Here is a 144,179-nt window from a genome sequence, read left to right on the forward strand (position 1 = left end):
CTACAGCAGATAACAAGTTGTCCTGAAAGAAGCTTGAAAGGCTGAAGAATAAATGAAAGGAAATCAGTTTCAAATTCAGTGTGGGTCATAACTGGATCAGACAGCGCTTATTAATTTTATGCAAGTGTATGTCACAATTTTATTTAGCGTAGCTTGATCCTCAGTGAAACATTATTATTCTGGACTGATATTCACCACCACCCAAAAATGAATGGTCTGACAACGAGTTCTTTAGCACCTATTGAAAAAACGCATTCAGACGCAAACTAAAACTTGACTACAGTGAGGCTGATTGTCATGTTTTTGAAATGCAGTTTAGCAAGAGTTCTATGTTGTCTGACAGGCTCTCTAATATTCATCATGCAAAATTGATAGCAATTTTTTTAAATGGCTCAGGTCTATTTAGGTGCTTACATTTAAGATAATACCAGTAAATGACAGTTCTCTTTGGAACTCTTAGATCCTAAATAATCTAAATAATTCAAGACCCAACATTTGAGATTTCTAAGAAATCTCATTACATTGTCTAATGCCTAAGTAAGACTTAAATTCTTTTGAAAATCTTGTTCCAGTCATATGTGCTTATTTTGAAAGTCTGTCTATATTCCAATGTGTTGGTCCTTCGAATGTGTTCTGGTCGCTTTTCTGTCTTCTAATCCATGGAAAAATGAGGTTATAGTTTGTTGTTACTCGTTCTCCTAATTCTTATTTTACATGAAGCTTGTGTTTTTCACAGAGGTCTTCTACTGATACGGGAGTTTGATGGCCTCGCCTTGACCAGGAGCTGAGTGCAATGCAAACTGTGATGAGTATAATAAGCCATGGACAAGAGGACAATGCAAACAGGATCTGACTATGAGTCATGGTTTGGGCCATGGACCAGCATGTCCCAGGAGAGCATTACCTGAAGTTCCTGGAAAGATGCACCAGGATGTCAACATGGGCGGTTCACACTGGTGTCCTGGGCTGGCACCTGTGAAGGCCTTCAGAGGCAGAGATTAGGGGAGTGTTGGTATGCAGCTTTCAGACCCCACATGGAAGCCAATGCCCAAGGTGACACCTCTACCTGTGGGAGCTGAACCATGACCTATGGGCTGACAGAGACTGGTCAGAGGAGAGTCACCTTCCTCTGGCTCAGCTATGCCATCTCACAGAATTGATAATGTCCTTGTCAGTGGTGTGTGTGTGTAAGCATGCAGGTGCAAGTGTCACACTCCCTTTGACACAGCCTATGCCATACTTTGTCTACTAATAAACTGAGCTTAGCAGTGCCACATTTTTGGTATTCCATTTCCTTCCGTAACATCTACCAAGGTAGAACTGAAAAAGCGTTTTGGCAATCCTTAGAGATTGTATACAGTTCTTTTTGTTGCTTTTAGACCATTTATTCACATTATGATTACTGGATGATAATGTGGTAGACATTAAACTATGCCCTGCTTGGAAGAAGTAGTTCCCCTCTCTTCTCTAAAGGAACAACTTTTTTGAGAGAACATTTTCCTCAAATACTCAGATTACTTGTTTCTCCCCTAAAAAGATTCTTTGTGTGTTTTTGGTGGATAAGGCTGCCTTTCAAGAGATTCTTTTCATAGTTCTTCTGCAGTGGTGGATGTGATTGTAGTATTGGTTCACTGGATATGTCATGAGTGCTGAATTCCATAAGCAAAGAGGTGTTTCTTCTTCCAAATCACTTTTTTGTAATGACTGTCACCCCTAGTGAATAGCTTCACACGAGTTGTCTTAGCAACATTTTAGAAATCTTTTCTGTGGATAATTTTAGTATATTTTTTACCTACTTTTTGAACAAGCTACTTTTTAAATTTAGTATATTTTCTCCTTACTCAAGTTGTAAAGTAAGTTCTAAACATAATTCTTGTCTTCCAGTCAGCTACCCAAACATTCCCACCTAATCCTTTTATAAACTTCTCTAACTTGTACCTTTGTATCTTCTTCAAAACTACCTGCATTTTTCTGCTTGGTAGACGAGCTAGCTTCCTTTTACCATTCAATTCTATTTGTAAGATAAGTTCTCCAGAGAGCATTGCGTTCTTTGTCTACTTAATGTTTAATCAAATTGCAGGTGTTTTGATCAAAGGTACTATTTTGGAGAACATAAATACACATACAGCCTTTTTCCCTCTCTTAGTCTAGTATTGACTTTGTAGCACAATCATTCATATTTTCCCAGCACTGGAGACTCATGTTCTTCAAGGCAGATGTCTTGGGTACTGAAATATGATAAAACAGCAGTGATTAAATCTTGTGAATATTTGGGTTTCACATAAGAGTTTCCATTGCTGAAATACTAAAGATTGATGTTGATAGCCCTAGTGAGAAGAGGTTACATGCTGCCAATTAGCAGTCTTTGGATCGGTTTCCTAACATGGTGATAAAAGGTAAAATGGTGAGCAAAATTCTGTCATTTCAGAGATTTGTTAGCAACATATAGGTGAAAAATCCCTATTAATTATTTTCCTAAGAGGTGAGGACATTTTTTGTAATCAATATAACACAAATTTTCATCTCTTTTCTGAATTTTTTCACTAGTGTTATGAGTGTGACGCTGGGTGAGCGATAAAAAGTCATTAGAAGAAGGAGCATGAATTCTGACACCTCAAGATAAAAATATAAAAGCCTTCATCCTTCCATGGCAAGGCACTTCCAAAAAATCAAAGTGTTTCAAAATCTTTAGGTTAAACAGAGAAAATAAACAGCAAGCCAGTAGAAATAATATTAAATATCAACCTAAATGATCAGTGGAAGCCATTCAAGGAAAGTGCTGAGAATTATGATGTAAGCATCAAACTTCTGAATATAAACATGAGCTGATGCAAACCAAGTCCTGTCTGTCCCCAGAGCTTTCAGCTTCGAAAGGTAAAGCCCTGTTTTCAGTGAGATGTGGAAATGAAGAGGCGTTACATTCCATTCTTTTGGGTTACAAATTATAATGACATAATTTCAGGAGTAATTGAGTTTTCCATCGCACTAATTAAAACCTGAAATATAGATTAAATGAAAGAAATCATATTCTTTAGGGACCTGCAAGTTTATTATGTGTAACATTTATAATCCAGTTCATATAAGTAGAGTCAATTAAAGTTTCTGAGCAATGTGTTATTGTTCTTGTGCCTTCTCTCTGCAGGACTTTATAAGTTGAGAAATATTGGCTCTGGCTCCAATTAAGACACATTTAGCCTTGGATTCTTTACAGTTTAGTCATTAATTTATTTGCTAATCCCACAATGTTTGGGGGGACCTTATTAATTGTGCCTTTGTAGAATAAATGCAAGTATATTTTAAAGCACAGTAATTCCTGAAGATGTGAAATAAAAGACAACTTTGTAAACTGAAACCTGATGTGGATGAATAGTTCACAGAGATTAATTAAATGAGCCTTCCATCCTAAATCTCCCTCTAGAGTTGGAAAGAGGAAGAGAGAGAGCCACTTTCCTAAACACAGTTAAAAGGGGTAAGTTCAGCTCCCTGTCTGAATCACCTTGGTGAAATCAGTCTCTCCCTGCAGCCAACAGAAGGATGCTATAGAGATTGGCATAACGAAGCTGAAGTTATTTGTCATTTTGAACAGTTACTTCTCCTAACTTCACTTATCATCCTTACTTATCATTCTTGGCCATTTTTAAATATTTGTATGATCGTGCTAGTAATTAAAAGAGAAATTTTAATGGCTCATACTGCTATAGTAACATATATACATATGTTATGTATGCTATAGTAACATATATAACATATATAAAAATGAGTGTGATAGAATGCTGAAAATATACATACATATTAAGGAAAGCAGTATTTGAGAATGAAGTTATATAAGAATATGTACAACATAAGAATCTATACAGCATAGCCAGCAGATATGTTTGCATACACATTGATTGTTTAAATATTTTCCTGTAATAATCCCAAAAAATATCTTAAATATGTATAAAATGCATAAAAGAATAAACCTATAATATAATACGAAATATTTCTATTTCATGCTCCACACATTTCTCCAATGCTTATGAAAATGATTTTCTGAACCATTTTGATTGTTATCCATGGATGCCTTCTGCAAAGAACTGATAAGTGACAGAGAACACCTAATAGTCTGTTAATGAGCTCTTTCCCCAGTGGAACTTTAAGTCTGATTCAGGAGGGTTACTGCCAGCCAAGTATTGAATTATTAAGTATGATGATTAATCCAGCCAAAGGCACCTATTTGTAAAATTTTGAACCTGGAGATTACCAGACAGACTTGAATAAATTCTACTTTGTGCCTAGTTTGCAGTGGAAGATTAACAAAATCAATTATTGTAGGGTAGTAAGATATTTAATTTAGACTATGATAAGTGAGTTGATATTTTGCTATTTTCACAAACTCCAAGAAACATTTCTATTTTTCACTTGTTAATCAAAGTAACAAAACAAGAGAATGTTGGATGTTTTTTTCAGTCTTTCCTATTTGTAAAGGGACTTTAGCAATAGATCCTAGACAGTTGTCATTACCTGAAAATGTTTAAACTGAAATTTAAAACGTGTAGGTATTTGTGTGTTTGTGTGTGCACATATTTTTCTTGTGTCTCATCGAAGAAGCAGTAATGATATGTTGGATGCTTAGTATCATTAGATTTTGGTCCACTTTGCAATTCCCCATGTGGCTAAAAGCAAGGTTTGAGTTTCTTCACCCCCTGCCATTGTTCTCCAGGATGTGTAAATCTTGTAAGACTAATGCAAGAATTGAGCAGCTGGGCTGTTAATTTTATAGAATTAAGGACATTTGGACATTTATTAATTTTTAATTTTGGAAGATGTACTTTCAGTCTAGGAAGAAGTTCTCGAGTCTACTGATGAAGGAAAATCCATACAGTTGCATTCTCTTTTTGTGAGCCCAATCTATTTGGTACACGTTCTAGCAATTAATTAATTAATTTGGACAATTTAATAATTTAAGAAATGCTAGAGGAAGAGCATTAGGGATTTTGAAGAACATACTTCATTAACTGTTGTATAGGCCATTAATTTCCTTGGGGGTGTTATGAAGATTAATTACTTAATGTGCTTTGAAGATCCAAAGTTGGCATTTAAATGCTGAGTTATAATTATTACTACTTTTCAAGTGTTACGGTTATATAAAACTTTATTGACAAATGTATGCTTTCACCTGTATTTTTTGTTTCACTCAATCTTCCAAGGACAGAAAAATAGAACACACAGACTGCATTTCAAATAATCATTCCTTTATATTGTAGATAAACAAAATAAAATTTAATTTAATAAATACCTCTAAAAATCTGTTGTAACTATCCGTTAACAAATACTGATGTAAGATCCCCCTGAGCCTTCTCTTCTCCAGCCTCAGCAGTCCCAGCTTTCTCAGCCTTTCCTCATAGGAGACATGCTCCGGTCCCTTCATCATCTTCATGGACCTTTGTTGGACTCTCTCCACTTTGTCCATCTCTCTCTTGTACTGGGGAGCCAAGAACTGGACACTGTACTCTAGCTGTGGCCTCAGCAGTGCTGAGTAGAGCAGAAGGGTCCCCTCCCTCAACCTTCTGAATCACAGAACCACAGAATCACTAAGGTTGGAAAAGACCTGTAAGATCATCAAGTCCAGCCATCAACCAACACCACCATGCCCATTAAACCATGTCCCACAATGCCTTGTCCACGCGTTCTTTGAACACCTCCAGTGAGGGTGACTCCACCACTTCCCTGGGCAACCTGTTCCAGTGTCTCACCAATCTCTCAGTAAAGACATTTTTCCTAATATCCAGCCTGAATCTCCCCTGGTGCAACTTGAGGCTATTTCCTCTTGTCCTGTCACTCGTCACTTGGGAGAAGAGACCAACACCCACCTCTCTGCAACCCCCTTTCAGGTAAATGTACAGAGTGATGCGGTCTCCCGTCAGCCTCCTCTTCTCCAGGCTGAACAACCCCAGCTCCCTCAGCCGCTCCTCACAAGACTTGTGCTCCAGACCCCTCACCAGCTTCATCGCCCTTCTCTGGACACGCTCCAGCACCTCAATGTCCTTCTTGTAGTGAGGGGCCCAAAACTGAACACAGCATTCGAGGGGCGGCCTCACCAGCGCCGAGTACAGGGACATGATCACTTCCCTGGTCCTGCTGGCCACACTATTTCTGATACAGGCCAGGATGCTGTTGGCCTTCTTGGCCACCTGGGCACACTGCTGGCTCATATTCAGCCGTCTGTCGACCAACACCCCCAGGTCCTTTTCTGCAGGGCAGTTTTCCAGCCACTCGTCCCCAAGCCTGTAGCGTTGCATGGGGTTGTTGTGACCCAAGTGCAGGACCCGGCACATGGCCTTGTTGAACCTCATCTAATTGGCCTGGGCCCATCGATCCAGCCTGTCCAGATCCCTCTGCAGAGCCTTCCGACCCTCAAGCAGATTAACGCTCCCACCCAACCTGGTGTCGTCTGCAAACTTGCTGAGGGTGCACTCAATCCCCTCATCCAGATCATCAATAAAGACATTAAACAAGACCGGTCCCAAAACTGAGCCCTGGGGGACTCCATTTGTGACCAGCCGCCAACTGGATTCCACTCCATTCACCACGACTCCCTGGGCTCAGCCATCCAGCCAGTTTTTCACCCAGTGAAGAGTGCACCTGTCTAAGCCACGAGTCGCCAGCTTCTCCAGGAGAATACTGTGGGGAACAGTGTCGAAGGCTTTGCTGAAGTCCAGGTAGACAACATCAACAGCCTTTCCCTCATCCACTAGGCGGGTCACCTGCTCATAGAAGGAGATCAGGTTGGTCAAGCAGGACCTGCCTTTCATGAACCCGTGCTGGCTGGGCCTGATCCCTCGGTTATCCTGCACGTGCCCTGTGAGCACCCTCAAGATGAGCCTCTCCATAGTCTTCCCCGGCACCGAGGTCAGGCTGACAGGCCTGTAGTTCCTGGATCCTCCTTCCGTCCCTTCTTGTGGATTGGAGTCACGTTGTCAACACTTCTTCTAATGCAGCCCAGAATACCATCAGCCTTCTTTGCTGCAAGCGCACATTGCTGGCTCACGGTCAACCTGGTGTCCATCAGGTTTGACGTCCTTTTCTCTCAAGCTGCTTTCCAGTTGACAGTGCCCCCCAATATGTCCTGGTATCTGGGGTTCCTCACCAGCTGCAGGGCTGTGGGCTTCCCCTTGTCGAACTTCGTGAGGTTTCTGTCAGCCCATTTCTCCATCCTGTTGAGGTCCCTCTGGATGGCAGAACAACCCTCTAGCATATCAGCCTCTCCTCTCACTCTACCCCATCATTCAGATCATTAGTGAAGGTGTTAAAAGAGACTGGACCCGGTATTGACCCCTGGGGTACACTGCTAGTTACTGGCCTACAACTAGACTTCATGCCACTAATCACCAGCTTGTGGGCTTAGGCATTCAAACAGTTTTCAATCCACCTCGTTGTCTGCTCATACAGCTCAACCTTCAACACCTTCTCTAGGAGGATCTTATGGGAGACAGTGTCAACAGCCCTGCTGAAGTCCAGGTGGACAGTGTCCACCGCTCTCCCCTCATCTACCAGGCCAGTCACTTCAACATAGAAGTTTATCACATTGATCAAGCATGACTTCCCCTTGGTGAATTCATGCTGACTAATCTGATGATTTTCTTGTCTTTCATGTGCCTGGAAATGGTTCCCAGGATTAGCTGCTCCATTGCCTTCCCAGGGACTGATGTGAGGTAGACGGGTCTGTAGTTGCCTGGATCCTCCTTCTTGCTCTTCTTGAAGATAGAAGTGACCTTTGTTTTCCTTCAGTCTTTGGGCACTTCTTCCAATCATCACGATTGATCAAAGATTATCTAGCGGCCTCACGATGACATCAGCCAGTTACCTCAGCACTTGTTGGTGCCTCTGATCAGACTGCATGGACTTTCTACATCCAGTTTGCTTAAGTATACCCTGACTGATCCCCTTCTACCAAGGGTACATCTTCCTTGCTCCAGACTTTCCCCTGGTCTCTGGGATTCCTGAAAACCAGTCTCACTATTAATGACTGAAGCAAAGAAGGTAATCAGTACCTCAGCCTTTTCCATGTGCTGTATAATCAGGTCTCCCGACTCATTCAGCAATGGGCTCACATTTTCCCTAGCCTTCCTTTTGTCACCTATGTACTTCGGGAAGCCCTTGTTGTCTGACATCCCTGACCCTATTCAACTCCATTTGGGCTTTGGCCTTCCTAACCTCATCCCTGCATGCTCAGACAATGTCTCTATATTTCTCCCAGGTTACCGTTTTTTGCTTCCACCCTCTGCATGCTTCATTTGTGTTTGAGTTTGGCCAGGAGCTCCTTGTTCATCCATACAGGTCCCCTGGCATTTTTGCCTGACTTCCTACTCGGAGGTATGGACTGGTCTTGAGTTTAGAGGAGGTGATCCTCAAATATCAACCAGCTTTCTTGTGCTCCTCTTCCTTCTAAAGCCTTATCACACAGGACTCTTCCAAACAGATCTCTGAGGAGGCCAAAGTCTGCTCTCCTGAAGTCCAGAGCTGTGACCGTTTCCTCAGGATCCTGAACTCCACCATCTTGTAGGGACTGCAGCCAAGGTTGACTTTGACCTTCACATCCCCAACAAGGCCCTTGTTGGTGAGTATGAGATCCCGCAGAGAGCACCTCTCCTCGTCAGCTCCTCTAACACTTGGAGGCAGAAGTTATGATCGATGCACTCCAGATGGTAGTGCAGTGTGCTACCATGATGGGTGCTTAAAATCAAAAAGGAAAATTCACACAATTCAGTCTTGACATGGATGTTTCTCTTCACATCGGCAGCGCTGAAAGACAAATGTTGTCCCAAGGCAAAGTCAGGGAGGCAGGAGATCTTGGACTGGAATGAATTCTAGGGAGCTCCCTATGCTAGAGAAGTATCAATTAATGATGATTTGGTCTAGTCTGGCTAATTAAGCATAATTAAGGGTGAGACTTTACTCCTTTTTTTTTTTTTAACTTCTTTCAGCAAAATTAAGAACTGGTAAAGTTACTTTAGAATTAACACAAACATCTTTTGGAAACAAAGGCACAGATTCAGAGTCTAAAAGTGATATCCTTTCCCGAGCCAGAGAAAAGAACAATACAGTAGATTAGAAATCTGGGGTTTGTCAGTTATGCAGGTTGCCTTTGTCAAAATCCTTGCTCTCAAATCAAACATAAAGTAGATTTCAGTTTCAACATTTGTCTTAGGAAAATGCCCTGGACTCTAAGAAGTGAGTTTATTTGTGTTGATACTGATTTATCCTCCTGACTTTCCCCTATTTTGTATTAAGTGCATCCCTTATTATGATAGACATCATTACCCAAGGTCTACATCTCTCAGAGGATCTGCCATGACTGTGAAGTTATAATGGGTTTGAGTCTTCTTGGGCAAAGGAGAGAAGTGAACTAGAATATCTCACATATTAGGTGAGTGCTTAGTGGTAAAATGAGGGACATTATCATTACCATTTTAAACCAAAAGGCAAAAATTACTGAGCAAAACTGACTCAAATTAATAAAATAGGGATGACCTTATTTTGAGAAAATTAAATGTTTCCTCCAAAACTGGTTTTGTCCAGTTTCACTAAAGATCAGGTTTTTTGCCTTGGATGGATCGCATGATGTCGTTAGATTTACACAGCATATTCCTGTGGCCAGTGTTCTGATCATCTTTCTGTATCAGAAATGAACTATAGGAAATATGAATAGCTTTCATCAAAATAACCAGATATAGGTTTGGGAGTGGTGCTGATTAAGCTATTTATGTAAAAATCCCACCACTGACAAAAATTATTAAATCACTGTAGGAACTGGATGCTGTGTTTTGCATAGAAAGCTGTAAAAGTGTATGAGGATTAGCATGAAAGGTAGATATAATGATATACCATTATATATTGTCCTCATAATATCAGAGCCATAGATACAACACAGCAGTTCAGCCAGCACACTATTATACAAGTGTTATATAAGTTCCTGCAATAGTCCTTAACTATACAGAGTTAGAAACCTTGTATGATATTAGCCTAACTCTAGTCCCACCAGTATTCCTTGTTTTGTGAGCAGTAATTTCAGTTTTAACAATTGTACTCTCCTTTACAGAAAGATTCATTGCTCTGCATAGAAACTAAAATTAATGTTGCATCTCAGAATACAGAGATGTAGACACAAACAGTAAACTGCCTTATCACGGAAAAAGCAAAAAAATATTCTATGGTAAATATTTTTTTAATTTATATTTAAAGAAATTATAGAGATAAAGGATATCCTAAGGATAGGTAACCTTACTTGTGTTAATTACAGGCATATGAATAAAAAAACTAGAAGGTTTTGTTTAATTTTAAAATATAGCAGCACATGCTCTGGCTATTATTGGCCCTTCATTTCCTTATTGGTGTGTTTATCTTTTTTATCACTCATAATGCTTTCCAGCAAAAACCGCAAAACCCCCAGAAAAACCAAGAAAACTCTCAAGAAAAAATTCCCAAAATTCCCTTGAAAAAAGGGCTACCATGTAATTCTAATGGTCTTTTCCTTTGTCTTAGTTTAGATACTTTTTTGCACTGGAAAACTTTCTGATGTGGGAGCTTTGTCCAGGAGCAGTGTTCTGTGCAAACAGATCCATGGCGAAAAGGACAATGTGCCCAGGAAGTGTCTGAGAGCCTTGTGATGGGCCAATGGACCAGCACCTGATGGGAGAGCAATACCTGAAACTGCTGGAAAGGTGTACCAGGATATCAAGTGGTCTGGTCACCCTGGTGGCCTAATAAACGGAATTTAGCAGTGTCACATTGTGTGTGTATATCACTTGCTTTTCCATTAAGAGAGTTCCTTTTAGGATAGTCATAGTTGCTTTGTCATATTTGCCTAATGAAACACTTGAAATATTTACTTTGGACTAGAGACCATGAAATACCTATACTTAGCGCTCAGAAATCAGACCTTTCCCGTTTGTGTCTTAACTAGGTCTTTGTTTATTTTACCACAGGGTTTTCTATGCCAGCTGCAAGCTTAAATTAACTAGGTCACAGTGAGTTAAGGAAACTTTAGAGATAGTACCGAGATACTAAAAAAATGATCTAAAATAGATCATCTAGAAATACAAATGGAGGACAGTGGAACGGCTCCCCGGGTCACCTCACAAACTGAGAGGGGTCACTGCCCAGGAGTATGGGACACGTTAGGAGAGCACAGAATCACAGAATCACTAAGGTTGGAAAAGACCTGTAAGATCATCAAGTCCAACCATCAACCAAAAAAACACCACCATGCCCATTAAACCATGTCCCACAGTGCCACGTCCACACATTCCTTGAACACCTCCAGTGATGGTGACTCCACCACTTCCCTGGGCAGCTTATTCCAGTGTCTCACCAATCTCTCAGTGAAGACATTTTTCCTAATATCCAGTCTAAACCACCCCTGGCGCAACTTGAGGCCGTTTCCTCTTGTCTTGTCGCTCGTCACTTGGGAGAAGAGACCAACACCCACCTCTCTGCAACCCCATTTCAGGTAATTGTAGAGAGCGATAAGGTCTCTCCCCTCAGCCTCCTCTTCTCCAGACTGAACAACCCCAGTTCCCTCAGCCGCTCCTCATCAGACTTGTGCTCCAGACCCCTCACCAGCTTCGTCGCCCTTCTCTGGACACGCTCCAGCACCTCAATGTCCTTCTTGTAGTGAGAGGCCCAAAACTGAACACAGCATTCGAGGGGCGGCCTCACCAGCGCCGAGTACAGGGGCACGATCACCTCCCTACTCCTGCTGGCCACACTGTTTCTGATACAGGCCAGGATGCTGTTGGCCTTCTTGGCCACCTGGGCACACTGCTGGCTCATCTTCAGCCGGCTGTCGACCAACACCCCCAGGTCCTTTTCTGCGGGGGAGCTTTCCAGCCACTCGTCCCTAGGCCTGTAGCGTTGCATGGGGGTTGTTGTGACCCAAGTGCAGGACCCGGCACATGGCCTTGTTGAACCTCATCCTATTGGCCTCGGCCCATCGATCCAGCCTGTCCAGATCCCTCTGCAGAGCCTTCCTACCCTCAACCACATCAACACTCCCACCCAACTTGGTGTCGTCTGCAGACTTGCTGAGGGAGCACTTGATCCTGTCATCCAGATCATCGATAAATATATTAAACAAGACCGGTCCCAAAACTGAGCCCTGGGGGACTCTGCTTGTGACCGGCCGCCAGCTGGATTTCACTCCATTCACCACGACTCTCTGGGCTTGGCCGTCCAACCAGATTTTACCCAGCAAAGAGTGCACCTGTCTGAGCCACGATTCGCCAGCTTCTCCAGGAGAATACTGTGAGATGCAGTGGAAGAGCATTTTGGGATGGTACAAGAAGTTTTTATGGGATATTCCGAGGAGGAGCCAAAGCTAGAGAAAGGGGGGGGTTAAGGTGGTTTGGGGAAGAACAAGCATGGAAAAACAGAGAAAAGAGGATAAGAGTGGTGGGTCTTTTGTGAGCACATGGCACATTGATACGGTTGCTTGGCCATGCCCTGCGCCTCACCAGCACTCTCTGTCCCATCTTCTTAAATTCCTCCCTGACTCTGTCCTGGGAGAAGGCTGCCTATGCAGTATGCACATGTGTGTTTTGGTGGGGAGGTTCAGTCCAGCAATTGCAGTGTGACCATGGTTCAAAGGGGACTGTGCATCTGTGGCAGCAATAACTGGAGAGACTATGGGTGTGTGAGTGACTGTGTGATCACTATCAAGCATCAAGCTAGACAAGCGACAAGTGGGTGAAGTGGCCTGGAGCCACACGTTTCTGTGAGTGTGAGGAACAGGAGGAACTGGCTATCAGAGGGATGATGGGATCCTGACCAGCTGCAGGACAGACTGTAGGGTCTGAGGGAATGTGTGTACCCCAGTTTGCATCCATTTGCACATGTGCTTCTGTGCAGGAAGTAAATGGGGAGAGCAAGAACCTAGGACAAGCAACTGGACAGAATGCATGTCTATGGCCAGCTACTGGAGGGATTCACAGTGTGTGTGTGTAAGGGGGCTCTGTACCAGCAGCTGCAGTAGGAATGTGGCCTCGGGGACTCTCATGTCCAGGGGCCAGCAACTGGGGACACTGTATTCCAAGGGCAGGTGAGTGTTTGAGCGCAATTGCTGGAGGCACTTGCCTTCTACATATGTATGTAAATACACTAGTGGACCTTTACCCAGCTCAGCCAAAGAGAAATGATGAGGCAGTTGCTGCTGTTTGTGTTTGAGTGAATGATGTGTTTTCTATCTGTGTTGCTCTGTGTTGTGGGCCATGTGTATATGTGTTGTACATATGTGTTACTGCATGTGCCTATTGGGAAGAAATGGAGCTGCAGTGGCCTCGCCCCCATTGACTTTCTGGATTCAGCAGCCTCTAAGAAAATAAATGAGAACTCAGTGGCATTTACTTCACTAAGGCCGTAAGACTGTCAACTGGTTCAAAGGTATGGTAACTTGGGCAACTTCAGCGCTAACGTTACTCTTGTTTACCTTTACCCAACCATTTCCTAGTCATTTCTTAATGACAAAACTTCACACTGGGACATGCAAAGTATGCTTCACATTTTATTTCTCTTTTCAGTGTTCTCTCTCTCAACATCTTTCAGAGCTGCAGTGTAAATACAGTTCATTTCTACAATTTACTGACGGGTCTGATCTTTTCTCATTAGCTGAGCAACAGAAGTGTTCCTGAACCAAACATTTTTCCTTTTCTTATTCCCAAGAAAAAGAGGAAGTCAGCACCCTTATCACATATAATCTTGAATTTCTACTAGATATTTTCAACTCTTAAATTTGTTTAACAGTAATGAAAAAGAGTGAAGCATTGTTTTGGAATGAAATTGCCAAGAAAGACTATATAAAATTCTAATTATTAATTTCTTCTTTCTTTCACTGCCATCCTCTGCCTTTTGCTAGAAATTCAGCATCTCACCTCTAATAATGAACAAGTTCCAACAAGCATGCTGAGAGAGACAGATTATTAATCTACCTAAGCATCAGGGCATAACTGCATGTAGTCCTACTTATATTTATTTGTGGAATACACTGATACAGTGAAATCCAAGTGTTCTTTCCAATTCCAAAGTACAATCATGAGAGATACTTTACAAAAAATATTAAAAATACAAATTATGAAATTAACAATTTATGAATAAAGGTCCTTTCAAGAGTTCAGGCAACATATGGCAGAGGTTTTGCTATATCCCTAACTGACTGCCTGTCCAGTAGCATTTGTAGGATCAGCATCTAAAAATAGTATTTTTACTATGGCATTTATGATTGCTTTTGATGCCACACTGACATTCAAGATGTATGGTCCTTCAAATATTTCAGCTGAAAAGTAAATCAGTACCTAAATAAATAAGTTCAAAACAGGGCTGAAGCATTATATATTTCTCACAGAAAAAAAAATTATAGAGCATCTAATTCTCCCCAAATAAACACAGAGTCATTTTCCACAGTCATTCTGTTGAACCAAAACTTTAAGATACACTAGAGACGTAAGATTTAGCTTGTACCTGTGGCTGTTTTAGTACTAATAGTATCTTTACTCTTAGTAGAAGTAGTAGTGGCATTTATTTGTATTATATTGAATGTGTCCCTATGGCTTGGCTTTACAACAAAATATACATTTTTCAAGTGTTATGGGAAAGTCTATATCAAGCAAGAAAATGACAGAAGCTGAGATGCTAGTTGTGATAAATATGCAGCTCCCAAAAATGCTACGAAAGTAATTGCCTGAGCTGCCACATCCTATTAGTATAACAATTTTCATATTTTTAAAGAGATAATTTTTAGTTAAGAATTGAATTTGACAGATCAAGTTGTTTTATGAATCCTTAAAATATATTTACTCATTTGATCGTTCATGGTGTGCAACCATTCACTCACAGCAGAAAATGCTTAGGTTAGTCTTCATTCTATTACCGTGACTGATTGTATTTCTCTAAGTCAGTTCTAATATCTAAGCCTTATATTATAGGTTAATGAGGTTTTAAAAAACATATATTGGCCTCTCAATAAAATAAAACCATTGCATCAGCATCCAGTTCCACAGCACAACAGAGAAATGTTGACTATGTTTGCATTTGAGGTGTTACCAGTCTGTTCATGAAAAAGAGAGGAACTTTCAATGGGCTTTCTCGCTTTTGAGTTTCTAATAGAAGCTACATTTCCATCTGTCACTTTTCAGAAAGCAGCACTCAAACTTTGCAGCAGAGTTTGACATCTGCTCACACTTATGCCCACTGCTCTGTTTGCAAAATGTTCAACATTTGTTTTCAGACAGAAAGACTCAAGGTCACTTAAAAATAAAAAGATAAATGAGTCAAACAGTACAGCAGAAAAGTAGCTAATTTATTCAAATAACCATTAATCACACCATGATACATGGATTCTACTGAACTATTAAGCATTTCCATGAAATGTCCTCATTTTTAAATAGAAATTCACTTTGGATCCTAGGCTGATCTTGCAAATATTTGTTGTTGTGCAGAATATTCATAAACAGGACAGAAACTGGCCTCTTTTCCTCCCCTTAGTTCATCAGTGGAAGTGTCTCATGGAGGTTTTTCTCCTCACCTCACCTCTCAGTGCATTCTGCAGCCTATCAGAGACTGTGAGACCTGTTGTTTGTATGTGTATTAGTAAGGTTATATTTAAAATTATTTTGCCTTAAACTCAAATATAAGCATATTAAAGCAGTGTAACCAGCAACAGTATAAGTATTTTGTAACTCTAACGACAGAGCCATATACATATTTCCCAGAATCACAGAATCACTAAGGTTGGAAAAGACCTGTAAGATCATCAAGTCCAACCATCATCCAAAAAACATCACCATGCCCATTAAACCATGTCCCACAATGCCTCGTCCTCATGTTCCTTGAACACCTAGTATGTGAGTAAGATGACCACCAAAGTTGCAAACTTAGATGGGTGTAGATGCACACAGAACTCATCCAAGTAACAACAGATTGCCAGGGAAAGGACAAATTAAGTATAAGAGACTGCAAAAAAGCAGGACATTATGCTGAATGTACAGGAGGGGTGACTGGCAAAAAACAAAACCAAGATAAATAGTGACAAAAGCAGAGGAGACCCCATTTTTGTGAGGGGTGCAATAGCATAAAGCCATCAGACATAAACAAGGAAAATGAGAAAAGTAAGAAGACAATCCTGCCTCAGTTCCTATTTCCCAAAAACAGGTTTGATTTTTTTTCAGTTTTTTTTCAGCATCCTCATAACAGTAATCTCTAATTCCTTAACTAGGAAGATTTCTCGGGGACTGGTAAATGTGGTTAGGAAACTCAAAGCCCATCTGGCGTTGAATCTGATGTGGGATGTGAAGGGCAACATGGCAACATGAAAGGGTTTTACATGTACATCAGCAGCAAATGGAAGGCCAGGGGAAATGTGCACCTACTGCTGAATGGGGCTGAGGCCCTGGTAACAAAAGACACAGGCAAGGCCAAGTTGCTCAATGTCTTCTTCTCCTCATTCCTCTGAAGGCAGGTAGCCTTCAGAAATCCAAGACCCCTGAGATCAGAGAGAGAGTCTGCAGCAAGAAACACTTACCCTAGCCAGAGAAGGATCAGGTCAGAGAACGCTTAAACTGAACATAAAAAATACCTGGGGCCTGATGGGATGCACCCACGCGTGCTGAGAGCTGCCTGATGTCATTGTGAGGCCACTCTCAATTATCTTTAAAGGCCAATGGTGATCAGGGGAGGAACCTGAGGACTGGAAGAAAGCAAATGTCACTACAATCTTCAAGAAGGGCAAGAAGGAGGTCTAGGGAACTGCAAGGCAGCCAGCCTTCTCCACGAGTGGCAAACTAAGTAAGGGAGCAACTGATCCTGAAAACCATTTTGAAACGGATAAGGGACAAGGTGTTGGGAGCAGTCAGCATGGATTTACAAAGGGGAAATTGTACTTGAGCAATCTGACAGACTTCTACCTTAAGATGACTGGCTTGGTGGGTAACAGGAGAGCAGTGAATATTGTTTCTCAACTTTGCCAATACTTTTGACATTGTCTCCCATGCCATTCTCATAGACAAGCTGATTAAGTACAGGTTAGATAAGAGTTAGATACTATGGTGAATTGAAAACTGAACTGCCAGGCTTTGTGATCAGCAGCACAAAGTCACTAGTGGTGTGCCTCAGGGGTCAATGCTGGATCACGCACTGTTTAACCTCTTCATTAACAATCTGGATGATGAGTGCACCCTCAACAGGTTTGCAGATGATACAAAACTGGGAGGAGTGGTAGATACACTGGGTGGGTGTGCTGCTATTCAGAGGCACCTCAACAGACTGGAGAAATGGGCACACAGGAACATCATGAAGCTTAATAAAGGGAAATGCAAAGTCCTGCCCCTGGGTAGGAATAACCTCATGCACCTCTTTCTATACCAGAATCCTTAATTATATTCTCAACATTTCTGTCTTCCACTAATATAATGCATTCCTCTTTATTGGGACAGTGTTTTCATCTGTTATTCTCATCTCAGCTGGATCAATGATCAGTTTATTTTTTGCCTTTAAAAATCTTCATTTATTCTCTAGTCTATCAAATCTTTAAGTCTTTAAAGCTATATGAAAATGTATTCAGTGCTACGTTTCAAGATGCGCAACCCTTATTTGTAATAAAGCAGGTTTAGCTTCCTTGTTTTTTGCAAAAAAATACAGTGGAAGAAAATGTTTGGCTGAGTATTTTTCCACCCTTTCTGCAGAGGTATAATGTTTCCAACTTCCACTGATTTAAGCTGTTGTACAGAAGACAGGTGCAGAGAAAGTGGAGAAAGATATGCAGTGGTTAAGTCAATAAGACTGAAGAAACAGTATGTTATTTCTGAAAAAAAAGGCATTGAATAAAGAATCTTTAGCATGTAAGAAATCCTCTAAAGTATTTCCAGAAAATATTAGCAATCATATGCAAGGCTAGTGAGAGCCATTCCTTTGTTATTTGACTAGGGAAAAGAAATAGAAAACTTCATTGAATATTCTTTCATGGTTTTCATTTCTTAATAAAATAATCTTTTCCAGATGCACATTTGATCACAATAATTATTCCCCCTCCATGCCCATCCAGATACTTCCTAAATCTTGCCAATTTTCTTTCTACAACACTTCAAAAGCTACCCTTCTGTTTTGAAAAGTACTTCTACATTTGTTGACAATAAAGTCTGATTATCTTCCCAATTCTTTTATTAGTATTTGTTTTTCTTTGACATTGTCACTCAAAGCCACTCAAAACTTAACTCTGAAAATGGTATTTTTGCTCAAATAATAATGGATAATTCTAAGTTCTTAAAAATGAACAGAGGACAACAAATTCTTTCTAGCTAACTACTAAAAATCAAGACATATTTGAATTATTCTCCAGCTCATGCATATGCAGGACAAACTTAGGATATAAAGGCTACTGGATATGAAACTCTGAAGAAATTAGACTGCAATGCAGCTGTTTCATAGCGGGACAAGAAGTATCATTTTAAGAAATGCTTATTTCCCATATTTCCAGTCTCATAGGATACATATAATACATACTGCAGTGCATCCTGCTTTAGATCTGTACAACAATAATAACAGCACAATATATAGTGAAACTATTGTGTCATCATGAAGTCTGTGAAAATACGTACATAACTAGCACAAAGAATATTTTTTCTCTTTTATAACATACATATATATACATATATATTAAGATTTGCAAGAATGTGAATTTCATATATTTACACTGGTTTTCAGTAGATGTGTGAAGATCCAAATGATCAGTGAAACTTAGGATGTTCCTGCCCATGTTCTTCCTTGTTCTACTTTCCTGCAATATGAATATTTGGTGAATACATGTTCATTTCTTGGTCGTTTTTTTAACTTTAGATGAGGTGGTCCCACTTATCAACCAGTTTAAAAAGTCTGAACCAACTTTATATGTAGCTACTAGAAATATAAATATGCTTTTGTGTGTCAAATACTGTGTAGACTTCTGCATGTGCTCTGTTGTTATTGGTCTTTCTTTGGTTTTTGCTTCCCACACAGTAAAGGAACATGGTTTGAACTCTAGGATCCACACAATTCCCGCATTCAACTCTGATGATGGGAGTTCTTTTTCCCCCATACCACCTATCAGATTTGTACAAAATAGTACCTTAATATCAATTTAGTTTTTGCTAATACAGAATAGTTCAAAGGCACAGACTCAACTGATTGTTTTTTAAAAACACATTTAGCTCAACCACAGCATTCTACATTGCATCTGCATTGAAAGACCATTAGCCCCATAGAGAAGACTGTATGTTATTTCACCATTTGGTTAAAATCAGTCAAACTATCATCTCCACTGAAAAATTAGTCAGAAGCAAAAGTGTTGACAGAGAAACTTCTACCACTACAATTTCCATATGTGCTTGGACCGAATGGCAGTAAAAATACTTTTTAATTACTTCGTTCGTGTAAGTAGATGGCAAACTTACAATTCTTGGCAAAAGTAGAATAGCCAAAGTTATGTAATGCAGACATGTAAAGTAAAACTTGTGAGTTCCTTTTACTTGCCATGGAATAGAAAAGATTTGTGCTGAAGTCAGTGAGAGTTGCTCACACCCTGACAGAAGAAAAAAGCTGAAGAATGGATTTTTTTAAACTATAAATTGCCAAGTGATTACATTTACAGGCCAAATGTATAGTTTTAAAACATCTATTAGAGAAAAAAAAAAAACCAAACCAACACGCAAACCAAAACCAAACCAAACCTGGAGACACTTGCTGGATTTAAAGCATACTGTTTAAAGTAACAGTAAACTTAGATGGCTTTCACTTGTAATCACCAAGAGCTATCTATAGCCCAGTCTAACGGGCAATAAAAGTATCCCCTTGAAAGCAAAAAGAGTATTGAACAACAAAGACATTTGGTATCTTTTCCTAATCTAAAAGTAAGAAAACAGGTTAATTTGAAGATACTTTATTGGAAACTCATGTAACAACTCAGAAGGACAAAAGCCTGAAAATTATGATGGCAACAAATTCTGGAAAATTTGATTTTTGCTAGCAATCCTTTCAATGCTCCTAAGAAACCTCAGAAAGTAATTTTCATTGAATGTTTACAGTTCAGGAGCACATGTATTAGGTAGCAATTTTTTGATCATTAAGAAAAGTATGGCTTTATACAATAGCAGATAATGGGCAAAATGACAAAATCCAAAGTTTAGCTTGTATTTGAAAAGAAGTAGCATCAATGGCCCTCTCCCACATATCAAAGACATATCAGGGACATAATAAGTCGTGTTACTATATGATGATTGGAAACTGTGGTCAAGTAATATTTTTACAGAGTAATAACTTCTTCAGTTGATGTTGCTCATGCTATCTGTTCACATAGAATAAACAGTTTCATTATCATTTCCATCTCTTTTTGCTGTTCCTAATAGTCCCACTGAGCACTAGTACTCAGTTAAACATTTATACTCATACTTAACAGTAAGACAGTACTGAAATTCCACTTTTTTCAATAAAAATTCAGAATTTCTATAAGTGTAGCATGTAACTGAAAGTCTGGTTGAGTAAGGGCAGATCTCATCTGCTTAATACTTTGGGGAACTAAAAATCCAACTCTTATTAAAAGAAAACAAATGAAAACACACATGCAAGGGATCAGTGCTATTTGCAAAATCAGTTCCAGAGTAAGTAGTTTTCCATCACCTTATGATCTTCCTTCAATGGCAACTCTATGTATAGTTGAGTCCTTCATATAAACTGAATATGTTATTTCATTGAACATTTCAACTCGCACCATCTACAAGTTTACTTAATAAAATTCCCCATTTAAGCATACAGCAGGCCTTTCATTTAAATGCATCCAATCTGGAGACTCTGAGAAAAAGTGAATGCACTTTCTGTAACGAGGAACGCATTAGACTGAAAACAGCACATAGCTGGCAACAGCCAAATCCTTGTGAAATTTCATTCAAAATCAGTTGTTCTTTGCAGACTGAGTCCAGCAGTACTGTAACGGAAGAGGAACAGGAAAGTCGTTGCTGGAGAGTCTTGAGGGCAGGCTGCTCCAGGTTGCAATGTTTGATAAACCATATAAAAAGCTAAATGATATCTCCCTATACTAGGTTCAGTCTTCCAAGGTGATACAATGAAAATCACTATCTAGATCTGTTATATTTCTAATTGGCATTTTGTTATATAAAGCAATAAACTCTGTCTCAAAACAGCTAGACCTATATGTACGTTTCATTTTCAGCCTGGTTAAATCATGTGAGGTGACAACATTGGCAGAAAGATATCACAAAATTGTCATCACAATATGCATTTGTTTAAAAAGTCCAGAAAGCACCCAGTTCTCAGTTGAAGGAAAAGCCAACACTTGCAAAACAAAAATGACTGCCTTTAGATTTTAATATACGTTAGCAAAAAGAAGAAAATGGAGGAAACCCATATAGAAGCCCAAATGCACGATAGCTTTGCTGAAAAACTAGTACATCAAAATACTGCAATAAATTCATGATAGTTTGAAATAGATTATATATTCAACAAACAGTGAAAAATAGTAACACAACAGTCAACCCACACAGGACTGTTGTATACAGTTTTTAATCTCAAAGTACAGTAATAACCAGCAGCAACTGGCATTTTTACACAAAAAACTCTACAAATTAAGTTGAGAATAAAGTAAAAATTTCAAGACTGGAAAAAAAAAAGGAAACACAACATTCTGTAATGATTAGGAAATAATCACGCAGATAATACAATAAAACAAAATACAAAACAGTGCATATAATCAGAAAGAAAAACTAAAAAGTTAAAGAATAGATCTGTCTCTTAGATTATTTTACCAGATCTTTCTGAGAGCATAGAAATTCTTGGAAAGAAATTCTCAGAAAAATTCTCATAAGCTCATTTTAAATCCTTAAGTACTCTAATGCAGTCTTTTAACGTTCAGACTGTCTTTGGTGTACTATTTCATGGTGATTCCGTTTAGTGGCATGTTGTATTCCCTAAACCTTTCCTGTTTCCCTCTCATTTTATAGCTTTCTAGGCCTCACCAAAAAAGTGCTTTGATATTAATATAATGTGGAGGAAGAAAGAAGCAGGAGTTTCTACAACACAAGTGAAATTGAGTATAATTGCCAATATCAGATAAAGATGAATATTCATGACAGCAAAAGGCAAGCAGCAGAGCAGAGCAAGAAAAACAAAGGAAAAGACTAAAGAAAGGGGAAATAGGTAACATAATTCATTTTACTGAGAGGGGACAATTTATTAGGTAATAAGGAAATTATTATATTAGCAAGGGATGGGGCTTCGACAGTTGGGGATTAGAACTACTGTGTGTGAAGAAAATTTGTGACTGACAGTAACAATGAGATGCTCCACAAGGAAAAGTGAGCTGGGTGACAGCAAGGCAGATGCGGATGCAGTGTCTTCATTGACAAGGGGTGCAGTCGCTGAACCTGAGTGAGAAAAGCAGAGCAGCTTTGGTGACAGTAATCACAGTCACCTGACAGCTTAGCAATCACCAGACAAGTCTGCACTGATCAAGAAGGGATAAGGTCAAGCCAGGAAATTAAACCAGGGTAAAAGTCAGGGAAGTAGAGGCAAGAACACTATAGTTCAGATGAAGTCCATGGGCAAAAGCCTGGGTTTAAATGCAGCTACAAAGAAAGTGGTAGCTTCAGCATCTCAGAGTTGGCCTTGATCACAGGCCCAAGAGAGGAGGTGGAGGCTGAAGAGCCTCTTGGTGAACCCAGGACTTCAGCTTTGCATTCTTTCCCTTTGCTACCCTAATGCCCTAATGAATGACTCAGGACTCCAAGGAGTCCTTTTTGCCCTTCTCCTCTCCCTTTTCCACTTTCTGTAGAAAACTACTCCACAATGGCCAAGGGTTGACACATGCCCTCCTGGTCACTATTTTAGCTTCTATTTAATGGACTTAATGTATTTGTCATTGTATTTATTTTCTCTTGTCACAAACTCTTGTTGAACTCCTGTTGCAAAGATTGTTCATTGACTAAAATCTTCATTGTGAAAGCTGTACAAATAGATGAATAGTTAATATCTAAAGTCTTAAATGATGTTCTCGTTTAACCCCAGTAGGCAGCTAAGCACCACACAGCCGCTCACTTACTCCCCCACAATGGGATGGGAGAGAGAATTGGAAGGGTTAAAGTGAGAAAACTTGTGGGTTGAGACAAAACCAGTTTAACAGGTAAAGCAAAAGCTGCACACACAAGCAAAGCAAAACAAGGAATTCACTATTTCCCATCAGCAGGCAGTTGTTCAACCATCTCCTGGAAAGCAGGGCTCCATCATGCTTAATGGTTACTTGGGAAGACAAACACCATAAGTCTGAATGTCCCCTCCTTCCTCCTTTTTCCCTTCCCTCTAGCAAATCAGCTACATCCCTCAGCTTGGTGTCATTTGGGTACCTTTGGGTACATATTCTTTAATCTTCCTTTTCTGACCAACGTACCTATTTTTCACATTCCTTGCCAAATTCAGCTCTAACCTCTCCTTTGCTTTCTTGATGCCATCCCTACACACCCAGGCAGCATCCCTATATTTCTCCCAGGATACATGTCCTTGCTTCCACTGCCTAAGCATTTTTGTTCTTATGTTTTAGTTTGACCAGGAGACATGCTGGTCTCCTGCCTTCCTCGCCTGATTTCTTACACATGAGAATCGAGAGCTCTTGTGCTCTAAGAAAAATGTTCTTAAAGAACTGACAGCTGCAGTTCTGCTCCTTTACCCCTAAGGGCATTTTCCCAGGAGGACCCATCTGCTAATTCCTCAAACAACTGAAAGTTCGCTCTCCTAAAATTCAGGGTCTTGATATAGCTCTTGATATAAGAGCTTGAAATAGCTCTCACTTTTGGATATACTACTGTAAAAAGGTGCAGTGGCCTTTCAGGGAAACAGTTGTATTTAAGCAGACCAAAATACCGGATGTCTATAAGGAACTTGTATCACATAATTCAGACATGAAATGCATATATAGTCTATTCCAGAAGTCAGAATGCCAAGATTTCAAAAAGAAAGAAAAAAAAGAAAGGTACTTCCATTATAATTGCTTTTTCTTTTGAAAAAAAATTCTTTGAATGTCTGAACAAAGAAAATTTGAGGACTTGTGAGCTCTAAAAAAGCTTGCTTTTTTTTTCCACTTAGTATGTCAGTTAATAATCACTCCCCACTTTGATTTTAAAAAGATGAGCTCAACTCTTCATTTTTGGTTGGTTTTGTTTGTTTTTTTAGGGTAGCCTGTTAAATATTAAGCTGTTAAATGTTAGTCTGAAGAGCAAGGAGAACTATTTGAAGAACTAAAACTGACAGAAAAACCCCATCTATATTCTAAAGTAAATAAATATAAAATATTTCAATAGTGGTACAAAAGTTAGGAATACTTAAGATATTCTAACTAGTTAAAAAACTGAAGATGAATAAAAGAATAGACAAGAAAAGGATTTTTTTAAACAATCTTTTGTATTCTACCTATTTCTGGCATTTTGTTTACAAGGACACAGAGTAAATACAGATATAATAAAAGGTTCTGCATGGCAATATATGTTCTTTTCTGACAAATATGTTGTTGCTGTGGTATGCAGTTCCCCCCCTCTTTTTTTTTTTTTTTTAAATTGTTTTTTAACTGGCTATAAGACACATCCTAACTAAAAAATAGGCTTAGTTATATGGATCTCACATTAAACAATCTTGTTCCTCAACCATAATAGCTATCAGACAAGTAAACTGATGGTCATAGTCAAATGAATTGTAACATTCATGCCTCACCTTGCACTTTCATTATACCGATATCATACTGTGTGTCAGCAGAAAATTCTAACAGGATCTTACTACTACATAGAAGAGTGGAGAAACTGCAGAGAGAAAAAGAAAAGATGGAGTGGGGGACTGAGGCTAGGCACTGAACTAGTTAGTGTAAGTCAATGACATACTGTTAACATCATGGAGATCTGCTGATATAGACAAGGAAATGGCCAAGGAAGTTGCTCAGGTAGCGTATATTCATACCAAGCTTATCCCTATTATTCAGAACTTTTGGGGTTAAAGTATACTCTAGAAACCAAAATGATCACCTCTGGTGATAGTGATTTCTTAATGTTTAATATTAAACTGCATAGGACAGCAAGAAGTAGAGTATGCTAAATTAATTCCCATCCATTTCTGTAATGAGAAAGAAATGGATGAAATCTGGGTGTCCTCTCATCTGATTAATATTTTTCCCGGAAAGAGGATGAGTGGTTTAACTGGATTTGATGATGCTTTGTAGCTGTGACTTCTTTGGCAGGATATGTAAGAAATGGTCCAGCATTAACCACTGGGCAAAATGATGAACAATTGTCTTCCCTAGTATCACTGATAATTCAAAAAGATGTATTCAATAACTGCTACTCTGATCAAGAATGCATTTAATCATGTAGTAAGTGACATACTTTCTGCTTTAATGAGGTGTATGGTATGCAGAGATACAAATTTGAGCTCATATCTTATAACTGAGCTAAACCTCACTATGGGAAAGTCGTTACACCTCCTGCAAATTTGGGGGAACCTCAGGGGGAAAAAAGCATATTTACTACTGCTTTTCCTATAACACAACATATATTATACACAGATCTGCATGATAATTAAACTTTTTCCTATCTCTCAGATCCTTCTGACTCAGTGCCTAGCCGTGTCGACATTTCCATTTTAGGATTATGTAAAATGTGAATATAACAATTTTGAGAAACTTATAGTTTTGATTCTAGTAGGAACTGATAAAGAACAGTCATGCCAATAACTCTAGGCAAGAGCCTCCGGGCCTGTTCTTGTTTAAACTTTTGTTGCTGTGGTTGACAGAAACTTTCCAAGTCTGATTTTCTCCCTGCTAGATGTTAGTAGCTTAGTTGGCAGCTTAGGAAATCAGAAGTCATTTTCCATAATCCACATTCATGTAAGTGCTCATAAGATATGCTGATGTGGAAGGAGCGAGGTTTTCTTTCTTCACACATATTGGTGTGAACTAACAGAAATTAATGTCAGCTTTTACAGCTGGTGTGAATCAGAGTTTAGAGAAAGCAATAATTCAGTCAGGAGTGTGAAGGCTGTGGAGTGTGCCATATGTAACCAACTATTATTTTTTTTGTGCTTTGCAGATTCAAAATGTGCTACAAATACCCTCATTCTTTTCCTGTGGGAAGCCTTTACTCTTTCCTCTCACCCCTCTTCTGCATTTTGTCTTTTCCCCTCTCCTGCATGGTTACGTAGAAACAAATCAGTATACTAGTTTCAAAAACAACAACAAGATCTCATTATCTATCAACCAAAAACAGAAGCTGCAGATCTGTGGAGAGTTTCTGGTAAGTTTTTTGAGTTCTGTTGTAACACATGAGAGATCTCCCCAGTCTGGACTTCAGTAACGTATGACCACTATTTATCCTTAGTAGCAAGTCTATTGTAGTATTAGTCTGAGGCCCTACAAGGTTAGGAAATCCTTTATAGTTTCTTCACTTTAAAATGAGGAAAAGAAAGTAAACATATCTTGTTTGGAAAAGAATATTTGTCATCTAAACCTGTCATCTTTAAAGCTAAATAGAGATTATTCTGTGATTTTTTAACATACCTGACATGAGTATTGTAGGAAAAAACCTTCCCCACTGAATTAACTAATGATCACGGTTATTTTTACACTTTTTCCAGAAAAAAGATCTTATTTAAAATACATCACCTGAAGATTTTGTATAACCTTCCTGATTTAGTATGTTAATTACATCTACAAACTTACTTATAACTTATTTTGCTGACATTCAATCAAGCTTTTAAAATATTATAACCGGTGAGACTGTAGCGTAGGCAAAAATACCTAGTTTCAGTTTTCCTGGAAACAACCACAAGTTACGTTTTTCAATTTCCTAATTTATTTTATAAAAGGTTCTTTTAAACAACAACAATAATAATAATTAAAAAACCTATGGGGGGAGGAAGGGACAAAGAAATAACATTTTGTAAAAGTACAGTATGCATAACTGAGATTCCTTCTCAGGGTTTACCATTCAGACTTCTGCTGTCATGCACTGTAGTTCCTTCTTTGCTTAAAACTAGTTCTATTAGCATTACTTTTTTACAATTGGAATGTAATTCACTGAGTGTATGCTATTTAAAAAACCTCTTATTTAATGATCAAGCAACTTGACTAAAACAAAAAAACCCAAAACCAACAACATTCCACAGATGATATAATGGAAGCAAGGAGATGGCAGTGGCAAAAAAATATGTGATTTTTGGTGTGCTTATCCCAGAATCAATGACAGACCTGCTTATGAAAAGATGACATCAAATTTTGATCTGAAAGATAACGTATCCCTTTCTACAATTTGCACTGCTCCACTGGAGGAGCTAAATATCCGTTTTACGTTATCTTTCTGTCCTCATATCCTTCAGAGCAAAGAGCTCTGAAGTTCTAGCTGGTGAGTAAGAGTTATTTTAAATATTTCTAACATTATTAATTCTATTATCAGGTTTTTACAGATACTAGCAGAATTTGAGACCTAAGGTGACTAAATACATTAGCAAGCAACAGTCCTTATTCAGAATAGCTTGCATGCTAGACAAAGCTCATAAAGGATGGAATAAAGGAAATCTTACTACCCTAATATGATTTACAATGAATAGAATATCAAAGGAATTACATGACTTGAGAAAGATCAAATAAAATGGCTGTTGCCAAATCACATAGATCTCCATTAAAACCCACTGGATCTCTTATTATATCACGACAACTTTAAGTTCTACATAAAAACATTACACACAATGTATAAGAATATAAACTTACAGCATCTTATAAAATGAAATTCTAATCCAGCCTGTTGGTTTTGTTTCTGTAAATCGATGATACTAAATCAATAACATAGGAACTGCTTCTCTGTATTTGTATAGGAATGTAATTGTATAGGAAAACTGTGTTCACATAGGTTTCTAAAGAACAGGGCATGTGCTATCCCATGAACATTTATCAATGAAGAAATAAGTGGGAACTTTTTACATTAAAAAACCCACACTTTTTTTTTTTAAATGCTTAGATTTGGGGGGGAAATAGATATCTAAGACAATGAACAAGCACCCATATAACAAAAAAGAAGTCTATAAATATCAATTTTATGGTTATAACCTGTTGGTACTACCAGAGTAAAGTGAAACAAAGGTAACTGTGAATTTAAGGTAAATACCCCAAAAAAGATGATGCAAAACATTTTTCATTATACCTGAAAGTTGCAAGCTGCTAATAACAGGTACCATTTGCTATCTTCTGGTAAACAGACCAAGAAAATGATCTTGATGCACAATGCCAAGAGAAAATATTTTTGGTACCTCTGTTTCTGAGAGGCATTTTAACTGAAGTTTATTTCTAGTTTAAACCAGCTTCATACTATGTTTTTTGGCACTTTTTATAAGAATTTCTAATGAGTATTTTAAAAGAAACTATAAAGCACCACATGCTCAAAAGAAAAATAATCAGTCTTATGAAGTTATTTACCAGTTTATAATTTAGATATATTTTCAGTAAGTGCCACTATCTTTTTCAAGGATAAGTATATTTTAATATGATTTACAGTGAGGTCATATAGTATTATTTTCCTGTAGAACATGTAAGAGACAAGCAATCCATCTTGATGACCGTTTGTAAAGTGTTTTTTAAAAATTTTAAAGTATTTGTAACTGTGTAGTTTTTCAAGCTCATATCTTCGAATGTCATGTAGAAATCACTCTTGCTGTCAGTTGTCTAGAAATGAATTTGTCAATACAAAGAAAAGTCAATTGCCTGTATAATATCAAAAGACTACCACTAAAATAGCCACCTACTCTTTCTCCCACCTAACCTCCATTTTTAAATGCCTGATCAACAATTGACTAGTCATCTTTTAAGCTACATTTCTCTGACCTTTCATAATTACTAGTTCAGAATGACTTTCAGTCATTTCTTTTAAAGCTGGAGTCAAAACAAATCTTTATTGTAAAAGGTCAAGATATTTTGGTACATAAATCTGTTATGTGACCATGGTTCCTAATAAAAAGATTTTATCCTGGTTTTGTATGCTGGCTGTTCAAAAATAGACAGTCTTACAACATATCAGGATGAAGACTGTTAGAATGAAAAGCTACATGGTTAACTGTTAGCTATTATTATTCTTACTACACGAATATTTACTTTGTGAAAAGATTTCTTTATTTTCAGTTGCTTAAATCATCTTTAAGGATGTATTGATCTCATGCCTGAATTATGTTTGATTCAAATCACTTTTCCAATTACACATCTTTGTGTATTTCCATTTCTGAGATGATGACAGATGTTGTTATTTGATAGTATTTTTAGAAAACAAGTCTAAGAATGTCCTGGTCTTGCAGCAGGTTGGACTCTAGAAAAACTAATACTACCAAGTACTGATTTATATTACAAAACAAATTTATAAACTAATATAGAGAGGATTTAAAGCACTTTCTTAATGCTTTGCCTATAGGGCCTACTGAAATGCACTGATTCTATTTCACCCCTAGAATACATCTCTAGCCAGTCCTTAAAAAACTTGTAAGTTTACTTAAGCAACACAGGGTGGGTCAACAGGGTAAAATCTGCTCCATGAACAGGAACATTAACTGTGCCCAGAAATCAAAGGTTCCTGTAGCCAAAGCAGAGACCTCTGACTCCTGCAAATTACAAGTGTTCTAGAATGGTGTAACTCACAACAGATAACGTGATTGGATCACCAGACACAGTTTTATTTAAGTATGTGAGCAATGTGAACACCAAGGGGACAAAGACAGGCAGAGCTGCATGTAAGAGGCATCCAAGTAACAAAAGTTGCCAGGTAAGGACAAAGTAAGCACAAGGGACTGCCAACAGGCAGAAAATACCCTCCCAAACGCACAGAAGGAAGACTGGCAAGACAAAAGAAAACAAAATAAAAAATATTAGGAACAGAAGGGACTCCTGTTTTGGTGAGGGAGGAAATAACAATACTACCAGACATAAGCAAAGAAAGAAAAGCCTACTTGGGCTCCAACTTCTCTTATCAACGTGCTCTTCAGCCGAGCACCTTGACCGCTGTGCACAAGAGCCAATGTGGACCACAGTCGTCAATGTTAACAACATGGCATCAATTTTGTGGTATTGTATGCTCACAGCTATTTTGAATATCATTGTTAAAAAAGAAACAGTCTTTATATAATGATGATTAATATTGTGCAGATATTCACCATTAAAAAGGAGTTGGCTGTTAATGAATGAATTAATGTTTTATTTTACAGCTTAAAACTGGCTTGATTTGTCAGTCTTCTAAACACTCCCATCACAGCAATTGCTAATTTCCCAATACATATACAGAGAATTATATCTTCATCTTCACCAGTCCCCAAAAGAGAATGTGGATATCCTTCACAACAGAAAGAGTTGAGCTTTCTCCTGCCCAGATTTTACTGTCACAGACTTCAATGCCGTGTATCTAACCTATGCCAAACTGCATGAAATAAGACTTCAGCTGGGAGCCCTTTGAGGTGAATTTGTCTGAGCTACAGAAAAACACATCAAAAAAGAGAAAAAAAAACTTAAAAGAAACACTTAAAAGAAAACCATCTCAAGTAAACTTTTCCTTTTGAGAAAGGTTTAACGTACTTTTAAAGTGGTTTATTTCAGTGATTGCCATTGTCTCCCAGACACAATCACTCATAGATTATGAAAAAGCAGGTAAATACTTCTCACCCATAAAGACAATATCCTTCATAAGCACAAATAAAATGAACGTATTAAAAAAATAAATTGTCAAACACTCGATTTTCTGCTCTATAAACTTAGTCACTTTCAAATAACGAGAAGAAAACCTGTATATCTAAGCATTCAATTTTATTAACAATTATATTTTAACTATTTGCTTTTAAATGAAAAAGTATAATTAATTTAGAGAGTTTATTTATTGTGGAATTTCTCCATCTCACAAATCACAGAATCATTAAGGTTGGAAAAGACCTGTAAGATCGTCAAGTCCAACCATCAACCCAACACCACCATGCCCACTAAACCATGTCTCAGAATGCCTCGTCCACACGTTCCTTGAACACCTCCAGTGATGGCGACTCTACCACTTCCCTGGGCAGCCTGTTCCAGTGCTTCACCACTCTCTCAGTGATGAAATTTTTCCTAATATCCAGTCTGAACCTCCCTTGATGCAACTTGAGGCTGTTTCCTCTTGTCCTGTCGCTAGTCACCTGGGAGAAGAGACCAACACCCACCTCTCTGCAACCTCCTTTCAGGTAATTGTAGAGACCATATATCTCATATATATATAAAAATCATACATAACAAAGGCAAACTATTTAATCTCTTTGGAAACTGAAAACTGTGTATATTCTAAACACTTTTCCTCTACCATGTGTTGTACTTCCATTTCTTATAAATCAGGAATAGAACAGTGTTTATTTTTCATTATTTTTGCGTGGACGTTATAAAAATATTGAACTTCTTCAAAAAAAGAACTGAAATAATTACACGGACTTTGCAAAGGGAGACAAAAAAATCAGATCAAACATCAAATGAACATCCCTCAGCTTAGCTCTCTGAAATATGCTTTAGAATGAAAATGTGTATAATATACTTCTAATAAAGAATTTACAAAAAATTGTGTGGGAAATTGACAGATTTTGTTCTGAAAAGATTGATGATTTTTATTTTTATTTTATCTCCACAAAGGGGAAGTTTTCTGTGAACATTAGGAATCAGAAAAGAAAGGGCAGTTACTACTTAGGTAATAAGCTCTTGTTTTGTTTATACCAAACCACTCCCCCAAAACAACTTAATATTAAAATCAGTATTTTATTTTAAATATAAACATACTCATTACATATCAAAACAAACACAAAAAATCCTTGGCTAAATGTCAATATGTTCCATGTTCTTATGTTCCATTTTCTGATTACCTCTTTTCCTTTCTCACTTTCCCCAAAAGAAACATTTCTGGACTTCACTGTATGCACTTCAGTTATTCTCCAGGAAGTTTTAATTTAAAGGCTTGTAAAGCAGTGAGGGACTGAAATCCTTCCTTTCAACTCTGGAGAATTGCTACATGAAGCTCTGCCTGGAGGGCAATTTTTCACATGACAGCTTTTCTGGTGAAATGTACAGAGTTAAGGAAAAAACAAAAGTCAGGGGAAAAAAAAAGTCAGAAAAAAGTGAAGAATTTGTATTCTCCACCTTTTCCCCTTCTTCCTTCTCCCATCCCTTTCCATTCTTCCTAAAATTGTGGGGTTTTTCTTTTCTTTTTACCAAGAATTTGATCCACTAGATTGAAAATAAAACCCAAGAACATTAGAAGGAAACGGCCTTATAAATATCAAATTATCAATGCTTCTGATAGAAAATAGGAATTAAATCATTATTTCAGAACATTCTATTTTTTAACTGAAGACCAGTTATTGATTGTGCTTGAAAAAATCCTCATAAGTGGAAGAGAGACTTCTGCGGTACATAATTTTCTATTAGATGTTTTCTAAAACCGATGTAATAACAGATTTGTATTTAATTTAATAGTGGCAGGTTTAAAGACAGGTGATTTACCCAAAGGCTGTGCTTATCCAGGGTTATTGCTAGACATGAACAAACACATTTTCACTAAATAATTTACTTTCATTTATCTCCTTGCTTCTATATATGGAAAATATTTAAGATGGTTTTTGCTACTCACAAGATTTTGTTATTCAGATATAATCTCCAGTTTTCAAAATGCTGAAGACTTACGTTATGCTCCAGGAGAACAATATGCTCAAAAGTAGACTTTTCTAAGAGATTCTATCAAAGTGAACTGTCTAGTTGTGAGTGACTACACATCAATGCAGCACAGGCATGTAGTAATTGTGAATCATGACATCTTTGGGAAACCAGAATTAAGGAACTGGGTATTTCAGGGTAATCTGGGAAGTTCAAGACCTTTTTTTTTGCGTACCACACTGGTCTTAAAGGAGGCATCAGTAAGGGTTTTATGTTATTTGCTGGCTGGGCAACCATGTATTTCTTTTTTTTTCCCCTGCTACAGTTAGTGAATACAAGAATCAGATCTTAACTAGACATATGAGAATCATTGCTCACAGTGACTCCAGTAAGGATCTTAAAGAACATTTCTATTCAATCATCTTAAAAAATAGCCTGCATTTGAAAGTTCAACAAAATCCCCCAAAACCCCAAAAGATTATTATAATGCAATCAAGAAGATCCTGAAATACATTGGGCTCAAAAAGTCTGGGGAGATCATATTTCCAAAATGGAATTTTTATGTGTATTCTAGATATTGAAATCCTGACTGAAATCCTCCTGTACTCAGTACTGGTCAGGCTGCACCTTGAACACTATGTTCAGTTTTGGGCCCCTCACTACAAGAAGGACATTGAGGTGCTGGAACATGTCCAGAGAAGGGCGACGAAGCTGCTAAGGGGTCTGGAGCACAAGTCTGATGAGGAGCGGCTGAGGGAGCTGGGGTTGTTTAGGCTGGAGAAGAGGAGGCTGAGGGGAGACCTTATCGCTCTCTACAACTACCTGAAAGGGGGTTGTGGGGAGGTGAGTGTCAGTCTCTTTACCCAGGTAGCAAGTGATAGGACAAGAGGAAATAGCCTCAAGTTGTGCCAGGGGAGGTTTAGATTGGATATTAGGAAAAATTTCTTCACCAAAAGAGTGTCAAGCACTGGAACAGGCTGCCCAGGGAGGTGGTTGTGTCACTGTCCCTGGAGGTATTTAAAAGACGTGTAGACGTGGTGCTTAGGGACATGGTTTAGTGGTGGGCTTGGCAGTGTTAGGCTTATGGTTGGACTTGATCTTACAGGTCTTTTCCAACCTAAATGATTCTGTGATTCTATGATAAAAGTCAGTGGCAAAGTTCATGGACTTCAATGTGGCCAGAACAGCAACAGTAATGGGACTTGATGCTGATTGCTCAAATCAATGTGAGTTTTTTGGTGGCTTTAGTTGCAGTAAGTCTATACTATGGTGCCTCTGACTGAGTAGACTTTAGAAAGGAAAAGGAACAAAAAAGTACTCTTGATGTCTCATTGGACATCTTAATATAGAAATTGAATCTAAACTTTCTGCTAGGAATGACTATCAGACTACTTCCATCCCAGTGTTCTAATTTAATATAATAGGCAGTATTTCCACTCCTAGACTACTAATTAATTTGAGTCATTTATTAGGACTGATGTTATAAAGGATCCACTGCAATATGTATAACATTGAACATTTATTATTACTTAAACAGTGTCATATGTTGTTTTTGAATGTATTTATAGGCAAACAGAATATATGAAAAGTGTAACTACAGAAAGTGTAAGTAGATTACACTAAATGAACTGATATTTTTGTAACAAGTAGTTTGGGAGATGGATAAAGAATGCTAAGTTTGTTACAAAGTTTTGGAAGTATAAACAAAAAGTAAAATTGAAATTGTATAAAATTGTTAAAAACATGCCCTGTACACATATGATATTTTCTGTTATACATATATACCACTTATTCTGATTTATGTGCTATCAGCTTTATGTTATTAGATCATGGACTCATAGAACAGTTTGGGTTGGAAAGGGTCTTTAAAGATCATCTAGTCCAACACCCTGCTGTGGGCAGGGATATCTTTGACTAGATCAGGTTGCTCAAAAACCCATCCAACCTGACCTTGAACACTTCTTTCCACTTAAAATTTTGCCGCTTATTCTGTCACTACAGTCTCTGGTAAAAAGATCTCTCTCTGTCTCTCTTATAAGCCCCCTTTATATATTGAAAGGCCACAAAAAGGTCTCCCTGGAGCCTTCTCTTCTCCAGGCTGAAAAACCCCAACTCTCTCAGCCATTCTTCATGGGAGAGGTGTTTCAGCCCTCTGACCATTTATATGGCCCTCCTCTGGACCTGCTCTAACAGGTCCATGTCTTTCTTGCACTGGGGACCCCAGAGCTGGATGCAGTACTCCAGGTGGGGTCTCATGAGAGCAGAGCAGAGTGGGAGGATCACCTCCCTTGAGCTGCTGGCCACACTTCTTTTGATGCAGTCCAGAATAAAATTGGCTTTCTGGGCTCCAAGTGCACATTGTTGGCTCATGTCCAATTTTCCATCCACCAGATAATTACACTTACGTGATATCTAGGAAGTCACACACATTTGTGCTTATACGTATTTAGATCTTATAGTCCAAAAAAATCAAATTCTCGGTTCCTGTTAGTCATTGTAGTCCAGAGGCAAAGACAAATCTGCTGATTTGCACCTTCTGACAATCAGACACATTATTTTTAAACATATTATAAAGGAGATAGATTGAAACACAAAGGATGAGATGGAAATAGCTGATTAAAGGAAAAGTGATGATTAGCTGGGAACAGGATCCATTTCTAATTTTTAGGGATTTATTGTATCAACACATCTCCACTGTTTTAAAGGAAAAATGTATTATTCCCCAACCTGATCCTCTGAAACGTTGTATACTCATTCTATTCCTTACCCTGCCTTTCAGTCATCATACAGTTTTTCTATTTTATTATTTAGTTGTGTTATGATAGAATCCAGAGACTCTATCAGAAGCCAAAATACTATGCTATTCCTGTGTTTTCTTTTAACAAGATCCCAGCTTGTTAAATGTATTTTGCAATACATTTGTAGCTACTGATGAACTACAGTCTGACATAATTCTCATCTGCCCGGCCAGTACAAAATGTTTTTATTTATATTATATTCCTTGCCTAATTACTACACCTGTTTATACAGGCAGAAAATGTAATAGGAAGAAGAAAAACAGGCAAGGTGGAAAAAATCCTCTGTACCAAAAATCCCACATGAAAGGTGAGCTAGTTTTATGCAGTCAAAAATATTTGACCAGGTAAAAGAGTGGAAATGTATTTTCTTAATCAAACTTTGATACTACAGTAGTTGGAACTTTAAGATTGGTCTCTCCTTTGTATATTGTTCTAAGATTAAAATCTATTTTCCCATGTAGCTTAGATTGAGATACACTTCCTGCATACTGAGGCTTATGTGCTGTGCTAGAGGTTGGTTTTCCTCTAGGGATTTTTTCAGTATGTTTTCATCCCACTGTTCAGCTGCAGCTACAAAAAAAAAGGAGAGAGAAATTATTCTAAAGTCTGGTCTCACAATGGTCTGGTTCCTACTGCTCTACACATTCAAATCCATACTGATTATGGCCAAATATCTTCTTCAACTAGTCTACTGGACTTACTCTTGGAACTGGACATCCTTTTTTGGAATAAGTTACAATCAAGATTTGGGTGTTTCACAAAGTTTTATTCCAAACTCACAAATTTGCATTACTTGTCTTCTGAGGATTGTTAGGACTACTTTTTCAGTATATTGTCTGTGATGGTATGGTACAATGGACCTGAAAATATTTGGTTTAATGCACAATACTAATCTAAGACACTTCACTCACCTGAAGCTTGGGTATACAAGATAAGATGATTGAACTTCTTGCTTAAGATTCAGTAATGGAAAGTTGTCACTCAATCAGCAGTCATGGATTTTGCTAAAATAAGGTCCCAAAGAGAAAAGGGGTTCTGTTCATTGCTAACTGCATGCAAGTAGCCAGACATGCTTCTGGAAAGTAGTATAGTGTTGCTTTCATCAGCAAAACAATGAGTATTGTCTCATAAATTGCTGTCAATACCTTGAATTGGTGCAGAGATAAGCATCTTACTTTACAAACACATCGTTAGCATTGGTGCCCAGAGGCTTTGAAGAAAGCTAAGACAACAAAACAGAAGGGAAGGAGTAAAAAACTAAGGGCCAAATCCATCCTGCTTAATTTAAGATCATTAGCAACCTAGACACTTGGATTCAAAATACCAGGAGTGTCCAAGCTATGAGCCACCTACATGTCACTCTCTAGAAGTGTAAGTGCATGCAATGTCAAAGCTGTATCACGGCATCAGCAGCAAAGCTCTGCTAGTACAAGGGACTTTTGGGTAGCCCAAATCTTCAGTGTTGGCCAGAGGCAAGGCTGTATATTTTGAAGCAATGTTGACATGAATCCTGTGAGGACACTTAGGAAGTATTATTTCCTCCTGATGTTTCATGCCTCAAGGTGTGTCCCCCTTTGACATTCCAAAACATGAAGGATCTTATATATCTTGACCATATGAAGAATCATCTCTCATAGGATCAGGAAGGCCTTCCACCCCTCACTTACATAGACAATGAAGGTGAATATGAACCTACAGCACCCAACAGAAACTCTGTTGGTTCCTTGGTGGTTCCTCCTGGCTCTATGGGGAGCCCAAAGCCACTTTGAGCTTACTTAAAACATTGTAGGGAGGTGATTCTGGGCAGATGTTACTTGCCATGGGCACAGTGGAGGGCTGAAACATTCAGTGAGCTGAATCCAGTGGAGTTTAGCCACAAGGGCAGCTCTGCTGTTCAATGTTGAGGCATTCACCAGACAAGATTAACTATGGCCTGGTTCTGAGCATGTGCTGAAGTGACAAAAAGCTGGTCTGCACATGCAAAGAACAACAGGCTGACAATCCAAGTAGCACCCTGCCCCTGCTACTCCCTTCACAGGATACTGACCATCCTATCAAAGGCCCACCTTCACAAGCCCAGGAGAGCAGAGAAGCAGAACAGCAGGCTAAGAACAGTCCTCAGAGGAACTGACATACAGTCTGACTGGAGCAGGATCTCAGATCGGGCACCCATGTGTGCGTGGTGCCAGCAGCTGGAGTGAGTGCAAGTGTTTGATAGCCAGCAAACACCAAACTGGACTAGCCAGTGAGTAGGGAAAGTATGTTGGGAGCTGGGGTGCATGCATGTGTTTGTGAGACCACAGTAGCATGTCCTGTCCAACTCTGAGTGTGAGCATGTGTCAGCTACAGGTCAGACAGGGTCACACCCAGCTGCTGGTGGCACCCACACTGTACATGGGTACCTATGGATGGCATTGGCAGACCCCACGCTGTCTCACCCAGCCAAGGTAGCAGGGGCTGTTGGCGCTGTCTGCACCAACATGTAACGTGTCACCACATACTCCCTATGGGCTGCGCAAGCAAAGTACATATTGCCTTGACAACAGAAATGCTGTAGTAGACAAAGAGGTGACTGATGTCTATAAGTATGAAAACATGAAGTACAAACTATCTAGTTTTATTTTGAAGAAATTGATGGCTTTGAAATAGTTTCAGTGTTTTGTCCTCATTATAGGGTTGGGGGGTGGGTACAGCTGGCAATATTCATTAGTTATTACAAAAACACAGTCTGACAATGAGAAACTTCTTTGAGATCCTGAACCTATAGTAGCTATTTCATAGATCCACTGAACCTTGAAATACGTTGGGGCATTTGTAATGCCTCTTATTTGTGGCGTTGACAATGTCTCTTTGTTGGGATTCTCTCAAGGGTTGAACTCAGGTTGAAAATCTTTCCTCAATATAGATATTAAAAAGGTCTCTTTTCTTCACTCAGTCACCACAAAACTTAAAGGAACTTATCATCTTTGAGACCACCCCACAGTGAAATATGGTTGTAATTGCACAGTGAGCACAGAAATTATCAGAGATGCTGAGACAAATAACATACAGCCAGAAGGCTAAAAAGGCTCTGTTAACACAACCTGTTTGTACAGTATTGAGAGTATCCTCTTAAACGTTCATCCAGACATTGAAAGTGGCCTCAGCTAAGAGACTGCAGGAGAAGAAGTGCTGCAGGAAAACTGTGGGACAATTCAGTAGCTAAGGGTACCATGAGAAGACACTGAAGAGTTGGTATCTATGGCCTTATGACTGGACCTTTCATATGTTGCTGTCAGAGATTCTCAATAAAGCAGTTATGAAGAAAAAAGGTCTTCCCAGAAGGGATAAAATGTATGTTTAAACTCTAGAAGAGATGCTTTGCTTAATCTTGAAAAAAACAGTGCACTTTTTTTACAAATGGTCCACATTTCGGACGCCTTCAGGAACTCCTAGAGTAAGCTGCTGGAGTTTTATGTCCTTTCATAAATTACTGCCCAGCTATCTGCCCAGTCCCATAAATATCTGAGCTTCAGAAGCTGTTGTCCAGCAGTTGCCATTTTGAGACTGGCATTTTAAAACAGAGACCACTATCACCTCCTTTCTTCTTGTTCAAGTGTTACAGGGCATCGTGAGAAACAAGGGTTAAAAGTAAGAAAGAAAAGTGTAGAGAAGATACTTTGTAACAACTGCACCCGGTACTTAGACATATTAGAGATAAAGACTGTCTCCACTGAGTCTCTGCTGATAAAGTTTGTCTTCACTGACTCTCTGCTAACTAGCAATAATGATTAGCGCAAGGACGAATCGTAGAAAAATAGAAAAGACTGCCAAAATAGTGCCCTAGAGTTAACTTGTCTCATTATAATCTCATTTTAATACTAAAAAACACACCTCCTAGCTAGAGAAGCCCCAACCCAATTTAGCCCCCTCCTCTCTGAGCATGTGTGGTGAATTAAAAGAGAACTGTAACTTTAAGATGAAGTAAGAAAAGTATTAACCAGTAGTTATTAAGGAGTAGCACCAGTAGGCGTAACTAACTTTGTTAACTGTTTTAAATACCTGTCATGATTTTAACCCTGTGTGCAAGCTTTGTGGAGAAATCCCCTTGCACCCGGCGCCGCAATAAACATGCCTGCTTTATAACTCTGTGTGAGTTGTGAAGTTTGTTTCCGCGTGTCACAAGCTTGGCTGTTGTGGGGTCAAACTTATACAAATTTTCATGGACTTAAAGATAGAACTCTAAAGTCTAGTGTGTATAAAACTCCACCAAGAGTGAGGAATCCTGGCTTCAACATTCTCTTTCCCTCAGCAGTTAATACGTTGATAAATTATATAAAATGTAAATAAAAACTTCAATATGTGATGTTTATCTTAACTATATCACAGTCTATCTAGACATCCTAATTACCAGATACCTCATGAAGCTCTTGTTTACCTACTCATCTTCTATATCCTTTACATTTTTGATTTCTAGCTGTTTTGTAGACCATTTTGACAAGACTAGGAGGCATCTTCACTCTGACTAGCCTGGGATTCAGATGCTTTTGCTACAGTGTTCTCTGATTAGGTGAGGTTATGGGGACACTGCTAGTCTGCTTCAAACTGCACTGGTACTGAAATGAAGTCACAAGAGTCCTTTGTTGAAAGTAGGTCTCTCTTATCACTTAGCACCAGGTGAATTTTTATTCTTTTTTATTAATATATATGCTTGCAGTTAATTGAAACTACAGTTTCTATTTCTACGCAAGCAAGCTTTACAAAGTTGCTGTTTTATGAGGACAGTAAAATAAATTCCTCATTCCATGTACTAAGGAATCATGCTTTCTAAATTACTGAAGCTAAAGTCACTACAGAAAAATACAATCTTGCCCCAAAAGCAAGTATTTTGATTAAGGTTACAAAGCCAGAAAGCTAAAAGATGGTAATTTTTTCTTTGATAATATGGCATGATCCTTCTTTTAAAATATGAACCGTCCAAAATTTTCAATGTGGTTTCTTAGTTGAAAATAGATATCTGAAATTAAGTATTCCTTCTCTTGGGCTGTAGATAAGATAAATACCTTTTACATGCTGTTGTCATCCTGTATTTACAAAGGGATGGTAGTTTTTGCATTTTCATTATTTTCCCCTTCAAATTACCAAGACAATTGCATTCTTTTGAGCTGCTTATGCAACTCAGTATAAAATAACATAACAAAAAATAAATAGTACCATATCTCAGAAAGATGCGGCATCTAGAAATCATCTCTGCTTCATATGAACTTAAGCACAGTATAGCAGATGAGAAGCTCAGATAAGACTTATCCACTATGATTCTGATAAAGGGGTAAATCCTGTTCCCCTTTCTATTCAGTCTTGTAAAAGAGAGTAATTTCCTGGAAAATAATAATAATGGGTGCAATGCCCCACCAGCTTAAATTATATTAGGCAATGCTTGTGGGTTTATATTACTATACAATTATATTACATTTGCAATATGAACAAGTAAACTCCAATATATAGGAATACATTGAGCAGTGATGAATTTTTAATTTCAGAAAAAAATCCGTGTTTTCTTAGTGACAAGCTTATTTTATTTTTCTGAGTATTCAAAAGTCAGCTTTTGAGAGAAAAGCATTTCTAATGTGCTGATAGAAAAAATCTAGATCAAAGAAATTAATTGATACTGTTTTTATTAATAGTTCTTGGGATGAGATTTTATCTTTTGAAAATATTTAATTTTAATATGCATATTACCTAAAAAAAATAGATCTATGTGTCTTCTTTGGCTCTAAATGCATTATCTCCTCTTTGTTGTTCTTTCTGCCAAAAAAAAACCTACCGCTAACACAAAGTCCTCTACTTAAAGTTACAGACCAAAACCACTCCGCTCAAAAATAAAGGCTTAGTATCCTTCATATATTCACATTTCAGATGAAAAGAAGACTGCCTTCTATTGCTGCTGATTAGATTCCTAGATGTGCCTTTGAGTTACTGAAAAGATGTGCAAAGATATTAAAAAAAAAAAATTGAAGCAACAGGTCTTTTTAGAAGTATCTTAGTACTTCAGGGGTAGGTCTTTGTGATGTACTGCCTGAGAAGCTCATTTAAGTATTATATAAACATCAGCATAACCCGTCGTCTCACCTACTGTCCCCCTGGGAGCTTTGGCATTGTTCTGTGTTCAGCTACACAAATTTTCTTTTAATCAGAAATCTACTATACCAACAGCAGTGGAAACAGAGTATCTTGTTCCCCACAATGGTCTTTGGTAAAAAGCCCCTAAAGATGTGAATAAAAAAACAATTATTTTTTTTGGTTGGGGTTCTGATGTGCTCTGTGATACAACACCTGTAGGAGAATTACCATTCAAATGCACCAGGAAACTCTGATAAACTGGTAATCTACATACGTGCAGAAAGAAAACAGACAAGACTGTTCATACCTCCTTTGGTTATCTTTTGTCTCAGCTAGCTACATAGACAGGGTGAAAAATGCTATATTACTTGATCTTTTTCTTCTTAAAAAAACCCCCACAAGTATGCGAAGGCACATTGCCTACTTCTACATTAGCAAGTAGTACGATACACTAGCAGTAGACCTATAGAGCAAAGTCCTGAGCATCTGATATCCACACTATGTGTCATTTAGGGGTTTGCTTCATACTGCTTCTAGTCTGCTCCTGTGTGTCCATTCATAACAGAAATATTCTCAATGCAAATATCTTATCTTGCAAGGAGCAAATAAGAAAACATATCTCTGGCTTCTCAGCTTACATAAATGTAATGTGTGATGAGCTGAAATTTTTAAATTGAAAGTTAAACATATTTTTACAGATAAAAATGTAGCCCCATATTTCTGATTTTGGGTGACTTTGGCCCTTAGCAGTAAAGCCCACAAGCTTTCTATTGGCTTGGCAGTGCAGAAAATCAGGGCTTGGTTACCTTTTTGCCAAAGTCCATATACAAACACTGAAATTTTAACACAGATAAAGCACGTTTTTCTTTAGTCTAGCTTTCAGAAGTAACGAGGACAAGAGGCAATGGGCACAAACTGAAGCACAGGAGGCTCCATCTAAACATCAGGAAACACTTTTTTACTGTGAGGGTGACTAAGCACTGGCACAGGTTGCCCAGGGAGGTTGTGGAGTCTCCATCCTTACAGATATTCAAAAACCATCTAGACATGGTCCTGGGCAACTGGCTGTAGGTGGCCCTGCTTGAGCAGGGGGGTTTCCTGGCTTGTATCAGAAACAGTGTGGCCAGCAGGACCAGGGAGGTGATCGTGCCTCTGTACTGGGCGCTGGTGAGGCCGCCCCTCGAATGCTGTGTTCAGTTTTGGGCCCCTCACTCCAAGAAGGACATTGAGGTGCTGGAGCATGTCCAGAGAAGGGCAACGAAGCTGGTGAGGGGTCTGGAACACAAGTCTGATGAGGAGCGGCTGAGGGAACTGGGGTTGTTCAGTCTGGAGAAGAGGAGGCTGAGGGGAGACCTCATCGCTCTCTACAATTACCTGAAAGGAGGTGGCAGAGAGGTGGGTGTTGGTCTCTTCTCCCAAGTGACGAGTGACGAGGACAAAAGGAAATGGCCTCAAGTTGTGCCAGGGGAGGTTTAGACTGGATATTAGGAAAGATTTCTTTCCTGAGAGAGTAGTGAGACACTGCAACAGGCTGCCCAGGGAAGTGGTGGAGTCACCATCACTGGAGGTGTTCAAGGAACGTGTGGACGAGGCATTGTGGGACATGGTTTAGTGGGCATGGTGGTGCTTGTTGGTTGATGGTTGGACTTGATGATCTTACAGGTCTTTTCCAACCTTAGTGATTCTGTGATTCTGCGATTCTGTTAGACCAGATGGCCTCAAGAGGTCCCTTTCAACCTCAACTATTCTGTGATTCCATGAAGTATTTTGGCTGAAATCTAACCAAGAAAAATTCAGCCTAAGTCTGGCACAAGGGAAATAAACTTGACTCTTATTTGTTAAAACCTAAACAATCAGATTAGTGACAAAAGGATAACAAGTGAAAACACAGGACAAGTGTAATAACAGGTAGTGAAAGTAGGGTCTTCAAAAATGTACCACAATTTTACTTATGAAGTTAGACAAAGGGAGAAGAAAGGGGCTATTCATTTTGGCTCCTGCGGAGATGGGCAAAAGCTTTTGCTACTGTCCCCAGTGGTAGAAGGCTCTATTAATAAAAAGCTCTATATAAACAAAAATATGCAGAATTTCTTCCACTGTGGGGTCCATAAAGTTCACTTTCAGTTTTGTCCTGTGTTCACTGATAAAACAGTATTTCTGTAGGAAATAGGAGTGAAAGACTTTGTCATGCATTTCAGTGCAACCCTTAAAATCTTCCTTGGTCAAAATGCCTCAGCGGTAGCTTTTGAGTAACAACTATATACCTCTACCCAACCTGTTACACATGCTGGAGAGGGACAATATGCGGGAAAGCCTGTCTAGGCCAGCAGCCATCTACATTTGGTGGCAGAGGAGCTGTACCGCCTATAGGAGACAATTTCCTATACGACTGATCGAGTTTGCTGGAGTACACAATGTTGCCAGCTCACACATTTGTTTCATGATACTGGGCATTTTTCTTGGTTGTCAATGAACAGGAACTGTTCAGAGAGATGTGCAACCTTCAACAGTTCTGAGCTTTCTTTTAAAACTCTTGAGTCCCCATGGTTATAAGAAAGGTTGGTAAATCCAACATGCACATTGAAAAAGAGAATAAAAATATCAGTGTATACACACCTGCTATCTGGGTAAAAATTGTTCAAGAAATTTATAGGTGTCATCTCCTTTCCCTTGATGGCTATTAATTCAAGGGACAAATTCAGAGTACAGTTTTTCCTGTGTTATCATACATGGATGCTATGTAGTTCCCTTCCACAAGGGAAGACTGTTTAGAAAAAATGGGAGAAAAATTGAAAGAAAAAAATCCATTTTTTCAGTGTATTTAATGTAATATTTCTTTTTACATTCATGTCAGAATCCTGGAAGGCCAACCTAAGATTTTTTAACACCTGGATGTTGCAGTATTGGATACCTATTTACTAAACTGTCACATTTATGGATGGTAGTTAACGGAATAGTGGCTCATTTAGGTGCTCAGACTGCTGAGGGTCTACAATAAGCGGACTGAAGGTGAAGACATTTTTATAGTGGCATTCCTAAGTAATGTGAGTCACAAGATTTATCCTGGGGAAGGTGAACCAAGTGGGCTATGAGCCATGGGGCTTTTAGCCAATTTCTATTCCTTTGGCATGCTACTGACACTACTTATTTTTTCCAAATCAGCATTATAGTATTTTTCTATGTCCTTTACCCACTGGCAGATGCAGAAAACTGAAGACAAGCTGCTGTGCTGTGAAGTGCTGTGCAGGAATTTTGCCAGAGCTCAGGAGCTGTTATGCCAATGCTAAATGGCATGGATTTAAACTGCCTCTGCTAATAAGTAGTCATTTAGAAAGGTATAGACAGAGTAATGTAAAAGCTTTTCATCATAGACCATCAGCTTCTGGTGTTGTAGACAGTAGATTGCTGAATTTTTGTTCCTGTTAGTCTCCTAACTAACTTCAGCATCTTTCATGGTGAACTGGTGTAGGGAAAACTACACTGTCATATAATCTAAAAAGAAATATGGCCATTTCATGAGAACCCCTGTTAATAAGAGCGCTATTTCTGATCCACGGCTAGGAAGAAATGCAGGAATTGTTTAATTATGGGACCCCTGCTTAGGCCAAAAGGGCTCTGGGTAAGTATGAAATCAAACCAATGTTAGTGATTCACTTGTATAAGATTTTAAGTACCTATATATTAAGTATCTTAAGTGGGGTTTGTTGTTTATTTGCTTGGGCTTTATGTGTTATTTAAAAAAAAAAAAGAGGCATTGGTACGAATATGTCTTCCAAAAAAGTTTTATGGTGGAATATGACAACAGTTACACACATTATAAAAGGATACTAACGATTAATATATCTCTTTACTTTGGCAGTTCTCAGGTTAGGAAGGCACAAGATAAGTTCTTGTAAGAACAATAATATGTGGATGTGGATGTGTTGGAAGGAAAGGCTGCATTTTGGAATTTACCAGTTAAAAACCTTTAGAAAATAATCAAAATATTAAAAGGTTTTACGTGCTTTTACATATATAAAAAAGATTAACTTCAAGTAGTTCTGTAGCTGTGGCATGTTTTGCTGACAAAGTAAATTTGTATGTCATAATTCTCAGTTATTAGAGAAAGTTAGTAAGATTACTTTTAACAGCAGAAAAGTAGTAAGAGCTTTTCTTCCTACTTTCATTTTGTAAAGGACAAGCTTTTAATACAGAAAACAATTAATGTTCTAAAATAGCAGGTAAGCATTTTGAACACAGAGGTCATGATTAAAGATTCAGCCTGGCTCTGCATTTAGCTATGAGGGGTCACAAGTACCTGGAACACCCTGAAGCTGTTCTAGCCCATTGGTCTGAATTTTTCTATGTAATAAGCTGCTGAGTTTAATTCTCTGATAGCACCCATTCAGATTTTTCATTTCTGCGTACAAAATCTATTATTACTGCTCCTCCTCCGTCTACCACCAAAAAAAGACATTACTGTCTTAAGTAATAAATGTGTTCTGAAAATGGTAATCATATCAGCTTTATACCATCATTCATTTTCACCATGCTTGCACTTACTTCAAGCTATTTTTAGAGACGATTTTAAGAAAAAACAAATTAAAATTTAGGGAAGAATGTTTCTAGACAAGTGACAACACAAAATAGAATCCACTATGAATTATTAGGAATATAATGTAGCATAAAGTACTGTGAAGAAGGCTTTGTTGCAAATATTTGAGGAATTCATTAATTCTTAGTGGAGAAGAAAGAAGCAATTCTGTGTCTGAGTACATCATCCAGAATTCTCACCATCATGTTTACATCTATACTGGTCACAAACTATGGGCTTCCACATAAGACTGCAGGTCTAAGGAAACAACGGCTTCCACGGTGCAACATCACAGTTTAGTTTTTCATAAATATTCATCTTCTGTGATACATACGTCATCTGTAGTTATATTTTATAGTATATTATGCCTCTTACAGAATATGTGACAGACAGATACATACTTTGCTTTAGTCCGTGTTTGCCTCTTGTACAATTTCAACTGGGTGTGTCCAAATCAGTGCGAGGTGCCTATCACTTGTACATACCCGCACATAGCTATGACAATTCTCAAACACTTTATGTACGCTCAATTTTTTTCAGTCTATCTCTAAATCTTAGGCATGTGCAAAACAAATATTAGCTGAAATGAGTCTTCAGTGATACATACCCTTACATGCAGGTTGCTCTAAGGATCTTTATACTAACAGGTATTTTCCAGTGTAATTTACATTTGGTAATAAGATAAACAGATAAACACTGCAAAATTAATCTGATTAGAGACTGGCCCTATGAATAAGCCCTGTGGGATACCTCCTGTAAAAGAAAGCTGCACATATACACATGCATGTTTGCACATAGTCCCTCAGATGATTTTGTATCTGTTGTAAAGCGTACTAAAATTATTGTCAAATGTTCTCATCATTGCTAATCAAATCTCCTCCAATAATATTTCTGTAGTCTCTTTGAGTTCCTTCCGTCTTCTTTGCTCCTGGTCTCTGAGTCTAGGTTTGCTTAAAGCATATTTATTTTGCAGTGAGGTGAGAAGTGCTCCTACTCTTGATAAAATTACAACCGTTTTTGTCAAATGGCTGTGAGGACTAATAGCCAAGAGTATTCTCATGAGTTGGCATTGAGAAAGGAGAAACAAGACCAAGAAATTAAACGATTCAGTGCTTGAAAATCTGATTCTCAGCTGTGGTACACAGGTGATCATATGTACAATAAGTACAGAACTATTCAAAACTTGAGAAAACTCCTATGTTTTCATTTGCTTAGATGTTAAAGGGATTTTTAGGAGCATTCATGTATCATTACAAACACATGATAATGTACAATCTATTTCAGGTTCATTCTTCAGTGCAGCCAGCACTGCGAGAAACTAACATTTATTCTATTTTGTGATGAATTCTACATTTGTTTTTTTTCTTCTTTGGGAAAGACTTTTTTTTTGTTTTTTTTCGGTAGTCTTAGATTCTGGATTTAATCTTTTGAATGAATTCTTGAATGGTTTTAAGGACTATAGTAAATCTTTCTTGCAATGCAAGATGCATTGAGGTTTCTCTGGTATGAGCATGCACTTGCCTACAAGCAATGAAGCAAGCAGACTCGTGACAAAACTCCAAAGCAAACAGAAGAGAAAGATGCAGCAAAAGTTAGCTGTGTCACTTACTATCCTACTAAAAAGGTACTCTGATATCATGGTGAAAGTGAGAGTGAGAACCAATGTAGATTGGTGAGAATAAAATTATTCTTCATTGCATATTCATGAATTCACACATACCTGCACTAGCTTGTGGGAATAAACAGTGCATTCCTGCACAGTGCTGAGCGTTATCTAGTCCCATTGTACTGCTGGCAAACATGTGATAGCTAAATATCTCCCTTTGATTATGTTGTAGTACTATCCTAAGTAACCACAACGAAGTGGGCTAGTCAGGTGTGTTTTCCATGGAAGTTTTCACTTTAGGAGCAGAATAAGAGCTAAATATATTCCTGTATGTGGTTTGCTTCCTTCCCCTCCGGCAACTAGTGTTGTATTGTTTGTTGATATTGCCAACAGTCTCAAATTAGTGTAAACTTTAATAATGAGGAACTTGAGTTCCTCTTTAATTAGAACTTTTCTAGTCAGAAAGCAATTTATGTGTAGAGTCTAAAATTCAAATGATTTGTAGAGTTAAATTATGACTCATATTTTAGGATGATTAGTGGTTCTTTTCCTGGAGTTTTATGTAAATCACATTGCTTTGAACTGTTCTATTGTTTATAGTAAAAGAATGATGTGTGTCATAAGTAAAAATTTAATCTGTATACATGCACAGTGATTCATCAAGGTGCTTAGCCCATGTTTTTGATGGGACTGCTTAACACATTTGAAATTGGGCAGTTACTTAAGAATTCCATTTAAAAAACCCAGAAACATATTTACACTGACATCAAAATTTTATGATGCTACTGTGAGGCAAAACCGAGGTAGGCGTATGTGTGGGTGCCTGCACAGTCCACCCTTGGCAAATGGTTTGCATACCACCAGCTAGTAAGATAAAGGAGGGTCAGCTGGGATGGGGATAGGGAAGGGAGCTGGGCTGGGGGGAGAAAGAGAGAGAAATACACAACCCAGTCTGGAGGGTGTTTTCCAAGACATGGTCATGCTAAAGAGGAAAAGCACCATGAGCTGGGCTAAGGGTAACTGAGGAATTGCGTGAAGGCTTTTGAAAGAAAAGTTGCCATCGTGAATAAGAGACACAAGAATTTTTGCAACTGGTAGGCATAGGTGTTGGAGTGGAAATAGCAGGAATAGGAAGCTGGCTTGACATTGCCAGATGACTCCCCACCAGCATCGCTACCCCTGCCCAGGCCAGGCAGAGCATCCTCCTCACTAGATGCAATGAGCATCCAGCTCATGGGGCGACAGCACAGGGACAGCACGTAGGGAAGCACCTCAGGTGTGCAGCTGTGAATTCTGGAAGGATTTGTCACTGGCATGTGAGTCAGCGGGGTGTGGGGAGCAGCAGGGGTACACACGAAGCTGGAGCACCCGCATGTCCCACAGAGAGCATGCAACCTGCAGCACCAGGAAAAGGGACACTTGCTGGTGGTGCACACTGCTGGAGTGTGGAGGGGGGGATGTATGTGGAGGGCTAGGCGAGTGTTTGTGGGATTTGGGATTAGTTATAGAAGGGTGTTTATAAATGTTTAGGCATTTATTAAGTTTTGGAACTCATTATGGTTCATCTGGTGCATTGCTGATATTGATCCTGAATGGATAGTTCACTGATTGCTGTTTAATTGATGTGTTTTTAACAAGTCACTAAATTACTTGTATGCTGATATGGTTCAGGCTGTGTGCATCGAGTAGCTTTTCCTCATGACAACATACAGTAGATGTTGTGATGCTCTGTTTCAACTGTAGAATAGAGTAATTGAAATACGAGCTCTCATTTCTCAGAATTCGAGTGAGAGCTTAGCTAGAATAATAAATATGCATTTGTGGCAAATGGGTGTGATTTGGTGTTTAAATAATATGCTATATTGAGTAAAATTATATATGGATTTTAATGTAGAGGGTTTACAGCTTATGTTCTCTAGAGTTGAGAGAAGAGGTACAGGAATAAGGGAAAGAATACAAGAGCATATGATAAAATAAAAAGAAACCTAACTAGATTTGCAGAAATACTTTGCTGTTGTTATTCAACCAGTGTATCTACATGTTCTTTTCAGAATGCATGACTCTTTATATAATTGCTGTAATAAATAAAACCCAGTAGATAATCCTATAATCACTATATTCACATTTTCAAGGAAATAACAGAACTATAAAAATTACATCTGACCGAATTACCAAAACTGGCTGTTTACTTAATTTTCTAAGCTACTAACTTTTAGATGGAAGAATAGAATGCTTGAAGAGCTTTTCCATTTCCCTTCAGCATATATTTCTATTTAATTTCACAATAAAAGGGACGGCTTTTACATTAGAAGACACAGACCCTAACCTTGGAATATAAACTGCAATTTTAATAAATATAATAGCGATATTTAAAGAGAAAGTTCCTTTGTGGAATTCTGAAAATTTGTGTCCAGATCTCACCTGTTCTAAAGATCTCTGCAACAATGGATTTGTCATTCAATCGTTTCATCTCAGTTCCTCAGCTGGAAATATAGTACACCTGGTTAATCTTTTCAGCACAAATTTCTGGTGTGATGAAACTGAACTTTTAAGACCAGAAAGATTTCCATTAGAAGGTGTACAGTAGCTAACAGAATGATATTGTGGTTTAGATACGTCCAAGTTTCTACTCTACCTAATTCTGAGTTGTTTATTATTATTATTATTATTATTATTATTATTATTATTATTATTATTATTATTATTATTTATTGTTATTGTTATTGTTATTGTTATTATTCAGCAGCCTTGGGAGCTCAGCACACTTTGAAACGCCAAAGCATTTGATAAAAAAAAAATTCAGCCATCTACCATGTTCTTGCAACAAATAGTTTTCTCTGTAAGATGTTTGGAATAACTGTCTCTTTCTATGGCCACTTACAATCAAAATAGAGGTTCATTTTTTTTGCCGGACTCTGTTGACATCACCATGATGCAAATCATTAAAAACCAAACAGCTTGCTTTAAGATTTGAAAGAAACATTTTTAATATATCCTAGTTACAACAACATGAGCTGTTTAATGCCTTAAATGCAGAGAACTCTGAATTGCAAGTGAGGGCACTGCATATTGCCTTAGGGTAGGAATACAACTTCTCTGTACAGTTCTTAAGCAAGTTAAAAGACTACCACTAAACAAAAAAAAGGTTCAGAGTGAGTAAAGGGGATACATTATAAACCATTTTAACCATACTGTTTACCGCTACAAATACAATAAATCCTAATTTTACATCCCACTCTTTTTAAATACTATTCATACAATCCCAACATGGTGATCACCACCTACTTAAAGAAGTTTGATAACTTTTTCTCAAAAGCTTATGTGAAGACCACATGGGGTGCTCCTTTTCTAATAAATTAAACAAAAATCTCTTTCACATATAATTTGTTAACACACAAGTATTCTTTCTCTGTTCTAGAATTAGATTTAAATCGTTTTGGTAATTTGATCTCAATCCTCAAAGCCATAAGCAGTAGCAGAGCTCCCATGCAATCAGACATGTGTCCTTTCTTTAGTAGTAGAGGGAAACTAGGTTGTTTGTTTGTTTGTTTGTTTTTACAATAATGTAACCGTTTTAGCTTCCTAGCCAATCTCTGTTTTTTCCGAAAGTTTCCTTTCGAATTTTGTGTGGAATCTGAACAATAGAGATTCTCTTCTGTACTCTTTCATTACAACTAGGAGGCAGTTACACTTTCACAAGGTATCATGAAACAGACTACCCACCACACAAGGTGGATGCATTTCCTTCTGTTTGTTCTGTGTTCTGGAGTTCCCAAATCCCCTGCGAAGGGAGTGTGTCAGTTTAGCATGCATTTCAGAAGAAGTCAGCATGAATCAGTCACCGTTGATTCCAAACAATGTTCCAGACCCTCCTCAGTATCACAGACTTACAGAAGATCCTGAGATGCAGTCATAGCCAGCTGAAAGTCATTAAATCTGTTGCGCACTGGTGTAAGGCACCATGGCTTTTGTTCATTATGATCCTAGTAAGAAAGCCACTCAGATTCCATAAGGTGTTGATTAAAATACCATCTGTTGGAGCTAACACTAGAAGGAGAAAGAGGATGCATAATTTTACATCTTTTCTAGTGATGGGAACCCCAAATTAGGCAGCATCAGATGGACCTCTAATCAGAAAGCAGCATCCAGTGTAAAGTCCATCTGTGGGGAGGTTGCTCAACATTTTGGTCTTTTGGGAGATCATAGTACTTTTTTGGAGAAAACCATTCTAATTATCATTTCTACTGTCAAACAAATGGATGTTCATATGAAAGCACGCTTCTTCACTTTAAGATACGGACAAGGACGTGCAGGCAGTGTAATCACTGGTATAATTTAGAAGCTGGCTAGAGGCTCCTGTGTTAGGATCAGCCTGCTAAGTTTGTGCTGTGGCCAAGTGATGTGCACAGCACAGCACACTCCTGAAGACCAAGCTGTATGTGCAGTACAGTACAGCACAGCACAGCACAGGCCTGCAGCTACTGCGAGTAACTGTTATATGGATCACTAACTTCTCGATAGACAACAGTCTTTTGCTTATCATCACCACAAAATTGTCCTCCAGTTTAGCATTTTACACATTCTGTCTTGTTTGTCAGTTAGGGGTTATATGAGGTATAATACTATGTTTTGCAACAAAAGCTATTTATTTCATCCTGAAAGTCTTCGGGACAAAGTAATTTTGTAAAGTACTGTAATGATTTAATTTTTATCCATCATGAACAATACCTACTATTTTACATATAGTTGTCATAAGTATATCTTGTGCACAAAATAGGGCATAGCCAACCACACCTTGATGGGTCAGAGCAGAGGAGAAGCATCAACATATCATTATTGCTCGTTTGACTCCAGATTGGCTCCTATTGGTGGCAATTGAGTACTGACCATCATTTGTTACTGAAACACAGACTACACAGCCACTTAGCTGGTTTCCTACCTTTTCCTGCCTATATATACAGTATACATAGCATACATTTGCACAAGCCATCCTGATACAAACCTAGTTTTGTGTTATTCTGATGTATTTCCAAACACTGTGATTGTTCAAAGGAAGGTTCTCTTTGTCTCTACATTACATTTCTCCACATTGTACAATCTCTATGTTCTCTGGCACTGCAGTTCTTTTGTAAGAACCTTTTTTTTTGAATAGCAGTGTGCCAGAAGTTTATTTCTTTCCATTAGTCCCTCTTTCTCATAGATCATTGCGTTCAAGTACTTGATCTTTTTCTGTCAGCACATGTCCCTCTTACATAGCATTGTTCAGTACTTGATCTTTGTACATTTAGGTAGCTCTCACCTAGGTAGCTGTTTGCTTTTGTGTTACTTTACTGTCTCTCTTTTCTGTCTTTCAAATAGCCATAGTCCAATTTACCTCTTCTTTCATTACTCTCGTTCCTTTCTAGGTGACTTTATACCACTTTGATCTCTGTTCTTTTGCCATTAATGTGTTCTTATTTCTGGTGTCTATATTCTACTGTTCCTTTCTCCATAATCATATCTTTCTCTGCTGGCAGCTTTTCAAGTATACTGGCACATAAGTTAATAAGAGATTCTGAGGTGATGCAACGGGCAGACAAATGCCTTTATTTCACAAAGCTCTACAAATAATTGAGATCAAGGCATACAACTGTCTTCTATTCTTACTCTCCAGCTCACTGGGCTTTAAATGTGCAAAACTTCAGCTACTCTGAAGACACCTTTATAGCTGACATGGAAAGAAGTCATGAACTAAAGGAATTAGATTCCATCTCTAATGGCAGAAACAGCAGTAAACAAATAAAATCCACTCACTGACCATTTTCCCCTCAATTTCATACTTTACATAAACATTCAAAATGAAGTCATTTGAATGGACTCAGAATAGCGGTACCATATATAATAAATCTCATATGATTACAATGAATCTACTTGCTTTACTCCCTTTGTTTGCCAAAACACTCTATAATCTTAAAGTTGCAACCATTACCATTTCATTCTAAAGCTGGACTCACTTTAGGTTGGGATACTTGATTTCAGACTTTGACTCTGGTTTGATGAGCCTGTGAAGAATCCAGTAAACCCAAGAACCACCTTTGCGTGCAGCAAGCTTTCTTAATAAGTAAGAACAATAAATTGCCATTTATGTGCTGCTTATAGATTTCCCGCAAGAAAAACTATACTCAAGTAACATAATTTCTCATTTTTTAGTCCATGACAGAAACAAAGTCACATACTTTTATTGCATACACTGAACAAATGTGTTTCTTTTAAGGAGAACGCTTCTCCTGGCTTTCAAAATAGCTAAATTCCTACTGAAGAAAGTAAAGACAGAAAACATCCTAGAAAACCAGTGCAATGCAAAAGCATTGTGACACCTCTCGGGCGTCATAATAATAGTTTCCCAGCAAGAACCCTCCTTTCCACAGCAGAATCTGGATAACAGACCTCATGCTTGAAAAAGGGTGGAAACTAATTGTGTAAAGAAGGAGGAAAAAGAAATAGGTAAGAAAACTGTGAATACCTAGCTTCCTCTCCGTTAATGTGTCATTTTGCTCAAGGTATACAAATATCTTTGACTCTGATAAAGCTGTAATTTCAATATTCACATGACAAAGAAAAGCATACAAATGTAAATGCGTCACTAAGAGATGAAGAATGCTGGTTCTCACTGTTTTGTTAATAACTGCTAGGCACTCTCAATAATTACTGCCTACTGTGAACTGGGGACTGTGGTCACAGTTAAAGTTTGCGAAGACACCAACAAAGAACTGTTAAGCAGTACACTGAAATCACAGTTAATTTGAAAGAAAACATGGAAGCTATGATGGACACTTCGCAAATATATCTCCACCTCATCTCTCAGTACTTGAATTTGAAAATAACGTTTCAAAAACTTGTAGAAGAATATTACGATAAGCAAGTATGTTTCAAGCATTTTTCTCCCACATTCTTCTCTCTTAATCTACCAGTGAAGTATATTTGTGAAATATGAAGCACAGACTTGAGGTGGTATAATTGTTTGTAACAACTACTTCAAGAAAATACATTTACAGTCTTATTTTTGCCTTTCAAAGTGTGACCTAAAAACTCAGTTTGTAATAGGTAAGATTTGATGTAGTGTAGTGAATTCAGCTGAAAAACATCTTATCCTAGGAAAATAACAATATTCAGAGACTTGCAGAAATTTCTGGTAATTGAAATAAAGAAATGCTGTTAAGAGTCAAGAGAACAAGGGCTGTCCTTAAAATAATTCATATTGTTACCAAAAATTGTAACGAAGAAAACTCTCCAAATCAAATGATAGTTTAGAAAGCCGACACTGGTTTATTGCAGCGCTGGGTGCATGGGGGATTTCTCCTCCTAGCATGCACACGCAGTTAAAATCATGACAGGTATTTAAAACAGTTAACAAAGTTAGTTATGCCTACTGGTCCTACCCCCTAAATTAACTATTAGTTAATACTTTTCTTACTTCATCTTAAGGATGCAGTTCTTTTTTAATTTACTATGCATGCTCAGAGAGTAGGGGGCTTATTTGGGTTGGGGGCTTTTCTAACTAGGAGGTGCGGTTTTTAACATTATACTGAGGTTATAACGCGGAAGGTTAAACTTAGGGCACTATTTGAGCACTCTATTCTATTTTTCTAAAATTCGTCCTTGCGTTATTCATTATGGCTAGTTAGTGCAGAGTTAGTGGAGACAGTTTTTATCTTTAGTATGTCTAAATACCAGGTGCATTTGTTATGAAGTATCTTCTTTCCATTCTTTCCATTCCTTTTCACTTGTTTTTGACCTTGTGTCTCAAGATGTTCTGTAACAATATCATTTCATTACAACTACCGTTAGCTTCTAAGTGGTATTGGCTAATATTTCAGAGAACTTTATGTTTTATTTGTCAAGTTGATTTTTTTCTTATTTTTAATTGAATATATGGAAAATGAGACTTTGTAACAGAGCACTTAAAAGCTTAGTGAATACCATGAAAGGGCAAATACTCAGACTAACATCTGAAACAGTGGCTAACTTCTCCTTGCAAAGGCAGCACTTTGAAAAAAGAAAAAAAAACCCAAAGAATTTTCAGACAAAATATTTCATCTCAGAAATATTAATGGTTCTAAAGTTTCACTGAAACTGTGATTTACAATACTGGATTTTGCTCATTTTGAAATTATACCCAGATTTTCACAGAACCCCAGAATCACTAAGGTTGGAAAAGACCTGTAAGATCATCAAGTCCAACCATCAACCCAACACCACCATGACCACTAAACCATGTCCCACAATGCCTCATCCACACATTCCTTGAACACCTCCAGGGATGGTGACTCCACCACCTCCCTGGGCAGCCTGTTCCAGTGCTTCACCACTCTCTCAGTGAAGAAATTTTTCCTAGTATCCAGCCTGAACCTCCCCTGGCGCAACTTGAGGCCATTTCCTCTTGTCCTGTCATGTAGGCTATCTCTTAACCATCTTCTCCCTCTATGCATGATTCATCTATGACAGCATATAAAGAAGTAACATGACACATCTACAGACAAGGAGAAAACTGTCACTGTTTTACAACATCCTTGTCTCAGTTTTAAGGTAACTAGACTCACAAAATTTCATAGGAATTTCAGAAATGCTGGGTAGTGCAGACTGTTGGGATTATCAGTCAATCTAAGTAGAGAGATACCAAAATGGTTAAGTTATCTACTGCAGAGGAATCCATATAGCATACCCTAGATATCTGAAGCCTGAAAGAGTGAAATAAATAAATTTGGGCTCTAAGACAATGTATGTAGAAAGGACATTAATTGTTGAACTTTAAGATGATTGGCTGAAACTACAACAGCAGAAAGCCTGGTGTGCCAGAAAATGACAGTTGGATAAAGTCAGGTAAGATAAATGAGGAAATATCTGATTGGCTAACCTGTGTGATGCCAAGGCCAGAGATTACCAACATAAGCACAAGCCGCATCATGTCAAGTCTGGGGAATTTCTTTCAAAGACCCAGGAAAAGACCCATCTGTGGACCTGACTGCTGGCTGGAGAGAACACCTTGCCTCAGCCATGTGCCTGAGGCAGAAAAGCTATATGTATGGACACTTGGCTGTATCAGCATACTCCAAATTGCTGTGAGTTGTCCACTGTCATCAGCATGGATGATGATGTCCCAGACACCAGTCATGTGGTGTGCAGGAGCCTGGGATTTCCCTGGTGTTGCCACCTTGAGTTGCCAATAGGTAGAAAGATGACGTTCCTGTAGCAATAGGTCAATTAGCATGAATTGTTCCATGGCCATGTATGTTTTCCCTGTAAGTGTTAGGCTAACTAGTTTGTGTACAATTGAATCACGGGCAATAAGCATAACATTAATAGTTGGAACACTGTTGTATTTAGCAAAGCATAGCATAACTCAATATTTCATATATTGATTGACATCTGATTCAACTGCTGGTCTTTCTGTGCAAAATTGCCTTTAAGATCCAGATCCAGATCTCTAGATGCCTTGTGATAATCTACTTTTTCAAAAATTGGGCAGTCACAATTCCAAGGTATTATGTACATCGAAGCTCAATACATGAACATTTATGCAGAAACAGCTCAAAACCTGTATTTCTATTTTTTCCTTTGTATCAAGAAATGTAGCTATTGACTGGCATTTTTGTGCTATCTCAGTTTCAAAGGCAATTTAGATGGACCTATGACACAGTTACACTTGCCACGGTGTATTCAGGCAAATACCAAAATAACCATTGGAACTTTGTCACAGGAGACTATATGGTGGATATTATATTAATTTGACTATAAAGTGGAGGCAGCTTGCTTCACAGGCCAACCAGACATAGAAGAGAAGAAGGAGCTTTCCACCTTGTCAGTGAAACCAATTCTGCTAGCCTAGCACATGCTTCCAGTTTCTGAACAATATAACAGCATCATTATTCCTTGTTCCTTTACATTTAAATTTATAAAAAATTGAGAAAATTGAGCAGTAGAGAGAAGCCAGCTAAAAATTGCAGACTCATTATTAAATGACACTAGATGTTTGCTGTTATAATGTACTCTATCAGATTAATATTAATTATTCAAATTGATGACTGAAAGGGAGTGAATGCAAAAACATGTCTATCAGTAATGGCCATATTTTCATTCTGAACTCAAACGTCATTGTATATATTATTTCCAAGGCATTTTTCAATGCTGTAACACTTTTTATCCCTGAGTTAATCCTACTGCAAGTCTTCTCTTTAGTATCACAAAGAGAATCTTTTTTTTTATTATGGGAAAGCAAGGTGTTCATGGCCTCTGGCACTAAAATGGGAGTCATGAAAAAAAACTTTATATGATCATGAGGATCACCATAAAAAGATCACCATAAAAATAAGATAGGAATATTTATGAGATAGAGTGTTAAGAATCTCATGGTGAACAACTAGTCAAGAGTATTTCTAAATGAAGGAAAAATAGAGCTGAATGAAACTAACTGAATAATAAATGGAATTAACTTCATGACTTTGCATTAGATTAGGTTATTTGGGGGCACTAAGACGTGTGAGGGCTTTTTAAATTACTTTAAAATGGAATCTTTCAAATCAGAAATGCCAAAATATTTTATTGTGATATTCCCTAACAAAGTTTCTGGATTTTTTTTCTTTTGATTCTCTGTGGGTTTGTTTTGTGGCGTGTTTCACTCCCTTATGCTAAACTGAAAATAAACACAATCACCTTAATTTCTTAAGAAAAAAGTTATGGAATGAAAAAATATCTTTTTTTTTTCTGCTTTTCTCTTGTAGTAAAGCAGTAAAACAAGAACATGAATATAGTGCCAGTTAAATTTGTTGGTGGCTTGTTTTTTGGTTTTTTTTGTTTTTTTTTTTTTTTTTGTTTTGTTTTTTTGTTTTTTTTTAAATTTGGGCTGCCAAACCAGGGAATTTCATTAATTCAACCAAGGAAACATCATGTGCTGTCCTATTTCAGATAAGGAATTTTCTAACAATATACAACTTAAAGTTTTGAAAAAAGAGGTGATTTCCAAATGTGAATTAGTCATTTCTAATTAGTGAGTAATGAACTCTTATCAATTAATCTGTCATCTGTATGATTAATTACTCAGTAATCTGTAGAATAAATACAAAGCATAGCTAAATCTATAATCCCTGTATGATGAATTACCGAAGTAAAGTTTACAGATACTCACTTAAGAAAAAAAGGGTGCAACAATATCCAGATAGGCTGCTATGTAGTTTTCCAGCATATCTGATCTATGGACAAGTCATTTGTTATTTTATCTGTAAACTGTACCTTTTGATGTGTTTTCTGCCAGAATAAAATGCAAGTGTCAAAGTGTATATAAAATGTTAGACTGCGATCAGCAAAAAGACTGCCAACAGCAGAGAGAGATCCTTCTTTTTCATGGGGATTATTTTTTTGGATAGGAATTTAAGTCAATCATGAAAAAAGGGGAAGGATCATAAAAGGAATAGTTTTATTTAGAACTTCAGGCAAAATACCAGGTTATACCACCTCTAAGAAATACTACTACTCGCCAAATACTCATGAGCGTGAGCCAATATCTCCATCACAGCAGCAATAGGTAACTAACACGCAGAAGGGCACTAGAATTGCTTCCATTTTCCTGGCACTCATTTCAACTCAAAAGATGTGACATTATTATTATATCATTAGGAAGTTCTCTTAAACACAAATTTTAGATTACTGGCTGATTACTGGCTTTCTGGTTTTGTTCTACATCAGCAGTGTTCAGCAGCTGGAGTCAGATTTTTCTGAAAAGTTCACATCAATAGGTGGCTATAAAGCCACAGCTGCTTTTCTACTGCTAATGAAAATGGACGTCAATTTTTAGATTCCAAAACTTTCCAAACATGGTCCATGTAAATTTTTTTTTGAGGAAAAAAAGCCTGTTAATTGTGTTTGTAAGCATTTTGAATAAAAAAAAAAAAATTTGTTTGTTTCTTGAGTCTTCATTCTTGTATTATAAGTTAAGTTTTTGAAGTGCATAAAAAGTAGCTGTTATACATTACTATAGACTGAAACTATCCATCATGATGGATATGATTATGTATGTAAAAACAAACAATAGTTTTATAGAGAGATGTATTTTAAAGCACAGAGCTTTATCCTAATATGGAAGAATAAAATATGATAAGATATACTGCAAGTCTAGTAGCTACCTTACATTTCTGCAATTTCTTTTTTAGTAGAACCACACTAGAAGTTCCTAATTTTAGTTTTGCCAATTTTAGCTGTTTTTCCTGAGCTTCAAGTTTTTTACAACCGTTGGGTGAATAGGTGCCATTCTTCTGATATAGTTTTGCTTTTCTCAGATGCTGGAACACATGACCTCTTCAGTTTCTTCCTTTCTGTGTTATCGTTTCAAGCTACTGGTTTTGTCTCTTTGATTTACAACCTCTTTCTCCACAAGATAAAAATTCATCCCCATTTTTCTTCTTCTGTACAACAACCAATAGTCAACACATCATGATTCTCCTCTAACCACATACAGTAATCTAGAAATTGTTGAAAATGTAGTATGAAATCTGGCAACTTTTTCAAAATAAACTGATAAATATTTTTAACTTTGGTTCTAATATTTATTTAGTGAAAAAAAACAGAATGCAAAATATACAACACATTCAACAAATCTGTATTTTCTATAAACTTCTCTAAGGCCATAACTTTGGAAGACATGCTTTTTATGTGCATCTATCTCTCCATGTATTTCATGAGAGCTCTATGCATTTTACAGTTTATAAAATAACTTCTTCATCTGAAAATTACGTCTAATGTTGCCCATCTCAGAATTCTGCATATAATAACAGTGACCTGATGTAAAATTCTGTACCATTGAATAGATACTATCAATATTTTAACTTGGAGAAATTCAAAAGAACATATGAGGAGATGCTGAGAGAGCTCAGACTGTTCCATCTGCAGAAAACAAAGCTCAGGGAATCTTGCCCATGTGTATAAATAGCTGATGGAGGGGGGGAAGTGAAGAAGATGGAGCCAGACTGTTCTCAGTGGTATCCAGTGACAGGACAGGAGGCAATGGGCACAAACTGATATTCAAAAAATTCCATTTAAACATAAATAAACATGGTTTTTGGATGAACACTAGTAGAGGTTTGCTTGAGGAGTTGTGGATTCTCCATTCTTGAAGATATTAAAAACCTGGCTGGACATGGTTCTGGGCAGCCTGCTCTAGCTGACCCTGCCCGAGCAGAGTGGAGGGGATGAGGAAACGTTGTACTAGATGATCTCCAGAGCTCCCTTCCAGTCTTAGCTATTCTGTGATATTTTTTTTTTAGAGGAAGGTACACAGGAGGGGATCAGGAAAGCTCAAGGAAATTTGGGAAGGAGCAGGCATTGGGAATGACCCCAGCACTGAGTCAGTGTAAATAAGTATCCCATGGTCCTGGCACAGATTCTGGACATAAAGTCAACACTAATATTCAAGAGGCCTTTGACTGTGAATGAGACTGTGAATCAACAGAGTTGGGGCAGGGGGAGCTTCAGTCCTGGTCAACTGGAGAGGAGAAACAGAACCAGATCATCTGAATTGTTCATGTTTATGTGAGTACTGTTGGTGTTCATGTGGCAAGTGTGGCTGGTCCTGCTTTGTACTGTGTTTGTGCGTGTCTGTGTTTGGGGAGGGGGATACCTATGGGAATATGTGCTCAGCCTCACTGCTAGATAGACGTAAGAGAAAGGGAAAGCATCTATTGGCCTGGGATGGGAGAATTCCACTACGCTTGAGATCCTGACAAATTTGGCTCTAGCATACCTGACCCAAAGCTCACTGGATGCAAGTAAATTCAACTCAGGTTGTTAAGCCTTTTCAATCAAAATTTACTATCAATTGCTGTCTACAGAAACGATGAAGTTTTATAGGAATATCATACAGAGAATAAAACCAGAAGAGTTTCATTGCTGAATCAATTAATTTTAAGATTTCATCTTAGCAGATAGATCATTTAGGACAATTACGAGTTTTGGCATTTCCCACATCACCCCAAAACCAGATACAGATGACCAAACTGAGAGGTCAAACTGCCTTTTTTGGTAGTATCATGAAAGTCTCATGATCATGATCATGCAAAGTAGTAGCAAGCATAGACCAGAGTACGTTTAAGCATAGTCAGCCATTCTCCCTTTCAAGTCTTCCATAAATAAACTGCAATAAGCTAGCTAACATTTTTAATTAGCTAACTTCTTAATTCTAGTTTATTGTTAAATCTATTAACATTAAGTGAAAAAAAAAAGTTACCATTATTCTTAACATGACACGATCGGAATCAAAACTTTGGTGGTTGATGTTATAGTGCTTTCAGAATATTGTAGCGACTTTCCATAATTAGAAACCTGCTTTTAAAGTAAGTATACTGTAATACTATAGAATTATGGTTTTTTTAATCCTGAGTAGAACTAGGAAGTAAATTAAAAGCTTCTACTATTGTAAGAGATTTGGAATGTCAAAATCCTGATACTTTTTATTTTTATTTTTTGAGAAAGCCATTATATTTAAAACAATTTGAAGAGTGCAAAGCCAAGTAATTACAAGCTCCTCAAGGTTCAATTTCTTTGACAGACAATAAATTTACCAAAATTCAATTTTAGAGAAACAGTTTAGAAGTGATTATCGAATTTTGCAAATAAGTGAAAAAGTATTTCTTTTTATCAAGTAGAGATGGTGGACATTGAAGACCTGTTCCTTGCTTTAATATTTGTTCTTTCATTCATTCTTTTTAATTCTATTTGTTTATCTTCATATCTAAAAATGGAAATGGAATAATATCAAATTACAGGGTATGAATCATGTTCATACAAATGTCAAATAATGTTAGAAAATAGAGGGAATAACAGATTAAATATAAGGGGAGATTTTCAAGATACTTATGACAACTGCTTTGGTTTAATAAATACAGTCTTATATGGACAGTGTTTAATTATGCTGCACTTGCTTCAGTGTGAATAAAGATTAAAATGATGGATCATAATTAATAAGGATGAATATTATTTCATATTCTTTACTCAAAAGGAGGAGCAAAAAGGAACTGCACAAGCAGATAAGCAAGCAAGGGAAGAGAGGAATGCCAATTAACTTCTGACCAGTGGGTCATAACTGACTGTATTTGGGAGTTTTACATTACAAACAGCCACATTGCCTGAGATAGGATCAAAAGCTTCCTAAAGACATTGCAGCCAGCAGTAGCATTTTGCTTGTATAAGGTAAAATTAATTTCAAGATTAAGACCTGGAAGAATAGTGTCTTAATGCATTTAGAAAAAAGTTAATGGAAACCTAAGGACAGAAGTAGGTTTAGTATTACTCCTGTGTTCATCATCCAATGCATTCAGTATTAGTATGTTTAAGGGGGGAGGGACTGCTCTAAAACATCAGACTTCTAAATTAAATAGTTCTTTAGGTAAAGCAACCTTGGACAAACAGAAAACAGAATGCATTGGCCTGCAGACCTGGGCTTGAACTTTAACTTTGAAATTAGAGTTAAAAGCAGTGCTGTATGCACATCTATGGTGTTATGGTAGGCATCACCAGAAAGCAAGGTAAAAATTTATTTTCTTTCTGTTTGTGTAAGGATGTAGGCATATATGGAAAGAAATTCCCAGTCTTAGTGGGTAGTTTGTAAAAAAATTTTTGGTGAAAAGCTAGGCAGGTGTTGGTTATGAGACTTGGCTAATATTTATTTCTACCTACAAAAACAGTATAGTGGAGTTAGTTTGGGGAATTTCTCTTTTACTCTCCACTGTTCACAGACAGCAATGAAAAACAAGCGCTGATTTTGGAATATGCCATATAGAAGATAAACCAAGGGCAGGTCATCCTCCAGCAGCAATGGATGTGAACCATGTGGAGATCTGCCATTAACACTCAGCTCTCCAATTTGTCCAGCTAGTGTGCTTCCCTGAAGAATGGACAAAACCTGCTGAAGAGTGGGGGAATAAGGGCTTGAGAGTCTAATTCATTCCTAACCCTAAACCAAATCTGTTTTCCCAGGATACTTTCTCATAAACCACTTTCACTTTGCCCTTTATCAGGCAATAGGATGACTCTGTCAGGGTCCTGAGGGCATGCATGGATCTTACTGGCCCTGGCTAGGCTCCACAGGCCCCCACACCCTGCCAATGGCTAAGACCCCATTTCAGGGCCCAAAGTCCTGCCCTATTCTGTAAGGATGGCACCTTTCTGGATAGCTTATTCCTTAATTATGCAGACCTGTCCTCACAGTACAAGGCATGAGTACAGAAAGTTGTGGAACAAAAATTCTGTCAGTGTTATGTAAGATAAATAATAACTAAAAAAAAGAGTAAGAAAGAGACCCTGGACTTGACCCTGGACTTATGTTATGAGAACCAGAATACCTTAAACAACACCTACCTGTAGCAGTAGAACACAAGAATATTTTATCTATTGCCTCTAACTACAGAAGGCCTTTATAAGTGTCAGCAGGAAAATAACTTGTCAAAATCATCACCTGAAGAAATAGGTTTCAGCTAGCTAGAACACTGTTTATTATATGCTTGACTTAAGCAACAGAAAGCTTTGAAGGAATATTTTGGCATGTACAAGATGATAGGCATGACTTCATCTCTTGGGTTCAAATCTTAAAGTGAGTTAAGTTACTTTTTTTTGTTCATTTGGGAGTTCAGTGCTGATGACACAACTTTAAGTTAGGCAGTGATTTCTATAATATTTTAATGTGTTCCTCCTGGATGGATAAATCTGTAGCAATGATAAAAAGCAGGTGATAGCTGAGAACCGAATCTTAGTTTTCACCAGGTATAGCAATGATACCCTGACCAGCAAAAACATTAGTGACTTATTAGCTGCCATCTAACATATAGCTAATGGAGCACTTCATCATTTCCAAGGAAAGAAAGCAAAATACATGAAGCAAAGTCAATTAACTTTAAGTGTAGTTCAAGAGAACAAGTCAATGGACATACGCTGAAGTGCTTGCTCAATGAAATTCAGTACAAACAACCATGTGAACAGGCTGTGTTTCTTCCTTTTAGCTGGTAACTGTTTTCTGTAAACACCAGTTTGTGTACTATGTCAATATATTTTAGGTACAGAATAGTTACATTACCACTGCATACACACACATGTAACTGACAAATTGAAGTCAAATTCAAGTTTACAAAAATAATTCACATTAAGGCAGAAAACAAAGTCTGCAATTTAAAGTGATGTTTATACATGAATTATTTTAAAAGGGAAAGCATCTACAAACAGAATTATTAGACAAACTGACTATGAACTGATAGGGTAGGCTGAGGTCAAGAACTGCTTATTTCTTAGAGTTTTGGGATGTATATTTTTGAGACCTATCCACATTGAGAACATTGCAACCTGGCAAGCAGGAAATGGAGAGCGTAAGCTTTGCAGTTGTTTTTACACAGTGAACAATTCAGATCTCAGAGACTTTAATGTGAGGTTATTGAAACTTTCCAGGCTGTCTAATTAAGCTTCCATGAAAGTCTGCTGCAGTCCTGGTCAGTGGAAGTATTGCTACAGTATAGCTGACTGTTTCCGAAAAATTTCTCCTTTTCTTTCCAAGAGTTACTCACAGGTATAAATATTTATATTTGACAAAAGCTTTTGTTTTCATGTAATTTCCCTATTCCCTGCAGAGAAATTCCACTGCCTTAATGGTTACTATGGAAATGAATAGCACCATGCCTCAATGATGGTTTCTTCACTGCAGGATAAAGTAAAAGTGGTGAGCTCGGAGGGAGCTAACTGTGATTATCTACAAGTTTCTTTGCTAATTAGCAAATACAACAGAAAAATATGATAAGTAGCAGAAGATCAATGAATTCACATTCTAATCAGTGTAATCTGGAAGGATTGCCCAGACCAAAGATGCAGCTCATGCAGATTTTATTTCTTTCCAAATACTTCTTGATTTTTCCATATGTATAAAGGACATTGTTTTACCACTGCTTTACCAGCCTTCTCATTATTCTTTCTCATCATGAAGTCTTTTCTAATGTCTAAGCTGAATCTTCCTAATTTTGAAATGTAATTGCATTACTTTTTCCATCCAGCAGGGATACAGATTATTCCAGTCTTTCCAGTAGTCATTCGTGTATTTGGATACTATTAACGTATCATTTTCCCCTCCTCAATCTTCTTTATACTAAGAAACCCCCATAAATTCATTTTGTCCTTGTAGGTCAGGTTATCAATAAATAACATTGCTCTCATTGCTTTCTGCTGGATTTAAATGGTCCATATCCTTATCAAATATTACTGTCCAAAACCGTACACAATAATTTATCTTGTGTCCTACTTATGCTATGTACAAGAATTGTTTAAGTATTTCTTCACATAATCTTACTAGTCACACTTCTGTAGACACTTATGTATTACATCCTTAAATACTTTGGTTTTGTGTGGTCAAGCTTCTAAATATAGTTCCATATGAAGCTCTATCTCTAAAGATAGAATTACTACTGAGTGAAAGAATTACTGCTGCATGAGGGTCCTGAAATAATAATGTCTCTATTTACAGTAGAGGTGTCTTTAGTTCACCAGTAAGTTTTTCATGAGTTTGATAAGTTTATTTTTAAAAGACTTGATTTGGAAAACATGCAAAACATCAACAACATAAAAGTAGCCTTACTTTTACTCATAATTGTTCAGACATTCAAAACCAAGCAAGGTTATGGAAAGCAGGCAATTCCCAATTCAAATTAAACTTCAGGTCCATTTTTGTCCTGATTTTCTATGCAGCTTTGTAAATTGCTTCAGAAATTTCTTAAAATTTAATTTAATTTAATTTATTTTTACTATACAAGTCAGTCAAATTTTACAAAATACCAACATATCCCTTAAACTTTTTGAAAAGAAATTAGGAAGGACCAATATATATTCCATTCAAACCTGGAAAAAACATCCATCCACATATACTTAGGCTACTGTAATAAAATTCTTTGTTACATTGCCAGGTACCTTTGTTCAACTTTTCTGTGTATTCCTCTGAAACCTGGAGAAAAGTATTTACTAAAAGCCTGAGTTCCAAACTGTGATGAAACAGAAATATATATAGATGTGATTGCGATGCACAATTAATGCAATTTTGTCATCCAGCTGAAAACCGGAACTAGAGTTTTATCTCAAATATTCCTTAAACTTCTGTAAAAAATAGACATAAAAATGAAATATTTACATGGAAAGAACACTGATATGTAAAGCTCCCTAGAATATGACATGAATGAAGAGTATGATGTTCAACCCATTGCTCTATGCAAATCCCCTTGATCTGAAAAAGGAAGTAATTTCATGTATGCCTTCTTTTCTCCCTGCTTTTTTTCCATGTAAAGTTGTAGTTTTGTAAATTGGAGTGTGGTTATTTTATTTGCAAAGAAGGAATAAGGTAACTTTCAGTACTGCTTTTTTAGAAGAGACGGCAAGAGAAGTTTTTTGTTCCCTTCTTCCCCTCATTTGTGCATTGCTACCAGGGATTAAATTGACCTTTCTAAATTTCAGTGAGAAATGTTTAATTTGAGCCACTAAAGTAGTTTATTTCTCTCTTCCAGATTTTTGGGCTTTGTCTATTACACAGTATAGACATTTTCAGCATTCTCTATTCAGTCAAAGAAGTTCAGTTTTCATGGGGAAGGCAATTAGCAGTAGCAATCTCTGACATTTAATACGAACCACACAATATGTGACCTTAGCGTGATAAGTAGAGAAATAGTCTGTTCTCATTTCTTTCAACATTGTTCTATATTTGAAGCTTAGATAATTAGTAAGAATAGTGTGTCAATAAACTATCCACATAATTAGTGAGCAGTTCTTCCTACCAAGCCAGCTAATTATCATAACATTTATAAGACATCAGACTTTGACCCGTTTCCTTTAATGTGAGAACGGGAACAGTTAGTCATCTTTCCCACCATGTCCTATTTCTTCCCCTTCCCATTGCTAAAATGGAAATATATATCCCTCCATCTTTCCTTATTCTTCCATACTCAAGAATATTTTGATTTACTATAATTTATCTTACTTTCAGCCAGTTGATATTAAGTGCAGTATCTTCTCCCCTCTTACAAAGGAAAAAAAAAAAAAAAAGGCAAGAAAATACACCAATATTGTGCTGTCATGTTATCTTTTATTTTGAGATGAGTGACTGATGGCAATTGTCATGAATGAGTGGTTTAGGCTGCTTAAAGAAGCACCATCAAGGATACTGGCAAAAGCGATTTTAATAGAAGTTTATAAAAATGCAACTTAAGAGAATTCAGTGGCAAGGTTCACTCTATTACTTACTAAAACATATAAAGGAAAATCAAATTACAATTGAATCAGAATGATTTAAACAGAGAGACTTGAAAAATAAAAGAGGACCCTCCCGTTGAGTCACGAGGTTCAGAATGGATCCCCTTGCTTTCTAAACTTCTCAGAGAGGAGTTTAGGTGTGGCTGAATCCAGACTTAGTCTCAGACCTGGTCAACAATTCATGTCTAAAGGAAAGGAAGGGTACAAGGGACAAATAAGTCCTCCTGTTGACTCATGAGGTTCAGAGAAGACCAGCCAGGTGTACTCGTAGTCCCAGGCTTAGACAACGGTTTATGTCTAGTGGAAGAGATACAAAGTGTAGGGAAGACCCTCCCATTGAGTCACGAGGTTCAGAATACACTCCCTGGCTTTCTAAACTCCTTCTCAGAGAGGAGTCTAGGTGTGGCTAGGTCCAATCCTAGTCTCAGACTTGGTCAACAGTTTATATCTAAAGGATTCTATCTATTTAGCAGCAATCTAAGGTTCATTCACAGTTTAAGGTAAATCATAAGATCTTAGCAACATTTGATCATGGATTAGTTTAACATCTGCAGAGTGAGTTGATAGAATTTACTACAATCACAACAGTGGCTTGATTACAGATTTGGAATGATAGTATTATACTTGCTATTGAGTACTCAAATTGATTCACACATGCACACACACAGGCACAAATATATAGATATAGATATAAAGGTATACCTGTTAAAAATTTCCCTCGAGTTGCATGAAATATTCACTTCAAATGTCTCAGCATTTATCAACAGGCCAGGGTTGAGCTTTGAGGAGGAGAGGGTCTCGTCACCAGCTTTCAGCAGTGGTCCTCCAAATTTCACAAACTGGAGAGTTCATGAAACTCTGAGAGGTGTCTCATTCAGAGGGAGATGCTGGTCACAGCCTGCTGTGGTCCAGGAGAGCTCAAAGGGTCTCACTTGGGACCACTGTTTATAGGTTCATAAGACGATTGGCTTTAGTCATCAGAAAATTACTGGAAAGTTACTGGAATTCCAGTAACACTGTTACCGTTCCACTCAGGTTGTGGTCCAGGTAAGGGATGTTCCAAGGCTGTCAGGGAATGACTGATTATTCCCTCTCTCGTTACCTGCCTCGAGTTGGGTAACAGGAGTGCTTGGTACAGTCAGTGCTGCTCCTCACCTTAGCCATGCAAGAGTTCCTGGTACAGTCAAAGCACACTTAACCGCCCAACTCATTGTGCAAAGACCAAGGCCTAGATGGAATTCCTGAGATCGCAGAGTGGCCCAGGAAGGTGGGGGAAGGAATGCACCACCACAGCAATAAATATGGCCTCAATATATTTTTCCATTTGTTTTCTAACCTATGAATGCAACTTATTCACAATATTTTTCATACACAAGACATGAGTCTATTAAATTGTTTGTGAAAGATGGGAGACAAGAATCTTCTAACACAACTACCAAGATACTTTTGTCATTTATTGGCCTATTTTTAGAAAAACAGCATAGCTATGAAGTTAAATGGAGAAAAAGAAAAAAGTCATATGTATCAAATGGTTGCATTTCATTATCATGGAAGTCTTCCTTGTTCACGAATATGAAGTAAGGCAAAGTATTTAGAAGTTGACATTCCACATTAAATTGACTCACACACTTGACATCTCTCACTTTGCCTGTGTTAGAGCTGCACAGAAGTTCTTAACTAACATGAGAGTCCATTATGCTCGAGGATGTTCAGACAGTAAGAAACAGACTTAGTCCCAAAAATTTTGCAGTGTGATAAAGGAAAGGCAAAAGATGAGACAAAGAAAAGATTATTATCTAATTTCCTAATGTTTCATAAGGAATTCATGATAGAAAGGAACTGAACCAAATTTTTCAAGATACCTAATACCAATCCTTCTTCCTCCATAGTGATTTGTAAGCTATAATTAAAATGAAAAGCAAATGAAAGCAGCATCAACCCCCCTTTTAAGCTTCCTGCAACAGATTTTTAGCTTCATATATATCCATTCTGTAGAGAGGAACATTGTGATGTGAAAGCATACCTTTTCCAAGTAGTAAAATAAGAGTAGAAAAGCAAGAACAAAAATACAGAGCTAATGTGAGCTGCATTGACTTTCAATAGCTGGCTGGAAAAAAAGGAAACTAGATTTTTACCTTAATGCCTTACCTCTTAATGCAACAATTTATACAGAACAAGTATTTAACACATTCCACACATCCTTGTTTGCCTCATGTAAAGGATAATCAGCCAGTTGTGCTGTCAGCAGTGCATTAGTCAGGTAGGTAATGCTTTACAACCTGTAACAATGAATTTCAGATATCACCAACTGTTATGAGGGGGAAAAAAAAGGCATCTTTGTATCAACCCAAGATCAAAAATCAGAACATATTCCAACTTCAATGATGAAAAGAAGAACCTATATTTTTAGGAATATAAGTATGATTTTGTCATCTTAGCCTTATTTCTGTTAAAAGAAAATGAAATATTGAACTTGACAGCACCAGATGTATCACAAACCTCATGATAAACTCTCTTCTTGTAGTTTGCATTTTGCATGCAAATGCCAAAAGAAGACTTCAACATTTCTGTCTTAAAATATTAGAAGTCTAGAATACTGAATAACATTCCTCATAATCACGTCCTTGCCTCAGGATTTCTCCTATCGCTCTTCTGTCCTCCACAAAAGCACCAAGTGGAGGACTGAACAAATTGAACTGTTGAAGAAATGAGAGTAATAAAGGACTGGACAAGTAGAATTGTAAACCATGAGACCACAGCCGCCTTCTCCTCTTCAAAACCAGTGTGCTCATAGTTAAATTGGCAACTTACCCCTCCCAAGATGAACATACAAAGTATGTCATGCAATGCCTATCTTCTCTTAAAGCAGTTGCAGCCAAAGTAGCATGGCTAAGAAAATAAAATAACAATAAAGAGGCCTGTCTGCTTAGATGCTCACAGCTGTTCATCTGATGATAGGACTGTCTTTGCCTTTTTTTCTTACGGAAGACATTTCTTTTTTTTTTTTCGAACTCTGCTACTGAGGAAAAAAATTGCTAGCAAAAAGTCTCTTTCCCTCTCTCAGTGAAATCTGATGGCTGCATGAGGACAGATAAGAGCTCACTGTGGTGATATGCTGAGTGCATAGCAATGTCTGCAGGCCAAGCACTGATCAGACATGGTTTCTCCAGACATTATATTCCAGATGCCATAAAGATTTTCTCACAGAGGCTTCTGAGAGATGCCAAATCCCCAAGTGCCTTTCAAAATCTAACGTTAAGATTTCCTTCCAACAGAAAAAAAAATCTCCCTTGAATATCTGTATTTTATCTATCGATGTATATCTCAAAGCTTTATTTTTCCGGGTAATCTAAATAGTAAGAAATGCTGGCTTTTTTTTTCTATTACAATCTTACTGTTAATAATAAATCTCCATAAATATTCCAGTTATATCACCTAATGTCCCCTCACTACCATTAGCTAACAGCAAACATTAAGCTTCCTATGTCTTTACGTAAACTCAAGATACTAATTCCCTCAGGGACCTCATACAAAATTCTAGCAGAAAGAATATGCTTAAAAGGTACATTTTAAAAATGAAACTCATGATAGTAAGTAAAGGGAACTATAAATCACTCATTTTGAAAGCCATTATCATTGCATCACATGTAGTTACCTCTGGACCTCAAATTCTATAGAGAATTTACTTAATCAACCAGATATTAATACCCACCAGAATAATGATCACAATTTCTACCCTTGTTCTTACCAAATGTCTTCTGGAGTGTTTCTGGCTCTAGAAAGCTGCCCTGTATCTTAACAAGAAATCAGCTCAAACATGATTTTTTTCTGTATGTATAGAGAAATATTTCCCTGATTTAATCTGAGACTGAACTTGCCGGTAAGAAGCATTCACCTTAGTGTAGTTTATGGCAATATTCCACTCAGATCCTCACGGGAATGTTTTTAAGCATTTATGTTATTTACTTAAATACAAACCACAACCTTACCTATCTGACTTGGTTTGCTATCAGCCAATCATTAATCCAGTTTGATAAAGCTTTTCCATTTCTTATATCATTGCTCTGTGCAAAACATTTCATGCATCAGATCTTGCCATGCCACTTGCAGCCTCTGTTTTTAAAGAAGATTATTGTGGTCTGGTAATGTTATTTTTTCATAAAGAAGCTGCTGAAATATTAGCTGTTAGAATAATTTAATTTACTGTAATTAGTGTCCTTAATTTCTCTGTTTCTGGATGTTAGCTACTTTCCCATGAGGTGTGCAACAGCAGTTTAGAGCAAATTCAACCTGTAAGGCGTTTACACTATCATTCTAGTCACCTGAAGTTACAACCTGTTCTACCATGCATAGAATGATTCATTTATCCCTACATTATTACAGTATATTTGTTTCTATTCCTGAAAACAGGAAAACAAGAAATTGTTAAGGAAGACCTTTTGATGTAACTATGAAGCTGGAAAATCTGAATTCTTATACAACTTCTCCCTCTATACTTTTTCCTCTCTGCCTTTCTTCTGCTGCAGTTTTCCTTCATGAAGAAAAGATAATAAAAATTATACCCTTAGAAAGCACTTGAAGATTTACAGAGGATGATGTGTGAGAGATAAAATATTCTACCTAACACTAAGTTACTTTTATAAAGAAGAAAGGGAAAGAACAGGCTAAAGTAGAAAAATGTTCACAATTAGTCCTGCCATTTTAATTATTTAGAGAGAAAGAAGGGAGATTTAGAGCATTCACAGTCTGCTTCACACAAACAAGATTCAAGACATGATTGAGTTAAAGTTAGTGTTTGGATTGAAAGAAACCTGTTGAAGGAGAACATTATTGTAGCTCTCAGCTACCAGAAGTGGTGTTCATTGCCTGTGCTGATTTTTATAAGCTAGGAATCTTCATTCCTATCAGTTCTCATGGAAGATTGCCAAAGTGTATAAAAGAAGTTAGGGAGAAGTTGTAGGAAAAGAAACATTCCTTCTCAGGACTGATTTAGTGCTATATAAAAAATAAAATTTGCAAATTTGAACACTGAGGTGGACAAAATATTTAAGCATACTTTTCACGGCTTTAAGATTCAGTGCAGAAGTTGTTTAGATATTATGAAAGCCTCAACACTGTTGATCAGCTGCAACTTAAAATTAAATTCATCTGTTGCCCGAGAATATTTACATGTCTATCATGTATCATGCATTTTTTACATATAGCGAGAAATCTTGGTAGAACGGGATAAAAAAGATTTATTACTGGGATCTGTAGGTGATACATTGACTGACAGTTGGAGCATACATTAATTCTACATACATTAATTCTAACAGTGAAAGTTACTTCTTGGGAAAAAATAAGGGCAGAGAGAGGAAGCAGGAAAGGGAAAAGTCTTCCCAGTTGCCGTCTAGGAAAGCCATTCATGAGACAAGCATTATTGTCTGGGTGCTCTCTCCAGTGCAGCAGGTGGTGACAACGAAGATGACAGGGATGTTTTTTCCCTTAGTACTGAATACATTTTTCCCAGGGCCTTCTAAAACTCCCTATTGCTTTATTAGCTATAATTGGAGCATGCTAATCATGTGCCGATATTGCAAACGGAATGGTTGTTCAGATTCTGAGCACGTATATTGTTGGTTAACTATTTAATACTTGGTAAATATCTACTTTGCTGTGCGCAGCATTTAGTTTTCTCAAATATAAACTAAAAATTATGAAACAAGAGGTAAAATAAAGGGGTGTGGGAGGATTAAAGATGATTTTCAGACTGCTGATAGTTGTATCCCATGAGAACCTGCCATAATGACAGTCCTGGGATTTGCAGGTATAAGGCCATGAAAGCAGCAATATAAGAAATACAGCATTAAAGGAAAATAGAAAAGAAAATTAAAAAGAAATACAGCAATAAATGAAAAAAAAAATACTGCCACAGAGACTCAGAAACCACTTGTCTCAATAGCTTCAGGGAAAAGTTACAGAGCTGCGAACAGCGCATTTGCACTGTTTTCCTCACTGTCTGCTAGTATTCTTTTTCAGATCTGCCTGTCTCAAGGCAGATGTAACTATTATATTGTTATTTTTAGGCTTCGCCCCTCATTTCCCTCTCCCTAACTCCTATGACTATGCTTTGCCACTGTCCTCCAGTTCTCCTTTTGCATTACTTACCGTTGCCCACTTCCTGAGGCACTGTTTGCGTGCAGCACTGCAGAAGAGTTGCTGCACGCAAAGCGTAGAGAGAGGGCAAGTGCCTGAGAACAACGGTACAACCTGAGCGAACAAGGTTCTGGAAAACCTTGTTCTGTATTCTTTGTATCATTTGCCAGTGCTTAGTTACTTTGATTTTACACCTGATGTCTTATTTAGCTCCAACTGTCAGTCAATGGATCTACTGAGACTTTTGTTTGCTAGACTGAATCACTGAATCCTCTATCACCAGCTATTCGGTTCCCCAGACACTTCCAGATCATGATTAGGTCAGTCATTCACTGATAAGCTGAACAGACTGAACTTCTATATTAAGGGATTCTCCCAAGCCTTTAAATTATTCTTCCATTTTTTGCTGAACTCCTGATGAATGAATTACTGGGGCATTTTTTAATATGCCACATATGCATCTTATTATGCTCTGCTGTATTTCGGAGGAACTTGAGAGGCTTCTTGCTTCTCACAGCAGATAAGAAGTCTTCTTGTGGCCAATGTCTTGAAAAAATTTATTTTGGCCAAATGTTTTTACAGTTCTGTGCTGAAAAGTCTGTTAAAAGAAAAAAATCATGCTCCTTAGATCCAATGTGTAAAATCCCCCAAAACAAATATTTTACTTTTGTTGACATATCTTAAAGACAGCATGGAATTCCTAGCTGATGTTATGTCATTTGGATTTTCCAAAGTATTTTTTGTATGCTGACATACTGAGAGGAAAAAACCTAGCTGGATCGAACAATGGTGAAACAGCAGCTACTGTCAGAGTGTATGTGTCTTTGAACGTTATCAGTGAATTACAAGGAAGATTACAAATAGAGAAAAGAGCAGGTACACTCAGGTTTCTAGTTGTTCAAGACATAATAAAGCATTTTTACGACACTTTCATTTTGAGGCTAGTAAGTAAATATCACTGGTAAGTTTAAGTTGAATTGCTAATTATGGTCTAGACAGCACTGGAAGGGAAATTCTTCATTTTGTTGTGTACAAGCTGAAGAGTTGTTTTATTGAATTCCTCTAACAGTCTCTTACACTTAAGATCTTGTTAAAGGCAAAATAATACACTTTATATGCAAAACCAAGGCTTTGTCATTAGTCTAATTAAAGTCTTAACAGCGTAGTCAAAGAATTATGAGTCCATTTACAATTATACTTAAATTTCAAATTATGTACAAGTAAAATTAGCAAACATTCTAGTGTTTATACCTTTCTTTTAGCGTTATACTCATGGTTCCAGTTTCCCTCATGCCTGATTTCAGTTCATGCTACATATAATAGCTACAAGTTACAACTATCCATTAGTTACAAAATACATAAAATAGTAGGTATTACCTAACACAATTGTACAAAACAAAGAAAAAGCTAAACCAGGGTAGATTATAGTTACTCAGTCATTAGATAATTGTGGATACATGTCTCCAGGCAGCACAAGACAAGTCTAGACAAAGATTGACAAGTCTAGAGGCCTGTGTTGTTAATGTATCACAAAGACTGTGGCCTCTTACCAGCAACAGGATCTTATTTACTGGGCTACAAGCCTATAATACAGGTATTTTAATGGACCATAACAAAAATGTTCTGTTCCAAACAATTTCATCTGGGAAATGCAAATATATCCACAAAATGCAAAATGACATGAAAATTAAACACTGAAGAAATAATGATAGTCAAAATCCACCACTACTTGAAAGTCTGTGTAAGCAGTTATACATACTGATGGTCAATATTTAATCTAAGATTTAGTCTAAGCACAATAGATCCTCCTAAGTTAAGAGAGTTTGCAATGGATGCCAGCCTGCTCACTGCAAATATCCTATTTGCACAGGTTATTGTACAGGAAAGTGGCTATATTCTATGGCAAAACAAGACAATCAAGGAAAGTGTACTTTTTACGAATCACTGGCTAGCATCCTGGAAAAGCACTCAAAAGAGCATTATGGAAGTGCTCAGTCTGACAGCTGTTATGAAAATTCCCTTCCCTAACTATTATATCAAACAGTATTTATAGTACGAATGTGTATTAACTTTGTTTACATACATACATATATATATATTAAAAAAATGTAATGAGGTAGTGGAATTTTACTGGAGACTTTGGTATTGTTCATGCTGAAGTAAAACAAACTAAAGGACAGCCTGGCGCTGGAAATAAGGACTTTGCTTCGTAGAAGCAAGAGCTGTCCATGAAGGATAAAGGATTCCCCTGGACAACCAAGATAAGGACAGCATCTTAGTCCCTCTAACATGTCTTTGAAACTCTCCCAGGGTTGTCTGGCATCATAGATAGGTAACTATAGCAAGACCGACTCCATGGACGTCTGGATCAATAAACAAGCAGCAAGAATGTTGCAAAAATAGTTGCTTTGTAAAGTTTTATTATGATTAGTAATCATTAGTGTGGATGTTTGTGATTAGTCAAACCATGTTGTGCCTGAAGGTTTGAAGGGTATAAGAACTCTATGTAAAATCACACTTGGGGTGCCCTAATTTGGCTGGAACACCTCATGCACATGAATAAATATTTACTCTTGTAATTCTATACTTTGCATCCTAGCCTCCCTCCTCAGTCAGCACGGATCAATTGTGAATTTTTGTGATGCAGTTCACTTTCTTTTGAAAAGATTCTTCGCTGCCGAAGGCATCACGCATACATTACTAAAAGAGTGCATTGGCAGTAGAGAATGTATTTCCACGATGATAATAAATAATTGTGTATAATTTTCCAAGGAAAGGAGCACTGGATACTTCCACAGACAGAGAAGTAATTCCTGCTTGCATTTTCTGTATATGTATACACTTGTAAGGTAAGAATTAACTTCTACTACTCATACTTAGAGCGCAACACAATGCACGAACATGCACTGTTGAAAAGCATCTTCCCAAATATCTAGGGAGTTATTTAAAACTAATGAAAAAAGTTCAAGGGTAAAAACTTCAACGAAGGTGAAAGTCTGATTGGTGTCAGACTACAAGAGAAGAAGAACTCTATGAATAAACTCCCTGCTGCACATCATTCAATGCTCAGGTTTGCCTTAGTGAAGTCAGAACTGCTTAAACTTGGCAAAGAGAGTACACCAAAAAAACCCCAGGGTTTCATTGTTTTAGTCTCTTTTTTTGTTTGTTTGATGTACTTCACTGGACAAGGAAATCCTGATTGTTTTTGAAGATATCTTGAGACACTGCCATTTGAGATAGGAAGTTCACAGAGGAAAAAAGTGTTCAAAGGTTTACTTGATGTGGTAAGCTGGCTGCTGAAATAAAAGCATTACAAATTAGTAGCTACGTCAAAAGATAGTGATGAATCTTGTGGGTCTCTATCAGGACAGAAGTCATTAAGTTTGTTAGGATTACATTTGTGCAACAAGGAGAAAAACAGTAGAGTCAGAGTTACACTCCATTTCAGAATTATAAAATACACTGTGCCATGTAGGAAGACCTTTCAAAGGCACAGAATGAATACCAAACTGAAACTGCTGTGGCAACACTTCTATCTCCATAAGTACAGAGTAATCCTGGAAATGCCATGTTCATCTAGAGAATTGCAGATTATTATGATAGCAAAACAAAGAGCTTCTTTCCACAACCAGTCAAATAATTTTTGGGAAGGTGCTGGAAGACATTGGTAAGTAGCTCAGAAGTCAGATGTTTTTCCAACCCCATCAAATCTGTACCTGCTTCAAGATACAGACTTTACATGCTCATAAACTCTCACTTTTTTTTTCCTTCTCTCCTTCTAGATTGCAGAAACAGGGAGGTTATCTATATAAAAGGAACAAGAATCATAGAATCAAAGAAAGGTTTGGGTTGGAAAGGACCTTTAAAGATCATGTAGTCCAACCCCCCTGCCACAGGCAGGGACACCTTCCACTAGATCAGGTTGCTCAGTCCCATCCAACCTGGCCTTGAACACTTCCAGGGATAGGGCAGCCACAATTTCCCTGAGCGACCTGTCCCAGTGCCTCACCACCTTCATCGTAAAAAAAGGTCTTCCTTAGATATAAGGTAAATGTTCTCTCTTTCAGTTTAAAACTGTTGCCTCTTGTCCTGTCACTACAGGCCCTGGTAAAAAGTCGTCTTCTGTCTTTCTTATAAGTCCCCTTTTTTATATATTGAAAGGTCACAATAAGATCTCTCTGGAGCCTTCTCTGCAACTTCTCTCCAACCCCAACAACCCCAGCTCCCTCAACCTTTCTTCATAGGAGAGGTGTTCCAGCCCTCTGATGATTTCTGTGGCCTCCTCTGGACTGGCTGTAACAGATCCGTATCTTTCTTGTGCTGGGGAACCAGAGGTGAATGCAGTACTCCAGGTAGGGTCTCACGAGAGCAGAGTATAGGGGGATAATCATCTCCCTCAACCTGCTGGCTACGCTTCTTTTCGTGCAGCCCAGGGTAGGATGGATCACCAGATTAGTCAGGCACAATTTGCCCTTAGTGAAGCCATGTAGGCTGTCTCTAATCATCTCCCTGCCTTCCATATGCCTTGACATAACTTCCAGGAGGATCTGTTCCATGATCTTCCCAGGCACAGAGGTGAGGCTGACTGGTCAGTGGTTCCCAGGGTCCTCCTTATTTCCCTTTTTAAAAATGACTGTGAAGTTTTGCTTTTCTCCAGTTACCAGGGACTTCACCTGACTGCCATGGCTTTTCAACTATGATGGAGAGAGCGGCTTAGCAACTACATCTGCCATTTCCCTCAGGACCCTGGGACGCGTCGAGTCCCATGGACTTGTGCACGCTCAGGTTCCTCAGGTGGTCTTGAACCTGATCTCCTACAATGGGTGGGGCTTCAATCCCCCAGTCCATTGACTTGAGGTTCAGAGACTTGAGAGATGTGGGAAGAGTGATTGCCAGTGAAAACTGAGGGGAAAAAAATTGTTGAGTACCTCAGCCTTCTTTTCTGCCCAATGTACCTGTAGAAGCCCCTCTTATTATTCTTCACATCCCTTGCCAAATTCAGCTCCAGCTGTGTCTAAGGTTTTTTGATCCCATCCTTACATATCCGGGCAGTGTCCCTGTATTCTTCCAAGGATGCATGACACTGCTTCCACTGCATTTCCTTCTTACATTTTAGTTTGACTTTACTCAGCCATGCTGATCTCCTGCCTTCCTTGACTGATTTTTTTACACTTGGGAATCAAGAGTTCTGGTGCTCTAAGAAAGATGAAGCATTTCACAGGTTTCCCTGTTGGTTCCTAATGTATCAGCAGCCTCTGGCTCTGTTCTGTTGCTCAAAACTCAGTCCACCTGCCCTGCTAAATCTAGCTTAAAGCTCTCCTTGTAAGTCTGGCCAGCTTGTTGGCGAAGACCTTCTTGCCCCACTTTGTCAGGTGAATCCCACCAGCTCCAAAAAGACACAGTTTCAGATACATTAATAAGTGGAGTTTTAAATTATAAAATCTGGACATAAAAAAAGATTGCCTTTAATTTTACATACAGAGAAAAGCTTGGGTCATTCTCTTTATTTCTAAAAAGTTTGGCCAGCAGGAGACTAGACTACTCTAATGCCTGGAATAAACTGCATCACAACTGATAGTTAGGCCCCAGTTCAGCAAAGTACTCAGGTACATGGTAAACCCTGAGCAACCCAGGAGCTTGTTACAAGTGGTGAAACACTGGAATAAGCTGCCCAGGGAGGCGGTGGAGTCACCATCCCTGGAGGTGTTCAAGGAACGTGTGGACGTGGCATTGTGGGACATGGTTTAATGGGCATGGTGGTGTTTGTTGATGGTTGGACTTGATGATCTTATAGGTCTTTTCCAACCATAGTGATTCTGTGATTCTGTGAATTTCTCATGAAGAAGAACCTGACCTAAGCTAAAAAAAATATAAAATCTGAATCAGTTCCTGAACTAATTTCCCCTTCTGCATGCAATCACTTCACTGACTCGGGAGGCGTGGTTGGCCATGTTTTGATTAAGAAACCCCATTCCTCCATAGGACGTAAAATGCTTTTTATGAAAAATGCTATCAAAAATTACTTAAGGGTACAAAGTGACAGGAGAAAGTGTGCATGTTTGATTCCATCTCTCAGATAAGAAAATTCAACCAAACTGTAAATGTCTCAATAGGGGGAAAAGAGTAAAACAGCATAAACAACTACATAAAATTAGATCTGTATTGCTGCGTGAGCAGCTATAGCAGATGCTGTCGCTTTAAAGGGCAAAGCAATTTGGCAGAAAATAAACCCCCTTGCGTTCCAGCTTGTCCTCAGATATCAGAGGGGCTGGGGGCGGTTAGGCTTAGATTCTGAGTGATGCCCAATTTTTCTGTGTTAGAAGTCCGGTCGCGTTCAATGTATTGAACTCTCACGATTACGGATACACTCGTAACACCGCCAGGATGTTACAATCCCGGTCGCGTTCAATGTATTGAACTCTCACGATTACGGATACACTCGTAACACCATCAGGATGTTACAAGCCCGGTGGCGTTCAATGTATTGAACTCTCACGATTACGGATACACTCGCAACACCATCAGGATGTTACAAGCCCGGTCGCGTTCAATGTATTGAACTCTCATGATTACGGATACACTCATAACACTGCACACTTTCAGTCTAGTCGCGTTCCATGAACTAGCACGGCCACACTTAAGGGATTTGGTGGCATTCAATGAGAACTCTCACGGCTAGATTAGTGAATAGTGCAGTTTATTGAAGCAACAGATACACAAGTTCTTTTGGATTGCCGGTGTTAAAATTACTGCTTGCAAAGCATGTGCAAATACCAAGAATGTGAGTAATATAGCCTGGCTACAAACACGTTAAGTTATAAAGCAACTCTATAGAGATTTCTAAGTTTCCCGGGGAAGCACTCGGTATAACCAAGTGTTCGAATCTTACCCAAAGGCGTCCCTGTGGGGGGGAAGAGAGGCTCAGCCCGTCGACTGATCCCAGGTGGCAAAGGTGGTCTGCGATGGTATCTTCCCTGTCATCCTTCCTCTTTTAAGCCATTTTATATTATTTGTCCTTACAGGTGGAGCTTGAGTGACTCTAGTCATACATACCTCTATTGTAATTGGTGTAAAATTTTCTCGTCTACCTTTAAAGGTATAGACTAAGAAAAATTCAGAGCGCAAGCTCAGTGAGGGGTGGTCGCACCTTGGAGGTGGGTAGCTTTGGGATGGAGGTGTGTTCTCTGGTATTATAATGAGATTATAATGAGCAAAGTTCACCCAAAGGATAGTATTTTGTCAAAAAATGACAGACTGTTGGCTCAGGGTGGTAAATATGCAGCTCAGGGTAGTAAATATGCAGCTTGTCAGTTCCATAGTACCTTCCAGTTCCCGTCTTATCACAGAGCCTGGCCGCGGTGTCTTCACTCCGCTCCACCCTCCGTGTAGTTTCTCTTAGAGTCAGCACACCAAGTTCCCCGGGTGTTGCCAACATCTAAGGTTGCCTAGGGAACTTCTGTGGGATGGATTCCTTGCATATTCGCCACACTCCACCCTGAAGATTTCTTCAATGCGGTACCTTTAATATAAAATTAATTCCTAAATTACCTCCAGCAATTATTCCACAGATGCCTATAGAGGAAAAGCCATCTTCTTGATACTCACTGCCTGATTTTGATTAATATATTACTTTTTCTTTTACAAAGGACAATGTTTTGAAGGCACCAAAGGCCAAATTAGATACTGCCATTCATGCCAAGATATCAATAAATACAATATATTTTTTCTTTTTGCTTGTAAAAGTGCACCAACTCTCAGCTTTTGCTATCCATACCAAAAAGCAGGACATGCAAAATGAACAGGACAAGCAGACTGAGAACACATGCTATATTGTGATACCTGCTCAGTCTTGTCTTGCAGGTGATGCTATCAGAGTCCAATACTCTCTGACCAGGAGAGCATAAAGTTTAGTATCTGATTTTATTATTTGAAGACAGTTGATCTTACATGGGATTTCAGATTTAGCAGAGTGATACAAAATATACTGAAAAAACAATACTTATGTGACACTTAGCAAAATGCAGCAATTGCAATACACACTTCAGTCACAGTACCAGTGTGATCCCCATTACCAGTCTCTGTAATAGGCCCACTGTTATGACACTGGGCACCCCAAATCACCAGGAAGAAATACATGGGTTGAAGTCAGCTAAAGCATGTTTCTTTCTGGAAAACTCTTGCTAGTTATTTAGTTTTTATACTCTAGGTTGGGCTGAACCACGCATTCACTCTCTCCATGCTGGTCTGGCTAACTCAGGGAGACATTTACACCACCAGTTGAGCCACTCAGCTGTTAATAGCTGTTTATCTGAAACAAAGGGCACCCTCTGGTCCCCTTCCAGCGAGATAAAATCAGCTTCTTTGCAAGAGCTGTGGTCAGTCACACCCTGCATTATTTTCCGAGCTCCATGGGCCCATTGCCCTTGCCCAAATCCACTGATCTTTATTCCATTGTAGGGATTTATTCAGTCACATTCCACCCTTAGGGGTTTAGTCTATCACAGATGCTGATGACTGACTGAACAGCAGCATTAAAAAGACTTACTTGGTTTGGTTTTAAAACATCCATAATATTCTATCATTATTAGTTGCCTTTGAATCAATATCCACTCTTTTCTTCTGGAAATAGAAGAATGAGTTAGACAACAGCTGAAAACTACTCACAAATAAATTTATAAATGTTACCCTTCTTTGCATTCAATGAAAGTCTATATTGCTCATCAATATAGCGTATCCTTTCCTTTTTAAATAAAGGTTTTTGACAACAGGTTATTTACATTTGAAATTAAAAACCAGTTAATTTGTTGTTCTGAAATGGATAAAGAGAAATTCTAACCTTATTTTCAGAGAGGACGAATGCAAGTGGAGAAAAGACATTAATCCATGAATACCTTTCAGAAGTCTTCTGACCCAGACTCTACCACTTGCTTTTCATTAATTTGCTTTCCCCAAACTCACTGCTAAATGAATTCTGCTTGCAGAAAAGAAATGTAAGAGAGATTCCTGCAGGGCTAAAGATCTCTGAGCACTTTTCTATAAAAATGATGTTGTATTTGTTAAGCTCTAATTATGACAGCAATAAAGAAAAGACAATATCTGCACTATCTCATCCTGCTAGTGACAAAATTCATTGATAAAACATACCATAACACAAATTCCTGATACAATAAAAGGTTTCTTTTATTCTTTATGATCAGCAACAGAAATACCAAAAGAAGGGCTAGATAGTTTCCTGTTTCTCACTGCTGGTAACTCAGACAAATAAAGCCAGTTTGTCTCTTATTCATCCCCTTCTGACTGACCTGGGAATAGGAACAGGCAAGGAAGTTTGGTCATCTGTCCACCCGAAGTGAACGCAACATGCCTGGCTCCCTGAGAAAGCCCATTGCCATCTCTATATTTGATCGGAGAGTTTTAGTGTCATTCATGCATGGACAGGCTGGATCGATGGGCCGAAGCCAATAGTATGAGCCTCAACAAGGCCAAGTGCCGGGTCCTGCACTTTGGCCACAACAACCCCATGCAACGCTACAGGCTTGGGGACGAGTGGCTGGGAAGCTGCCCCGCAGAAAAAGACCTGGGGGTCCTGGTTGACAGCCGGCTGAATATGAGCCGTCAGTCTGTCCAGGTGACCAAGAAGGCCAACGGCATCCTGGCCTGTATCAGAAATGGTGTGGGCAGCAGGAGTAGGGAGGTGATCGTGCCCCTGTACTCGGCGCTGGTGAGGCTGCCCCTCGAATGCTGTGTTCAGTTTTGGGCCCCTCCCTACAAGAAGGACATTGAGGTGCTGGAGCATGTCCAGAAAAGGGTGATGAAGCTGGTGAGGGGTCTGGAGCACAAGTCTGATGAGGAGCGGCTGAGGGAGCTGGGGTTGTTCAGTCTGGAGAAGAGGAGGCTGAGGGGAGACCTCATCGCTCTCTACAACTACCTGAGAGGAGGTTGCAGAGAGGTGGGTGTTGGTCTCTTCTCCCAAGTGACTAGTGACAGGACAAGAGGAAATGGCCTTAAGTTGCACCAGGGGAGGTTCAGGCTGGATATTAGGAAAAATTTCTTTACTGAGAAAGTGGTGAAAGACTGGAAGAGGCTGCCCAGGGAAGTGGTGGAGTCACCCTCCCTGGAGGTGTTCAAGGAACGTGTGGACGTGGCACTGCGGGACATGGTTTAATGGGCATGGTGGGGTTAGTTGATGGTTGGACTTGATGATCTTACACGTCTTTTCCAACCTTAATGATTCTGTGATTCTGTGATTCTGTGATTCTGTGAAAATAATAATGCTATTGCAGTGCAGCTATTTGCAGAAAATGATTGTGGTTTTCCCTTGTAATTGGTGTCCCTCTCAGTTGTTTTGCCAGAGTCCGAGTTTATTCTGTGTATCTGATTACATATTTTACCTGTTTAATTCTATCTTTGCTTAAAACCAACTTGAATGTTGCTATGCTGCCGTCAAAATAAAGGTGAAATACCTTTATCTAGTGTTAGTAAAAATAGTAATAGAGACTTACAGAATCACAGAATCACAGAATGGCAGGGGTTGGAAGGGACCTCTGGAGATCATCTAGTCCAACCCCCCCCACCAGAGCAGGGTCACCTAGAGCAGGTCGCACAGGAATGCGTCCAGGTGAGTTTTGAATATCTCCAGAGAAGGAGACTCCACCACCTCTCTGGGCAGCTGGTTCCAGTGCTCTGCCACCCTCAAAGCAAAGAAGTTCCTCCTCATGTTTAGATGGAACTTCCTATGACCAAGTTTGTGCCCGTTACCTCTCGTCCCGTCTCTGGGCACCACTGAAAAAAGACTGGCCCCATCCTCCTGGCACCCACCCCTTCAGCATTCATAAGCATTGATAAGATCCCCCCTCAGTCTTCTCTTCTCCAGACTAAAAACACCCAAGTCCCTCAGCCTTTCCTCCTAAGAAGTTGTTCCAGTCCCCTAATCACCTTTGTAGCCCTTTGCTGTACCCTCTCCAGCAGCTCCCCGTCCTTCTTGAACCGGGGAGCCCAGAACTGGGCACAGCACTCCACATGCGGCCTCACCAGGGCAGAGTAGAGGGGGAGGATAACCTCCCTCCCCCTGCTTGCCACACTCTTCTTGATGCACCCCAGGATGCCATTGGCCTTCTTGGCCCCAAGGGCACATGGCTAGTGTTGTACTGGAACAGTAAATAGTTACCCAGAGCAGTTCTATGCTGGAATAGCTATCAAATCCACATTAGCACAACATTGCTACTGCTGTTACCAGGATGGTTAGAAAAGAGACAGTGCAGGTATGCTCATCCACGCTGCAGTCACCCCTTCATATGCTATGTAGGTATATTCAGAGCAAGATTGTAAGCTAATGCTGTTCATACTGCAGTGGAAACATCAGTGAGTAATTAGATATGCAATCTCTTTCTGGTTAAAAAGTCTATATCTGATTTTGGAGCATTATGCCAATTCTTCTCTTCCACTGCTGATGTAGGCTGCTGACTGTGACTGTGCTCATTAACATATTTTGTTTTTCCTTTCTCTTGAAGCCAATAGAGAAAAGATAAAAAGGGACAAGAAGCATCTGCAAACCACCAAGACTGCAATGTTCTGTTGTATACCTCTATAACCTTTTACTACAGTTACATTACAATCCCCACTACCACAGTCTGATGCACTTAGTTAATCTTTGTCCAATGGATTTTGTCTTTATAATGTGATGGAGAAGAGGTTCTCAGTCAAATCTAGTTTTAAAATGGTAATCAGAGATACACTGACAAGTTAAGAGTGAAGACTCAATTGTCACTCTTCAAAAAACAGCTATGTGTACCTTGGGTGACAGATGCATGAATTAGCATAGGTACATTTTCTTTGTCTATGAATATTTAACTAAAATAAATTAAGTAGATAGATAATGACTAACTTTGTGAACACTAATTCACTCAATGGTTTACTGCAGTTAGTTCTTTTGGATGCTGTGGACTTGCTTATCATGAAGATGGTCCAAAATACACCACTGTAGAAGAAATTATAGTATCCTGAGCTATTTTTAATAATAACTTCCAGAAGGAGGATTACAGTATGTCCAGGGAACTGGGCTTGGAGTTTAAAGGTACTGAGTTAACACTTCCAATGTTTATTTAAACACTTAGAAAATTTTTAAAAATGGAGAGCATTGATTATAGCAAACGAATTTCTGCTCTGCTTTTTCATAGACAGCTAGAAAATGACCTTTAGAATGATTAGGAGGACCTCAAACCTTTTAAGATAAAAAGTTGATGTACAAAGTCATTATTTAAACATTTCATGAACATTTTTTTTCCTTTTCCCTTCCATGTTTATTACCTAACATTTGCATAATGTAATAATTCTAGTCAGCAAACTGTAAATTCCCTCCAGGAATGAATAGCATCTTTCATGAACTGTGAGGAGGCAGGAAATATCCTCTGTAAAGAAACAAATGAAGTTACTCCTCTGCAGACCTTCAGTAAGGTAAAGCTTTTATGGTTTAACACCTCTCCTCTTGTTTTCTTTTGGGTTGCATCAGAAGGTCATTAAATCTCACTGACTCACTCTACAGCCCTGTGTCATGTTAGAATCAGCCCTGAGAAAAAATCAAGACAAGTAACTATAAGTAGCACCAGGGTAGAAGAGGTGCTCAGAAGCCTAAACTCTGACCTTTTATGAAAAATGACAATCTAGTGATATTCAGGGAAATCAGGGTAACTCTGGCAACTCAGAGGGCAAGCAGGTTTGTCTAACTGCTTTCTTCTTCTCATGGAATAGAAAAGCAGTATTAATTTTTTTCACCTCATCCATATGCCATTCATGCACCCTCTTTCCAGTGTTAAACAGATCACTGCATACAAACAAGATACAAAAACATACCCTCTCTTTATGGTGGTGATTTTCTTCTTTTTTTTCTTTTTCTTTAATAGCCAGATAAGCATGAGAATAACCACCCAACTCAGACTTAAGAAATACTTACAAATACTAGCAACACTTGTCACAGATCTAAAAACAGGTAACAAGGGAATAAAGACATAACCCTAAAAATCTTGACAAAATAGAGCACATGATACAAAAATGAAAAAATTATTTTAAGACAAATGATGACGATTCTTATGATGAACTTCGGGGCTAAGATATACGGAAGGGAACACTATAGATTGCAGCCATGCATGTAATAGAGGGCAAATGATATTCTGACTGGCAAGTACTACAATCAACCACAAGATAGATTACTAAGTGTAATCCAGAAGAAAAAGACCCCATAGGTCTTGCAAGCCTCCCTTTCCTAGAAGCAGACCCTGCATATGATCGTTCCTAACAAAATGTTTTGGAACCTGTCCTGCACTAGGCCATGCATTTTCTTCAAGGATGTCAATGTGAAGCTTCAAGCTCTCTTCAAGGATGAACGCTTTTAGCTAACAAACAAATTGGTAATTTCCATTTCCACTGTGAAGTCTGTGTGAAGATGCCATGACACAGCATAACTAGAATTCCAGTTTTTAGAGTGAAAGGGCATATCTACTATAGCTTTTCCAACATATTCTAGAATACTTCAGTCAGATTGGGAGATATTACTAGATTTGCTTTTGCACTAAGATGTGAAAAGACTATATGAAAAGCTCTGCTTCCGTAAACACTTTGTCCTTTGAAACATGCATTAAAGAGCGTATCAACTGTCCGATCAGAATCTTGCTTTCTCTTTTCACCACTTTTATATCTCTTAATGGAAAAAAGACTAAACTAAAAGATATTGAACTGAAAAAAACAGAACATATTCACAGTAAAAAAAATTTTTCAGATGAAAAAGAGCTGTGTCTAGATCTTTCTGCTAAAAGAAAATTTCAGTATAAAGCATATAGGAACTTTTGATGTAAGTAAAGACATGTATTGGGTTTGCGTGGCAAGATTTTGGTAGCAGGGGTCTAGAGGGGTGGCTTCTGTGAGAAGATGCCAGAAGCTTCCCCCATGTTTGACAGAGCCAGTTCCAGCTGCCTCCAAGACAGACCCGCTGCTGGGCAAGGCTGAGCCCATCAGCGACAGTGGTAGTGCTTCTGTGATAACAGATTTAAGAAGAGGTAAAAACTGCTGAGCAACACAGCTGGGAGAGAGGAGTGAGAATATGTGAGAGAAACAGCCCTGCAGACACCAGGGGAAGAAGGAGGGGGAAGAGGTGCTCCAGGCACCAGAGCAGAGATTCCTCTGCAGCCCCTGGTGACGACCATGGTGAGGCAGGTTGTCCCTCTGCAGCCCATGGAGGACCATGCTGGAGCAGATATCCACCTGCAGCCTCCGGAGGACCCCATGCCACAGCAGGTGGATGTGCACTGAAGGAGGCTGTGACCCCGTGGAGAGCCTGCACTGGAGCAGGCTCCTGGCAGGACCTGTCACCCTGTGGAGAGGAGTCCATGCTGGAGCAGGTTTTCTGGCAGGACCTGTAGCCCAACTGGTGATCCATGCTGGAGCAGTTCATTCTTGAAAGACTGCAGTCCATGGAAAGGACCCACATTGGAGAAGTTCCTAAAGGACTGTCCAACATGCATGAGACCCCACTCTAGAGCAGGGGAAGAGTGTGAGGAGGAGGGAGCAGCAGAGACAATGTGTTAAGAACTGACAGCAAACCCCATTCCCTGTCCCCCCGTGTTGCTCAGGGGGAGGAGGTGTAGCAGTCAGGAGTGAAGTTGAGCCCGGAAGAAGGTTGGGGTGTGGGAAAGGTGCTTTTAGATTTGTTTTTATTTCTCATTTTCCTACTCTGATTTTGACTGGCAATAAATTAAATTAATTTCCCCAAGTTGAGTCTGTTTTGCCCGTGATGGTAGTTGCTGAGTGATCTTCCTGTCCTTATCTGGACCCATGAGCCTTTCATCATATTTTCTCTCTCCTGTCTAGTTGAGGAGGGGGAGTGATAGAGTGGCTTGGTGGACAATTTGCAGCCAGCCAAGGTCAACCCACCATAGTAACGTGTTTAATTAAGGAAGAAATTTTAATTAAATATATGCTTGGGCTTTCCAAGCCCTCCAGGCCATCTCTATTGCGGAAACCCTATGGACCGAGACCACAGAAGCTCAGCTGGAGAACAGCCACTAGTAGTACCAACTGCTGAAACCACAGTCTGACAGCATATGCTCTTCTCTTCTATAAACTTGCAAAAGCTGGTCTCAGCTTAGAGGTCATGCTTATAGTTAACGCTTCAAGAAACGTAGCTATCAATTAAGCAACCATAGTCTGGTATCGGCTTGGAATTGGCACCAAAGGTGTACCAATAGCTCAGTCAACAGTTTAGCCTGTAGCTAGGATGTTATGAGCAACTTCCAACGCTACCTTTTAGTTGTCATGCATAGGAAGGTGAACCAGGTCAGAGCAGTAAGTCCTACAGTCACCTGGTGGCCTGCAAGTTTTCAAGACATGGGCCAGAGGGGATCATAGCGCAGGTTCAGGAGTTGAACATAGAAAGCATTAGGCACGTGGGAGGTTAAACCAAATTTCTATTGTTGCCAAACAGGCAACATAGACACAACTGGTATTTCAGATGTGCTGCAAAACACCAAAAGAAGGTTTTCTCTGAAGTTTGCAGACAAACCAAAACTGACTTCACTATGTAAATCTAAGCTACAGAAAACAATTTAATCTGTTCTTTCTCTGGAGTGAGATACAATATCCTTAATGCAAAAACACTGCTGTATAAGAGGGTAGACATATTCATTACCATATTAAGGTTTCAAGTGGTCTTGAGAAGTAACCTTAAACATAAATTATCACTGTAATATAAGCAATGAGTAACAAAAGCTTTGATAACTGTGCATTGACCTTTAAATGGCACCCACCATATAGCCAAAATGCTTACGAAGCCAGCAAACTACCATTCAGAAATAAAAAGTGCAACGGTAAACTGGCTTAAATTATCGTATGAGACAAGGAAAACAAAGATGAAATTGCAATGACCATCTGGTACTGCTCATCATGACTGTATCGAATGACCTAATAAATTCTCTCCATCTCTAGATTACATGAAGTCTCATATTCAGAAGTAGATGCTTCTGCAGTGATATTTTTTAACAGCTGTTTATGTGCTATGCTTATAGTAATTCGAATTTCCTGCCTGTTCAGTAGCGCACTCTGCAGTTGCTGTTTCACAGCAATCTAAGAGGCAACATCCCTCCCTTCCCTCTCTCTCTCTCTCTCCCTCTCCCTCTCTCCTTCCTTTTTTGAACTTCTGCTTATCAGCAAGGTAAAGGAGATTACTGAGCTTGCAGTGCAGTGCAGAGTGTTCTTCGCATCAGGTTTTCCTCTCTGATACACGTTCTTTTGCTGCTAGCTAACAAGCTGATGGTCACAGGGAGACAAGGAACTATGGCCTGAGAAATACCTTGGATTAGAAAGGAGTACTACTTCATTTTTATTTCCAACGAAACAGGAGACTGATGAACTCTAAAGGAAAAAACATTATCTCTATTCCATTTAGGACAGGGGGCTTTTAAAGTGGAGAATTGTTTAGAAGATACCAAAGGTGATACAGAACAAAGCCCTTGTCATTGTCTGCTTGAATTCTCTTCCATAACAAATAGAGATATATAACAAATCTTTTGAGCTCTGCATTTACAAACAGAGCTGTAATTACTCCATCAGGAACCATTGGCAAATTAACATAAAATGGCATTAATGAAGAAACAATTACATCTGAAAATCTTCTATTGTTTGATCTCTATGATTATTGTCTCTTATGAACTCTAATCACTGAGAGTGCACAACTGTGTTTAGCTCTCCAGCCCTGTTTAGTCTGAAACAAAAGTGAACAAGCATCTCATACTACTTCAATCTTTCTAATTGTTATAATTCATTCTTATTTTGTGGTGATAAAGCAGGAAACAATCTGCCAAAGTGATCTCAACAGCAATCAAATTATTTGTGTTTCCATACACACAACTGTTATATATGAAGAGCTGCAGTGTATTCTTAGCCTAGAATGGTAGAGCAATTAAGACCTTGATTGGATATCAGTCTGAACACCTCCCTTCTATAAGCACAAATTTACATTATTTTGTTGAAAAGCTCACAAAGCAAGGATGAATCTGGACATCCTCCATGATTCTTCTTTGCAACTAATTAAAACTAATTTCAAAATGCCTAATGCATTTCAATTTACTTGCAAGTAAAGGCATGGTCCGAATTTACATGGTCCGAATAGATGATTTGTAAGCTTGCCACCACAGAAATTAAATAACTCTTCCATGCCCTTTGCCTCTGTGTGTTAAATATTAAAACAGTAGGAAAAGCTAGGTCCACAAGAGAAGGTAAAACACCCAGGTATCCATGGCCAGGAAAGACTGAAATATGGTCTATATGAATTCACAAGACAAAATGACAAAACATTATCTGCAGATAGAAGAAAAGAATGGGGCAGAGGGAATACAGGACTCACATTAATGGGAAAAAGTGTGTTTCTGTGTATGAAGAAATTAAGTGAGAAGTATTAGAGGCAGTATGAGACTAGTATTAGATGCACCATCTAAGAAGAAGTAATGTGTAACGTAAAGTCCAAACTGTATCCTAACAGGCATGTCAAAAGTCCATTGACTGAGTTTCATATTAGCACAAATAAAATTATAAAATTATTAAATATCCAGTAGAACAGATTACATTATTAAATATCCAGCAAAATAGATCAACCATCATGAAGCAAGGCTGAATATCAGGGAATCAGAAACTCACATATTTCCTGTAAAGCCCAGGTATTTTGGGCGAGCTCCAAAAGGGTTAAAGGGTAGAAAATATGAAAATCAAATAATGCTCATGGATCAGGGCTGTAAGAAAGTTTAGTGACCATCTGGGCATTAAAAGCCTTTAAAAAACCAGAAGAATTGACTGAATGTGTTGCAGCTGAATACCTGATGTACTGGCCTTGTAAGAGTCTGAACCTACCATGACTGCTGAAAAAAGCTTTAGAGAAAAAGACATGGAGGGAAAAATGTTTAGAAGAAAGTTATATAAACATTTTGTCTGATTTTATTAGGCAGGAACACATAAATTAGTTAAGGATAGTGTGACAGATAAAATAACACCTGAAGGAAAGAAAGAAGATGCAAGGACAAAGAGTTTTAGTACTGCTGTGAGCAGAAACCTGTATCACAGAAATGTGTCGCAGCATGTACATGGACTCAACAATACCAGAAAGACGGATTGACAGACTGGATTTGATCATCTGGGCTCGACCAAATTACAATTAGGGTAGACACCTATTGTCTCAGGTACAGATTCTATAACAATTGCTGCTGAAGCTTCTCCAATCTTTCAAATAATTTAAGAATTAAAGAGGGTTAATTGTAGCACAGATTTAGTTCTACCAAGTGGACATTTTTGTAGAAAAGCTGCTCATTTATGTAAGAATAGATGAAATGACAAAAAGTTGTGTGGGGTTGTTCATTTGTTCTTTAGGATTTTAAATAACATTTTTCATTTCAGAAAGGCAATCTTTGAGAGTTTCAGGGAATGAGTTGCTGAGGTAAACGAAGAAGCTTAATGTCATATAGGATTTTTCATTTCCAGATAGATATTGCTTCTTTAATCTCATATCATAAACCACAAGGAAAACAATGCAAGAAAGAACTCTGAACCTGAGGAGATGACTAACTCTTCCAGTAATCATTTTAGGAGTAAACAGTATACAGTGATAAAATAAATGGTTGAAAAGCAAAGAAGACGTACCTTAAAAGTCAAAAGGAGAAAGAGAATTTGCAAATTGGTTCCATCAAGACAAACTACTCTTTGCAAAAGATATTAAAACAAATAGGAAAACATTCTGTGGTCATATAAATTAAAATAAATATGGAAGAAAGGAAGATGGCCTGCTATGCAGTGGCATTTGAGAATGAAGTTAGCCTTTAAAAAAGAAGGCTCCCAAATCGATATCTTGCTTTAATTTTCAATAAGGAAGAGGTAATGAGAATGAGGCTATGGAAATGACTGCAACTAGAATAAAATTCAAAGATCTCCGTGCACTCAATTAAAGAAACTCAATAATCTCCATCTTCAAATTCTGAAAGAACTGGTATGTGAAAACATATTCCCATAACAAGGATTTCAAATCGGAAACGTATCAGGGCAGATGATAAACCTTTATAATAATGTCTAAGAATTTGTTTAGTCATTTTATAAAAACTCCTTAATAAGCTTATAATATGGATCATCATTGTCTTCAAGGCTAATTATAAAAGAGAAATATTAAGGAGTATTAAAGAGAAGATGATCATAATAAGTGGTCTAATTGGGAAGATAACGTTTTCATAGAAACATACCTATGTTCCTATGAACACAAGTCCCAACAATTATGATGCTACTAATTATGTATATATTCCTTAAAGTTTCTGCAAAAATAATCATGCACTAATTGACCACAGAGCTCAAGACTTAAAAAGATAAATAAATTCTTTACACAGACAGGGGTCACAGTAGCAAAACCGGTGCCTGAAAGAAAATAGGGTTGCGAAAAAAAAATTAAAGGCAATAGGTAAGAAATGAACTGTTTGGTAATACCATTTGGTATTTGTTTGGTAATGAACTGTTTGGTAATACAGTTAGTTTATAGCATTTACAAATCACAGAATCACAGAATCACAGAATCACTAAGGTTGGAAAAGACCTGTAAGATCATCAAGTCCAACCTAAAAAAAAAAAAAAAAACAACCCACCCAACACCACACAGCACCATGCCACATCCCACAATGCCACATCCACACGCTCCTTGAATACCTCCAGGGAGGGTGACTCTACCACCTCCCTGGGCAGTCTATTCCAATGTTTCACTACTCTTTCAGTAAAGAACTTTTTCCTAATATCTAGCCTGAACCTCCCCTGGCGCAACTTGAGGCCATTTCCTCTAGTCCTGTCACTAGTCACTTGGGAAAAGAGGCCAACACCCACCTCTCTGCAACCTCCTTTCAGGTAGTTGTAGAGAGCGATAAGGTCTCCCCTCAGCCTCCTCTTCTCCAGGCTAAACAACCCCAGCTCCCTCAGCCGCTCCTCACAAGACTTGTGTTCCAGACCCCTCACCAGCTCCGTCGCCCTTCTCTGGACACGCTCCAGCACCTCAATGTCCTTCTTGGAGTGAGGGGCACAAAACTGAACACAGTATTCGAGGTGCAGCCTCACCAGAGCCGAGTACAGAGGCACGATCCCCTCCCTACTCCTGCTGGCCACACCATTTCTGATACAGGCCAGGATGCCATTGGCCTTCTTGGCCACCTGGGCACACTGCTGGCTCATATTCAGCCGGGTGTCAACCAACACCCCCAGGTCCTTTTCTGCGGGGGAGCTTTCCAGCCACTCGTCCCCAAGCCTGTAGCGTTGCCTGGGGTTGTTGTGGCCAAAGTGTAGAACCCGGCACTTGGCCTTATTGAACTTCCTCCGGTTGGCCTCAGCCCATCGATCCAGCCTGTCCAGATCCCTCTGCAGAGCCTTCCTACCCTCGAGCAGATCAACACTCCCTCCCAACTTGGTGTCGTCTGCAAACTTGCTGAGGGAGCACTCTATCACAGAATCACAGAATCACTACAGTTGGAAAAGACCTGTAAGATCATCAAGTCCAACCTGGAAAAAAAACAAAAAAAAAAAACAAAAAAAAACCAAAACCACCACACAACAACAACAAGCCACAACCCACCCAACACCACACAGCACCATGTCCATCAAGCTACATCCCACAATGCCACATCCACACGCTCCTTGAATACCTCCAGGGAGGGTGACTCTACCACCTCCCTGGGCAGCCTATTCCAATGTTTCACTACTCTCTCGGTAAAGAACTTTTTCCTAATATCCAGTCTGAACCTCCCCTGGCGCAACTTGAGGCCATTTCCTCTAGTCCTGTCACTAGTCACTTGGGAGAAGAGACCAACACCCACCTCTCTGCAACCCCCTTTCAGGTAGTTGTAGAGAGCGATAAGGTCTCCCCTCAGCCTCCTCTTCTCCAGGCTAAACAACCCCAGCTCCCTCAGCCGCTCCTCATAAGACTTGTGTTCCAGACCCCTCACCAGCTTCGTCGCCCTTCTCTGGACACGCTCCAGCACCTCCATGTCTTTCTTGTAGTGAGGGGCCCAAAACTGAACACAGTATTCGAGGTGCGGCCTCACCAGAGCCGAGTACAGAGGCATGATCACCTCCCTACTCCTGCTGCCCACACCATTTCTGATACAAGCCAGGATGCCATTGGCCTTCTTGGCCACCTGGGCACACTGCTGGCTCATATTCAGCCGGCTGTCGATCAACACCCCCAGGTCCTTTTCTGTGGGGGAGCTTTCCAGCCACTCGTCCCCAAGCCTGTAGCGTTGCATGGGGTTGTTGTGGCCGAAGTGTAGAACCCCCTCATCCAGATCATCAATAAAGACATTAAACAAGACCGGTCCCAAAACTGAGCCCTGGGGGACTCCGCTTGTGACCGGCCGCCAGCTGGATTTCACCCCATTCACCACAGCTCTCTGGGCTCGGCCATCCAGCCAGTTTTTTACTGAGCGAAGAGTGTACCTGTCTAAACCACGAGCCGCCAGCTTCTCTAGGAGAATACTGTGGGGAACAGTGTCAAAGGCTTTGCTGAAGTCCAGGTAGACAACATCAACAGCCTTCCCCTCATCCATTAGGCGGGTCACTTGGTCATAGAAGGAGATTCAGGTTGGTCAAGCAGGACCTGCCTTTCATGAACCCGTGCTGGCTGGGCCTGATCCCTTGGTTATCCTGCACGTGTCCCGTGAGCGCCCTCAAGATGAGCCTCTCCATAACCTTCCCCGGCACCGAGGTCAGGCTGACAGGCCTGTAGTTCCCCGGATCCTCCTTCCGACCCTTCTTGTAGATGGGCGTCACGTTGGCAAGCCTCCAGTCGTCCAGGACCTCCCCCGTTAACCAGGACTGTTGATAAATGATGGAGAGCGGCTTGGCAAGCTCCTCTGCCAGCTCCCTCAGCACCCTTGAGTGGATGCCATCAGGCCCCATAGACTTATGAGTGTCCAGGTGGCATAGCAGGTCATTAACTGCTTCCTCCTGGACCATGGGGAGCCTATTTTGCTCTCCATCCCTGTCATCCAGCTCAGGGAGATGGATACCCTGAGGATACCTGGTGTGGCTGTTAAAGACTGAGGCAAAGAAGGCATTAAGTACCTCAGCCTTTTCCTCATCCTTCGTGACAATGTTCCCCGCCGCATCCAGTAGAGGATGGAGATCCTCCTTGGCTCTCTTTTTGTTGTTAATGTATTTATAGAAGCTTTTTTTGTTGTCCCTCACGACCGTGGCCAGGTTGAGCTCTAGCTGGGCTTTTGCCTTCCTAATTCCCTCCCTGCATGACCTAACGAGGTCCTTGTATTCTTCTTCACTTGCCTGCCCCTTTTTCCAGAGGTGGTAAGTTCTCTTTTTTTCCCTGAGCCTCAGCATAAGCTCCTTGTTCAGCCAGGCCGGCCGTCTTCCCCGCCAGCTCTTCTTACGGCACATGGGCACTGCCTGCTCCTGCGCCTTCAAGAGTTCCTTCTTGAAGAAGGTCCAGCCTTCCTGGGCCCCTTTGCCCTTTAGGACCGTCTCCCAAGGGACCCTCCCAACCAGTGTCCTGAACAGGCCAAAGTCTGCCCTTCGGAAGTCCATGGTAGCAGTTTTGCTGACCCCCCTCCTTACTTGGCTAAAAATTGCAAACTCTATCATTTCATGGTCGCTAAGCCCAAGACGGCCTCCAACCTTCACTTCTCCCACCAGACCCTCTCTGTTCGTAAACAGCAGGTCAAGCAGGGCACCTTCCCTTGTAGGCTCGCTTACCAGCTGCGTCAAGAAGTTATCTTCCACACACTCGAGGAACCTCTGGGACTGTTTCCTCTTAGCTGTGTTATACTTCCAGCAGACATCCGGTAAGTTGAAGTCCCCCACAAGAGCAAGGGCTTGCGACTGTGAGACTTCTGCCAGTCGCTTGTAGAACGCTTCATCGGCTTCTACGCCCTGGTTGGGTGGTCTATAACAGACCCCCAGCAGGATATCCGCCTTGTTGGCCTTCCCCCTCATCCTTACCCATAAGCATTCAACCCCGTCATGACAATCATCGAGCTCTATACAATCAAAGCACTCCTTGACGTACAGAGCCATCCCACCGCCTCTCCTTCCTATAGTGATTTCCTTGTATTTTGCAATATTTCTTTTTAGAAATGCCACAGGATGTTTTGCAGAAGGTTGTTAAGGAATGTTTGTGTCAGTGTTCAAAATATGGCATTCACCTGTTTTTGAACGTTAAATTTACTGTGAACAGAATTTTCCTGCTTGATTTAGTTATTTGGGAAGAATAAACCTACAGGTTTCTCACTGCCAACAGTAGTTGTGGTCAGTTCAGTAGATACCTGCTTGCAGAAAGTTTCTTGCCAAAATTGCTTTTGAGGATCAAAATATGTTGTCCTTGTAAAGCATTTTACCCTTCCCCATAAATCCAGATTTTATTCTCTTGAGAAATATGCTAAATAGTCTACTTTATTAGTTTGTCTGAAGAGGTTACCATATTTATATGAATGAATAGCTACTCATTATTTTACTCTTGACAGCCCATCTATACAGACATACAGCTTACATCACATCCAGTGAATCAGAGTGCTGATGTTAGAACACAGCTAGAGATTAAAAAAAAGCCCACAATTGCTCTGTTACAACAAAAGAGCATGCAAGTGCAATCACCTGTATTTGCCTAATGCTTAAGCCATCATGGTTTTGGATAACTTTTTTTGGCAGAAATGTTCTTTACTTCTTACCTATAGGATATTAAATAAAAAAAAATCAAAAACTGCCTAGTGATTCCGCAGTCTGTCAGGGCCCTGAGTGCACTGACCTGATCCTGACCAGCCTCACCTGGGGCCTCCATCCATACTCCATCACCATGTCAGGGCTATCCCTGTCTGAGCTATGTTGCAGGAGTTCTGGTCTCCAGCTCATCCACAGCCATCCCTGGCCAGGAAACCTCATTGATCCATTGTGAACTGATTTCTTGACTTGACCTTGGGCCTGTCTCATCACTATGGCTGTGCCCAACAATCACCGGGTGTTGTCTGACCCTGTTTACTGGACCTGATCCTGACCATGACCTGAAGATTGACTTCCCAGTTTGACCTATGATCTGCTTCATCACTGCCAACTTGCCTAGACCCAGACTTTCTGTTGAACCTGGCCACCATCCTCGGCTCTTCCCTGCATGTCTTGCTCCAGTACTGTGAGATGGGGCCCTGACTGGTGAGGACCTTCCCTGCAACTGCTCACCATCCTTTAGGCAGCAGCCAGCCCTTTCTGTACCCTGACACAGCTCCTCTAAAACTATGTTATTCCTTGAAACTTAGTATAGTAACTGGTAATGCTTGATTAACTGATATTGGTAAATACCACTGTCACTACTATAAGCTTTGGCCAAGAGTTACAGACGACTGGAATACCTTCATAAATTATTAGGCTTTAAAGGTTTTAAGTTTAAAAAGAACCTATAGCTGGCCTAGTAAATAAATGAATGTGACAGGGCCCCAAAACAAATACTAAGAGATGAATTTGTGAAAAGATGCTTTCCCAAAAGACATACTTTAGCCAAGCTCAAACTATCTTGCCTCAAACACAAATTTTTAGACCCCATATAGGAATAAGTGGATAAAAGTTAAGTATATGGGATAAAGAGCCAGATTAAATACTGGAACTTTAAATCTAGAAGTAATAATTATTTTAAGTATCTGCCTTTGTCAAGCACAGTACTTGTCTGAAAGTGTGATAATCAATTAATCTCCTGCACCATGGCTAACACAGTCCATCTGATTCTTCCCCAAGAACTGAGGTAGAAACCTGTAGCCACAAAAAGACTGAGCATCTCCTTGTACAACAATATGCTCTTTAGGCAAGAGACTACCTATCACTCCCATTTGAAGTAGCATGTTCAAATAAAAGTGTGTCTGACGGTTCACCACATCCATATCAGATCAAAACCAATATTTTTAAAACTTAGTGAAATATTTCATGGGGGTATTTTTAAAGTGTCATTACAAATATTGTACTAAGCTCTGAGTGATGTACGAGCCATGCTTTTTTAAGAAACAGAGCGTCTCAATCTTTCACCCTAACTGTTTTTTCCTACAACACCAGTTCACCAAGTTCAATTTTTACCATGCAGAAAACAAGTGCCTTAGCAAACTGAGAGTTCAGATTGCTGTGTGGAAGTGTGTATTTCACAAAGAAGGAGAAAGAGAGTGGGTGGGTTTCCGTTTTCTGATTTTTTTAATATTTAGTAACCCTGTGCATCTAACCTCAGCAGGAATCTGAGCAAATGTCACTCCCAGTCCTATGTTTCCTAAGGCAATAAATTCCATTGCATATTTATTCAGCTTATACACAATGACTCATACAGGGTGCCATTTTAAACTTTTTATTATCATTCAGCTAGTTTTGCTATTTTTCTATCAGCTACTTCTTTTGTTTCAATAGTAGCTGCAGTGCTGCAGCAAAATATTTCGTACCCTGCTACAGAACTTTGATGCAGCCTGAAAATGCCACCTCCACGATGCTCTTCTACTCTGGAAATAAGAGTTTCCAAGGTGAGAGACTGACATTTCCTCATGTTCTGTAAGAGGGACTGAATTTCTCTCGTGATGTGCAACTTGATGGAAGTCTGAATTATTATATGGCAATATTTAATGCAATACTGACTATGACCACAACTTCAGAAATACTACACGACCTTTCTACTACCTTTAACACTGAAATCACTTCTGGGAAAAGCAATGCACAAACACATATTTCTACCACAGTTTTTGTCTGCATATGTCTCAAAGTGTTTTTCAAACCATTAATATGAATGTATGAAATAGAAAGTTGACTCCGTGTGAACATCTTTGCTGCCATGGAACATAATCCCCTGTAGCAGTCTCTGTTCTGTTGTGTTTGAAATATATGAATATGTAGTGATGCTGGGCATCTTCAAAATCCTAGGTAAAAAACTGATCAGGTGTACTGGATCTGTCTGGGATGGAGCTAATTTTATATGGTGCTGTGTTTTAGATCTGTGACCAAAACAATGCTGATAAAGCACTAATGTTTTAGCTACAGCAGAACAGTGTTTGCACAGCATCAAGACCTTCTGTTTCTCACCCTGCCCACTCAGTAGATAGATTGGGGGATGCGCAAAAGGTTGGGAGGGGATATAACCAGACAGATGACCTGAACTAACTAAAGACATTGTCATGCCGAATATTGGCGGCAGGATACTGAGTGACTAGGGTGAATGGTAAATGAATGGAAGGAGGAGAGAAAAAATGTCTTAGTATGTCTTTGCAATCAAGACGTAAAATTATCGGTAAGATAGCTATGGAATTAACAAAACTCACAATTTTGATTATTCTAAAACAAAAATCTCACACAATATAGGAGAGTGAGATATACGGCTTATCTTGATTTATGATAGACATTGTACACCTGATCAAAATTTAGGATCTTTTGGATTATTGGTTTAACTTGAGAGAAAAAGGGAAAAATATGTAGGAAAAAAAGGGAAAACATGTAGGAGCTAGATCAAAGAAGGGAGTTGAAGGAATCTTTTCAAAGCTTTTTTGCTCAAAGATGCTACCCAACCACTACCTATCCCTCAAGGAGACTACATTTCTGTCCAAAAAATTTCCCTAAGCACTTATGTTTCTCCCAGCACAAGTACCCAGGGTGCTCAGAGTTCTTTTACTGACTGGCTTGAGCCCTGGTGTGGAAAACAAACACCGTTCTCCCTCATTTGTCTGTGGACAAACTGGGAAGAATTCCTACATCACCACTGATGTTTCTCCCCTTGCTCCTGCTCCAGCATAGATTTATCCATGGACCACAGTCCCTTAGGATTGTACCTGCTCCAGTTTGTCCTTAGCTATGAGCCAGTCTCTTCAGGGGTATGCCTGCTGTGGCATAGACTTACCCATAGCCACAGATGCTTTGAGGTACACCTGTTCCGATGCGGCCTTATACATGGGCCACCATCCCTTCAGGAGTCAACCTGCTCCAGCATGGCCTTACCCACAGCCACAGACCCTTCAGGGGTGTACTTGCTGTGCCATGGATTTATCCACAGCCACAGATGCTTCAATGTGTTTCAGGATGGCCTCATGCACAGTCACTGACACTTCGAGGTGTACCTGCTGTGGAATGGACTTATCCACAACCACAGATGCTTTAGACATACCTTCTCCAGCGTGGGCATATCCTTGGACCACAATCCCTTCAGAGATGTATCTGCTGCAGCATGGATATAACCACGGCCACAGACTCTTCAAGGTGTACCTGCTCTGGTGTGGACCTATCCACGACCACAGACGCTTCAGGGTGTCCTGCTCCCATGTGGACTTATTCCACAGGTCACAGTCCCTTTGACTCGAGTTCACACTGGAGTTCCAGCCTGTCCAGTACAGCAGCACAGAAACAGTGGTGATGCCCTGGCCATCTGCCAGCCCAGGCGCATCGTCATTGCTGTTATCAAAATGTTCCCAGGCACAGCAGAGTAAGATGACAAGCAGAAGAGCAGTACAGCAAACAGCAAAAGCAAAAAGCAACCACCAGTGAGCACAAGGCTCTAATATACAGTAAGGCAAGCAAACCCCATGGCAAGCACAGGAGCCTGCCGATTAATAGCTAAACAGCTATAACAGCTATAAATTCAATCTAGCACACTCCAATCGAATCTGCTGTTATCTTGAACACTTTCAGCCCTGCATTGGGTGCCACAAAGGACTGTGGTAGGCTGACCTTGGCTGGCTGTCAGGTGCTCACCAAGCTGCTCTATCACTCTCCCTCTTCAACTGGACAGGGGGAGAAAATATGACTAAAGACTTGTGGGTTGACATAAGGACAGGAAGGTCACCCAGCAATTACCGTTATGGGTAAAACAGACTCAACTTGGGGAAATTAATTTAATTTATTGCCAGTCAAAATCAGAGTAGGAAAATGAGAAATAAAAACAAATCTAAAAACTCCTTCCCCCCACCCCAACCTTCTTCCTGGGCTCAACTTCACTCCTGACTTCTACACCTCCTCCCTCTGAGCGGTGCAGGGGAATGGGGAATGGGCGTTATGGTCAGTTCATAACACATTATCTCTGCTGCTCCTTCCTCCTCACACTCTACCCCCACTCAGTGTGGGGTCTCACCCATGGCAGATAGTACTTCATGAACTTCTCCAGCATGAGCCCTTCCCACAGACTGCAGTCCTTCATGAACTGGTCCAGCATGGCTCCTTTCTACAGGGTGCAATCTTTCAAGAATGAACTGCTCCAGCATGGATCACCAGTTGGGCTACAGGCCCTGCCAGAAAACCTGCTCCAGCGTGGACTCCTCTCCAGAGGGTGACAGGTCCTTCCCATGGGCTGCAGTCCTTCAAGAACTGCTCCAGCATGGGTCCTTTCCATGGGGTACAGTCCTTCACAAATGGACTGCTCCAGCATGGGTCACCCAAGGGTTGCAGGTCCTGCCAGAAAACCTGCTCCAGCGTGAACTCCTCTCCACAGGGTGACAGGTCCTGCCAGGAGCTTGCTCCAGTGCAGGCTCTCCATGGGGTCACAGCCTCCTTCAGCACACATCCACCTGCTGTGGCGTGGGGTCCTCCGGAGGCTGCAGGTGGATATCTGCTCCTGTGTGGTCCTCCATGGGCTGCAGAGGGACAACCTGCCTCACCATGGTCGTCACCACGGGCTGCAGAGGAATCTCTGCTCTGGCACCTGGAGCACCTCTTCCCCCTCCTTCTTCCCCTGGTGTCTGCAGGGCTGTTTCTCTCACATATTCTCACTCCTCTCTCCCAGCTGTGTTGCTCAGCAGTTTTTACCTCTTCTTAAATCTGTTATCACAGAAGCACTACCACTGTCGCTGATGGGCTCAGCCTTGCCCAGCAGCGGGTCTGTCTTGGAGGCAGCTGGAACTGGCTCTGTCAGACATGGGGGCAGCTCCTGGTGTCTTCTCACAGAAGCCACCCCTCTAGATCCCTGCTACCAAAACCTTGCCATGTAAACCAAGTACATCACTGGACTGAGTCCGGCTGGAATGGATTTAACTTTCCCCATAGCAGCCCTCACAGAGCTGTGCTTTGTATTTTTAGCTAGAAGGGTGTTGATAACACACCGGTATTTTGGCTACTGCTGAACAGTGCTCGCACAGCACCAAGGCTGTCACTCCAACTCCCCCCGCAAATGCCAGCAGGCTGGGTGTGGGCGAGGGGTTGGGAGGGGACATAGAACGTAACCAGGGCAGCTGACCCAAACTGACCGAAGAGATACTTCATACCGTATGACGTTGTGCTTAGCAATAAAAACTAAGGGAAAGGGGGATGGGGGACATTCATTATTAAGGCGTTTGTCTTCCTAATCAACCGTTACACATACTGAGGAGCTATTTCCCAGGCAGTGGCTGGACATCACTTACTGATGGGAAGTAGAGAATAATTTTTTTGTTTGTTTCCTTTGCTTCTACACGTTGTCTTTGCTTTCCTTTATTAAACTGCCTTTATCACAACCCATGAGTTTTTTCATCTTGTTTTCTCTCCCTGTCTTGCTGAGAAGGGGAGTGATGGAGCCAGCTAGCAGCCAGCCAAGGCTAATCCACCACACTCACCCAATGTAAAGCAAGTTAAAATTAAATATTGATTAATCACTGACTATATATGTAAATTTTTTCTGCTGTCTGAACCCATGTAAGATATCATTTTACAGTTTAAGCTTATCTAGGTATTTCTGAGAAAATCAAGGAGACATCAGAGCACAAGTAATGAAACCATGGAAGAGAGTCCTCAGAATAAGAAGCAAAAGGAAGAGCTACTCACTCAACACCTTATAATTTCAAGCCCTAGTGATGTAGAGATAAAATGCCTCTTTAACAAGTTTATTTGTCCCTAAAGCTACTGTAAATCTACTACTAATACTTTATCTGTTGTGGGTAAGGAAGTTACAGCATTAGGGAGTTTTCTATAAAGAGGGATTTAGTAACTTCATGCTGTAGTTTATCACTGGAAAACAGTAGAAAAAATGAAGTTGCCTTTTTAAGGCTTGATTGCTTTACTGCAGCTGTAATTTGATACAAACTATTAGCTAGAACATCAATTTCTAGTTTAATTATATTAAACCACGTTACCAATGGACTACCTAATCACAGGAAAATTAAGTGGCTGGTAAAATGAATTTTATGGAGAAGAAGCTGCCATTAGTAAAAGTTTTATGTGTTTTGACCAGACACAAGTCAAAAACTCGGAGATTTGAGGTGCTATTAGATATGTTAAGAGTGTTTAGTGTTTTGCGGTCTTGTTTTTTCTTTTTTCATGTGAGTAGAAAGATTTTATTGTTGACAGTGTGCTATAAATAAATAAAAATAAATAAAATATATAAATAAATAAACAAACATGACACCTTCAAGCTACCCAGTGAACTGGATATCTACTTCATAAATATCGATTTGCACATTTCTTTTCAATCTGTCAGATTATATCATTAATGAAGTCAAAGCTTCAACATCAAATCTATTAAGGATGATCTAACCATGCAAGTACTTCCTAGGGAAATACTTTTCTTTTTTAGAAATATGTAAAAATGTTGGCTATTCTGGTAGCATAGATTTTGTTTTCTCTGGCAAAGTGAAATGGAATTAACTGTAGAAGTATACCTAACTCCAATTAGTATAACTGAAGATCGTTATTCTCTTCAGGTTTGGTAGTACTTCTATGATAATGAAGGGTGATTCAGTGTTTTCAGTGCAGTGTTCCTTATGATGCACCTGGACTCTTAAAGAGAAGAAAAGGTGATACCTGCAGAAATTAGCTAGTGAATAATTACACTGCATTAAGCCATATTTTGTCCTCATTATTCTGTATTTAGACTGCTAGAAGTAGAAGAACTTTGCCCTAGTTTGATTCACAGGATCTTACAAGAGATAATTGCTATCTTCAAGAATTATTAATCTCCATCAGTGACAGGTCTTTTCAACTTTTAATTGAAATGTCATGCCCAGACAGTTTTGGTTGAGCCTGGTTCAAAACCTGATAATGGAAGTTTTCAGCTGGCATTAAAAAATCTTGTTTCAGGCTTTTTCTGTTACTTTCTCGTTCTTTAACCCAGAGGTCTGTGCCTCGGTTTCTACCAGTAAATATTTCTACATTTCTGCCCTGATTTCTAGTCTGTGCATACCAGATGTCTGTGTGCAGTGCCACACCATCCTCTGTGGTTCAGTGTCTGCTCTACCACCATGTAATCTGAGCCGCAATCACAACTGGAAAGCAAAATTTGGCAAGTTTTCTGTATCATCATCAGATGTTCTACAACTATGAAACCCAATGTAAATTTTTTTTTAAGTAAAACTTACTAATTTTATTTTTTATTTAACTAAGATAACCCACAAATATTAGTAGAGGCAATTAGCTTTTATTTTTAATTACCCTTCGGAGGAGGTATAAGAGATTGGGTATGGATTCAGGGACTCTGGAGGACACCAATGATTTCCTTATAAAGTATAACAGTTTCAGAGCTATTTCTTAATAATGGAGCAGTAATTTTGTACAGCATTATGAGCGGGACAATATCCTGGATCCCAGAGTAGCATCATGACCTTTCATATTTGTCTCATCCCTTATGAATATAGGGTTCACCACTAGGACTACAAAATGGTTTCTTTCTTGTATTTAGGCCTTGGCTGCTTCTCCTTGTTAGAATAATGCAAATGAGGTCAATATTGAGTCCAGAACTGGATGCAGAGAATGTGATAGATCTATGACATGTATCTTGAAGAGTTGAACATAGCTGCCACAAGAAACAGTAGCATGTCATGGCTCTTCTTGTGTCATTTTGACTTGACTTTTGAAAATGGGAAAACAAGCTTCAGCTTATTCTTGTTTGGTATTGCATGCAGATTGTGTTGTATCTGGGACCTTCTGCAAAATCAAGAATCATCAAGATCAAACATGTGGCTTCATGCTTGAAACTATTAAAAATGTTTTCAGAAAAACTGAGGCCTGCTATTCACTGAGCCTGAAGAATTATGTTTATTTAATTACCTGCAGGAAAATCTTCAATTTCTACATCTGTGTATGGTGTACGGCCACATTTTCTTTTAATATTCTGACTTAAATTAAGACTTTTTCTGCTACAATTCTCAATATACTTAATCATTTAAAGCATTCTCTGTAAACATAAAAGAAAAAAAAAAACCTAATGGATTAAAAAGTCTTCACCTCAGAGGACTTAATAATTTGGCTTTGGTTTTCCTTGACTTTCAGCCACACATGGATCACAGCATATCATATCAGTAAGATATGATGACAGGCTTAAGGTATCCATTAACCATCAGATTAACAGATAAATGGATTTATTGGGACAGATTGTATAGGGGGTTTTAAAGTGGAATTGTGGATAAATAACATTGTTTCAATAAAACAACAACCCTCAATTAAAGCAAAGATTAAAAAAAGTAAACTATTTTCTCATTTTGATATAAGACACTTGTACACAACTAATTGCCTTTTTATTGGTTAGTAAAAAAATTAACCTTACATCTGAGGGTGTATTCTTTTATACTGTCTTTAACTGAAGACAATTGTTTTATTGAAACAAGTTAGTTTATTCTCTCATAAGAGTTCTTGGAGTCTGTCTGCATAAAGTGCATTATATAAATTTACCTATACACACGTAGTAGAGTAAAACTGAGATTAGGACATATCTGTGTTATGCATTATACAGATATGAATAGCAGATGATCCCTGAACAAAAGAGCTAATGTAAAAAACAACTCTGAGAAAGAAAACAGAGGCACAGAAAGGTGACCACCCAGCGTTAACAACAAATTAACAATAAATGGAACTGAGAACCGGATTTTCTGCGTAAGTGCATCAACAGCTCCAGCTCCTGTTTATTTTTATTTTTAGAGCTAAAGAGTATTTGAGGTTTGGTTTGGTTTTGGAGGGGTAGTAGTTAGGGCCGTTCTAAAGGTAAAAAAAAAAAAAGTAGAAGAAAGGCTGATATTAATGTCTTGCGGAAGAGTTATTTTTAAGAGACAGTTCCAAGATCTCAGCACCAAGACTTAATACAGTGGAGAAGAATTCTCCAAGAGTGATGCAGGAGGAGTGGAATGACTAAGGATGCTCACAGACACAGAGTGACAGATTGTGATTTGGAGTATTCTTGGCTCTCATCCGTCAGGTCCATAAAGTTAATAGCTAAAGCTTTAAAGCAGATTGACTACTTTTCAAATAATCTAGGAAAGAATTGGTAAAGATGCATATATCTGCATTCTGGATGAATTCAGCTCTTACAGTGCTGTTGCCTCTAATAACTAAAACCAAAAGTAGTGAAAGTGAGGTAGTGTTCATTTTGCAAGGATGGTCAGCATCTCATGGAACTTTTGTGAGGGAATTTCCTTGAGCAAACTGTCATCTGTGCATGAATCTAAGCTCTGGGATTCCACTTTCTCCCTTTAAAACATGTCAAATGTCACTGGTATCACAATGAATCGGGGTTTGTACTCTGAGGTCATAGTTTTTCCTTTTATTGCCTTTCAACTTCATTATAATCTGTCATCTGAAGTATTGAACAGGATTAGTTCTGTATCACAGCAAGTAACTCATCTTTTGGTCACAGGCATGGCTATCTTTTCATCCTTCCTCTAGATGAAGTCCAGTGGTATAATGCTTTCACTTTCTAGACTGACTCCAATGGATTTATGGGCAATCACTTAAGTTATAACTGAAGATGTAACTGCCTGTCTACCTCACTCCACAATGGAAGCAAACTTTTGCTACCTCCTCAATAATGATGTTTTCAGCCTGACAGATGAAAAATTGTAAATTTCCAGTTTTTCAAATTTAATGACTAAAATAAATCAAAGATCTTTTTAATGTGAGAAGCCCTTGTTATGTTCCATCTTAAATATGTCCCAGATAATACATCCAATTATGGAACATTTTTCTTGCCTGCAATATAACGTCTGAGTAACTTTCTATAATCTTTTCTTCATTTTGATTATTCCTGTTATCCATGTTTGAAATACAGCTTTTTGTTCTATTGCTGAAGTTATCTTTTAAAATTATTATCATAACCACAACGTTTGAAATAACAACAAAGCATAAATTCTACACATGCCTGCTGATGCTACTTTGCAGTTAACATATTCCATGGTTGGTTTTGCTCCTCCGTTCCTAGCAGACAGATCAACAAGACAGGTAAGAGATATTTCATAATACTTACATGTATCTGTAAACCAGACCAGTTATTTTACATTTACAGTTTATATCTTCTGAAGAAATATTTACCCTTGTGTAAAATACTATTTTCTATAGTACTCCTTACCTTAGGATCTCAAAGTGTTTTTCATATATTTCTGGCATGTATTTTCATGGTTGCTTTGCTAATCTATGCTAGGCAGAAGGCCTAGAGCAGCACAAAAGGGTCATTGAAAGACCTCGATCCAGGCAGAGGAGAATTTCTCTGATACATCTACTGAAAATACGGGCAAATGTATCTTCCAGAAGACCTTCTTGTATGCTGTTTTGTGTAAGGTGTTTTGTAAAGGAGCACTGAAGTGTACATACAGGAGCTTCATCCTAAGGGGCTGCCAACACTCACATGAGGTCCTAAATTACACGAGGAGCCTATTCAGCATCAAAGAATCTCAGAATGAAAATGACAGTATTCAAAGCCTTCCTACTCCCATTCTGTTCTGTGTGATTCTGTCTTCAGTCTCACCATTGTGTTGCAAGCTTTGGGCTTCATCTCCAAGAATCTCACTTTTTTAGATCTCACTGTATTCATACTTTGATAGCTAAAGCAATTCAGTGGCTGACTTAATTTCAAATTAATTTTCATCACCTTTTCCTTTCCTTTTACTTGTAACCCAAGTTTTTTAATATACTTCTTCATATTTTGCTCTAACGGGTCCATCACGGTACCAACTTCAATTCTTCTCAGAACACTGCTTACAAAGACAAACTAGTGCTTTCTGTATAAATCCAAGCAAAGCCTATGTTCAGAGCAAGGCATTCAATAAAAGGAAAACATTCTGAATGGTGTTTTACAGTGAATAGCAGTTTCTCTCACTGTGAGATTACAAGTTTAATCTCCTCACTTCTCAGTATTCATCTAGTCCCTTTAAAGTATTCTTATCAATGATGATTTTTATCATAGTCCAAAACCTTCTGCAGTGGTTTATATTAAAGAAGGTACAGTATTTTGTTGTCTTGCAAAATCAAGTGTGTTTTACCTTCTGAGCACTCTCTTAGTTTCAAACACAGGTAAAGAGAAGGCACATGGTTTTTATCAAAATTAGTCACTTAAAGTAAAACAGGTAGAAGAGGGAGAAAAAAAAGAGTCCATTATAGTTCTCTTCATAGATGTGTAAATGATGGCAGGATAGCTATGTTCAGGTAGCTTTCTATTTCACTGTGAAGAGAGAGCCTGAGAAAGTCAAGGTGACAGCTTTCTTCTTAGAAGTGATTCCAAAGGGTATCAAGCAATAGGACATCCTGGGAAATCAGCACAACTGGATGCATCTCTGATCCGCTTGCACACTAATGCAAACTACACGGAGAACAAACAGGAGGAGTTACAGCTGTGTGTGTAGTTGCAAACTTACGAACTCACTGGGATCACACAGACATGGTAGGATACCTCACGTGAGTGGTGTGCTGCAATGGATGAATACAAGCTCTTCAAAATGACAGGCCAGGAAGAAGAAGAAGAAGGAGAAGAAGAAGGAGAAGAAGGAAAGGCATGGCCTTCTTTACACAACTGCAAGAAACCTCACATTGGCAGCTCTGGTCTTCAAGGGGCTGTAAGTCCTTAAGGACTTAAACTACCATGATGCCTGCTGTAGTGCTGGGCCACAAGCAATTCAGGAGGTTTAGGGAGTGCATTGATGCAACTTCCCGATACAAGTGATCAAGGAGACAACGAATGGAGGTGCTTTGGTGGTTCTCATAAATAAGGAAGAACTGGTCTGGGACGTGAAGCTTAGTGACAGTTTTGCCTGGAATGACGATGAGATGGTGGAAGTCAGGATCTTGAGAGTAGGAAAGAGTGAAAAAGTGGGATCACAGCCCTGGACTTCAGGAGAGTAGAATTTGGCCTGCTGAGGGACCTGCTTGGAAGAAGGACCAAATAAACCTGGAAATCTTTTCCAAGCATAAGAAGTACAAGAAGGTGATTGGAAGTAGTCAGCATGGATTTATGAGGAAGGAATCATGTCTGGCCAAAATGATGGCCTTCTACAATGAGATGACTGTCTCTGTGAATGAGGTGAGCGCTGTGGATGTTTTTTATCTTGGCTTTAGTAAGGCTTTTGGCACTGTTTCCCACAAACTGATGAAGTACAGACTAGATAAATGGACATTAATCTGTATTGAAAACTGGCTGAACTGCTGGACTGCAAGGGTTGTGCTTAGCAGCACAAACTCCAGCTGGAGGCCAGTCACAAGAAGTGTGCCTCAGGACTTGATACTGTGTCTATTACTGTCTAATGACTTTGTTACTGACCTATGGGGCAGAGGACATTCTTAGCATGTTTGCAGATGATACGCTCAGAGGAGTGGCTCATAAAGCAGAAGGAAATCGACAGGTCAGAGAAATGGGCAGAGGAACTTCTTGAAGCTCAACAAAAGTGAGTTCTGCCCCTGTGGAGGAATAAGCCCATGCACTAGTTAAAGGCTGGAGGTCAACCGGCTGGGAAGCAGGTCTGAAGAGAAGGACCTGGTGATCCTGGTGGACATCAAGCTGAACACCTCATTTAAAAATACAGTTGCCTCCATTCTCAATTAACAATTAACAACTGTTAAAAATAATTAACAAATAAGTTACATGCCAATAGAAGTGCTGAGGCTTGTCCATATCCATACCCTTCCAGAGTCTACCTTCCAAAAAATTAGTCTGTCATTATGTTTTAGTTTAGCAATAATTCTGCCTTCTACCTGGGAAGAACAGGAATTTAAGGAATAGCTGGCATGTGAACAACCAATGATAGTAAGATTTGCATATGTTGGAATTCCCCAGCTTAAGAAGAAAAGAAAAAGGAAGAAAATGGTTGAAAGGTTTCAAACCGGAAAGACTGAGTCTGATACCACTACAAATGTAAAACTAAAATTTTAAGTACACATTAAATGATACAGGCCTTTTCCAATTCTGTCCATTATGCTATCCATGCCTAGATATGTACACTGGCTTTAGCCGTTATATCCTAAATACATTTTGTACATCTTAGTAGGTCTTGGTTATAAGACATGTACACAAGATGGCAGTAGGCAGCAGCAGAGAGGTACAGAACTGTAATGTCTTTCAAATTCTCATCAATCCCCAGGAATTCAAATACATTTTCTAAAAAAAACCCCAAAACACCCAAAAAACAACAACAAAAAAAACCCCAAGACAAAACTGCAGAACCATGCTAGTCTTTACCACAATGCAGGACATTCTAAGTTGCTGTTTTGATCTGATTTTTTTTCATTTACCTATTTGGAGATTTAGCTGTATCAAATATTGTTATGTTGACTCCAGCCCTTTTCTTCAAAGGCTCAAGTGATTTAGAAAACTGGTTGATTTTCAATTTCGTTTCAGAGACACTAAGGTTTTTAGACTTCTGAAGAGACATACATATGACAAGTTTCTACTTAAATTCTTCTGAAAGTTAGTGCAGCCTAGCACTTCAGAAAAGTGTGTGAGGTATTCTTCTGCAGTTTCAGAAGCATAAATACCTCTACAGGTTTTTTTATATAATTTTTTTTTTTAATTAAATTGTGGAAAGTTTGAAAATGATGTGTGCTTTTAGTACTGGAGGTTTTGTTGGGTTTTTAAATTTGTTTCTTTTGTTTTTAACATGATTCTAGCTGAGTCATTAGTAAAAATATGTGTTGGAAATGCTAAGAAGAATATTTTAAGGAAATCTTAAATTAAGCTGTTCTAATACCAGTTTGGCAGCTCTAAATAGTATTAAATTCAGATACCTTAATATTTTTTCTTTCACTAGCAAATGCATTGACCTTGGTTACAGTGTGTTTAATGTATTGCTGGATGATAAAGAGAATTGCCGTCCATGTCATACTTAGACAAAAACATTTCTTAGAAATTTTTAAATAAAGGCAATTATCTGTCCTTTAGAAACAATAACCTCTCCTAAGACTCTTTGGAAGCATATGAGTTTGGGAAGAGATGAGTTGACTTTTCACTATATAATAAAGGAGCTTGGGTTTTGCTTTAGTCTTCTGAAGTAGGATTTAGTGAACATAGTCAAAACTTTCCTGCTGTGATCTATCAGATTCTAGAAGTAGCTTGATCCAACAAAAATCAAAGTGCATTAACTTACGTGGTTTTAAGACTGATTCAAACTGTGGTAAGAAACTGTGGACAAGAAAATGCCTTACAAAAGTGTGTTCTGCCATTCAGTTGTATCAACCAGTGCTAAATGGCTCCTGCTGCTACAAACAATAAGCAGCTGGGCACCAAGTGTCAGGCTCAGACATGAGCCTGTATTGCAGGTTGCTGTCTCAAGTACCTCTCTATCCATTTATGCATACCACACACAGTCAGAAAAAAAATATTTTTGCCTCTTGCTTTGAAAGACATATTCCTGCAAACTTCCCACATGCAGTCTAATGATTGTTGAATAACTGTCACCTGATTAATACAAGTGCCCTTTACACTTCTGGATCTTTAGTTAAGTAATTATAAATACATGCCTTCTACTGTGTAACACAATATTTAAAAAAAATAATAATAATTTGAAGACTTTCATTTTTAAAAGCAGTTACTTTAGGCAATACCAGCAGCGTATAATTTCACTTAGTAGAGGTTGTTAATATAGCTTAAGCTGCGACACTGTGTTGACTCTATTTCTTGCAGTCAGTGGAGCATGGTGAAGTGAGAGGAACAGTGCTTTGTGCTTTAAAGATTTTATCTTAACATCTCTGGAATTAGAAAGTGCTATTCCTACAGTACCTGTGGGACTAACTTCCTCACAGGAGCCTAAAGACTTGACACCATCAAGATGGAGAATGATCTGCTTTGTAAATAAATATATCTAAGGATTAAATTTGGGATTGAACAGTTTTAAATTCGAAATAGATCATTTGATATTGAAGCTTATATTTTATACTGAAGACTGTTAGGCATATGAAGACAACACTGTGTCTGTCTCCCACTGAAAATGACACAAGGTGCATGCGGGTGTATGCATAGTGAAATTCAATCCAGTATCAAAACCATCAGGATGTACACAGCCACTGGGCTGGGTACTGCTCATGTAAGTAGCTCAGAATCCTCTGCCCTCCTGTGCCTTTCTATCACATGGGAAATGAAAAAGTTAACATGCTTTAACTTTTGGTCAGCCCCTAAGTGTCAGGGAGTTGGACTAGACGATCATTGTAGGTCCCTTCCAACTGAACTATTTCTATTCTACTCATTCCAAGTTTGGAAAGACCAAAGAAATAAACTAAGATGCTAAACCAATAGCTGCGGAGTGGAAGGAAGCATGTCATACATAGACAAAAAGATTTGCCAATCACTTGGCAAGTATCAAAGGCAAATTTGGCTTTCCCAAAATGTTCTTTCCTCACTCTTGAGAGACTTTGTAGGTATAAGGTCTTTCATGGTCAGAGGTGCAAAGGCTGGACTAAACAAGCAGGCAGGGATGTAGACTAATTTCTGAAACTTTGATAGATACTACACTATAAATTCCTGATTTTGAGACCTACTTGCTAATTTCAATATCGGAATGATAAATCTGAAGATTACACCATCAGGTTGTTCACAGTTAAGGACATTGCCAGGTATTAAATTAGTAAGTTTTGGAATCAAATATGGTTTCAGAAAACATAATAATATTATAAACTTAATATAAAACTTAATTAAAAACAATAAAAGATGCAGATTTGAGGTTTAGACTAAGTGTATACATACTGCATAGAATAATTTGATTTTAGGAACAAAATATACATTAAGATTTCATGTGTATTTATTACACAGAAATATGTAATATCTTCACACAGCTTATTCTATGGGGTTCATTAACATGCCAGGATAATTCTTCACTTATACACAATTTATAAATATTTATAGCAGTATTTTAGCTTTTCTGTTAACAATGTAAATTCTGTGTATATATTAGAAGTGTGCTGGTTTTAGCTGGGGTAAAGTTAATTTTCTTCATAGTAGCTAGCATGGGGCTGTCTTTTGGATTTGTGCTGAAAACAGTGTTGATAACACAGGGACGTTTTAGTTACTGCTGAGCAGTGCTTATACAGAGTCAAGGCCTTTTCTGCTTCTCACACAGCCCTCCCAGCATGTGGCTGGGGCTGCACAAGAAGTTGGGAGGGGACACAGCCGGGACAGCTGACCCCAACTGACCGAAGGGATATTCCATACCATATGATGTCACGCTCAGCAATAAACCTGTGGGAAGAAGGAGGAAGGGAGGACCTTCAGGGTTATGGTGTTTGTCTTCCCAGGTAATCCCTATGCATGATGGAGCCCTGCTTTCCAGGAGATGGCTGAACAACTGCCTGCTGATGGGAAATAGTGAATGAATTCCTTGTGTTGCTTTGCTTGTGCGTGCAGCTTTTGCTTTACCTATTAAATTGTCTTAACCCATGAGTTTTCTCACTTTTACCCTTCCAATTCTCTCACCCATCCCATTGTTGGGGGTGTGCGCAAGAGGCTGTGTCGTGTTTAGCTGGCTACCAGGGTTAACCCACAACAAAGAGGAACAGTTTTTTCTCATGTTATGTAGACTCACTGGTATATTTCTTAATTATAAGACTAATAGCAGACAAACATTGGAAGAGAAATTAGGAAACAGTAATACAGACTTATGCAAACAAAGTCATCCTATGGTAGGGCTGGAGTTCAGTAACTATGGCAAATCAATTATGTATTTGGTGGTTCTGATGATAGCTCTGGCTGTGAAAAGACCAGTGTTAATTAAACAAAACAATGAATTTACATATAATGCAAACAAGGTGTATATAAGTATAGCAGTCCATATTTGTTGGTCTTGTACTCTTTTTGGGGTTTTTTTTCCCCTACCCAGAGAACAGTCACTTATGTCATGGGTGATGCCTAACTGAAAGCACTGCTCAGACAAAATATGGTCGGGATAACATCAGCTCTAACTATTAAGATTATATCTTGTATGCATGAGGAAGAATAAATAAGAAGAATAAATATTTGTGCAAGCATCTTTCTAGACGTACCAATAACTCTTATGGGTAAGACCATTCTAGTGAAACAATTGGTCTAGGAGGCCAGAAAGCAATAGTAACCCAGGTAACAAATGCTAAATGGGTTTTGGTAGGGGGAAAGTCAGAAAGAGAGGCTACATGACTATCAAGGCTGCTGGCAGTTTATACTGACAATCTAATTTTAAAAAGTTATTAATAGTTAAGACATTAACACCTTGAGGGGCAACTCCATACACTCCATGTCAAATGCTGACCTCGATGGGGAACCATAGTTTAAGGGCTGAGCCACCAGCCATGGCTCAGACACAATGTGATTGGAGTGACTGTCCTGTTCCCCTGGGCCCATGGTGCATATCTAAACTGGACTGGAGGGGCAGAGACCTTTATTTGTGCGAACATGAAATGTGTGCGTTTCAAAGAATACAAAACTTAGAATATAAGCTACTATCCATCTGCTATTCCTACCTTGTTTAGTTAACACATTTCAGATATGTCACTGAGGGGTGTGGGGTTTTTAGCAGCTATCCCACCCCAGATTCCTTTGTGATACCTGGAATTTGAAAAAAATATTAATTAAAAGATGGATCTGGTATAAAATCTACATTCTTTAGGAAACAAAGGAAAATTGATATATGAAAGCCTTATTTTTAGATGTTGACAAATGAGGTCTTCCTATTGCATGACTTGAGTCCCATACTATCACCACAATACAGAAGAAATGTAAATATTATTCTGTTATGTTTATGATAAATGCTCATCCATTTGTTCATTCTTCATCCTTAACAATATTCTTACTTCCCAGACTAAACAGTAAGTAGTGCAAGAGTGGAAAATGGAAATTAATGATACTACTGCTATATTCCCCAAAATAGAGTTTCAGAGACTTCAGATGAGAATTTACCTATGGCTTTCATCATCCACTTGTAAAGATCTGTTTATTCATTAATGAAGCTTAATAAATTATAATGCCATACTGAGCAAGAATAATGTCATAAACCTTACTAGCTCAGCTCCAAACCTAGAAGAGTACAGTTTAAATGTAACATGGCCCAACAGCAAGGTGCTGTCAAAAGAAAAGGAAGATGTTTATACTATGATCTCATGAGTAATGTATGGTTATTATAGTTTTTCTGTTTTCAGTGATTTCACAGAAGATGTGGTACAAGTAAATGCAGCCAAGGAGATGGCCAGACAAAGTACTAACTCTGAGAACAGAATTGAGAGAATGCGGTTGTACACCTTCCACGGTGGAGAACTAATACTCTATTTTAGCACAAAATAACTAGGAAAATTTAGGTGGAGGCTTCTCTGCGGTGCCTTTTTGTTCTTCTTTCTGGTGGTTGCTATTTGAACTGAAAGGAAAATTGTGTATAAAGAAGTCTTATGCAAGATTACCCTGTGAGTTCTGTGAATCAGAAAAGGTTCCTTGTGGCAAATACTGGAACATTAAAGGCATGACATGCTTACTTCTGAAGAACAAGGTGTTACAGCTATAAAATGAGGTCTTTTTTTCTGCATCTGCAACCCAGCCACTGCCCTGTGACTTGAATTCTGCTAATTGCATCTTCACAGAATCACAGAGTCACAGAATCACTAAGGTTGGAAAAGACCTGTAAGATCAAGTCCAACCATCAACCCAACACCAGATCTTTACTAGGTCATGCTCCTGAGTGGACATTTTGACAGCTATCCTTCAGATTGCATATTCTTATTTTACCTATGCTTTCAAGTCCCTTTCTTACATATGGTTACATGGGGTTTTTTGGTATATCAGCAAGAAAATCCAATATACTACAGATATTCAGGCATTCATGCCCACCTATTAAAATGTTTTCACTAAAGAAGTTACCAGAATGAATTATGGATTGATGCACACAGATAAGGACTTTAAATCATCTAGGGAAAAGTGAGAACCATCTGCCAGCAGCTATAATGTGGTTCATTTTTCTCAGTTTCTTTCAAAGTCAAGGCCTTTGAAAAGTACACATCTTCAAAGTTATATGAACTTTAACTGATTAACTGGTTGAGGGAAGCAGGTCTTCCTAGTTGGCTGCAAAGATTTTTCCAGAGTGAAAGGTCATTCCCTGTTTAGAAAATTTTTCAAAAACCACTGCTACCTGCATGACTTTCTTTTGATGTGTTGTATTTTCCTTACTTGAACATTTCTGTTAGAATAAACTATCAGTAGAATTCTTTTTTGTTCCTAAGAACAAAAATCCTTTGACTAGTTTCCACTTTCACTTTTAAGAATAGTTTTCTTCAAGGCTTTGAGGTGGAATGTCTTTGAGTGGCAGATTAATTCAGTCATGAAATATATCAGAAATTTAAAAAGAAAAATAATTGCCATTTAACTTGGAGTCTATTCTTGGAATTAAATGAAATAATATGTATACTTAAGTTTTAAGAAAATTTGCTAGTTTAAATTTGTGTTGCCTTATGTTTAATGCCTTTACCAATTGCATAGGAGGAAATCCATGATTATGAGCCCTTGTCCTATGTCCTTCCTAGTAGTAGAATCAATTAACGATTTCACTCTGTCTAACCTATCCTATAACCTGGAATGAATTAAAGTACAGTAGAGGGAAAGAAGGAAGTATTATACTGCTGCCATCACTGCCCAGAATGGCAGAAGTTATGAGACACAAGAAAGGGGAGAGGCTGTCCAATCTGTCTATCACCATTATGGGTGTTTGCAGTTCTGTACTGTACCCTGTAAAATACAACTATAAAAGCATAATCCCAGGAGACTGCAAAGGAGCTTCAGAATTCTCCTTGCATCATATACCAAAGATTATAAACATTACTTGGGCATACAGACATTGTGTTTAGAAAGCCAAAGCTCAACTAGAGTTGAAACTGGCAATGGACATGGACAGCAGCAAGAAGAGCTTCTACTGCTACATGAGCAGTAAAATTAAAAAAAACAAAGAAAATGTGGGCTCAGTCCTGAATGGAGCAGTTAATGTAGTGACAGCAGGGCAGATAAAGCTGAAGTGCTTAATGCTTTCTTTGCCTCTGTCTTCATTGACATGGTCTCCCAGATCTTTGTGCCTAGAGACAAGATTCAAGAAGTGTCATGCACCTCTCGAGAAAGCTTGACCAATGGGACCTGATGGGATGGATCTGAGAATGCCAACAAAGCTGGCTATTATTGCAAGACTACTGTATTCTCTTTGAAAGACTGTGGAGATCAGACAAGGTCATTGACAGGTGGAAAAAGGCAAATCTTGCATCCACCTTCAGTGAAGACCAAATGGACTCTCCAGGGAGCTACAGGCAGGTCAGCCTCACTTTCTTCCTTGGGAAAATCATGGAAAGAACTCTTTTGGAGCTTATTTCTGGGCATATGAAAGAGAACAATACTTGCTCTTTTAACAGTCGAGCGTGGGGTTATCAAGGCTAAATCATGCCTTGTTAACTTGTTTGCTTCCTGTGATGAAATGACTGGATTTCTGGATGAAGTGGGAGCAGCGGGTGCTGTTTACCCTGACTGCTGCAAGGCTTTTGATAGTCTCCAATAGATTCCTCGTATTCCAAGTTCAAATGGTCTTGATGAGTTAACTAGCACATGGGTGAAAAACTGCCTGGGTCACAGTACTCAAAAAGTAGTGATTAACCAATGATTGGGAGGAAGATGCAGAGGTTACCCTCATCAAGTTTGCAGACTGTTAAGGTATGCAAGGCAGATGGCTAGGCCCTTGTCTAAGGCTTAGCTAACTGAACAGACCCTGAGAAACTACTGACCGTGACACGGCCAATTGCTGGACTTAAAGATGTGAGAAGTTGATGAAAGTTACAGACAGTGCCAGGAGGAAGATTTCACAGCTGGCTAAAGGGGATTTATGTGTGAGCCAGCTGAGCTTCACAGGTAACTGAAGGGGAACACTGGGGACCTTTCATGCAAGCCCAACAGCACCTGGGTAAATCTATCAGTCATATCACATAAGGCCAAGATTCCAAAAGCAGCAAACAATATCAGAAATACCAAATTTGCATATGGGTGTAGGAAAGATGGGACTAACGGGGAAAAAGTAGTCAGAGGAGGGTTGTTTATCTGAGAAGACACAAAGGTATAGAAAGTGAGGAAAAGAGATAAATGAGGGAAGAAGCAGCATGGGAAAATGGGAAGAAGGGAGAAAGGATCTGAGTGCGTGCAAACAAGCTCTGACCAAACCTGTGCCTGATCTGTCCTATCTTCTCATTAGATTCTATTTCTATTTTCTGTGTGACCTCACGTGCTATTATATGTGGCTGTGGGTGAACTTTGCTAGCAAACTTCAAGTCAGACTAGTTAGCTAGCAGAAGGAAACCAGAATCTGGAAAGACCCAAAGTCGGACACAATGACTCGATAAGGTGCCTGGGATTCAGGCACGGATACTGAATGGACTTAAAGTCCACACTAGTATTCAAGAGGCCTATGGATGAGACAGTTGTGTGAGCATGTGTCTGTATATGTATCCCTGGAATAGGTGCTTGGCCTTGCTAGTGGCTGGACCTGGGAACACGGAGCTGCATTGCATCTGCCAGATTGGAATGGGATGGGAAGAATCCCTGGGGTCTGAGGGTGTGCTCAAGTTGAAGGATTTGCATCACTGTAACCCCTCCCCTAGCACCCCAGAGTGAAACCATTATTTTAGGACCTAGACGAACAGTGGACAAGTGGGCATAACAGCAGGAAAAAGGATAGGAAGCATGTGCATTAAAAAATTATATTATTATTATGCGGACTTTTCTGCATGTTAATTATTTTTTCTTTCTTTTTCTGCAACCAACTAATAATAATTCTTTGATTAGACTTCTAAGATTCCACTTGTACTAAAAAAAACCCTCAGTATCATATTAAATTATGTTTTCTTTTTGCCCTTAAATGCAATTTCAAGCATAATATTACTGGTAAATGTGGACGTATTGTCATGAGCAGAAAATAGCTTTGGGATGGAAAGTGAGTAGGTCTTTCACAGGTATGTAAAACATAAATTTTTTATCCTTATGGAATTTTTAATCTTATCTTTTAACAAGACTCCCCAGATAATATAGACTAATCATTAAATGTAATGCAAAGAATAACATACGCTTTTAAAGATGGACTTGGAATGGCTATATCTAAATAATTACTAAATGAATGGCACTGCAAATGCAAGATTACAAAAAGGGAGGAAAATCCTTAAGATCCAAAACTTCCTTACCACTTCCACTGGTCCAGGCTGATAGCCAACACTGTTTCAGCTGACAAAATTCCACAAAATTTGCTAAGAGCCAAGGAATATAATTTCTGTCTTCCAAAAATTGACTTCTGATTGGATGGGTATTGCAAATAGTGATCACGGGATGGAGAGAGAAGTGAACAAAAAAAAAGATAAAAGTATGAGAAACAGCCCTCTGAGCACCAAGGTAAGAGAGGTAGAAGGGGGAGGAAAGTGGTTTTGATGTATGTCTTCTTGTTTCTTACTACCTGAATCTATTTTATTTCTCAATAAACTAAGTTAATTTTCCACAAATCAAGTCTGTTTTGTCCACAATGGTAACTGGTAAGCAATCTCCAACAAGCTTTCCCAGCTTATTTTCTCCCCTGTTCCACTGAGAATGGAGAGGGAGGGAGCACCTGGGTGGGCACTTGGCTATTAGCCAAGGCTAAACTATCAAAAAAGGACAGGAAGAACTATGAGCCATGAACATGTAGAAAAAAATCTGAAGTTTTTGGAATAAGTATTAAAAATAAATCTGGGAAAAGAAAACCCAACAAAATCAAGACAAGCTATCATCATACTGAGTCATAGGCTAACTCGGGCTAGAAGGGGCTGCAGGAAGTCTCCGGTCCAGCTTCCTACTCAGAGCAGGTTCTGCTCCGTGATCATACCAGGTTGATCAGGGCTTTATGCTCTTGTGTCTCAAAAACGTTCAAAGATGGATACTGCATAACGTCTCTTGGCAACCTTCTCCAATGCTTCAATATCCTCACACTGATATTTTTTTTCCTCTTGTATTCTGCTGGAATCTCCACTGTCGTTCAAGACAAGGTGTGCAAGGGTATGATCCTGCAAAAATTTACAAATTACTTGAAATGTGAATAATTACTACTGTAATCTCTGAAAGAAGAGGCTTGTGAAGTACAATGGCTGCATAAGCTTCTGTGCAGGATAGGGATCTAAATGAAGGTGTTACAATAAATTTTAATCTAAATTCCATTTTGAGTGAGAATAATAAAATGTTAAAAGCAAAGGAAAAGTCAAATGTATAAGAGCACATTTTCTGGAAATATGAAAACATGGAGGTTTTCCTAAAATACATTATTCAAACATCATATGGTATTTTAAGATATGCTGACCTCTATTCCAGAATTTAAAGTTAACCTTAATTGCAGAAGTACATTATAAAAGTTGAACGAATATTAACCACCTTTACAGAATGCTAAAGTTGTAAATAAGGACTTACAAATCACAATAGCTTTGAAACACGTTACAACTGTTCAGATGTTCCTCGAGCTATTTCAAACAGAAAGGCAATAATCACTTCAGCTGCGAAAACTGTATGGAGAATTGCTCAGAGGAACCTACGAGAACTGTGTATACCTTTATGAATATATTATAGCATCATTATATCTATACTGAGGAGTTATATGGAGTTTAGTCAGCACAGCCAGTGTCTGACAAAATGTATTTGCTGTTCAAAAAGTGGTAAGATGTCCACAAAAAAAGTAGATGAGTTAATGCCTAAGTACAGTACTGGATGCATGAGAAATTTGCCTCAATTTTTGCTTCTGCCATAGAATTTATGTGTAGATAGCCATTCTAATTAAATTATTGTTATATAAGTTGCTTAGTTGGAAAACTGAGAAAACATCCATTTGGAAATGTGTCACAATACCTCCCCTCCTGATTGTTATTCTGTAGTGTTCCTCACAAGCTTACTGGTCTTCTCCTCCCAATTGTCTTAGAGCATGTTTCAACCTAATGTTGAATGAATAATAGAAATATTACATGATCATACACCTCAAAATCCTGCCAATGAATAAAAAAAACAGTTTTAATAAAAATCATGTCTTTTTTTTAAATCAAAGTTCATAGTTAGTCTTATTTTATTGTTTCATTGCCTCGTGATCATATATCTAAGAACACAAAGAAATAAATTGCAGTGTTCTGCTGCATGATGGACAGGAGTAAACTTCCATGTCTTTTGTACTATGTGCAATAAGTACATAGAAGTACCTGTCTTGTTCCACAGACAAGGAAAGACTGGCAGACTCATAATACTGAATTTACTTAAAATTCTACTTTCAGTCTTTTTCTTTGCATGCTGTCACAAGGCAGAATTTCGTGGGTCATTTTGTGTTATTTCATAAATTTATAGATGTCCCATTTTGTGCAATTCATTAGTTCTCTCCCAAATACTGTGTACAGCTGTAAGTAACTCTTGGTAAAAATAGAAAAATCACTTTAGCATTTCAAAATTATCTTGGCAGACACATGTAAAGTGGATCACATTTGTGATCTCGATAGAATAGTTGCACCTAAGTCTTGCACTGAGAGGGGAAAAAACCTCAGCAGCATAAGTCTGACACCTGCAAAGGTTTTGGAAAATCCACATAGGTGAAAGGTTTTGGAAAATCCGTACGTGTGCTGCCGTGAATGCTGTTGAAATTGTTGACTTGTTCTATTTTTCAGCAAATCAGAGTATATGACACTTTTGTATGAAGACTCTCTTGTATATCTTCCAGATCAGAGATAAACTTCCTGTCTCACCCTGTACCACTTTTAAGACTGGTTTCTTATCCTGTGTTATGTGTCTAAAGAGCCAGCCAGAGACGAATGGAAGGAATCGTAGTGTTTTGTCTTCAGTTTCATTTTATTTCTAAATTTTACCTCACATACAGTTCTTTTGTTGCTATTATCACCAAGAAGTTTTTAAAGCAGCCCAAGAGAAATATAGAAAGATGACTTACATGCTCCAGTAGCATCCCCTAAGTTTAGGTGTGTTTTGACGTGTGAGAATAAAATAGAAGGTACAGATGAGGTCAGAAAAAGTCATAGTAAATAAAATGTCTGTGCATTACAGTTCTATAGAGGCATAGAAAAGACAGTCAGTTCCCAAACAGTATAACCAAACTCAAGGTACTTTTGCTTTGTGAAACAACGGAAGATTGGGGAGGGTCTCGGTTATGTCCTGGAGAGATTATTTTCCTATTTATTGTTTAATGAAAAAAAAGATGACTGACATACTTTGACAGGCTTCTGTTTAGAGATGTTTAATGTTAATCTGGAAAGACTTGCTGCCAACTGGTAACACCACTGAATTGCTAATTGAGAATTGCTAATTCTCACGTCTTCCTGCATAATTGGACTTATGTTATGAAAGGTTCTTTCTCAGCCATTGAAATCATTCCAGCTTCAGTGTTACAACACTCTTCATCATCATCTTCTGTTAGCATTTTAATTTCAGGCTGCTACCATGCCTAGTTTTATGGTTTCACAGTGATAATCATCATAAAACTAGTTGGCATAGATCCCCTCAGTTTTCATCTCTGGGGCAGTTATTCCTCTTTCCCTGTGTTTTCCCAGAAATCAGTTGCCCTGCAAGAACTCCAAGGGTAGTTTACCTACTGTCTCCAATGATAACCTAGCAGCAATTATGCTAAGAATGACAGGAGCAGTAAAATTCCCTCTTTGTATTTTTCCATCATTTGTCTGTTTTTTTGTATAGATTTTTCTAATATTTTTCTAGGAAGTACTTTTGCATTTCCTATTATTGATATAGGTGATTTACTCAGGGAAATGGAGCAGAGTCCCTTCCAAAGGGTCCCCAAGATAAGGAGCACAGATTACATTCACAAGCTGTACTGGAAGGATGGGAAATAGAAGGTCTTTTATTATATATGATTTATGTATTCTTAACTTCTAGCTTTAATGTAAAGCTTTAACTTTACTTTTAAGGTACAGTCACTGTTGACACTATTGCTATCATTATCATTTGCTAGATTTGAACATCGAAAAGGACAGTATCTAATATTTGTATTGGGTGTGGTGGGGGTCAATTTAACTTTCCCCATAGCAGCCCTCATAGAGCTGTGCTTTGTATTTGTAGCTAGAAGGGTGTTGATAATGCTTTGCCTAATGCTGAGCAGTGCTCACACAGCACCAAGGCTGTCTCTCCAAACCCCATCCCCTGAAGGCCGGTATGGTGGGAGTGGGCAAGAAGCTGGGAGAGGACACAGGACATAGCCAGGACAGCTGACCCAAACTGACCAAAGAGATATATCGTACCATTTGACATCATGCTCAGCAATAAAAGCTGGGAGGAAGGGGGTGGGGTGGGGCAGGGGGCATTCCTTATTAAGACATTTGTCTTCCGAATCAACCACTACATGTACTGAGGCCCTACTTCTTGGGAAGTGGCTGGACATCGCTTACTGATGGGAAGTAGAGAATATATCTTTTTTGTTTGTTCGTTTTTCTTCCATGAGCAGCTTTTGTTTTCTTTCATTTAACTGCCTTTATCTTGACCTATGGGGTTTTCATCTTATTTTCTCCTTTTGTCATGCTAAGGAGTGAAAGAGCAGCTTGGTGGGCAGCTGGTGGCCGGTGAAGGCCAACCCACCACAATACTATAGTCATGAGTTAGGAAGAACTTAAATAACAATGCTTAAATAGCAGATCACAGCAATCCTGTGGTCAGAGACAGTGGGGAATCTGAATACATAGGATTATGTGATTTGGCAAGCAGAAATACCGTGACCCTGAAATATCAGGTCTAGGACTGATAAATGACAAAACCTGTCCTTATTCTGGAAGGAATCTTACAAGTTTCACAGCTCTGTTCATGAACTAAGGTTCTCTTCACCTTAAGAACTTCTGCTCATTAAACTTCATCCTTGAGTGATAAGGTGAAAACTGGTATCTGAATTTTCTCAGAAGAGATCTCAGCAAAAAAGATCAAAATGTGCAAAGCCCCAGGAGAATGTTATTTCCTGAACTTTATATCCATTAGAAAGAAACCTGCCACTAATAATCTCATTCCCTACCAATACAACATAGTACTTTGTTTAGTCTTCTTGCCTGCATTGACTAAAGAATGCACAGATTACATTATTTTAATTGTCTAATAAATGAACAGCTAGGGACAAACTAACTTTAAAAAACAAAGAAATGTAAATAAACTGAAAGACACAATCTTTACAATGTGTACAAATTTTTCTCAATAATAGCATGGATTGCTCATTTGAATGGGTACTTTTCAATGAACACAGAAGTAACTTTTATTGCGTGGCTGCTGAGACACAACTAAGCTGTCGCACCATTTGCCATTCTCCTGGGTACTGTGGTTGGTTATGGCAGCTGCAGTCAGAGTTCACAGACGTACTGAATGGTTGCCTTCTCCCACACTCTGAGTCATAGCCTCTCCTATAGCTGTATTTTTAAATGTCTCATTTTTAATCAGGTTTTTAATGCTAAATTAGCTCATCAAGTTATCAATGTAAACATTATTCAACTATTTTTTTTCCATTAGCAATGTCGCCAGTGTGAGTCACTAGTATTTTTTTAACTTTAATATTTCTGTACCTCTCCTGACTTGGTTGAAAATATCCAAATTAAGATGAAGATTGTTACTACATTATAGAAAATGACAGTGCACATCAAATAGGCCAGGCTGTCAGCACTGAAAATACACATTTATCTACCAAGTAGATTCAAGCAGACTATTGGCAATTCAAACTTCTCACTGCCCTACAAATGGACTTCAGCTTATGGTTGATTTCCAGGGATCAAAGCTAAGAAAAAACAATATTCTTGCCCACAGAATAAAAAGAAACATGCCAAAGCAAACAACTAAAATTAATCAGCGTAAGAAATAGAGATTTATCTTACATTAATTGATTTTAAAGAATAAAGAAAAATGGAGGAGTTATGCAGTTGTAACAATATTCTACTATAACCGTCTTTCCTTAACTAACATACGTTCTGCGTATCATGTATATGTCACTACGAATACACTTTCCTCCATAGTTTATCTTACTATGTTTTTGAAAGTATAAGTTATCCAGAACATCAGCTGGTACAATAATGTATCTTACCACTTTTATACCTAGGCTGAACTGGATTATGAGGAGGATTGTACAGAGCTACAGTACAACCCTGGGACCTTTCTATCAGAACCTATTGTGCATATGACCTAGCTTGATACATATGAGGGTGTTAACCTGCCTTAATTGTTAAGAGTGTGATTGTTTACACCCTTGACAGCAAAATCACTAGTTTAATTGCAGTTGTGCTGGGATAGATTGTTCTTATGAGAAGTCCAAAAAAGAGATAAAAAGAAAAACTAATCAATGTAATTGTAGTGAAAAGATTAAAAATGTAACCTGCAAAACAATAATGTAGGAACAGAGAAAGGAGAAGGAAGCCAAACTAAGACTTTAAAATTTTAAATCTCAGGGTTTGAACCCAATCTCAAGACTGCAGGGGAATGAAATTCTGAATATATTACATCAGCAATTGTGGTTTGGGTGAAAAATGTTATTAAAGGTAGTATTATTTATAAAGAATTCTGAATACCTGAATTTTTCCTTCGAGTTTTTCAGTTTGTGTCTTTGTAGTTATACAGCGTGTGGATTTTTAGGTACATAAAATAAATATTATGTACTGGTTCATGTATTCATTATGATCAATTCTGTTTTTTTAATTGTCTTTATGAGTGTATTTTCTAGTTCTTATTTTTGTTGCTTCCTGAATTTGGACTATAATTCAAAGTAATCCATTAGGCAATTTTATATATTCTGCTATATTTGCAATTTTGCAGGGATGTATTTTATTATATTTAAATTACGTTAATCCAAAGGTTAAAGCCATCAGGCTGGAAGTAAAAATCTCTGATTTTTTATCCTGCTCTGTAACAGATGATTTGATCACACACAAATACTTTTTCCCCTTTCCTGTTTCAAAAAATAAAATTTTTCTTCTTCATCATTCCATCACTTTGAGATAAATGGGTGGACAGAATGACATATAAATATTGTATTAACATTAGAAATGTAAAAACTCTATGTTCTATATTGGAATGACAGTTAAACAATGTATTGGGATATAATAGTGTATTAGTGAATTGGAAGCAGGAATCACTGTGTACTGTATATTTCATTCAGGACAATTCCTGCTAATAATTTTTTAACTGAAAATAAATTTGGTCGTTTACCCTTGCAGCTGTAGCTCCTGGTCTTGCTTTGCATTGTATTTCTGTCAAATTTAAAACTGATCTTACATTCCTACTTTAAACTGTAAGAGATTGAAAAGCCACTGTGTAAATTGGTGTCTCCACACCTAAATTGAGACATCTGCATGTTATAAGATTGGCTTAAATAGTAATAGCTAGCTTACTAGCATGCTTAAAAGTAAACGTGAGTTGGTTTTGAAGGGCTGTGGCATATCATTGTAAAATCGGGGGAAATATTTTGCAGAGCAGTCTTACAATTTAACATATGAAAGAATTTTGCTCTCTATCTAAAATTTAGAGAAAGAATCTGAACAGAAAGAGTGGATAAGCTCATGACTTTAAAAAAAAATTGATTAGAAAGAGCTAAAATTTAGAGACAAAAAAGAGAATGCCTTAAAAATGTGCAAAAAGAGTGCACAGAGGCTGATAAACTAATGTATAGATAATAAATAGTAATAGGAAAAACAGATGGGTTAGTTCTAGAAACAAAAAAGAAAAATATATTTTTGGCAAAATAACTTAAAAAAGGTAAGAAGACAAGTAACTTTTACAAAGATTAAGAAATGCTGAACGACAGTCATCAATGATTTATAGAAAGTGTACTGTTGTTACTCAAATGAATCATGTAATTTGGCTAGAAGCAGTATTAATTTATTGTCCTAAAAGGAAATCTTCATTAGGTCCAAACAAGCTAACGGATTGCCAGAGAAAACATTCTCTGTTACAGATTAAGTTGCAGATTTTACCCTTACTTAGCATTACTTTGAATCATGCCAGTCACACAAAGTACCTATAAAACCTGTATAGTTCTTCTAAGGTTATTCATGCCATTGCAGTGCAATGAGACTGCGGTAGTATTCAGCTGATACGGTGCCTAAAGTATGGGGCATTACTGCACAATTTTTTTTTCCATTCCACAATCTGCTCCTTGTTATAATCAATCTCAGCAAGTCAAAACTTCCTGTAAGTTGACCATTTCTCCTCATCTTTTGCTTAATGGGCAGTGGAAGCTGGTTATGGTTTATGTCAGGAAACCCATACCTATATTGTATAAGGAGACAGAAACATTGTCTTATGAACTGATCTCTGATGGAAAACTAAGAAAGAACATGTAAATATGACATGGGACCCTTGTCCCAGAATATCTTGCGCATTCCAGAATACACCTGAGAACATATGTCAGAGTGTAATCTTGGATATGTAAGCTCCATAGGTTTATGTATAAGAATGAATACTTTTTGATTTACAGTAGACTGCCAAAGGCTGTTATTCGATCTTCCCTAGAATCTCCAACAGGCAGATCTAGAAAGACTGTCACGAGCTCCTGTAGAACTTCTGCTTCATGAAAGGATCTTAAAGACATCAACAGAGACTCCACTATGTGTCCCAATCTAGCCCAACATCTACCCATCCTTCCCACTAGAATGTTTTCTCTAATGTCCTCATGTCTTTATTTCTTGATCTAGTTTAAGAGTGCTGATTCTGGTACTATCCATCATGGGTACAGATACATTTTGCAACTGCTTCTTGCCTATTTCAGATGTTCTTCATAAGGCTATGCAGCCCTAGCTTTTCCAATCAGTCCTCTTAAACCAACTTTCTTTCTGCTGTAATTACTCTCACTGCTCTCCTTAGAACGCTCTTTAAAGTACTGCATTGTTGTTCAGCCAATTTTTTAATTATCTCAGATGAAATCCACCAGTTCCATATAATTTCAAAACAACTAACATCAAAATACACTGATCTTTTCCTTCCCTATTGTAGACACAGTTCTATCCTTTTGTTTCTAGTAAAAACCTAATTATAACTAACTTTTTAAAATATCTATCAGGAGTGGTTTAGGTTTAGATGATACAGACTGAGGCAGAAATGGATTAGAAGATCTCCTAAGGTCCTTCCCAAATTGTTATATTAATTCCTGTATCAAGAGACTTTTATCATAAAGTGATAGTTGTGAAATCACTTCTAACAACCAACACTTATTGTAACCTTTTCTTCTGATTCGTATGATTGTCAACAGATATTTTGTTCTTTATGACTTGTAAGGAATTTCCTATGTGAAAAGAGAAAGAATTGTTTCTCTCTGAGTGTCTACAGGAAAAAATCACTGAGCTTTTTGTCTTCCCTGAAAGCCTGCGCTCTAGATGGGGCAGGCTGGGGCAGGACACGAGAGGAGGAGCAAAGTGGGAATAGATTCCTCAGTAGCAGCCTTACAAATGTCAGACCATTGGTCATTAGTAAATAAGTGCCCAGAGAGATTGTCGAGTTTCCATCCTCGGAGATATTTAAAACCCAACTGGACATGATCCTGGGCAACCTGTTCCTCTGAGCAGTGGCTGGACAAGATGATGCCCAGAAGTGCTCTCCAACCTCACCTGTTCTGTGATTCTACAAAACTGCACATATCTTTGGTGAACACTTTGTTACTGTCTACCTGATAATCATTCCAGCGTGGGGACCTCCATGGGCTGCAGGGTAGATATCTGCTCCAGCATGGTCCTCCATGGGCTGTAGGGGGAAAACCTGCATCACCATGGTCTTCTCTGCTCTGGAGGTGCCTGGGGCACCTCATCACTCTCCTTCTTCACTGGTCTTGATGTATGCACAGTTGTTTCTCTCACATATTCTCACTCCTCTCTCTCAGCTGCTGTTGTGCAGCAGTTTTTACCCTTTCTTAAATATGTTATCACAAAGGTGCTACCAACGTCACTGATTGGCTCAGCTTTGGCCAGCAGTGGGTCCATCTTGGAGCTGGCTGGAACTGGCTCTGTCAGACATGGGGACAGCTTCTGGCATCTGTTCAGAGAAGCCACCCCTGCGGCGCCGCCCCCACCGCCCCCCCCCAAAATCTTGCCACAGGAACCCAATAGACTGGTGCAAGAGAGGATGCCATTAAGCATACCTAGTTGTAGAAAACCACAAACTAAATACATTATTTCCTTAGCTGATTAAAATCCTCCAAAATCCCAAGGCCCAAGTAATCTAAATTGTCAACAATATACCAACATTGATGTTGCAACATCTCACAATCATAAGTAAAAAAAGATAATTTTTACAACTTACTGCCTCCACATCACGCAAACAAAAGGATGGCAAAACCAAGACATCAGACAGAAGTATCACTGCCACAGAAAAGCAACAGAAAAAAATATAGTCTGCAAAAAAGTCTGAATAACAAATTACAGAGCTATATCAGAAGAAGGAAATGGAAAAAAAAGTATTTCAGTTTGAACCAAAACATGTTTGCTTCATTGTTTTGCATCAGCTATCAAACCAAATTACTATTTGTATATTGCTGAAGATGAAAAAAAAAAAAAATCTAGGAAAATATTTATACTGTAAAGATTCTTCAAAGACAAACCTTATATATCTGAGAAACTTAAAAATATTTTACAAAGTGCAAAAGGCCTTCAGGACCAAATTTGACAGTGTATATTAATGCTTACCTGTATTTCATGGAACGTTTGTTAAAACTGTCTCATTTGGAAAAGTGCTGCCAAGCTGCACTGTACCCTTATTCTTCCTTAATGAGGAAAAATTCCTAGGAGCTGAAGAATATGCTTGAAAAGCTGATGAACTCCTCATTAAAATCAAGAAAATTATATTTGAAATCCAATTTCAAAGTTACAAAGTATTATAGTAAAATAGTAAATTGGAACTTTTGTGACATTTTATTAAAGAATTTTAAAACCTGATATACTAAAAGAAAACAAAGTACAAAACCGAGAACCACCTGGACCTATGTCCAAATAAATAAATAGCCCTTAACTGGACTTCAGAGAGAATTACTTTTATAATTGGGTGACTCCCTTCACCTAACTGCACAATATACAAACACACATCTCTGAAATCCAGCTATACGTCACATGGGAACCACAATGATTAACAAACTTTGAACAAAAAAAGTAATAATCCGTAAATCCATGTCGCTTCTCTTTCCTTCATGCAAGCAGTAACATTGACAGTAAGGTTCTGCCACTAGGTCATTCCTTCCTTCACTTCTGCAATTAGGCACAAGATCAGCCTGGCTTAGTACATGGCAAAGCAGGTAGCAACCAGAGTCTGATGCATTAACCAGCTCCCAGAACGGCACCAAGCCAATCTGTTCATGTTGCTTCATTGTATTAAGGTAGCATCTCATCGTCATTCCTAGAAGTATTGGGTTTGGAAATTTAGGAATATTTGATTTTTAAAAAAGAGGCATCCAGCAGTCTGCTTTGTCATGGCATGGAACTGAATAATAATGCATTATAACTGCTTGAAAGACTGATTCGTTTGGTTAACTGTATTTTCTCATTCCTTCTTTAGACTTTGAATCCTAATTTGAGAGATTTCTGTCTACAGAGATTTCTCCACACTTGGCCTGTGTAATCTATTTATACGTGATGATGAGAAAGACATAAGTGGCTTTTAAGCCTGGTTTATCATAATCCAGGGTATGATTCAAAACTTTAATATGAATAGTATTTCAATTAAAAAAATTCCATAATCTTAATTAACACGGTGGATTAACACCCCCCCGCCATGTTTTAATTAAGACCCTCTACCTTTAGTTCCACCGTTTAAAACCAGAATAACATTTTAAGGATCTAATTCTTTTCTCATTATAGCTAACAGACCCCCATAGGATCTGGTCCTAAATGTGTTAAAGTCTTGTTCTTTTTACTTGGCACCTAACAAGTTTTACATCTTCCATGAATTTTAAGCTTTATTTGTTCTCAGTTGTGGTTTTTTTAATCTTTTTTATCTTGCTTTGTTAACATTTCTGTTAGAAAGATGTTAGTTGCCTAAAATGGGAACAGAATGTAAATGAAAGTCCATTTTGTTAACAGTTCTACGTGTCAGCTTAAATAAACTTTTGTTTAAACATCCAAATATTGACATCAATGCAAGCAAGCCACCAAATCCTGAAGTCACATGTGTACATACAAGATTGCATTAAAAAAATGAACCAATGTCCCAATTAAACAAATAGACATTAGACATAATCTTACATGGTATGTATTTGATTTGTTTAGTTTTGTAATTTGGCAGGTGATACTTCACTTTGAAACCTCATTATCAATTGCCAGTAGTTCTATTTGGAAAGACTAATTTGTACAGAACGTTTTGCCTTAATGAGGTTCCACGTGAAAATGAACTAAGATCTATTGAGTTGGTACATTTTAATTAGGACTCTAAGAGTTAGTGTTCTTTTTTGTTGCTGCTGTAATTTTTAACTTCCAATACAAATGATCAAATAATATATAAAAGATACATTCCACTGGAGACGATGAACCCTATCACCAGGTTTTCACTTCAAAATACATTTAAAGGTAATTACATCATTTCATTCTCTGTGATATAGTCTAGTACTAAAAAAGGAAAATATAGCCTTATTTCATCCATACTGATATTCCATATGCTAAATTTTTCACAATTATAAATATCTAGCTAGAAAAAATTCCCAATAATATTAACATAATTTCACTCCTGCAGGACAAATCAAGAGCATAACTATCTACTATGTAATTGTGTTTCATCCATATTGATATTTCATCCATATTGATATTCCATATGCTAAATTTTTCACAATTATAAATATCTAGCTAGAAAAAATTCCCAATAATATTAACATAATTTCACTCCTGCAGGACAAATCAAGAGCATGACTATCTACTGTGTAATTGTGTAGCCTAGAACATAGTTTGACATTAACTAGACATTTTTGAATGACTCATTAGAACCTCCTTACTCAAGGCATGTATGAAATTGTATCCTCCCAGCTGCTTGGGTAGGAAGGGAGACTTCAGAAACTTACCATTCTCATAAATAAATTCCCAAACCAATAGAACTAAATGTTTATGATTATATTATTTTATTGTCACTAATCAGGGACAGAAGACTTGAAAATACCAAGGTATTCCATGAATTAATTTTGATTTTACTAAAGTTTATGTTTAAAAACCTATAAAAACTTCTTTGATGTCACAAAAATTAAGTAAAACCACTGATCTTTTAATTTTCAATTAAAATAATATTGATGGGTTTTCTATTATATTTAATATAAAAATTTAAACACAATGCCTTATAGAACATCAAATGCCAAATTAAATTTTTCATGGAGTCAGAATTTTTTTTAGGCATGTTTCACTTTATCTATTTTTTCTTAGTTTTTTGCATTGTTAGAAATAAATTATGCACGTGATTCGAACAGAAATTTTAACACTGAAGAGAATCTCTTAATTTCAATTAATTAGTTTGGCAAAGTTGTGAAGACCCAGCACTGCACTTTCTCCAGTTTGTGGAAAAAGGATCTGCACTTGTTTATAGCCTCTTTACATTGGGAGGTTACCTTTTCACTTCTAAGCATCAAATCCACAATATGACTTAAGCTCTGAAATGGAATTAAAACAAAATATAAGTACTTATGTGTGTGATCAGATCTGCTACTGCCCAGCAGGCCTGAGAGTTTCAGTGCTTGCCTAAAACTCTTGGACTAGATCTTATAACTTAAGCAATGCAATTTATATCTTTAGGTACTACTAAAGGAGAATCCAAAATTCAAAGTTAGTCTTTTAGATCTCAATATTGTTGTTCTGTTTCTCAGAAGAGGTCTAATTAAAAAAACTCCTTAAAGACATAACGTAATTGTTTTGATTTAGAATCTTTTATACAAAAGATGAGGTATACCATTTCATTTACTTGAGGTGACCTTTACAAAGCATAGCATCTCTACATCTTTCATAAGGAGAGATAATGCTGTTTTCCTGATATATGTTGGTTCTTTTACATTACTGATGAAAAGACCTAAAATGGGTCTTCGATTTTTGCTCCCATGTTTCATTAGATTGTGGTATATTTAATCAATGGTGCGTATAGGTTACAGGTAATACTGGATTCACCAAATCTGTTTTGACTATATATATCTCTCTCACTAAAATTACTTTTTTGGCCTATTCAAAAGATTTCCTGCAATTTACTTTAGAATGAAAGTAAAATTACATTAGTGCAAATATAAACAGGAAAAACAAAAATGATTATGTAAATAGATAGAATCCACATGGTAAAATTTAATAGGGATTAAGTTGTCATCAACATTTAGAAATATTGTTTTAACACACATGCTGGTTTTTTTAGCTTTTGTTTAGTTCAAAGACTTCCTGAGAGTCATCAACTTCAGTAAAGCCATTTACTACATAATTTATTCCAAATTATTCTGTAGGAAGGGTATACTTCTGTACTGAATTTTGTAACACGCCTCAAGAATCTGCCATGAGACTAAGGTCTATTTTATCTTATGGGGCTTTTCCAAGGAGTATTTTCTGCACAGACACGAAAGCTAGAAATGATAGCAAATGAGGTGAAGTGCACTATCCCAAGATGTGTAGGAAAAAAATCCTGACAATCACTTCAATATTTTGCAGGAGCTTTCTGTTTCACTCACAGAAAAATGAAAAAAAAGTTCTGATTGTTTCATCACATTATCATCCCTATTGCGAAAACAAATTTTCAAAGAAATAATTTTCTCCAATGCTCAATCACAGTTTTCCTAAGCGCTACCATTTAAAAAATGTTTCAAGACAGCTGAATTCAGCATGAAAATACAATAAGTGATGGCATTGTAAAGTATTAACAGGAAAAACAGATTAAAAGTTTCAGCTTGAAAAAGAAGCTGGTGCAGTAATAGGAACTCAGGTATTTCACAACATGTTCACCTCTAATTAATTTTTTTTCATCCTGTGATAAAAAGAGTAATTTATATCCTCAGTAGGAATACATCCTGATAACTCATATGGCTAAAATCTCCACATCTACATACAAAATTCATTGCTACTCTGAGTTCTACTTTAGAAAATCACTTTTCACCAACTTCATTGGATACAATGACTCTTCAGGTAGTTGTCACCAAACAGCTATGAGGGCATGAACATTTTCACGCAAGGATTTGCCATTTCTGCCTTTTTAAGGTCACTGTTTGCCTTAGGTTCCTTTTCTTTTTCTTTACCTTTCAAGAGTGATTGATCCGCTTTGATCTCTGCTGACGTTCCTCCAGTGTATTTTTTTCTCAACATGTTCAGGCTTGGTTTTAACATTGTTTTTCAATAACAAATACAACTATGAGTAAAATACTTAGATCTACATTTTGGGAATTATTTTTTCTAAACCTTTAAAAAAGTTTAACTTATAGCCATTTAGTTTACAAATGCTCATTTTAAAATTACGTTGGTCATATTTCAGTTATCCAGTATAATAGATGTGGACAATAGAGCAAAAACATAATTAATACAACATATACAGATTAAGCTATATGAATATATTTAGTATATCCACCTTTGGAAAACCTTGTTGGCAAATTCTGTGAGCAGAGAGAATTAACCAGCAGCAGTTGAAACTGCCAGGCATAATATGAGAGTATTATTTATGATGTCCCTGGGTAGGGGATGTAGCACTGCATCAGGAGTTGGTAGGACATGGGTAATCCCATTCATAGTAAGTGAAAATTGACTGTATCATTATTGCTATAACAAAGATTTCAGCCAAGTCTCTAAACACATCATGCTGAGCTTGGATCAAATAAATAGCAAGAGATAGTTTCCACAAGAGGGACTTAAAAAACCATCAAAGAAGAAGATAGGACAACCATGGCAAGAAGGAACAAATGTGTGACTGCCTGAGGAACTTGTGGGAGTTTGCACTGCCAGCTCTCTCTGGAGAAAGAGCAGAATACAAATCCCCTGAGTCCCAGGAATGCAATGAGTGCAAAGAAATACAGAATATATGGAAAAGAGATTTTAGGTTTTTCAGACTTCCTTTGCAAGAATTCTTGCCTTTCACACCTCCTTGTTCCCCTTTGCTTTCAGTCCTTCTATTCTGTATACCCTGCCATCAAGCTCCGTGTCCAGTGACGTTAGTGGCAATGCTTTTGACTCCATTAAGTGACAGAATGGGATCATGCTCTCCTTGCTTGCTGTTTCCTTACTTGCCACCTACGGAGATGGTATAGGCAGCTTACACACAGGAATTGCCATACCTTATACATATGGTTTTGGTCTCAGGGGCTGCAGGGTGCCCTACATGGCAGGAGGCCATGAACTGCCCCATGCTGCTCATAGCCTGTTGCTGCTGACTCTGAAGCTGGTGTAAACACCCCACTGTGTGCCAAAATCTCATCCAGTCATAGGAGCACATGGTGTCTCTGCTCAGACAAGTTAAGAAAAAGTGGCAGCCACTGGAGGGAGGACACATGGAAGAAAGATTTTAGGAGGAATGGGGGGACAAGTGGAATGGGACTTTGCTGGGGACACAGCTGGAGATGTGCTCTTGGAAGGAGGTGCTGCGTAACAAGGCAGGGACAAGTCTGAGGGACTGTGGATGGCCCATCATGCCTCAAGGACTGCAGCCATGGGACCCATTTTGAAGTAAAGGAAACAAGTAAGAAGTAAGGATCAGTGGAGGAAAATGAGAAAGAAACAAAGTGTGGCAGAAAAAAGTTATTACGCACTGATCCCAGCCTCCCAGGTTTAGTGACACTTATCAACAACTAGTGTGCCATCATGTTCACATATCCCAGAGAAATCTTTCTGAAACATAGCCTAAAGGGAAATAATCTAGTCTGCAGTTTCCCATACAAATTTGCATAACCTGCCCTTGGATATAGATTACTTGGACATGAGGGTTGGGGCAACAATGTAGTATTTTGTACTTCTGGACACTACCAAGAAAAAAACAATTACTTTTTGCCACCCTCAGTACTTTTCATGTGGAGAAGATAGCTCTTGGTAGTCCAAGCTCCATTATTGCTCCTGATCCATAAGAATCCAGCATTAGTTTGAATGGCAAAGAGATGTGTATGGAGGAACTCAGAAATATTACGGAGTTTTTCAGGTGCCATCTTCATCTCAGACTCCTCTAACAAGAGTCACAAGAAAAGAATCATTAGGTCTTGCAGTGGAGGTTTAGGAAACTCTCCCCTCCCAGCTTCCTCTCCCCTTGTCCCAGTTTCTGTGGTTGGTCTTCCTGTTCACTGTCCTGGCATGGTCACAGGCTCCCTGCATGGAAGAGAAGGTAGGATTGGGTCCATTCAGAGGTGCCACAGGATGCTTTAGGGTAGGACAGCTCAGGCTATCAGACAATATGGACATGACACAAAAATTATTCAAGGCATCTGTAAGTTTTTCCTTTACCTTGAAATATCAGACAAATCCTCTGATGGTTGTGCACTATTGCAAACGGGTCAGTAACAGGAGTACTAACTTCTTTATTTTAAATGTTACATGTACTCAGAAAAAAAGACAGCACAGGGTGATCTAAACACTGTCTCAGCAGAGGTTTAATATTGTTCGTAAGACAACAGTAGGCAGACTCAAATGGGATATGAGCACTGAAAAATCTATTGTTAGATGATAATAGCAACTAATGAATCAGTCAAAATGAATCACTTCAGAAACTTGAGAGAAATTAGGTCCCATTCTGTTTCCAGATCCATAAACCCAGAGCACAGTTTCTAATTGTGTGCCAATTTCTCAATTCAAATAATTCAACATTACTCTATGACTGTAACCAAAACTACATCAGATAAGAGTCTGATCCATATCATTCCCCAGATCACACCCTTAAGTAATATCCTTTATATATGATGTTAGGCCAATTCTTGCTTTTCATTAAAAAAGGTTATTAAAATGTAGTGAACATTGAATTATCATTTCTAATAAATCACAATTATACTGGTTATACTGACATTGTTAAAATAACTATGACCCTTTGTTGAAGTCACATTATATTGAACACTCAGAAATGTAAGCCTTACACAACATGAATAATGACAGTATGACTAATAATGATACCTTGACTATTAATCAACTAAGTGAATTCAAAACTTAGGAAGACTGATAGCAAAGTACCTAAATTAATTCTGTTGTACATTGTAGAATTAAAAACAGTCATGAAAAAAACTGCCATTAATAGCGTGGTAATATAAACTGATAGACACTGTTTGTAAAATTGTTTCGTCAAGCATGTCATCAAAACAAAATTCGTTTGCAGAAGCAGAGCATTTTACAAAGTATGAAAGGGCCTAATTTGCTTGCAGATATCTTTTCAAATGTTGCTCAACTTCCTTGTTTGAGTCTGCTTTTCAGTTTTTTTCCTAGAACAATCAAGAACATGCAAATAACAATTTGTTGTTATTTAATGCTATTCTTTGTCTTCTACCACTGTGGAATTAAGATGTGAGCAAAGGGGCATTCAGGAGAGCTGTGGCACTTGTTGCCTCCAAGCAGGTGGTATAGCTGTGACTGCTGAGTGAAGCAAACCTTCTTGACAGAGCTTCAGATTGACTTCTAATATTGACAGCAGTTGTAGCTGCACAATTGCTGAAAGCTGTATCTGCTCAGTACTTTAAATTTTTCTTTCCACTAAATCATTTCACTCTCATTACTGGTTTTGTACACTTTATTTTTGTGTTGCTCAGATTTCTTTCAATCTCTTAATTTCCTTTTGATGGAGTCTTCTGGGAATCATGTATTCAGGTGGCAACCGTAAACCAAATCTTAAAATGGTATTGAAATGAGACTCTTCCCCAAAAGAGACCTTCAGCGGAAGGGTTTATTCATTCCATTATGTTCTTGATAGCAATTTTTCTTAATAATCTTTTAGCTACTATATTAAGCATCAGTCATGTTGACAAGATTAAACGACTAAGAGGACCTATTAGTGTAATAAACAACTTCAGAGAAAATGAAAGATGGTCAGCTCATTATAGGTGCATCAAATTAGCAACACTGCTTGGCTAGGACTCTGTAAAATTTGTTAGCTTATAAACACAATGAATCACATTTGAATATTTGGTCTGATGAAGAGCTGTGTAGTGGACCACTTACATTGGCATGCAGGTAATCCAACATCATTATTTTTGGTAATAGCTACTCACAGTTTGGAATAAATGGCTAATAATCACTCTTTAAACTAATAAACTAGGACAGATTTCTAAACTGTAAGGGTGTCTTCATTTCAGCCGCAGTGCCCATAGGGGCCTGTATGAACTAACTACGATCATGTGCCAGGGTCCCACGGCAGTGAATCTATGAAAGCATGTTTAAGAGCAGGTGTAGATTTGTTACCTGAGCAAGCAAGATTTCAAACAGGCTTAAAAGGGCTCTTGCTGGACACCATAACAATGCTCTTTGTAATGCTGTTATGTCCAAGCTAGATGGCAGGTCAAACGTACAGTATCTGGCTACTTGTAAGCAGGGACATGATTCTATATTCAGAAGTGGATATAAGTCTCATTGGCTTGATTCTGCTCTCAACTGTCTCAATACAGTTCCAGAGATACTCCTATAGAGCTTTGCTCTATTTATTATAAGCTTGCATCAACAGAACTGAGATCACAATCCTCATTCATCAATCACAGCTCCATCGTAACTAAATCACTGACAGGATTAGGAAAATTGTTAAATCTCAACTATATCTACTTCTTATAATCATTATTTCTGTGTAAGTTTTTAGCAACTATTTTAAAGAATTAAAGGCATTTGAAAAGAGCAAACAAAATTGGTCTGCAGGACTTGCGTATGGAGAATGTATTACATCTCAGTTCAGCAGATGCTTTGGCTGGTCATTTTATAACATATCCGTTACTAGTAATTTGTCAGGAATAAAGCTTTAGTTAAATGGTGCTATCAGTTGTTAATAGCCTGTGGAGCAATAACCATGAGAGTCAACAGGTGATGATTACAACACTTAGTACTTCAGGAGAATGAAAGTCTAGTTACTGCAATCATTATAAAAATTATTTCTTAAGAAATGTTCAGTTAATTACAGTTAAAAAAATAAGCATCTGGTTGAAGTTACCTGCGTGTAGCTGTAAGAGCCTGATATTACAGGAAAAATCATTTAAAGAACCCTTAACCATGACATGAAACGTGATGAGCCCAGAGCAGCTTTCAAATTCACATCTGCAACAAGTTATAACTATTATTGTTTTTGAATCATCACAGACAAAACAAAGCTTGCTACAGACTCTTGCTGAGATGAAGGCCAAGAAGCAGTATTACATCATGATTTCTTTTTTTTTTTCCCCCTAAATGTGTATTATTAATGTGCTGAAATTACCCTTTGTATTCATATACATCTTATAATTTATGTGGTAGTACACCAAGCACATTTTATCTACATGTATACTATTTTGGTCTTATTTTGTGTGTATAGTAATATTTGCACCCTTGTAAATATAACACAAGAAATTGTATTAATTTAGTAATGTCACAGATTTTTCTCATATAATCAGAGTCACAGGTGACCTTTTCACAATGATGTAATTATTCGCCAGTATGACTCTCCCATCTGAATAATCAATACATAGTAAATACATCAGGCTCTCAGTGTTGATTGCCTGGTGTATTTTCTATTGACTGACTTCTCCATTTGTCAATAGATGGCACCAGCAATCAAGGTGGTTCTATACCCAAGGATATCAGGAAGATATTAAACACAAGTGATGATTACAGAGCTTCTTTCACCTATGCACACACACACTCCACATGCCTTTTTAAATTTTTCACTAAGGTGAAAGTATAATATGTAAGAAAAAAAAATATATGAGTCTGGAGCTAGTCAAAATCAAAAAAGGTCTAAATCATAGAATTGAAGAATCATAGAGATTCGGAGAATCAGAGAATCAGAGAATGGTTTGGGTTGGAAGGGACCTTAAAGATCATCTAGTCCCAACCCCCCTGCCATGGGCAGGGACATCTTTCACTAGATCAGGTAGCTCAAAACCATCCAACCTGGCCTTGAACACTTCAGGGGGCATCCACATCTTCTCTGGGTAACCTGTTCCAGTGTCTCATCACCCCCACAGTAAAGAATTTCTTCCTAATATCTAATCTAAGTCTACCCTCTTTCAGTTTAAAACCATTACCCCTCATCCTATCACCACAGTGCCTGATAAAGAGTCCCTCCTCATCTTTCCTTTAGGCCCCCCTTAAGTACTGGAAGGCTTCTATAAGGTCTTCCCAGAGCCTTCTCTTCTTAAGGCTAGGCAACCCCAGCTCTCTCAGAGGAGGTGCTCTAGTCCCCTGATCGTCTTCGTGGCCCTCCTCTGGACCCACTCGAATAGATCCATCTTTCTTATGCTGGGGGCCCCAGAGCTGAACAGAGTACTCCAGGTGAGGGTCTCAGGAGAGGGGAGCAGAGGGGGAGAATCACCTCCCTCAACCTACTGGCCACGTTTCTTTTGATGCAGCCCAGGATACTATTGGCTTTCTGGGCTGCGAGTGCACATTGCCGGCTCATATTCAGGTTTCCATCCACCAATACCCCTTCTCCACAGAGCTGCTCTCAATCTACTCATCGCCCAGCCTGTATCCATGTTTGGGATTGCCCTGACCCATGTGCAGGACCTTGCACTTGGCCTTGTTGAACTTCATGAGGTTCGCACAGGCCCACCTCTCGATCCTGTCAAGGTCCCTCTGGATGGCGTCCCTTCCCTCCAGCATGTCGACTGCACCACACAGCTTCGTGTCGTCAGCAAACTTGCTGAGGGTGCACTCGATCCCGCTGTCCACGTCCCTGACAAAGATGTTAAATAATACTGGTCTCAATACAGACCCCTGAGACACCATTTGCCACTGGTCTCCACCCAGACATTGAGCCGTTGACCGCAACTCTTTGAGTGTGACCAAAAGAATATAAAATAGCATTTGGTTCCCCCTCTTCCACCCCCTCTTATTTCTTACAACATAAATTAATGGAACAAATTTAGAATAATCCCTCACTAGCTCAGTAAAAGCCAAACTGCTATTTCAAAGCACCCTTATTAAACTTTAGCATGTTACTTTGCTTGTATACAACATAAATCTTCAATATATGCAAAGTTATGACAAGAAAATTTGCAATGTGGGAATTTGTTATAAAGGTGGGCCGATCAGACATACACAATCGTAGTCCTTATTCCACTCACTAATGACCCTATATACTAATCGGGGAGAAACAAAGTGTATTTATCTAACAGAAAGCATGTGAAGATGAGAACACAGAAAATATGTACTCTAGCCTCATAAAAGCACATTTTTAAAAATAATAGGGTTATCATCTCCAGTGAAAAGTGAGACACATACACTCATGGAGAAAATATCCCACAATATTTGTGAGAGAAACTGAATTACACTGTGACATTTCTGAGTATGGGAGGCAGATGGACATCTTTCGATAGTTTCAAATACATTTAAAAAATCATGATTTCATTGAATGCAGTTTAAAAAAACCTTATCTCTTGTAGTGTCTTTTTGTCATTAATGGTATTATTATTCATAAAACAAATAATCTTGATATTGCTTTTGAACTACAGAAATCACATTTTTTTATTTGGAAGTTAAGAACGTAATGAAATGATTGGGCCAGATCACACCAAAAAAATAACTCAGAAGTGAATTTCCTTGGTTTTTCAGGAGCTATCAAAATTCTCCTCAGTCTTCTCATGATAACCAAGCATATTGTCAAGAAAATAACCAGAACTGCAATTTTGATCAGGTCAGAACAGAAGCAGTTTGTTACTATAGCTATAGGGGAGAACACAGAACAGCAGAGACAGTCTCTGCTGATACCAACTTTGCCCAAAATGGGGCAGTTACAGAGTTTATGCAAGCCATTCTTCACCAAAACTGTGTCAGGTAAGCAGGTTATGGTAAACAACAGCGATTGAAACAGTTCAGATAAGGAGGATCTAGACAGAATATCCTTTTAGGAATAATCCACTCCTTTGTTAATTAAATCTTGCTGTCTGGCAAGACCATTAGCTGCAAATGTTTCTTGAGTAGTTCGACCTGCAAAGGCTTATGAGACTTTAACTATTTAGTTTCCTCAATATGATACTTCTCCTCAGTCACTGGTACTGAAAAAGTTTGATCCCTATCTTTTTCTGAATAATACTATTACAGTTATTAAAAAAAAAAAGTAGTTAAAATTTAAATGCTGGAATAGACCTGTAGAGGTGTGGATTGAAAAATTAAATCAACTTTTCAAGAGAATTCTTACAGAGGTTTTACCAAAGTACAGTTTTCATTTTTATTTTTACACACGTGTAGTTTATTAAATTGTCCATTTCTCAGTAATCATGACTCTTGCTTGTGCAGCATGACAGATGATCTATTCCATCAGGATGAAAGCATAGAACTCAAAACTTGCTCCAATATAAATTTTATTACGTTATACCCCCTAAAGTTCTGAAACACAAATCTGTCACTTTTCTTTCTCTAATTTTTTTTAATGATGCCTCCTTGTACTCTTCTATAATTACTTATTTGCAATCCCTGCAAATTGGATTGAAGCATATATTATCTAGAAAACAAGACACAGATTATCTCCACCTTTCTTAACATATCTGGAAAAGTTATGATTAACTAGTGCTCAGGCTTTGACATAAATCAAAGAAATCAACAAAACTCAAGATGAATCTCAGTCTTTAATATAATAGATGACATTCTCAAATGCTTGAGGATGAAAAAAAGGCCAAAGTATTAAATACAGTTCATTTTAATATTCATAGACCTTTCATTGAAAGATCTCAAAGCAAATGGCAAGAATTTAAATCCTTTAAGATTTAAAGA

Source organism: Gavia stellata, chromosome 10 (assembly GCF_030936135.1).
Source record: "Gavia stellata isolate bGavSte3 chromosome 10, bGavSte3.hap2, whole genome shotgun sequence".
Taxonomy (NCBI): Eukaryota; Metazoa; Chordata; class Aves; order Gaviiformes; family Gaviidae; genus Gavia; species Gavia stellata.